Here is a 144179-nt window from a genome sequence, read left to right on the forward strand (position 1 = left end):
AAAAGTAAGTCCCACAGAGTTCAATAAGATTTACTCCATTGAACTGCATATAGCAGTTGTTCCCAAAGTGGTGCACTCTGGATGCTTTGGACTACAACTCCCAGCATTCCTGACCATGGGGCTCATGGGAGTTGAAGTCCAAAACGTCCAGGGGGCACCAAGTTGGGGAAGGCTGGCATATAGGCATACAATCCAATCTTGAATGAGAAGTAAGTAGTAAGACTGAATGTCAAGTATTTCTTCAATATATCTTCATTTATGTGGCAAACGTGCTTCTAAAAAAAAGTTTGTAAGTGGCTATGGTTTATCAGATTGGCATTTACTGAGTGGCAAGGAAGTCTATTCTACAAAGATATTTCATTGCAACTGCATATAGTTAGTACTTGTAACAAAAAAGACAAGGAAAATACTAGAAGCCCAGACGCCGAACAAAAACAGCGGGAAGTCCCTATTATTCTAGAGGGGAATGCTGGGAGTTGTAGGACTCCGCCCCACCCCCCCTAACATGGGATTGCGCCCTTAGTCATTCTGTTGCTGGAGTGTTTGAGGGGAAGAGGGTGGGGGTGGGGGAGCAGGTGGTCCTTAGGACCTAGAAGGATCCCAAGGAAGAGTTTTGCCTGGTTAGCGAGGCTGAGCTAGAGAGACCTGGAAATGAAAGTAAAAAAGACGAGGAGGCACATGGAGGGAGCTGCTAGGTTAGCAGTAGTAGCTGCTCTAGGAACAGAATGCTGCTTTCTGTAATTAAATAGCAATTACTGGTATTATTACTAACAGTAATAATGCTCTAATAATATCTCTAGTAATACTATACCATTTATCAAGGCGAGGTGATCATAGTGTAAGGGAATACCCAAGCAGAGGAGGTGAGTTGGTTTTTTTTTTTTTTTCTGGGAAAGGAAGAAGGGTGGGGGGTGGGGATAGAGAAAAGAGGTGAAAAAATACCCCCTGAAACAATATTGTATGGGGCTTGCGAATGAGTAACGGAAATATTACTAGCTGCAACTATTGCTTAATCCCTGCCAGAAACGAATATACGAACGGCTCAGAAATGGATTCTTTCCATAAGCACATATAGTTTGGAACAAATTCTTTAAAAACCATTCTTCCCACCCATGCCCTCCACCCCTTTTGAGGTAGGGATCGAGAGGCTGTTGTAGGAGTTCGTCGGCAGTGAATGGCGATCAGAGAAACCCTCTGGAACGATGGGGACTTTCCACTATTTTTGTTCGGTCTGGGGTTTTAATATTTTAGTTGTCTTTTTTGTTACAAGTACTAACTCTATGCAGTTGCAATGAAAAAAATATTTGCAGAAGCGCTGATCTCGGATGAAAGGGACTTTGCTAACGAAAGGTTTGGTCGTTGCCTTATCTGGCTTTTCATAATCTGACTTGTAAAAGTTACCTGTTCAGCAGAATGGGAAATATTTCCTTAAAAAAACTGAGGTTTTGTGGGGGTTATTTCAGCCTGAAAGCACCCGTGACACTTTATATTGTGAGTTTAGCGGCACCAAGCTGAATGTATATAGTGAGATTGCGACTTCCACAGGCAGACGGCGCTTTCCTATCCATTTCCGCGATCGAGGTATATCTTTGCCGGTTGCCTTTGCTAAGCGAGTCCGGGGATTGGAGGCCTTGGATATGTGGGGATGGGATCGATTTTGCTCCAGTGGAATTTAAACCAAGAATTGGGTCTTTTAGGGTTGTTAATCGGGGCAAAGTAAAGGCAACCATTTGACAGTACAGGCAATAAGACGAAAAACATCGAATAATTAGCGAATAAACAGGCTACAATCGTCATACAAAGGGTTACGAAGGTCTGTTATCCGCCTGTTGCATTAATATGATCGCTAAAACAAAATATGTCGAAAGGTGTGTAGAATAAACACTATAGGAATGTGTTTAAACCGTTGCTGAGAAAGAGAATCTGCCCCCACCCCTGCAGGTACCTTTACCGGTGTATATTTGGGGAGACTGAAGCTCTAGAAACTAGAGCCTTACAAGTAATCCTAAATTAGGGTTTGCAGTTCTACACCATTAATGTATAAGATGAATGGCTGCAGCTAACCTGCACATCTTTCTGTATGAAAAACAAAATAGTACATTTTGCGTGAATGTAACAAACCTGTTGGGTTTCTGTCATGCCATTTGTACAATTTCGGGAGAGAGCCTCCTTATCCTATAACCAGTGAAACCTTCCAGTGTGATGGGATGATAAAAACTTTGTTTTACTGAAATGTCCAGGTTTTGAGAGGTGTGTGGAAACTATGAGATCTGAAGCTATCATAATAAATGTGTATTCCTCTTGGTTTAAAAAAGCTCTTAGGGTATCTTCCCAGCACAGTTTTGAGCATTTACTTGACAGCTTTATTTTTCAATATAACCTAAGATCCTTGGGTTTGTAGAAGCCTAATGAAATGAATTTGCCCCAGCATGCCCTGGAAATTGAGAAACAGTATAGCAGATTATGTTTGCAGCAGTTGTTCACAGAACAGCTGAGATTCATAGATATGGTTTTGGTAGAGGATGGAGTTTTGCAGGCATGTTTGAGGGGTCATGCAGATAGACTGAGGTGCAGAAAAGGAGGGATTATATTTTAGTAGGGCCTAGGGTAAGGCAGGGGTAGGCAGAAGGTAGGTGTCTAGATGTTTGGACTTCAGCTCCCAGAAGCCCCTACCAGCATGGCCAATGGTCAAGAATGCTGGGAGTTGAAGTCGAACACATCTAGAGATCTACCTTCTGACCACTTGTAAGGTACAATAGGAGAAGGAGTTGGGTAAAAGAGAAAGATGCAGAAGATGGTAATAGTACTTGGGATCTGTATTGGAATCCATATTGGATTGATGGTTAGATGCAAGATGCCAGTGTTGTGTGTTCAGAAGAAGGGAGGTTATGGAATGTTCCATCCCTGGCTCAAAGGCAGGGGTTCACCACCTTTCTGAGTCAGTGAGCTTATTTGGAATTTTGAGTGTGTGTCATGTGTGTTCTCACAAAATGGATGCTATGGCGGAGGGGGCTTCCCCATTCATAAAATGGCTGTCAAGTTGGGCATGGCCAACACCCATTTCCCAGAAGACAAACTGGTGAGACTAAAAGAAAAGTAACTTACCCAAGAACCTAAGGACCAGGCAGTGGTGGAGTCTGAGCTCCGAAACACAAAACCACTGTTTTGAACCCAATTAAAGATGGCGCTAGAGGGGGGCCCCTTTGTTTTGCAGCATGCCAGTCTCCCAGTTTATTTTTTTTAATCTTAAGAAATAAAATAAAAATCAGAAGCAGGGAGCCTAGTGGGTGCCAAAAAAGGTGTCCACAGGCACATTAGTGCCCAGAAGGAACACGTTGGAGACCCCATTCTAAGGCAATGGGGATGGACTGATTTATTCTCCATTAATCTAAGTCTTTAAAATACCGTGATTTTTTAAAAGGTTCGAATCCTACCCTCCTTTCCACCCTTTGTTTTTATGTATTCTACCTCAGTCGTGAAAGTAGCTGTTGTGAAAATGGAAAAAAAATACTTGAATATTATAAGCTTATTACAAAGTTGCGCAGAGTATTTCAAAGCAGATCTGATAATATAATTAGATACATGGTAAGCTCTAATGTCATATAGCAGTGATAGGCAACATGTGATTTGCAGACCATATGTGGCTCTAAAGGCACTTTTGAACAGACTGTGGGTTATTAGAATCTTGGCATTCCACTGCTTTGCATAATAAAATTAGGCTTCTAGCCTTCATGGTGTGCAGAGTTAATAAGCTTGAAAACATAATAGCAAAAATTGCTAAAGGATTGCAAACAAGGAGGCAAATAGAACTCTGTCCATATATTAAGGAATTTTGCCACTGATTTACCTGTCTCAAAATACAAATTATAAAATACAAATTATGTCTTGTGGCCCCCAGTTGTAACTTGACATATGCCAGATTGATGAAAATGGCATACAAAATTATTTGCAACTAACGTGAAAATGAGATGTAATATGTTTTCAGTATGGTTTTCAGGCTGTTCAGCATTTGAACATTTTCTCTTTGTGACTTACATTTTGACAGGATGCATCAAAACTGAGTTTTGATTATCCAGTCTTCTCACTAAGATGTGTCGTTCTTCCAAAGCTACGGGAAAAACACTCTCTGGATTTCTAATTTTCAATAAGTTGTTGTTACCTATCAGTGTATTTGTAACTCTTTGGCAAAATATGTGTCAAATCCCATTGAGGCTAGGAACAACATCCAATTTGGTGATCCCCATGTCCAGAGTTGAGATCTTACAAGTCCAGAAAAACACTCATGTACGTACAACTCTGGTGAACTGCCTGCTTGGAAACTGGTGGCTCCATTAGCCACCTAGAATAATCAAGCCTAATGCAGGAGATAAGTATACGTATGTGGAAGAAATTCACTTTTGGGAACGCTAGAAGAGCTTTGGAGCTAGTATGAGTCAATGAAGTTAAACAGCAGAAGAGACACCACTGACTTCTGCAATCTTCCCCCCATCCAGAAAATCTCAGCTCTTTCTGGATGATTATTTCTTATGCAATAAGTACACAGTTGCTTCAAGGGATCCTGATTCTTTCCCGATTCACAGTATCTGTGATGTCTGTTGTGAAGAAATTGCTCTTAGAAAAATTGTTTTCCCAGTGATGAACAACTGTATTTTCTTGCTGGGGCAAAACAGTTGTTTCTGCTCCAGCTTGTTTATCTATGCAGTTAGAGGAGTGCTATGTGTACTATAGTTGTATGTGATGAACACCTATTGGCTACTGCCTGTAACATCAATGGTCATAATTGACAAACTCTTTACCTGCCCTCTCATGCTACCTCTCTTTGAGAACTTAATGGAATGGCAAATTGTCTTGTTGCTTTTTTTCCTCTTAGAAATTAATTTTAGGATGTCCACAGCCCCTCTCTAGTGCTGGAGTACCTATCTCACCAAGGAAAAGTGTGGTGAACAGACCTTCCTCCACTACATCTAAGCTACCTCACATAATCATTTCATAGGTACATTGCATTGGCCTAGCACTACTGTAAGAGAACAACCTGGATTGTTTTTTTTAAAAAAATGAGAGATTTATTACAACACCCAAAAACATACCATGCACTTTACCAAAGGGTAAATAAACAGGCCCTTGCCCAAAGTGAGTTATCTAAAAGTAGTAAATAGACATGCAAATCATGGCATAATCAAAGAAAATATTTGTGTTGATAAACATTAAAATATAATGGTATTTGTTTAATTTTAAAATGTGTTGCAGGGATATTTTGCTGAACTTTTACTCTGCTGAGAAGGCCCGTTACAAAACTGCATTTCCAAATTATGCCATCTGCATATTTAAATGATTGTTCTGGTGTTCTTGTAAATCAGTGGTGGCATATATGTGGGCAAAATTCTGTGGATGAGATTGTGTATTATATTTTGTATTGCTTGCTAAAAATATTGTAAATAAATAAAATAAATACATACAAAGATCCCAAACACAGATTCTTTATGATAGTGTGTAGAAATTTCTGAGTAGTGATGAATAAGGATTACTTATTTGCTGGCTGAGGTTCTTAAATAGTTTATAGTTTTGTGTGTGGTGTTGGCTAAGATAATTAGAGACAACATGTAAAATCTATTCATACACCTTTTCAAGTTGATCAGTTGGCATAAAGCTATTACTTGGTCTGTAATCTAACTTGTATTGTACATCATGGGGCTTGTGCTGATTCTCAGTTGGATTTTATTTTTTCTGTGTTAATCTTCTCTTTTTGCAATTATGTTTTGGTTGTAGTTAATAAAGTAATGACTGGCTTTAAAATATCATGTTTCCAGCAATTTGGATTCTTAATTTTCTGCAGATTCAATATGTCTTTCATTGCACTTGAATAGTCCTTTCAATTTGCCTATCACAATTAAGGTTGAGAACAAATTTTTCTATTCTGTATTTATAATCTGATTTACATCAGAACATCACGCTGAATGATAACACAGTTTTCGTGCTCTTAATTTTTCTTCTGAACTGATTTTGTTACTCGGTTTCATCTCTATGGTTGTAGTGATACTGCCATAGATAATTCATGTTCTTGCTTCTGGCTTACATCTTCCAAATTGTAAACACCTAACATATGCTCAGGGGGTCTAGGAATTTGCATTGCCATGAATTGTATAAGTTGGTATTTTCTGTATCCTGTAAATCAGGGACTGACTTGTAAGTTTGTTTTCTAAAAGGTGTGAGTCCTTGGATATGTGAAAATAGAACATTGTAAAGGTAATGCATGTCAGGAAAAGATGTGTGGAAGGATGCCCAAGATGTGAATATTTCTACAGACATCTTATATTTTCTTCAAATGGACTCTTTGGTTACTTTTCTAGTGTTCATTTTTCATGCATCAGGATGTGAATGTGACTACTCTCATCTGTGTGTATTTAGAAAATAATTAGAAGTGGACATTACCTTTTGTTTAAAATTATCCTTCATGATTGCAGACAAAATAAAAGCGGGCAGTTTTTCATAAAGCCTAGAAATAACGAGAGGTTAGAGTAGGACTTTTTTATGGCACATTGAACCTGATGTTCACTGAGGCTAGAATGTTAGTACACCAGTTGAGGCCATTTCTGGGTAGTGGAGATCTAGCAGCCTTCATTCTTACTTTTATAACTTTAGGAGTTTACTACTGCAATGTGTGCCACATGGAGTTGTGTTTGACAGCAGCATTCCGCACCATTCAGTCTCCTTATTTGACTGTTGGTTCTTGGGTCCAATTGAAGGTGGAAGTTTTGACCTAGTTTGCACATAATGACAGCCCATGGTTTAAACAACCTATGGGCTGTCATTCACAAGCAGGAGAGAGTGCACATACTGCCTTCTGCACACCTGCCACCTCTGCTTTTACTCAATCTAAAGTTGGCCTGTTCATAGGCTGTTGAGCATGATGAGCGAACCTGGTGTACTGGGTTGTTTAGGGGCGAAACAGCCCAGCAGTTAACCCATGGTTTGTTGCTGGGTTAACCATTGGGGTTGTTTAGCCCCTAAGCAACCCAGTGCTCTAGGTTAGCATATCATGCTCAACAGCCTATGAACGGGCCAATTGTAGGTTGTTGATTAAAAGTGGAAGTTACTGGTGCACTGCAGGCAGCGTGCCTGCTCATCGCCGACAACCCATTGGTTGTTTAAACCATGGGCTGACAATATGTGAGAACTACATTAGTATCCATATAGTTCTAAATGGTCTGGACTTCAGGTTTGCACACCTGTCTCAGCCCATCCTTCAGAAAAGTTGTACAGTTTCTTATTGTGAAGGTTTGAGGCCTACAGAGACAAAGAGAAAAATGGTCAGGCTTAGAGGCCTGGGTTTTTTTTGTTGGGAAGAGGTATCCTTGAGAGTAATAGTGTCATTTCTACAGTTAAGTTTCATTTCTTCAGGTTTGAAACAGTACTTTCGGTTTCGAGGGAGGAGGGTATATAAAGAGAGCAAGAGAGAGAGTAAGAGCAAAGACAGGGAGACCAGAGCCTGAAGAGGGAGGAGAAAAAAGCAGCCTGGCGAAGTCTAAGTACAACTAGGGTAAAGGAACTTGCATTTTGCAATTTTTATTTTCTCTTAAGACCTTTTATCACTCAGCTTTATTATGTAAATATCTTTAGTTGTGATTTGCTTGCTTTAATTTACCAGTAAACTGTTGTAGTTAAACGCTGTGTCTAGAGTGACAATCACCCCATGTCTGCAGCCTAAACCCCACGTTATTGGAAAAGGGAAGGTAAAAGGAGGAAGGTGGGACTCTTAAGGAGGCAAGGGATCCTTAAGGACTTGCTCAGGGGGTCCAGGTCATAAGGAGAACCCTGACATTTATCCTGGAAGCTTTTTTTTTAGTGATCTCACTTAATTCTGAGCTAGCTTTGGTTTTGGTATGGGGTACGATACTGGATTATGGCATGTCTATATGCTCCTTTAGTTCATTTCAGAAAAACGGCTTAAAAATCTTCATTAGATCCTTGAGTTGATGAATATAAAAAAGCCCTATTGCATTGGGCCAGAGGTTTATCCAGTCCAGCTTCCTGTTCCCCACAGTGGCCTATCAGATGCCTCTGAAAGCCAAGCCTACAAGGCAGGCACAAAGGCAGCAGCCATTCCCTAGCAACTAGACCTACTGTCTCTGAGCCTGGGGGTCCTTAGGCCTGTCAACAGCTATTAGCTATGATAGCTAACTCCCTCTTACAGCCATCTACAGTCTCCCAAGAACGACGGCAAGAAATTGAGGAATATCACCTCTTGTGCTTCACCACTATGGTTCATCCTAGTATGGTGTATAGGTTAACTCTGGATTGTTTAACCCATAAACAACCCAGAGTGTTTGGACACTATAGTAACAACCTGCGAATGGGGCATTTGTAGGTTGCTTATGCAAACTGGAAGCAGCACGCGCACACAGCACACATCCTGGCATGATTTGCTGCCATGACGTGCAAACTGGTCTAGAATCATCATTTGAGAAATATAATCAGAGAGACTTTAGTTTTTGCTAAATTCATAAGGGTTTTCAAGAGAGGAGTGTCATTGATGTTCAACTAACCCAAATCTGCATTACCCTTCAATCTACGTTGGTTGTGTTGTTGGCACCACAAAAGTTTTAAAGTTCTTGTTTGTTAAGAAGAAGGAGAGAGAAAAGGAGAAAGATTAATATGCTGTGGGAAAGAAACCTACAATGTTGATGTTTTGTTGCGGTTAATGTTAAATCTCTGCAGATTAATTGGCTCGCACAAACTGTAAAGATTTAATATATATTTTTCCCCACTGCAGTGACTGTAATGGAGAGACAAAAAAGAAAAGAGGAGATAGAGAAGGGACTTCAGTTCATTCAGTAAGTGAACAAGTTTGGAGAGTGTGATGTTTCTATTTTCATTAATCTGTGAAATCAAGTAATCCCTGCTTAGATGTATTTATTTTTAAATGGTTTAATTCATTTTCCTCAATGCCTAATAAAATGAAGGCTCTATGAAATCCATGGAACAGCCAAACAAGAATCTAACCACCATTCCATTATGACTCCATAACTCCAGGAATGTGGTGCCATTGCAGAGAAAGCACCTCTTGGTACATGAAAAAGTAATTAGAACCCATTTGCCCCAGCTTGTTTCACTGATTTATTTAAAGGGATAAATGGATTATCATGGCAGTTCACTATAGCTGGGTGCTCAAGACTCACATTCCATGCTTGATGGCTGCTTCCAGTTTACTCAGCCGTGAATGAGTACAACTTCAAAGGATAGAGAGGTCAAATTTAGTTGGAGTCTATGGCGCCCACAAAGCTTCCTTACATCTGTAGGCTATGGAAACTGTTAACTTAGCCAGATTTTCTATAATGGCCTGGGTGCATAGGTGCTTTGACTTTCCCCCCTCCACTTGTGGAAAATATTAGTTCCTTCTATTGAAAGAGCTCAATGTATTTGACAAATATCAATGAATTGAACAACATGCTTATGATGTGAGGAACTAGTAGCACTCTTATTTTGTAGACAGGAAAACCAAGATGTTTGTTTTAATATGTGCCCTTAGCTGACTGTGGATAAAAATCCCCACCAACTAGCCACAGGTGATGCTGATGTGTGTGCCGGGCATATTTTCTAATAATTGAAAACACCAGACTTTTGGATGGCAATCTTGGTGAAACATGGGAGCTGAGGCACCTTTGTTTTCTTTATCCCTTTCAGTTTAAGTTGAACCCATCTAGGATGGTATAGGAGTGATGTCATGCTAACTAATACTGTACCACAGCCCTCCTACCTTGTGCCCTCGAGATGTTTTGGACTACAAGTCCCAGCATTCTTGACCATTGGTCATGCTGGCTGAGACTCATGGGAGTTGGTCCAAAATATCTGGAGGGCACCAGGTTGAGGAAGGCTGCTGTAGCTGGTTGTATCACAGTTCAGTCACTAAGCAGAGTTGTCCTGCACTAGTCAAGCCAATAACTTTTACTGCTTTGAAAATTAACAAATACACATGACCAGCCATTGTTTTGATGATCCTATACTTTATATTATGTTATGTTATGTTTCTCTACTGCCCAATAGCTGGAGCTCTCTGGGCAGTTCACAGCAATTAAAACAACAATATTAGTAGCTTTCCAAACATTGTTATTTTAAACTTGCCATCTTGCACAACAGTAGCCATTAAAACCATGTGAAAGAGATCTTTCCGTTAACTAACGTTTTTTTTTTTTTTGTAGAAAAGTAATATCCTTGTTTGTGTATGAGAAAAGTATTGCGCAGGTAAATTTGTGCAAACCACAGCAGTAGTAGCCAAAGGTACAATGCAGTGTCCCAAACAGAATGTTACTGTAAGATTTACAGTAATGTTAAGTAAAAGCTATGAAAAAGGCTGCTAAATGTATTCTACAAGTGCATTTTTGAAAGTGAGCAAATGGATACCAAGCAGTAGCAATGCCAGCAAGTGAAAAAAAGGGAAGAGGTTCCCTGTTTTTGGTCATATTGTGTATTTAGAGTTGCACCCTTGTGCACATTAGGTTGATACAAATATTTACACATTTCTGTATTTCACAAGCTCTTTGTCTTTGTCTAGGTCTACATTACCCCTAAGCCAAGAAGATTATGAGGTACTTTTAAGATGTGACTTTTATTTTAAAATATGAAATGTTAATACGTATTGTCTTTTTGTCAAAATTGTGCTGGGGGGAAGTAATTTCCTGTTGTGGCTGGATGGGCATAGTTGCATGTGGAAAAATCTATAGACACTCTTGGCACAGTTGGAGTAGAGTTAGGAAGTGAGGGTTTTGCACTTTATTCATATGGGGAGATCATGATTATATATTTTTATTTATTGCAGATGTTTTACAGTATCTCACATCAGTTTACAAATTTAAAAACAACTTCTGCAAAGCCATCAATAAATTAAAAACATACCATAAAACAAAACTCCAAACCCAGCAGCAGTGCCATAAAAACACACAAACTAGCAGAGCATAGGATTAGCAGCAATCCCAAATGCTTTCTGAAAAAGAAAATGTTTTGCATACTTCCGAAAAGGCACCAGAGAAGAGACTGTACAGGCCTCTTTAGGAAGAGAGCCCCAGACTAAGGAAGCATGTGGAAAAGCCCAAAGTCTAGTGAAAATAGCAGCAGTAAAAATTTCAGTGTGAAAAGGGCAATTAGGAGGAGGAGGGAGAAGTGTCTCAGCAGCTCCCCCACCCCAGTCCTTTTCTTTTTTCCCCATATCTCAGAGTACCCTAAACAGTCCTGCTATTCCATTGGTCCTGCTCTGCTGACTTCTTCATGAGGCACTGTCCTCACTTAGAAATCAATTAGAAATGAATAACTAGGCCATGAAAACTCAGAGTTAAATTCTCTTTTGATGTTTATTTTAACAGAGGGAAGCTAGCATGCCCAGGTGGTCTTATCTAGGGGAGAACTAGATGTCAGGGGTGTCTCTGAGCATAGGCAGTGGCAGAGCAGCTCAGAGTCCAAAGAGGAACCGCAAAACATGGGGGAGGAGCTTTCCCAGACTTCCAGTCAGGGAGGGACAGACTCCTCAGGTTTCAGTAGTCCAGCTGGACAGAGAGAGCCTCTCTTCACCCCCCTGCCCTGTGAGAGGTAGTGAACAGGGAGAGGTGGGGCTTGGACAGCCTGAATTCTTAAACGCCAGGCGCAGACACAGGGCCAAGAGAGAGATGGCGGGGTGGAGCTTAGGCGATCTGCCTGATTGGCCTGGCGGGAACAGCTATGCGTAGATATCTCATGAGACAGAGGGAGATCCCTCCCCACCCCTTAAGTTAGGGAAGCGTGGCCACCTTTTCTCAAATGGTAGGCAACTTTCAATCTTCCTGGTTTCCCTTTGAACTCCCTGAAGGCATTTCCTTTGTAGACTGTGAGTTATGACAATTAGCATCTGTATGATCCATTGAAGTAAAAGGATTAAAGAGTCGTGAATAGAAGCCTCTTGTCTGTGTTTTGATTTAGCTGTTGGAGATCAGCAGGGACAAAAGGGATATTTGACACTACTGGCCCCAGCCTATAGTGTTCAAACTATAGGGAGTGTTGTCTCCTTCCACACTATCTCAGTATTTTATGATCAAAAGAGCATTCCTTGCAGACTCCTGCAATCCAGCCTCCAAGAACAAAACCTCTCAGCTCAGTATTCTAAGCTGAAACAGAGACAGCTATCCATCATAGCTTTTTGAACCTAAACCTTTAGTTCATGAAGAAATCCAGGTTTCAGTTGGACTTCCTGTCCCCAGTATACCAGAATCCATAAAATAGGTCCAAGCAGTTGGGCCGTTGGAGTCTGTACTAGGTGAAGTTACTGAACTGCCTTCAAAGGCAGCCCCTTAGTCCAGCCTTCCCTAAATTGGCACCCTCCAGATGTGTTGGACTACAACTCCAATCATCAGTCAGTTTGGGCAATGGCCATGTTGGCTGGGGTGATGGGGGTTGGAATCCAATACATCTGGAGGGTGTCAGTTTAGGGAAGGCTACAGTAGTCTAATGAGCAAGCCACCCAAGTGTGAATGACAGTGGCCAGATCTCTTATGTCCCAGGGGCAGGTATAGCTGATATATCAGCTAACATTGATATAGGACACTCCAGGCCACAGCTACAACCTTGGAATATAGGAGCAATACTGGGTCCATCAGTATTCACAAGTTGTGAACCTGATCCTTACAGGAGAGTGTCACCGCATTCGGAACAGGCATATCTCCCATTAACTCTACCACTGGGTCCTCCTCTGCCACCAACTCTGTCTTATCCAAATCAACTTTTAGTTTGTTCACTCTCATCCAGTCCACTGCTGATCACAGGCACAAACTAAAGTTTCTTACTGCCTCACTTCAATTTGATGAAAAGGAGAAACAGAGCTTGGTGTCAACCTACTGATGACGCTAAACTCCAATGACAGCCTTATCTAGCAGTTTCATATAAATGTTAAATACCAAGGGTGACAATATTGAGCCCTGAAGGATAACTTCCATGGCGGGAGAAGCAGGGAGGGCATTTTTCCAGCACCACCTGCTGGAAAGTCCAGGAAGGAACAGAACCACTGCAAAGCACTGCCAACCCTACTCCATCCCAAAAGGCAGTCCAGAAGAATACCATCGTTGGTGGTATGAAAAGCCACTGAGAGGTCCAGGTAAAACAACAGTGTCACACTCCCCCAAATTCCCTGCTGGCAAATTTTGCCAGTCTGGCTATTAAGGGCGCAATCCTATGGCTGCTAGACAGTGGCTAGACGGCCATAGGATTGGTTGGTTCCCAGAGCCGCCTCCCCGCTGCCTCGTAGGCGACATGGATTGTCACTCGCTCCATGCTCATAGGAGCAGTGTGGGGCAAAAGGGGACATTCCCAGAGGCGGGGAGGAGTGGGAGTGCAGAAATTCCAGTACGATGCTTCCTATGTGCCGTCTGGCCTCCCCACCCTGCACGCTGACATCCCGCGGCTAGACAGCCAAAGTCGGCCATCTAGCTGCGAATGCAGGGCAGATGGAGCAAGGAGGAGAGGATCCCCTCTGCTCTCCTCCCACCATGCATTGGAAAGGCAGTCGCCTCCGAGTTCAGAGACAGCCACCTGTCCTGATAGGATTACTCCCTAAGACACTCTCAGTTCTGAAGCCAGTCCCAAAACCAGGCTGCAATGGATTGATAAACAGCTTTCTCTAAAAGCACCTGGAGATGACTGGCCATTACCATCTCAAGCAACTTGCCCCCCAAAAGACAGATTAGAAACTGGCTGATAATTCCCCAAGCCAGCAAAATCCAGTGATGGATCAGTAACTGGATTGGCTATATTCCTTCCAAAGAAATACTGTGCAAGGCTTGATCTGGCAGAACCTGCCAGCAGAGGAGAGTTTCTGGTTACCTGGGTACAGGTGGAAACAAGTCTGTAGTCCATGTAGAAAAAGACAGGAGGTCAAAACTTGGGAGGCAGTCTGCAGGATACAAGGAAATGGCAAGTCACAACAAAGCAGAGCAAGGCAGTCAGGTGGGTAGGACAATGCAGAAAGCAGGCAGGCAAGAAGACTTGGAAGTGAAGAGAAACGCAGCCTTGGCAAATGCGGAGTCACACCCAGCAGCATATCGAGACAATGCATTGCCCAGACTGAGGGACTGTAGGAGATGGAGGTTTGTATAGCAGGATGTGGAATTGGATTGACCCTCCATAATCAAGTGCCTCCCAGCAACTTGCTGCAGTTTGCTTTTCTGACCAGCTGCCCTGGGAGCATAGTAACAGGCTGGATAAAAATAGATTTATGTTTTTACCTGTTAGAATCTTTCTCTTAAAAAGAAACCTGATTTAAAGTGAAATTCTAAATTATATATGTATATAAACTAGTAAAGCCGACACTTTTAGCACCACCCTATGCATATTTATGTAGCAGTGTCACACAGTGTCTAGTGAGGCTTACTCAGATGACTGTCCATAGGATTGCAGCCTTAGGCTATAATCCTATGCACGTTTACTAGAGAATAAGTCCCACTGAAATCAAAAGGACGGACCTCTAAGTAAACATGCATAGGAGTGCGCGATTAATCTCTTAAAACATAATCATGGACATCTATCAAACTGATGGAACTGAAGGCTGCTTTTTATGTTAAAAAAGAAAAGGAAAAATGTGCAGCATTTGAGGTTAAGTTTTATAAATAGCACAGGTTGTTATAGGCTTTCTACTGGACCCAGAGACTAGCAAGTAGTCATTGGCCCTACGATCCAGAAGATGCCATTCTGTATTGCATCAGGATGATCTATTGAGCTATGTGGGTGATCTTGACCTATTTTATGCCTTTGAACTGCCTGACCCTTCCAGTGGGTTCAGTTTCAAATCATGAATACTTATGCATCTACTAAGCTAAGAGACATGGGCATTTACCTTCCAACACTGTTTCTCCCAGCATCTACCAGCCCTGGCTTGTGGTAAGTTCTGGACACTTACAGCCTGATCTTACACATGTTTACTCTAAAGGAAATCCCATTTTGTTTAATGGGACTTGCTTCCCAAAATGTGTACATATGACTGCAGCCTTCATCTTCAAGTAGGTGATCTCGCTTAGTATCCTTTGTATGGGAATAGAGAGACCCAAGCAAAAATCTGTCTCTAAGCAGATATAATTCTGTAGCGAAGTGCATGTGAGCTGCAACATCAAAGGTTCTGCTCCTGGGTTGTATAAAGGCTCTATTACGCTGCAAGCCAATATGGTTTAATTGCTACAGGAACCAGTTACTATGCATGCTTTTTAAAGAAATACATGAATTGCAAGAAGGAAAACTTGATTTCAGTTGAGCCCATTTATGCACTGAACTGTTCGCTTGCTCTTAAAGACACCTCATTCGCGTCCAGAAGCAATTGACAGAACGTCTTGCCCGCAATCTCCTTGCAAGTGTCCTCACACCAACCTTTACTACAAGTCCAGGGAATGCCTTAACTGAAGGGCTGTACCATGGTCAATTGGTCCTGGTTTTCTTGTTGAGTTCTGTCTACACTGTGTTGTGACATCAGAACACTGTGCAGCATGGACAGGTCTACAGTGAACTGTAATATTGTGATGTGACATAATATGGAAGATGAAGCAGATATCGTGTGGCTCTCCAGTCAAGGAACGCCGTTCCTCACAATTGACTAGTTATTGTTCACAAAATTGTAAGCAGGAGATTGTAGTGTTCTAGGATTGACCTAATTATGTACCTTTATATTATGAGGAAGTACAATTTATTATTTATTTATTTGGGGTATTTTTATGTTGCTCCTCAACCAAAAAGGCTTCCAGAGCAGCTTACTTATTATTAATGAAACAACACAGTCTCTGCCTGCAGGCTTACAATCTAAAAAGACAAGGCATACAAGGAGAGAGGAATGGTGAGGGAAGGGGGGGGAAATAATTCTTTTAGCAGGGCTGGTAGAATGGCCCTGCTCTCTCTCAGCTCAGCCTGCTGGAATGGCTGCTGGTGGTGGCAGTTGATGGTGGAAGAGCCTTTCAGTAGGGCTGTTGGAATAGCCCTGCTCTCCTCCTCATCTCCCTCAGTTCAGCCTGGTGGTTTAGATGTCGGTAGGGCACTGTTGTTGTTCAGTCGTTCAGTCGTGTCCGACTCGTCGTGACCCCATGGACCATAACACGCCAGGCCTTCCTGTCCTGCGCTCTCTCCCGGAGCGTGCTCAAGTTCATATTCATTGCATCGGTGATGCTATCTAGCCATCTCATCCTCTGCCGTCCCCTTCTCCTTTTGCCTTCAGTCTTTCCCAGCATCAGGGTCTTTTCCAGAGAGTTTTCTCTTCGCATTAGGTGGCCAAAATATTTGAGCTTCAGCTTCAGTATCTGTCCTTCCAATGAGCACTCAGGGTTGATTTCCTTTGGGATGGACTGATTTGACCTCCTTGCAGTCCAGGGGACTCGTAAGAGTCTTCTCCAGCACCACAGTTCGAACGCATCAATTCTTTGGCGCGCAGCCTTCCTTATAGTCCAGCTCTCACAGCCATACATTACTACTGGGAAAACCATAGCTTTGATTAGACGGACCTTTGTTGGCAAGGTGATGTCTCTGCTTCTTACTCTGCTGTCTAGGTTGGCCATAGCTTTCCTCCCAAGGAGCAAACGTCTTTTAATTTCATGGCTACAGTCACCGTCTGCAGTGAACTTGGAGCCCAAGAAAGTAAAATCTGTCACAGCTTCCATTTCTTCCCCTTCTATATGCCAGGAAGTGATGGGGCCAGATGCCATGATCGTTTTTTTAATGTTGAGTTTCAAACCAGCTTTTGCACTCTCCTCTTTCACCCTCAACAAGAGGCTCTTTAGATCCTCTTCGCTTTCTGCCATTAGGGTGGTATCGTCTGCATATCGGAGGTTGTTGATAATTCTCCCGGCAATCTTAATTCCGACCTGTGATTCATCCAACCCGGCGTTTCTCATGATGTACTCTGCATATAAGTTAAATAAGCAGGGCGACAATATGCAGCCTTGTCGTACTCCTTTCCCAATTTTGAACCAATCAGTTGTTCCATGTCTGGTTCTTACTGTTGCTTCTTGACCCTCATACAGGTTTCTCAGGAGACAGGTAAGGTGGTCTGGTGCTCCCATCACTTTCAGAATTTGCCACAGTTTGTTGTGATCCACACAATCAAAGGATTTAGCGTAGTCAATGAAGCAGAAATAGACGTTTTTCTGGAATTCTCTTGCTTTCTCCATGATCCAGCGAAAGTTGGCAGTTTGATCTGTAGTTCCTCTGCCTCTTCAAAATCCAGCTTGTACTTCCGGTAGTTCTCGGTTCGCATACTGCTGAAGCCTAGCTTGTAGGATTTTGAGCATCACCTTGCTGGCATGTGAAATGAGTGCAATTGTGCGGTAGTTTGAACACTCTTTGGCATTGCCCTTCTTTGGAATTGGAATGTAAACTGACCTTTTCCAGTCTTGCAGCCACTGTTGAGTGTTCCAAATGTGTTGGCATATTGAGTGCAGCACTTTAACAGCATCATCTTTTAGGATTTTAAATAGCTCAGCTGGAAGACTGTCATCTCCACTAGCTTTGTTGTTACTAATGCTTCCTAAGGCCCACTTGACTTCACTCTCTAGGATGTCCGGCTCAAGTTCAGTGACCGCACTATCATGGCTATCAGGGACATTCAGATCTTTCCTGTATAGTTCTTCTGTGTATTCTTTCCACCTCTTCTTAATCTCATCTGCTTCTGTTAGGTCCCTGCCTTCTTTGTCCTTTATCATGCCCGTCTTTGCACAAAACGTTCCCTTGATATCTCCGATTTTCTTGAAGAGATCTCTAGTCTTTCCCATTCTGTTGTTTTCCTCGATTTCTTTGCATTGTTCATTTAAGAAGGCCTTCTTTTCTCTCCTTGCTATTCTCTGGAACTCTGCATTCAGTTGGGTATGTCTTCCCCTTTCTCCCTTGCTTTTCGCTTCCCTTCTTTCCTCAGCTACTTGTAAAGCCTCATCAGACAGCCACTTGGCTTTCTTGCATTTCTTTTTCTTTGGGATGGATTTCGTTGCTGCCTCCTGAACAATGTTTCGGACCTCCGTCCATAGTTCCTCAGGCACTCTGTCTATCAGGTCTAATCCCTGAAATCTATTCCTCACCTCCACTGTATATTCATCAGGGATATGATTGAGGTCATACCTGAATGGTTTAGTGGTTTTCCCTACGTTCTTCAATTTCAGCCGAAATTTTGCAAGAAGAAGCTCATGATCTGAGCCACAGTCAGCTCCAGGTCTTGTTTTGACTGACTGTATAGCGCTTCTCCATCTTTGGCTGCAAAGGACATAATCAATCTGATTTCGATATTGACCATCTGGTGATGTCCATGTGTAGAGTCGCCTCTTGTGCTGTTGGAAAAGAGTGTTTGCTATGATCAGCGTGTTCTCTTGGCAAAACTCGATTAGCCTTTGTCCTGCTTCATTTTGTACACCAAGGCCATGCTTGCCTGTTATCCCGGTGATTTCTTGACTTCCTACTTTAGCATTCCAATCCCCTATGATGAAGAGGACATCTTTTTTTGGTGTTAGTTCTAGAAGGTGTTGTAGGTCTTCATAGAACCGATCAACCTCAGCTTCTTCGGCATCAGTGGTTGGGGCATAGACTTGAATTACTGTGATGTTGAATGGTTTGCCTTGGATTTGTACTGAGATCATTCTATCGTTTTTAAGATTGTACCCCAGTACTGCTTTTCCCACCCTTTTCTTGACTATGAGTGCTACTCCATTTCTTCTAAGGGATTCTTGCCCACAGTAGTAGATATGATGGTCACCTGAATTAAATTCGCCCATGCCTATCCATTTTAGTTCGCTGATTCCCAAGATGTCAATGTTCAGTCTTGCCATCTCATGTTTGACCACCTCCAGCTTACCTTGATTCATTGATCTTACATTCCAGGTTCCTAAACAATATTGTTCTTTACAGCATCGGATTTTCTTTTCACCACCAGACACATCCACAGCTGAGTGTCCTTTCGGCTTTGGCCCAGCCGCTTCACTCTTTCTGGTGCTACTTGAAAATACCCTCTGCTCTTCCCCAGTAGTATATTGGACACCTTCCGACCTGAGGGGCTCATCTTCCGGCGTCATATCTTGTAGCCTTGTGATACGTTCCATGGGGTTTTCTTGGCAAGAATACTGGAGTGGGTTGCCATTTCCTTCTCCAGTGGACCACATTTTGTCAGAACTCTCTGCCATGACCTGTCCGTCTTGGGTGGCCCTGCACGGCATAGCTTATGGCTTCACTGAGTTACGCAAGCCCCTTCGCCACAACAAGGCAGTGATCCATGAAGGGGCACTGTAGCAAGGACAAAATGAGATGACCTGCTTGGGGTGGAGGGCCTGGAAATGCCCTGTAATTTTTGTGACATGTTCACTCTCTGTTTCTTCATACAGGCCTTTTTGCAAAAGCTGGTGCGAAACTTATTTGTGGAGGGCAATGACTTGTTCAGAGAGAAGGATTTCAAGCTGGCACTGGTGCAGTATGTAGAAGGGCTGAATGTGGCTGATTATGCAGCTTCTGATGAGGTGACCATTCCAGTGGATCTTTTATGCAAGCTGCATGTCAATCGGGCTGCCTGCTACTTTGCCATGGTAAGTATGCTTAGGGATAGTTCATACATCCCTGTGCTTTGGTTGATCTTCCAACACTTGATAACTTGCCTCTGAATGTGTGAACAGACTCCATTGAAAACTACTGTATCGAAGTCATTTTTAGATCTGTTGTGGCTCATTTGCACATGCAGGCCATTATTTGATGTTGCACATTTATCAAGTGATGACCATACATGTGTGATTCATCCCTTAGCCATTTTCCTTTGGAGCAGATGAAAGGCATATGTACTTCAAGGAGAAGAATGGGAAAGGCAGCGTACTGTTTAAGGGCGCAATCCTATGGCCGCCAGCATAGGCAGCGCGGAATGGCCCCGTGCTCGGAAGAGGAAAACAGGGTGTTCCTCCACCTTCCTGCAGTTAGACAGCCGAAATCGAATGCAGGGTGGCTAAAGCGCGGAGGGGACAATCCCCTCCATGCTTCTCCTGCCCTGCATTGGATTGGCAGTCGCCTCCGAGTTTGGAGGCGGCCGCCTATCCCGATAGGATTGCGCCCTCCGATGTTAACTTGATGCACTGAGCTGCTATGGAAGGCAGTATAGCACATGATGTCAGAGATAACTTGGTGAGAATTTATATAGTGGACCGCTGTGCTTAGAGCCATAATTCTCAAAACATGAAGCAGGTCATGTCAAATTCTAGAGGAGTAGCAACAAAGAATTGTGCTGCACTGTGAAGACAATCAATCACATTTATTGCGGTGCAAGCATTTGTAGGCTACAGCCCATTTTGGCAGGAATGTGTGTATATGTGTAAATATAAATACACAATACACACACACACACAGACTCAGCTCAGACGTATTGATGTGCAAGGAAGGGGAGAAGGCAGGTGGGGTTAAGCCAGAGGCTTGCTGCTGTTTGCTCTTGTCACAACAAAGCATGATTTGTCATTGTGTCTGAGCTGAGACATGCACATGTATTCACATGCATGCACACATGAGTACAGAGAGCAGAAGGAGGTTTTGCACATTAGTATCCAAAGAACTGGTAACTGTATAGGAGGATGAAATCTTGGTCAGGCCAGTAACATTCTGGCCAGTTGACAACCTTATTACCCTCAAGTCTTTGGAGAGCAGGAGGTGTGTATTGTAAGCCATGTGTCTGGTGTTCATGAAGGACGCCAACTACTTGTCCCTGATCCAAAGGCCAGGAACTAGTCAGCAGCTTCTGCTACAACCCATATCTGTTTAGCTCTCTCTTTTGCTCCCCCTTTCTTTTCCTTATGCACAGTATCTAAGAGCAGCTGGTACAGATTAGCTGGGACAGATCTCACACAGAAGGAAACATGGAGTATCTATTTATGTGAAAGATCCCATGGTTATGTTGGTCTGTTTTTCAAAAGGGCCTGTATGAGAAGGCTTTGGAAGACAGTGAGAAAGCTCTGGGATTCAACAAGGAGAACATCCGTGCTCTCTTCCGGAAAGCCCGTTGCCTGAATGAGCTAGGGAAGCACAAGGAAGCATATGAATGTAACAGCCGCTGTTTGCTCTCCCTCCCGCATGTAAGTAGTGGCTTACACATTTACAGATATTCAGGTCTTTTTAAATAGAAAATCAGCTTTAGGGCACAACCCTATCAGTTTGCCGCCCTCTACACAGAAGTCTCCGATCTCAGAGACTTCTGAGATTCCAGTGCTCTGCCAGGCTGCTGCTAGCAGGGCAGGAAGAGCAATGGAGGTGATTTTCACCTCTCTGTCCATCTTTCAAAGTTTTTCCATTAGATGGGCCTCTGAGCCTGCCTAGTGGAGCATGATGGCAGGGGTGGGTCTGGGGCTGGAGAGGCTACAGGATAGAGCGTATCCTAACCTCCCTCCCTCCCTCCCTCCCTCCTCCCAGCACACCAACTTTTTGCTCTCCCTGTCCGAGGTCATGACACCAACCTCAGAAGAGGAGCTGCTGCAGAGGCTGGGAGGCTGGGAGGGGGAAGGGTAAAGATCCAAGTGGGGATTTTCACCTCCAAGGTCGTAGCTCTGTTTATGGCCTTGGAGGTGAAAATCCCCAGTATCCTATGGCCTCTGAGACAATATCTAGGGGCCATAGGACTGTGCCCTAAATGTTTTAAAATAAAATATACTCAAAAGTTCAGAGCTTTTTCCCTCTTCCTCTCATTAGCGCTCTCTGTCTTTTTAAGCCAGAGTGCAGTAAAAATGTTATCAGGGAATCTACAAACCTTCCAGACCTCAATCATCAATTAATACGTAGAGAATCCTATTTCTAGCGCAAATATGGCAGCTATCCAAATCTCTAGCACTTCTTATTGCACATAAAACTTTGAGAATGTATGGCTGTTTCTGGTAAAGATTCCCTTCCCTTTCCCTTACAGCAGTTGCTGCTTGTCTTCCCCCCGTCCCCCAACTCACACACTGTCTCCATGCCCTGCCTATCTATCCCAGTCTCCTTTCCCTGCTTTGTTCATATATTTGCTCCCATCTTGGCACAGGTGTCAAAAGAACAGCACTGGACGTAGAATAAATTATGCAAAGTAAATGTGAGCAAATTTAACTTAACACAGTTGTGCACAATTCTACCTATGGAAAAGTGGTACAATGGGACAGATCCTGGATTGTTCAACAAACCATTGTTAACTTAAACCATGGCTTAGTGTTACGTGCAAACAAGTGAAAACATCTGTAAATAAGTCTTTATTGTTTTCTCTGCTGAAGGATGAAAGTGTGGCACAACTTGGCCAGGAACTTGCACAGAAGCTAGGATTAAGGATCCGGAAAGCGTATAAGAGGCCTCAGGTATGGTAGTCGTATTCCACTCCTATAATTAGCATTCATTGGGCATTATTTTTATCCTCTCAACAATCCTTGGAGAAGGGCTAGCTTAGCCTTCCCCAGCCTGGTGCCCTCTGGATGTATTGGACTACAACTCCCTTAATTCCCAGCCGTTATGGCTGGTTGGGAATGGTGGGAGTTCTAGTCCAATACATCTGGAGGGCACCAGGTTGAAGAAAGCTGGGCTAGACTGAGAGATAATGACTTGCCTAAGACTAACCATTGAGCATCATGGTTGGGCAGGAATTTGATCTTGGAGGTTCAACGTCCAGACCCAGTGCTCTCCCACAGAACTGCATATCATATGATCCACCAAGCTGGCTGGAGCTTATTGGCAATGTATAGTGACCTCTGAGCTGCTTGGTGCTCACCTCTGTTTGTGTCATCCTAGAGAGAGAGCGAGCAGAAATAGGAATTGTTGTCTGAGCTCCTGGTGGGCTGCTATACATCACTGGTGCTCTGAGTTGAGCAGGTCTGATCTAGCCACTGCACCACAGTGGTTCTCACTGGAGTAGTAACTGGTTTGTATGTTTGAGTGTCTGTGTGTGTAAAAGGCTTATGAGCAAACCAGAAGGTTGGACTAGTGAGGCTCTGTACTCTACCCTACTTTCAAGGTACCTGCTATCATTTCTGGTAGTTAATTTCCTATAGGTACACCATTTTATTTTTTCAGCTTATCTCTTACTGTCCTGTAACTTTTGCCTTGGGATTGGATGATCCTCATATTAATGCTTGCCATTTGAGATTGCAGTTCATGGTTGCAAGGATCGAATTGGAATATGTGCATCATTAATTAGAAGCTGCCAACTGAATTAAGCTAATGAATTCAGAACAGAATAATTTTATTTGGTTACCCATGAAAACTTCAGAGAATGTTATTGTGCTTGCTTGGGACATGTGTCTCTAAACATGTCTGCAGACTACTCTTATGTGTTCAGGGAATAAACTCTTCCAGAACATGTGTGACTGAGGGAATTTAGCTCAAATGTGGTGCTAGGGGAATAATTTCCCACTGTTACGCTGGCGGTATTTTGCTGGAGAACAGGCTGCTGTTTGTCCTTTAGAGCTGTTCTAAACTATCATGTTTTAACCAAAACACAAGAGAGCCAAGCATGAATAATGTCCAGATTGTTTGGTCTAGGTAGCAGAATGGTCATGTAAGGTACTCAGGGGAGTAATGGAAATGAGATGAGAGCTTTCCCAAAAATAAGGTTTTATTGAGAAAATATAACAAAAATGAGCAATTAAATGGTTAGCTATGAAGGTTTCCGAGAATGACAGGAAGAGAGAGTGAATGAGGGGTTGTGGGGTGAGTGGTATGGCTGTGCAGTGTCATTCTGGCTTCTGAGGAGAAGGGGAAAGGAGGGAATTCACAGCAGAACTGAGAAAGGCAGGGAAAGAGGGAGAAAGAGACTATACGAGTCCATCCTGGAGAAGCAGATGCTGTTTGTGGGAGTGGTCACCAGCCTGAAGCTCATGACTTTTTTGTGTGTGGAGGGGGAGGAACTTTAGAATTCAAGCAGAAGGAGAGACTCGAGGGGAAAGGGTGTGTGTGCAGAGGGAGGGAGGAACTCTGGAGACTTCACCGAAGAACTTGGGAGAGGAACTTGGAGAAAGGGACCTGGACCTGGGGGGAACTCGGCGAGGGATTCTGGCTTGCCAGGACAGTTCCACACTTCACTGGATGAAGGTTTAATGTACAAAAGTATGGTCTTTGGAGGGTGTTTCTCAGTTGTGCCCTCAAAAGAGGCTGTTGTTTAACCAAAAAGAGGGACTATGTGCTGGTAGGATGACTTACGGTAGAACATCTTGTATGGCACTGCTTAGAGCAGGGTTGGGCAAGTTGTGGCCCTCCAGATGTTGTTGGACTGCAACTCTCATCAGCCCTAGCCAGCATAACCAGTGGTGGGGGTGATGGGAGTTGCAGTCCAACAACATCTGGAGGACCACAAATTGCCCACCCCTGCCTTGGGGACTCTCCGTGGCCAGTTCAATAGGTGGTACAGTGAGGCTTGATTGGATTAGAACTGGAGGAAGGTTGGGTGTTTATGATCTCTGGAGGTCCCATGCTAGCTGAATAGTGGGTGGGGGCACCTCCTTTTCTGTGTTTTGGCAGAAAATGTAGCTTGATTTGCCCTGTGCAGCTAGATCCTTACTAGCTTACATTCCCAGGCAAAACCATTTAAAGCCAAGGTGTTGGGGAACATACACAATCACAACAAGAGAGTGACTACCTGCCTCCTCTCCGGTCAAAGCTTAGTGAGCACTATTTGCTTCACTCAGGATGAAATCCCTACATGGTAGTCAATTTGTGGTTGTGAACAGCATGGAATTCACATGAAGATTGTCATGCTTGACTATTCTAAGCATGTCTTGTGCTGTGTGTATGGCACTGGAAAGCTAAGATTAGTTTCAGTTCCCAGTATTGGTGTACTGGGGTATATACACAATTCAGTACAATTACATACAGTCAGAGAGAGCCATTTTGTATGATTGCCTGCTTTTTCTTATATTGGGGAGCACGATGTTTTTGGCCCCGAGGGCTCCATTGGTGTTTGCTGGGGTGCCAGGGGCCATACATGTTTGTGCACATGCATATACATGTACACTCACATGCACATACATGTACATTCACATCCCCCCACATGTACATGCGCGCGCGCACACACACACACACACAGGCACACACTCTTCCTTCCTTACCAGATAGGGCTCTCCCTTGTTAGCACTGGCAAGGGAAACTGTTGCTTTATCTCTGATCTCTCAGGAATGGTTGGCGATAAGGGAAGGGCTTCTCTCACTAGTGCTAGTGCTGGCAAAATTCTGGGCTTTCCATAGCTAGTGCTAACAAGGGAAACTCTGGGCGGAGTCCCCACGGCTCTGGTAACTGCATTGGAAGTGGCCAAGGGCCACATGCAGGTCATAGGTTCTGTCTTACATAGAAGTGACCGTGCTGGAATCGTGTCATTGATCATTGTTCTGCTAAGTGTCTGCTACTTTCTCTCTCTTCCTTGCAGCAGGAATTGGAAACATTTTCTCTACTCTGTAATGGCCTTTCATCCACCTTACAAAATCAGGTAGGCCTTTATTGTTAAAATGTTACAAGTGGGACCAGCAACAAAATGTTGCAGTGTGGAGTGCGCCTGTTCAGGGCTGTGGTTAGCCTGCCATGTCCTCTTCCAGGAATCTCCATTCCATTGCCCATTCTCCCAGTTCTCGGCACCCTCTTGCCCACCCCGGACACTCAGTATTCTGGAATCACTGAGCATGCTCTGTCTTCACAGAGTTGTTTGGGTTTGTTTTCCCCCTAAAGATGTTTGTTCTTCTGCAAATCTTGAGATTCTCCCAAGCATGCTGATACCTCCCTCTTGTTTCCCAGTGGCCCCATTTTGGCTACAATCCTGTCAGCGCTCACTATTAGAGGGAGTGATAGGAGTTTTTAGCTTCTAATTTTCTAAATGCTTTTGACTCCCTTCTAGGAGTTGAAAAAGATCTAAACGTTTCTTTCCCTCTTTTTAAGTCTGTATTATTGTATAGTTTGCAAATGATAGTTTTGGTCAAGGATTCAAGCTTCTCTTTTTCTAAGTCCCCTTGGGAATGGTGTCTCCCAGCATTGCACAGTGGAGAATGTTTCACCTGCCTAGGCTGATCTAATTCTCTTGCATTCTGTTGCTGTATGTACTGAGCTTTCCTCCCTCAGGTTCTCTGGATTTAGATTAAGAGACCAACTTTAAACATTCAGACTGGTTTCCAAAAATAGGTGCTTCCAGTTAATGGTAAATATGGAACAGTTAGCTTCACCTCATCTTTCTAATGGCGGAACAGTCTTGTAGCCTAATAATGCTGGTGGCCAGGAGGAGATACACCACTGCTGTGCTGGTGGAACCAGCACCATATCCTATGCTTACTCACCCCAGGAGGGGAGGGGAAGCACACATTACCTTTTTTTTCTTTTTTTAAGTGTTTTTTTAAATATACATACATCAATTTGTATATATCTATAACAATGAATATATATGAAATGCATATATATGAAAATACAGCTTACTAGCAATTATACACAGACTTCAACAAAAACAGACCAGATATCCAAGTAAGTATCCATTCGAAGGTGGCGTCTGTATGCCATCTGTTCAAATGTTGAGAACGTTACAAGGTCCTGAATCCATTGCATTATAGGAGTTGAGTGTTTATCCTTCCAATGTTGTAATATAAGTCTTTCAGCTGTCAAGAGGGCACAGAGAATCCATTTACACTGACCATTCATTAATTTCCATAAAGCAGGCAAATAATTTAAAACATCGTGAACATCAGCGAATATTAGACTGTTCCAGTACAAAATTTATCTATATAATAACTTCCTCCCAAAAAGAACGACATTGCCAAAACATATGTTTAAAAGAAGCATTAGCTGCATTGCACCACCAACAAGTAGCCAAATTAGACAGTGCCTTATTAAAGAGACATTGCAGTGTCCAGTAGACACAAAACAAATGTTTTGCTGAATAAGGCACAGCCTAAGATCCATAGACGCAATAGTTAGACTCCAAAGCGATGATCCACTGATTAGGTAGAATGAGAGAATCCAATTCCCTATTCCATTCCTGCTTAAATCCCGACATATCATATTTATTCACTGATAACAAGTTTTCATAGACATGGATCACTTTGCCTGACTATCCTCAAGAAGTGCTTCCAATAATGACAGAGACTTTGATGCTGTAAAAGCAGCCAGGCCAAACCTAGATATTAACAAATGCTGCAATTGCAAGTACTGCCATTCGCCCATAGCTGGCAAGTCAATATTTGGCATGCAAGATAAAAAATGACAAAAACTCATCAGAGCCCACCAGTTGATCCAAAGTAAAAATCGCCTTATCTGTCTATGTCCGCCACAAAAACATTTTCTTACCCATTTTTAGATCAGGATTTCCCCATAAAGTAAAGTTAGCATGAGAAAATGGATCAAAGTGTAATTGATGTGACATTATATGCCACACATCTGTAGCTGTAGAAACTGTGGGTGGACCCCTATGCATTTTTCTATGTCTAGAACCTAATGCCATTGTCTATGTCTAGAACATTGTTCTAGACATTGTCAATGTCTAGAACCGTTTAGAGAAAGGAACCAGATAAGAAGATTTCAAAACTGACTGAGGTGGAAGATCCAGTACAGATGGGAAAGACCAAAATTCAGTACAAGTCAACAGATAAGCCCAATGATATAAAGCAAGATCTGGAAACCAAATCCACCTTCTTTAATTAGAAGTTGCATCCTTTTCAGAGATAATCTTGGCAGAGAGACCCCCCCCCCCCAATATATGAAATGAAGCATTGATTTTCTTAAAATATTTGCCAGGTATAGATAAGGGAGCCCCACGTATAACATAAACAATCCAAGGTATAGTATTCATCTTAAGTGTATTTACTTTACCACACAAACTCAGCTTTAAAAGATGCCCATCTATCTAGATCCAGAGAAATCTCATCAGTCAATCTTTTGAGATATATCTCTGGGAATAAGTATTCCATGATAAGTAATAGCATTTGGGCACTATCGAAATTTCCAATCTGTGATAACACTACAAGGTATAGAATCTCCAGTCGCCATCAGTCTGGATTTTGGCCAATTAACTGAATAACCACACAAATTACCAAACTTTTTAATCAGCTGCATCCACGCTAGCACTGGCAACTGGAGTTCAGAAATAAACAATAAAAGATCGGCATAAAGAATAATTTTAAATTCTAAACAATCATGCACAAACCCATGAATGCTACTATTCTGTTTAATAGAAGCACATACTACTTGGAAATCCCCAAATAGCAGGGAAATGGCAAACACATGCATCCCCCCCCTGCATCCATGGGAACCCTGCCAAAGCTCCTCAATCAGGGACTGTGCCTGCGGCAACACCCACATTCCATCCCCACAGGAAAAGAGGCAATGTACTTGGGTCAGTGGGGATATGCCCCAGCACACCTCTGCATTGCACCGCACACAACATGCAAAACAACTCCACATTGAGCTGAAGCTGTCAATCCCCGGGCATCCCTTCAGGCAGGAGTTCGAATCCCCTTATGCTGCTCACAGCCACTGTTTTGGAGCACACCACACAAAGGGAGAAAGAACAGGATATGCAATGCAGCTCCCTGGGCATGGGGCCTGCAGAGGGCATACACTGCCAGAGTCACCCAGGGAGGAAGACTGCACTGACAAGCAGTAAAAAAAAAAGGGACTAGGATAAGCAACAAGGGCCACCACAGGCAAACACTGACAGCACCAACCTCCAGTGGCTGTCTACATAGGGAGGAGGAGATAGGAGTTTCAGACCCACCAGAGGGAATGTGGGAAATGCTTCACACCTTTTGCTTGCCTGACTAAAAACAGTCATGTCAGGGGCAAAAGAGAAAGAACTCCTGGGACTCAAACCACACTGCAAACACCACAGCAGTCCAGAAGCACTTGGCCAGAGCAGCAGACTGGAAACATCAGAGGGCATCTGTCTTCCTCTTTCTTCCACCCATCATCTGAATTGTGGTCTTCCTGTGTAGGGTTTATATGCCATAGGGGTGTGATGTGATTGGGTGTAGAGTTGCATCATCTCCTATGCTCTGTCTTGATGACTTCAACAGGGCAGTCATCAATGTGGGGACAGCTGTTTTTTCATTCCTCCCCACCCCTGAAGTCAATGGAAGGGAAATTTCTTGTGCAAGGTCCGGGGCTGGTGTACAGTTATGCTGTCAACAGAGGCATGAATGGTCATGGTCTGGAGGAGTATAGGATACAGTGTAAGTGTGTTCCCATCCATGTCCCACCTTCAGCTCTACCCTATCTTAGCTGTTGGGCTGGCATCTTTTTGCCGGTGCGCTGGCAGAGTGTTCCACTGGCATATCTTTCCTGCTGGTGTAGTGTGGTTTCCTCCATATCCTGTTATCCCTCAGCCAGCCGATTTCAAGTATAGGCTTGCTCCATTTCTGTACTTCCTGAGTTGGGTTGTGTACATTGCTAGAGAAACTAGAATTGAAATAATGGTGAGATAGAATAAATTATTATGGGTAAACACCCCCCCCCCCCGAATCCTTCACGTATAACAACTGGCTTTATTACCATTTTTTAATGTATGAAAACATTATTGACATGTACTTGCTACTAGATTTATTTAACAAAACCTGGTATGAGCTCTACATTGTGTGTTTTTCAAATGCGCTTTAAATGTTTAATACCACAAAATCTTAGGCAAGCAAGGCACCACATGAAATAAGCATGCATAGGTGACGGGCACTATTGACTTGACTGAGAAATGGTTGCTGAATTTATTTGTTTGTTTGTTTGTTTATTAGTAAAACTTGTAAACCACTTCATGTAATAAAATCTTGGAGGGAGCAATTCAGAGGCCCCAAGACAGTGTCTGGGAGGCCATAGGATAGTTCAGATTTCTGAATTTGAGGGCAGAGACAGCACTCTGACATCGGGCTCAGGAGTCCGAGCTTCCCTCCCCCTCACAGCTGGTGTGGAGCGAACCATGCTGGCTGCCTCTCCGAGGTCACAACAGCAACTTCAGATAGGAGGGAAAGGGGGCAGTTCTGTGGGTGGGGACAGGAGGGGGCAGGGGAGGGCGGCTTACAAAGAATCCTCCAGCCATCCCAGCCTCCTTCCCTCCCACTCCGCAGAGCCCCAGCTAGACAGGTGAAAAAGCCTGTCTATCAAAAATGCAGAGCAAGAAGAGCACGGAAGTGAAGATCGCCTCTGTGTTCCTCCTGCTCTGCATAAGATGCCCATCAGCCTCCAAGTTCAGAGGCTGACAGGCATCCCAATAGAATTGTGCTCTAAGTGATTTTAAAAACCACCTTTTTTAAAAGCTGAGACCTTTTTGTAAATTACCACTTCTAGACGTTCCCATCATGAGAAATAGGAATGCAAAATAATAATCTTCTGCTTTCTAATACTTAAGGTTTCTCTAATATTTGTTTTCTAGGCATTTTGATAGTTTTAAATCGAAAATGGAACAAAAGCTTATTATTTTGGTGCTTTTATTGAAGTTGGTTTATTAAGTACCAGCCCGAGCCTCTGCAAGTCCTTTTGAATGCAGTGGGCCATACTCCCAAGGAAGTGTTTCTAGGATTGCAGCCGACTGAGCTCAGTGCCAGTTATCCTTACGGAGATGGTAACCTAGGTGTGCGTTTGCTTTCAGCTTTGTTTTATAAGTTAGTGGTATTTAACTTAGGCAGCTAAAGAAAGGGCAGTTATGTAAGATGTGGATAATGAAATCTCATGCTCTGTGAGATTAGCTGTGGTTATATGACTTAGGCAAGATAATTTTTATTATACATGAAGTATGTACAACATCTTACAGCTGATCGCATATAATGGGCTTTCACTTTCCTGTGAAGCATCCATCCTCAAACTGCAAGGCCTCAATCCCAGCTAAAGTTCATCATGACCAAGTCCTATTGAAGCCAATGGTACAAGTTGGTAATAACTAACTTGTCTTATTGTTTTCCATGAGGACTTAGTTATGGCCACTTTAGCTAGGCTTCAGGGCATGGTCTGAAGGCACATGATACAGCAACCATGTCAAAGCTAAGCCAGTTTGGGTCTCATCACTGTCTAAATGGGAGTCCCCCTATGAGGCCCATGTTCGTTGCCTTGGAAGAAAAATGGTAGTATAAATGTCATAAATACAATAGTCTGGTCCCATGTTTGCACTACAAGTTCACCCTCTTCTATTTGGTGCATTAATGGTTTCCCACATTTGTTCTGAAGATGAGAAAATTGGAAACTCATTGTTCGCTCCCTAATTGCAATTGCGCTTGGAACCGGCACCTTGGGTTTGTTGGACACGTTTTACTTGGGAGCATGGCTTCTGTTCTCCTGTACACTCTTGCTCCTTTTCCCCATACCTATTCCTTTTTGGAAAATTGGTTAAGAATGTTAGATTTCTGGTGAGATTTAACCCATTGAAATTTTCCCCTCTCACATGGTTAGTCATCACACAGATGTGCACAAGTCACTTGTTTCTACTCCAGAGCCCTTCAGGTATTAAAAGGTGGGACTGAAGTCTCACTGGTGTTATCTAGAACACTACTGAACCCCATGCAAAATAACTGGTGAAAAGTAGATTCCCCCCCCCCCCTCTATATTTATTCTGGATCATCTTGTTTTAGCTAAACAGGAAATACATTTCTCTTTGTCTTTACCCATTCGTGGTTTAATTTAACTTTTTTATACTGTGTAAAGTATTTTAAGCCTTCACTTTTGTTGTCTTTAATTCTGGATGTGATTTCCGTAGTTATTTCTCTTGATATAGGAAAGCTCAGTAGTAGTACGATTGCATGCTCCAATATGGGACTGGCCTTAGTGTCTTTAATAGTTTCAATGAGAGGAGAATTTCCATTCACTTTTTCAATTTTCATAAGTGTACAATTGGGCTCATTTCACATGCCAGCATACTGTACAATTGCGCTCATTTCACATGCCAGAAAGGTTATGCTCAAAATCCTACAAGCTAGGCTTCAGCAGTATGTGAACCGAGAACTACCAGAAGTACAAGCTGGGTTCCAAAGAGGCAGAGGAACTAGAGATCAAATCGCCAACATTCGCTGGATCATGGACAAAGCAAGAGAATTCCAGAAAAATGTTTATTTCTGCTTCATTGACTATGCTAAAGCCTTTGATTGTGTGGATCACAACAAACTCTGGCAAATTCTTAAAGAGATGGGAGTACTAGACCACCTTACCTGTCTCCTGATAAACCTGTACGAGAGTCAAGAAGCAACAGTAAGAACCGGACATGGAACAACCGATTGGTTCAAAATTGGGACAGGAGTACGACAAGGCTACATATTGTCGCCCTGCTTATTTAACTTATATGCAGAGTACAACATGAGAAACGCTGGGTTGGATGAATCACAGGTCGGAATTAAGATTGCTGGGAGAATTATCAACAACCTCAGATACGCAGATGATACCACCCTAATGGCAGAAAGCGAAGAGGATCTCAAGAGCCTCTTGTTGAGGGTGAAAGAGGAGAGTGCAAAAGCTGGTCTGAAACTCAGCATTAAAAAAACTAAAATCATGGCATCTGGCCCCATCACTTCCTGGCATATAGAAGCGGAAGAAATGGAAGCAGTGACAGATTTTATTTTCTTGGGCTCCAAGATCACCGTAGACGGTGACTGTAGCCATGAAATTAAAAGACGCTTGCTCCTTGGGAGGAAAGCTACGGCAAACGTAGACTGCATAGTAAGAAGCAGAGACATCACCTTGCCGACAAAGGTCCATATAATCAAAGCTATGGTTTTCCCAGTAGCAACGTATGGCTGTGAGAGCTGGACTGTAAGGAAGGCTGAGCGCTGAAGAATTGATGCTTCCGAACTGTGGTGCTGGAGAAGACTCTTACGAGTCCCCTGGACTACAAGGAGGTCAAATCAGTCCATCCTAAAGGAAATCAACCCTGACTGCTCATTGGAAGGACAGATACAGAAGCTGAAGCTCAAATATTTTGGCCACCTAATGCGAAGAGAAAAGTCACTGGAAAAGACCCTGATGCTGGGAAAGATTGAAGGCAAAAGGAGAAGGGGACGGCAGAGGATGAGATGGCTAGATAGCGTCACCGATGCAATGAATATGAACTTGAGCACACTCCGGGAGAGAGCGGAGGACAGGAAGGCCTGGCGTGCTATGGTCCATGGGGTCACGAAGAGTCGGACACGACTGAATGACTGAACAACAACAACAACAACAAGAGTTGCAGTGGCAAGGGAAATGGTATCTGTCTAAATTCCCGACTATTGAAGGCATAGGAGCCCTGTTCCACAGGAAATCTGGCAGCCTTCTCTCTAATGCAAGTGGTGAACATCCATTTGTGGGTGATCTAGGTGAAAAGGGAACTAAGGGCGCATCTATCCATACACAGTCTGAGTGATAAACCGATTGGGATTACATACTTATCCCATTTTGGCCGACATACAACCTTTCACAGGAGAAGCTCAAGAGCAACTGGTTCTTCCTGTTTTCAGCAGAAGCTGGCTGTACAGAATATTGATTGGCTTTCTCTCAGCTGTGCAGAGTACCGATCATCACAAGGGCCACCCAGTCACAAAGCTGCAAACTGCCCCTCTTCCACAAATTAAACCTGGAGCAGTGTTTCAAGTTAAAAATAAAGACTTGGTTAGAAAAGAGGGCCAAACACTTAACAGGAAGTATGTGTGTGATTTTAACAACAGTTGAAAGCCTTCCTGAAGTGTGCAGGGGAGGGGTGAAGAGAGAGAGAAAATTATTGCTGGATTCAGGACCAAGTATATATGTCACTTGAGGAGCAAAGGTAAGGAGAAGCAGAGCTTGCCCTACTCGAGAAAAAAATGCAACAGCTTCTGTGTGTATGTTTATGAAAACTGGAAAAGGGAACTGAAAAGGGACCAGCTAAAAAGAGAATTGACTAGTCTTTTTTTTCTCCCTTTGCAGACTGTTTCCAATGGATTGGGCTCTGTAGATGACATTGAAACAGGTGATAGTTTTATATTCCTTTGATTTATAGCTACTGCTGTCCCTCTTAATGGCACAAGAAGCTTTGACTTCAGGAAGGGTATGGAGATACCTGCAGAACATCTGCCTGCTTTTTTGTCACTAAGGCACATAACTGGAGCCGCAGGAAATGTCCGTGGGGAAAGCCAAGTTCTTTCTCTTTGGGAAGTTGGCACTGTTCTTATGTTTGTTCCTATCAGTGGTGTGGTTGGGCAGGAGAACCAATGGAGGCTGAAGATCCTAGTGCAAGTAAATGGTGGTGAGGGAATCCACTGCTGATGACATCTGATCCCCATGATACACGCTGTGCAGACATGCTGTAAATTTTGGGAGATACGTGTGAGCCACATATCAGGAAGTTGTTAGGAATGTGACTTTAGAACAGCCTTCCCCAACCTAGTGCCCTCCATATAATTTGGACTTCAGTTCCCATCAGTGGTCAGGAATGCTGGGAGTTGTAGTCCAAAAATCTGGAGCACACCAGGTTGGGGAAGGCTGCTTTAGAATGTAATCTGCCTGACAGCCATTTAGAGAGCAATCTATGGCTGCTAGACAGTGTCTAGATGGCCATACGATTTTTCGGTTTGTGGGAACTGAGCTCAGAGCCAGGGCTCTGAGCTGGAATTCCAGAAACCAAGCTCCCCACCCCATCCCCTGTGCCTTGTAGGCGGTGCGGTTCTTAACCCATCTCCGTGCTCATACATGCAGCGTGGAACGAGTGAAAAGTGGGCATTACCAGGGGAGAAGACTGCGGAAGCATCATTACAACACTTCCTATGTGCCATGCAGCTTCCCCCCCCTCCCCGAAGTCCCCAGCTAGGCAGCCAAGTTGCAAATACAGGCCTCTGTGCTCTGCCTGGCCTACATTGGATAGTCGGCCGCCTCCAAGTTTGGAGGCGGCCAACTATCCCAGTAGGATTACACCCTTAGTGAAAGTCCAGCAGTCATATTTTGAAGGCAGGAGAGACTATAGTTCAGTGATGAAGTGTATCCCTTGCATGCAGAACATCCCTGGTTCAGTCACTGGCATCCCCAGTTTAAAAATAAGAGGGATCCGGTAGCAGGTGATGAAAAAACTCTTTGCTTGAAACCTGGGAGAGCCAGCACCAGTCAGAGTAGGCAGTACTGGGCTAGACAGACAAATATTCTGAGCTGGTTATAAAGTAGCTTGCTATACTTCTGAGATCAAAATTCCCTGACCTTCATGTTTTTCCACCTGACTGGGATGTGTGTGCACTGCCACCCAGCCATGATCCAATTATTCCCCTTGCAGACAGCTCTGTGGGCTTCCAGTGCATCACTCCACCCAGTGTTGTGAGCGAGGGCTCTTCCTTTTCACCATCTGACTTGGATACAAAAGGCCCGCCAACGTTACTCCCTGCTGCCACCCTGCTCCCTTCTACAGATGCTGCATCCATACCAGGCTCTGAGAGTGTGGACGACTTTACTGAAGGAGGGGTTCTTGGGGACGAACTGGACTCTATCTTAGATTCCATCACGGATGGGTCACAGTATGCACTGGTAAGAGTAGATTTCTTAGATGTCTATCCATTGCTCTGTTTCTGGTTATTCTTTTATGATCTTCCCTCTCTCCTCCCCTTGACATGAGAGCATTCTGTGTATTTTCACCCTCCTCTTTTTGTCTTCTAAAAACCTGGGGGGAATCTTTGCTAACAAGAGAGTAGAGTATATTACGCTTTTCCATGTGCGATTGTTTTCCATGTGCAGCTGGGGTGCACAAAGGGCCTGTGCAAATTGCGTACTCCCAATTGTCTAACCATGGTTAAGCAATGGGAAGCAGGCTTCAGGATTGTGCACTCCCTCCCCTCAGCCCCTGCCTTCTTGAATGTAAATTCTCCTCTGCCACTCTTAAATGCGGTTCAGGGATACAATGGCATCAAAAGTTAATCACAGTTAAAACTGACTTGGATTCCCTCCCCTCACCCATTCCCCAAATCCTGGTTAAGAGGGAACCCTGGTATGAGGAACGGGGAATTCCATCACTCAGTGGCAGAACATGTGTTTTGCATGCAGAAGAACCCTTTCATTCCCTGGCACTCCAGTTAAAACAATCTTGGGTAGCAGGACTTGGAGAGACTTCAACATGAGACCTTGGAGACAAAACCTGACTAGATATAATCAGCCTTCCCCAAGGTGGTGCCCTCTGGATGTTTTGAACTATGGGTTGGATCCAATGGGACCTTGTGTGGGCGCCCGAGGCCTAGCGGTGCACATGCAGCCCCTACCACTGGTGGCCGCAATGTAGCACTTCTGGGGGCAAGCACCGAAACGAGCAGAAATGCTCATTTCTGGAACAGGCAGAACGTTTCCGCTCGTTTTGGCACTTGCCCCCAGAAGTGCTACATTGCATCCAGCAGCGGTAGGGGCTGCACGTGGGGCACCCCTGCAAGAGTCCCATTGGATCCAACTCTGCAACTCCCATAGCTGCAGCCTGTATGACCAGTGGCCAGGGATGATGGGAGCTGTAGTCCAAAACATCTAGAGAGTGCCAGTGTTGGAGAAGGCATTCCGACCCAATACTGGGAAGCTTTATATGTTTGTTCTCCTCCACAGCCCTCCCTGCCTTTGAATGCTGGGTCATCTGAGACCATTTCAGCTTCTCTGGCTCTGGACTCACAGTAGCATCTATAAAAACAAGAAGGAAGAGGCTACCAGCAGCTCAAGTTTGTAGTTTTTCTGCTGCTTCGTGCCTCACTCTGCTTTGACTCTCCGTGGCACCTCTTCTGTACCCTAGTGGAACTGTTTGCCTGCTGCCTGCCTGTTTTCCTCTGTCTAGTCATGCCAGCTATGTCCTGGCTTGTCCCTGACACTTGGTTAGTCTTAACTGTGGTTAATGTTGATGTCAGTTTAATTCTTAACAGCAATAGGAGACAGGATTTGCACTTCAGAAGAGAGGGGCTATGTCTGTGCCCAGTCACAGGCTGGTATTTCTGCCATATTGGGGAAAGTAACTGTGGACTAGTCTTACGTTCTGACTTTCAAGGTACCCTGTGCCACCTCACCTGTGTGTGTACTGTGTTTCTTGCTCCCCTCTAATTATGACATGTCTCATCTTTCTCACTAAAGTCTCTGGTCCAAGGTGCCATCCCTGCCAGACTGCCTAGCGAGATGCCCCAGCTGATCCCTGTGTTTCCAGGTGGCACTCCACTGCTCCCTCCTGTGGTGACGGCCAACATTCCAGTCTCCACACCTCTCCCTCCTGCCTCCTTTGGCTTAGTGATGGATGCCACAAAGCAGCTCTCCTCCTCATCTGTTCTGGATGCCTTTGAATCGCCCGTGGGTGGCAGCGGCAGCTCCCCTTTGGACTCATTGGATTCGCTAGACCTTCTCCCATACACAGAGTCCCGACTGGATGTGTTGGATGCTTTCGGAACTAGTAGGGGATCACTGGATGCACTGGATTCCTTTACTGTAGGTAGGTATATGGGGCCTGTTACCTTGTGACACAGGAAGAGTAACACTGCATCAAAATTCCACATTGGGTTCTAGGCACTTCTCTGTCAAGAATCAGCTACCTGGGGCTCATGTTATATACTCCTCTGCTGCCATCTAACTCTCTCTCCCCTCACCCCAACTCATTAGAGTCCCAGGCCTGCCCCTCCACTCTCCCAATTCCCCCATCATCTCTTGCCAGCTGTAAAACCTACTGCAAGTCTCAGTTTGTACACTGCCCATCATGTGGTTGACACTAAATAATGTTAAATAGCAGCAGCATTAGTAGATTAATGCATTATAGATTAAGCAAAAGTTGTAAAGAATTGTATGTGGTTAGTAACACAAATGAATAACAAGATTGTGCAGAGAAAATTAACATCTCAGGGGACAAAGAGGTAAGGGGAATGTTTCGGGATGAACTAAAGCTAATTTAAGAAGCTTGGCATAATTTGTTTTTCCTCTAACAGTGATGTCTAATGGACTAGAAAATATTTTTCCTCTTACTGAATGCCCCTGCCTTGGAATAATTTCAAATAAAGACTGGAGAGACAATCCACTGGGAAGTTCTCCCATTGTAATGAATGGGAGCTGTGCAAGAGTACCACTAACATATTTTTTTATTTAGTTGGGTTCCCCCCTCCCCGAAAAAATTATTACTGAAAGTATTTGAGTACTAAAGGAATGTGGAACTTGGTTTCTTCTGCCTCTTGGGCATTTCAGAAAAGAGAAGGTGCTTGTGTGTGGTAGTGTTCCTATAGTTGGCAGCAGTGTTTTACACTGACAAATCATTTGCGTTCCTTTTGCATTTTTCTCTCACTGTTTAGAGGAAACCAGCACCCAAGAACCACGGCAACCTGCTGGTATCCAGAAACCACCACCTATGGTGAGTTGGTGACTCACTCTGAATTAGGAAAAAGAAGGGAACACGTTTTCTACTTCAGTGCAACAGTCAGTAGTTAGTGCACAACCCAGTTATGGGTTCCCAAGTTTCAACCAACCCATTCCACTAAATTGGCATAATATGGCAGCCATTCCATAGTTCTTCTTTGCTCCTCACCCCAGCTAGAATTTGTTGGAATGCTCAAAGGAGTTTATGTTGGATTTATGACAAAGCTTGGGAGCAGGTTGGCCGTTCTCCCTGTAGAGTTGTGACAGAGGGCAGTCCTTCTTCCACACAGAGTAATCATTGAGGGTCACTCTTCTGAAATGCTGCTGGACCTGGATTTTCTGCAACCACCTCTTGCTTGGTAGCAACAAACTGCTTTAGGACTCTATTGAATTAACTTGGGAACCCTACGGAAGGGATTGGATAGTGTGTTGCTATAAGTGGAGAGGTGTTTAATTGAATGAATTCTGGTGCTGAGAGCTACCTCTCTGCTGTCAGTTAAGTGCTGAGAATGAAGCAGTGGTCTCTTTTAATCTGCTTGCTTCTGTTGTCTTGATCATTTAGGAATTGAAGGACCTCGGGACAAGCATGCACCTAGTTTTTGGTGAGCTTTAAAGAGAGCTTCTTTCTATTGTCTTTTCAGGCAAATCATACTGGGCCAAGTCACACGATGGTACCCAAAGTGGTGGAACTGCTGATGTCTCAGCCAGAGTCAGTGATGCCCAGCACAGCACTGCTTGTGAAGAATCCACTGGCATCCACTCATATCTTCAAACAAGCTTGTCACATCTGCTATCCCAAAACAGGTTATCTGCTCTTGGTGAATGTGGTCCAAATGCTGTTGGCAAAGTTGGGCTCTTGTTAATCTTGTCCTCCCCTTGTAGGGCCCAAGGCTGGCGATTATACCTATCGAGAAGGTCTGGAACACAAGTGCAAGAGGGATATACTGCTGGGCAGACGCCGTAACTCTGAAGATAAAACCTGGAAGAGAATCCGGCCACGTCCAACCAAGACCAATTTTGTGGGATCTTATTATCTGTGCAAAGGTGAGTTGAAGGAGGAGAAAGAGATGGAGTGGGGGCTAATTTAGGGAGAAAGTGAGTTCTAAGTAATTTGGAGTGGGGTGGGCAAGGAGAGGGTGACTTGTTTGGATAGCTTTAAAAGGGGGTTAGACAAATTCCTGGAGGAGTAGGCTAACAACGGCTACTAGTCCTGATGCCTGTATTCTACCTCCAGTATCAGAGGCAGTGTGCCCATGTACACCAGTTGCAGGGGAACATGGGCAGGAGGATGCTGTTGCACTCGTGTTCTGCTGGTGGGTTTCCTGTGAACAACTGGTTGGCCACTGTGTGAACAGAATGCTGGACTAGATGGACCCTTGGTCTGATCCAGCAGGGCTCTTCTTATGTTCTTACGTTTCTTTTGACCATCCCTCTCCTTCATGTGTTCACACTTTCGTTCGATAAGCACATTTGGAGACAGGCAATCCCTCATTAACAATTTTCAGGGGAGTGTTGGAGTACAAGGGAGGCAGAAAAATCTAGAACACTGTTTGTAGGAACTCTGCTATTATGCTATACCAGTGGTTTTCAAACTGTGTTCCAGGAACTGTGGCTTCTTGGGAAACTTATCAGAGGCATCTCAATGAGAAGTAGGGCTGCGCACAGCCCCCCCCCCCCCCGACCTACTTCAGAGGCCGATTTGGAGGTCCCGAATCAGCCTCGATCTGCCTTGGCCTGCTCTGGAGCTGGACTGACCTGCTTCAGGCTCCGGATCTAAAGCAAGATCTGGAGACCCAAAGCAGGGGGCCCTGCCACCACCGAGCAAACTGCTGCCAAGATGCATGAGACTCCCCCCTCCTTACCTGGACCTGTTGGGAGCATGCGCAGCCATCGGCCTCTGCAAGGGAGTCACCATTTTTTTAAGAAGAAGTTGCCATTTAAGAAGAAAAGTCGCCATTTTGAGTAGGTGCCATTTGAAAGAAAATGGCGACTTCCTCTAAGACAGCAATGGCTGCCGGCACTCCCCAGGGATCCAAGTAAGGAGCGGGGGGTTCGTGCAGCTGGGCAGTGCTGCTGTGTGGATTGGGCCAAAGCATCCCAAAGCACTTCAGAGCGATCAACCCATTTTGGAGCACTTCAGCCTGAACCTGACCCACTCCAGAACCGCACCTCTTCGGTCCAAAATGCCCCAATCCGCTTCGAGGTTCTGACCAAAGCAGTGCACAGCCCTAATGAGACGATCAATGATGGCAGGCAAGATTCCCTGAAAAATAACTTTCCAGCCATGAGTGGTCTTTCCCTGCAAAATCCAACTTTAGCAGAGAGTGAGAGGGTGCATTTTAGGTTAGACTCTGAGCTGGATGTGACAGAGAGGACCAACAACGCTTTGTGTTAACTGAACATACACCTTAGAACCCACCTCAGAATCCTCAGTAGATGTCAAAGTGGTTCCCTGGAAGTAGAAAGTTTGAAAATAATTTGCTGTGAATGACAGTAATTCAATGGGAATAGAAATGCTTGTGAAAAATCAGACTTTGACTTGCATATGCATGTGGTTCTTGCACTAGTCCTATTGGGTGATGGAGAAAAGAAGGTCTTGTCTCATTCCAACACTGATTTACTAATACGTTCTGCAGTAATATTGGCTGTGTGTTCACATTTGCTTTTTTAAAAAATTCACTTGCTTTTTAAAATCCACATACAGTTGCATTTTAGATGGAACTTTCTGGTTTGTACCAGGGTCCCCTTCCATCTAAGAGAAGCACTGTGGCAATCCCATACTGCTTTGCTGTGATTAAGTAAATATGGAGGAAACTCACTAATACTTAGTCCAATTGTATCTAATTGGGAGGACTTAAAGTAGTTTCACTGGAACCCAGTGTAGTCATTGCTTTTTAATGGTACCACCAGTTTTTCCAGAAATAATGAAATTTTACTACTGTTGAAATGCAAAACCCCTGTGGTGATGGGAATGCTTCATAGGGAGTTCCACTGACAAAATGCAGTTTGTGCACCTGACTCGTGATGGAGTTTTAATTCTGTCTTATTTGATGGGGAGAACTCTCTGTATGGAGTCTCCTGTGCTACGTCTTTCTACACCAAGCTTTCTGGTCTCAGAGCCGTCCAAGATATTTTGCTGCCTGAGACAGAATAGCAAATGGTGCACCGCACCCCCACGAGTCAAGGTGCATAGTATCTAAGGCCAGTAAAACTTTTTGGTACTTGGAGCAGAGCATCCCTCAAGTGCCTCTCCCTGTGGGACTAAAAATGCAACAGTAGTAAATTAAATTAAATTAAATGATGAACCATTTGCTGCCCTTTCATGACACCCCAGATCAACTACCTGAGGCAGCCACCTTGCTTAGCCACAAGGTCAGAATAAATTGGTCTACAATCAAAATGATCAGGGACGTGTTATTATGTTCCATCTTGCTTAGCCAACAAGGTCAGAATAAATTGGTCTACAATCAAGATGATCAGGGGCATGTTATTATGATGAAGGGTTACATCAGGATGTGGCATCTTTTGTTTCTTTTTAACTGTTTGTGAAGCTTGGGGTGTGGGGAGAGAAGGAAACAAGAAGGGGAAGCAAGAGAGCTTGGTTCTGATCCCAGTCTCCACTCCGTGTGTGGTGGTGTGATGTTTGTTGCTTTGTAGATATGCTTAACAAGCAGGACTGTAAGTACGGGGATAACTGCACCTTCGCGTACCACCAGGAGGAGATCGACGTGTGGACAGAGGAGCGGAAGGGAACCCTCAATCGTGACCTCCTCTTTGACCCGCTGGGTGGGGTCAAGCGGGGCAGCCTCACCATTTCAAAGATCTTGAAGGAACATCAGGGCATATTCACCTTTCTCTGTGAGGTATGGAGTAGGAGACATAGAAGATGTCCTTCCACTGGATTCCTCTCCTTGTCTATTCTAACTCAATAGCTGGACCAGTGGGCCATTTCACCTAGACTACTGCTCAGTGCTGGCTTTAGACATTTTTTGTTTTGAAGTAAAACACCAAAACCTCTCACAATCTGACCTGGTTTGCACATAACGAGAAACCACCATGGGTGAATTTCCTTGCCAGACTTCTCACTGCAGCAGTGGCTGTCGTTTTGAATATTTGGGGCAGGTCAGGTTTGCACTGTAGCTTGTCACTACGTGTGAACCCGGTGATCATGGGTTGTTGGAGTGGTTGGTAAGCCACCCAGAACCCATGGGCTGTGAGGTATGGACCGGGCTTCTCTCTTCATTCTGGACTGCATCTCAGCTCATTGTTTTAAAGCAGCCTTCTCCAACTTGGTGCCCTCCAGGTGTGTTGGACTACAGGCTTGGGAAGATGGGAGTTCCTGTCCGACATACCTGGAAAGCACCAGGAGGGGGAAGGCTGAAACATTGGACAATGGCATTCCACTGGAATCTGCTGCTTAGTCTCCTGCAGCAGCTTTGCACAGAGCTTCATGGTCAGCCCTGATTCAGCCTCCAGAAGCAGCAAGTAGTGTTGAGGAACAGAGAATAAAAACAGCACTGTTTTTCACTTTTGCAATGGTTAGGATAAGCATCCTGGTCTCTCTAAGGGACTACACAAAGAGCCATTGTGTTCTAGTGGATGGAGTACTTGGTCCTGGGAGATCTGGGGCAAGTTGCAACTTCATAGCCTCAGTTCCTCATCTGTATGACCTATATTCACAGGGTTGTTGTGAGAATGGTTTGTGTTCTTATAGGCAAGGGTTGCATTGAATTGAAAATGCTATAAAGAATATTATTTTTAATAGTAACTTATAGAGACATAAAAGCCTGAACTCCTTTTCTCTATACGTGCTTGCAGATCTGCTTTGACAGCAAACCTCGAATAATCAGCAAAGGGACCAAGGACTCTCCAGCAGTGTGCTCCAACTTAGCTGCAAAACATAGCTTTTATGATAATAAGTAAGTGAGCTGGGCTTCTCTTCTGCCAGTAATGTATATCTGCTTCTAAAAGGCAAGCTGAGACACAAACTCATGGAGCTCCTTTCCTAAGGCCACCCTCTCAGTTCCACTTCTGCAATATGGGAACAATACTGGCCTATCGTAAAGGATTGTGGTAAGGATTATGAATTCCAGCTTCATGCATTGCCGTTAGCAGCATGAGAGCTGATGAAAATGAGAACTGTGCAGACATTATTCTAGGAGTGGGGAGCATGTGGCCCTCCAGATGTTGTAATGCAACCCCCTATCCCTCACTTGGCTATGCTGGCTAGGACTGGTGGGAGTTGCAGCATCTGGAGATCCAGATTTTTCCTTTTCCTGCTTTATGTGTGAAGCACTTGTTACTCGGCTGTGCTCTGGCTGCTCCAATTACCAGCTGATGGTTTGAAGCAGCATCCACAAAGGTGTACCAATGTTCACCACCACAGCTGAGCACCTCAGTTTTGAAACACATGCTTTCCCCTGGTGGGTTCTGATTCATAGGCACCTGATTCGTTTATTTATTTAGAAAGATTTTTAACCTCGGCTTGTTCTGCTGGGAGACTTCAACATCCACGTTGAGGCTGCCCTGCTGGGAGTGGCTCAGGACTTCATGGCCTCCATGACGACCATGGGTCTGTCCCAAGTGGTTTCTGGCCCCATTCATACAGCAGGTCACACTCTAGACCTAGTTTTCTATGCTGAGCAGGATGACGGTGATCTGGGTGTGGAGGAACTTTCTGTTGTTCTGTTGTCATGGACAGATCACTACCTGGTGGGGTTTACACTCACTGGAACTCAGTGCCTCTGCAGGGGTGGGGGACCGATTAAGTTGGTCCACCCCAAGAGGCTGATGGATCTGGATGGTTTCCTGATGGCTCTCGGGGATTTTCCTGCTGCCTCGGCAGGCAATTCTGTCGAAGCCCTGGCTGATCTCTGGAATAGGGAAATGGGTAGGGCGGTGGACACAATCGCTCCTGAGCGTCCCCTCTCATGGCGTGGTGCCAAACCAGCACCCTGGTTCTCTAGGGAACTGGCGGCGATGAAGCGAATGAGACGGAGACTAGAGCGACGTTGGCAGAAATCTCGGAACGAGTCCGATCGAACACGGGCTAGAGCTTATCTGAAGGCCTCCTCTGTGGCAGTGAGGGCAGCAAAGAAGTCTTTCTTTTCTGCCACCATTGCATCTGCAGGGAGCTGACCAGCAGAGCTGTTTCGAGTGGCCAGGGTGTAGAGTGGCCTTCTACATCCTGGCCCATGTGATAAAAATTCTGACCACTCGACAGCCTGCTTTGAACAATTTGCCCAGCACTTTGCTGATAAATTCGCTCGGGTCCGTTTTGACTTGGATGCTGTAGTTGATGCAGATCCTGTGGATGTCACTTTGGCTCCTGCTTGCTCAGTGTTGATGGATTCTTTTCAATTTGTGCAGCCCGAGGATGTGGACAGGATCCTTGGAGCAGTGAGAGCCACCACATATATGCTGGATCCTTGCCCCTCCTGGCTTATTAAAGAGGCCGGAGGAGGACTGGCTGGTGGCTAACGGGAGTGGTTAACGCCTCTTTGGAACAAGGTATTGTTCCATTATGCTTAATAGAGGCGGTTGTGAGACCTCTGTTGAAGAAGCCTTCCCTGAATTCCACCATAGTAGATAACTATTGTCCAGTCTCTAACGTACCATTTTGGGGCAAGATATTAGAGCGTGTGGTGACCTCCCAGCTCCAGGGGTTCCTGGATGAAACGGGTTATCTTGATCCATTTCAATCTGGTTTCAGGCCTGGGTATGGGACAGAGACAGGTATGGGACAGAGACAGCTTTGGTCGCCTTGGTGGATGACCTACGCCGGGAACTGGACAGGGGGAGTGTGTCCCTGTTAGTTCTGCTGGACCTCTCAGCAGCATTCCATACCATCAATCATGGTATTCTTCTGGGACGCCTCGCTGGGATGGGACTTGGGGGTACTGTTTTACAGTGGCTCCATTCCTTCCTAGCGGGGTGAACTGAGAAGGTGGTGTTGGGGGATGCCTGTTCGACTCCGTGGCCGTTAGCTTGCGGGGTCCCTCAGGGTTCTGTTCTGTCCCCCATGCTATTTAATATCTACATGAAACCGCTGGGAGAGGTTGTCCAGAGTTTTGGAGTTCGGTGCCACCAATATGCTGATGACACCCAGCTCTACTACCCCTTCCCACCAGATTCCAAGGAAGCTGTTTCTATCCGTAACCAGTGTTTGGCATCAGTAATGGACTGGATGAGGGAGAACAAATTGAAACTTAATTCAGACAAGACAGAGGTGCTCCTGATCAATCAAAAGGCAGATCAAGGAATAGGGATTCAGCCTGTGTTGGATGGGGTTACACTCCCCCTGAAGACTCAGGTTCACAGTTTGGGGGTGCTCCTAGATTCAGCCCTAAGCCTGGATGCTCAGGTTTCAGTGGTGGCCAGGAGTGCTTTTGCACAGTTAAAACTAGTGCGCCAACTGCGCCCATTCCTGGAGATGTCTGATCTGGCCACGGTGACACATGCCTTAGTTACATCCCGTTTGGATTACTGCAACGCGCCCTACGTGGGGCTGCCTATGAAGAATGTTCAGAAACTGCAGTTGGTTCAAAGAGCTGCTGCCAGACTGTTTACTGGGGCTGGTTATAGGGAGCATTCAACTCCCTTGTTAAAACAGCTTCACTGGCTTCCAGTCTGTTTCTGGGCACAATTCAAAGTGCTGGCTATGACCTATAAAGCCCTATACGGCTCTGGTCCAGGTTATCTGAAAGACCGTATCCTCCCTTACGAATCTGCCCGTGTTCTGAGATCTTCTGGGGAGGCCCTTCTCTCAGTCCCACCACTGTCACTGACACATGTGGTGGGAACCCGGGAGAAGGCCTTCTCCGTGGCTGCCCCACAGCTGTGGAACACACTTCCCAGGGAGGCTAGGATGGCTCCCTCCTTGATGCGTTTTTGGAGGCAGACTAAAACATTCTTGTTCCAGCAGGCCTTTGGGACATAGTTGGAACCTGGGGGTAAGCTGCTAAAACGCTGTTTTAAAATGCTGTTTTAATGTTTTAATATTTTTATTGTTTAAATAATATCTTAACTTCTGTATATTTTCATATGTTTTAATTGTATATGTTTTAATTTTTGTAAGCTGCCTTGTATCCCAGTACTGGGGGAAAAGGAGAGGTATAAATAAATATAATAACAACAACTTGCTTTACAGGGCTCACAGCCCTCATAAGGTGGTTTATGAGTCTCTAAAACACATAAAAATCCAGCATTTCACATGGTGGCACCCAGTATGTGGCATTATCTTTCCTCTTAGATTAGACAGGCACCAACAACTCTTATTTTTAGGTGCATGTTGAAGACACATCTGTTGATGCAAGCCTTCTCTGTGTAGTTTCGCCTGCTATATATTTCATTCTTACAGATATGAAGACCCGGTTTATTGATTCTATGTATTGGTTTTAAGTTTTTATGATTTGTGTACATCACTTTGAAATCTGTAGATGCAAGCAGTTTATAAATACTCACAAATAAATACACCAAGAAATATAGTAATTATAGTTTCAATCATTACAATTTCAACATTTAAACTACAATTTTTACCTCAGTTACAACAAGCCCAGCGCTGATGAGGCCATATGTATCTCCCTGGGGAGAGAGTTCAAAGGTGTGAGGCCATCACTGAGAAGACCCTAGTACCTAACAGCTGTCTCTGGCAGGCTAGAGAACAGGGACTCTGATCTGCCCTTAACACTTGGGCAGATTCATACTGTGTAGGTGGTCCTTCAGATAACATGGTCCTGAAGTGTTTAGGCCTTTAAAGGCCAAAACCAACACCTCAAATTAGGCCTCGAAACAAATAGGCAGCCAGTGCAACCAATACACTGGTTAGTAACACTGGCTCCCTCAAGAGTTCTAGCTGCTTCATTCTGTATCAATTGCAATTTCTGCCATACTTCTAGAATAATGTATAAATCAGGCCTGAGATATAATATTTTATATATTATCCCCATAACTGTTTTTCTTCCAAGAATGGCTCCCAACACATAATTAAAATACATGAAAAGGTACAGCATATTAGGGATGAGTAGCAGTGTTTATGGCAGTCTCTTTTGATCTCTGGCAGTTGATACTATAGTCCAGGTTCTAGGCCTTTCCTTCTAGACCAGTGTTGGAAAACCTTTTTCTATGAAGGGCTATTGACCCATAGGAAAAGTGAATCAGGGGCAGCAATTGATAGTGGGAGGAGCCAGAACCAAATGTAGGCAGAGTTTGCAGGATTGCATAGCTCATCCTCTCTCCATGCCGTCCAATCCTGTCTATACCTGTCATTCTGTCTTGTGCATGTACACGCACACACAGGAAGACGAAGCCATTTCCAGAGGGGTGGTCTGGAGAGCAAGAGTGGGCCCACAGCATCTGGAGAGCCATATGGTGTTGAGGGCCACACAAAATTAAGCTGAGGGTTACAGGTTCTCCATTCTAACTCCGGGGGGAGGAGGCAGAAGGAGATGCAAATGGGCAGGCTGCAAATGGACAGGTCAGAAAAGAGATCTTGGGGTTGTGGTGGACAGCTTGATAAAGATGTCAACCCAGTGTGCGGCTGCTGTAAAAATGGCAAATTCCATGTTAGGCATAATTAGAAAAGGATTTGAGAATAAAACTGCCAATATCATACTACCCCTATACAAATCTATGGTGCAGCCACACTTGGAATACTGTGTCCAGTTCTGGTCACCTCACCTAAAGAAAGATATTGTAGAGCTGGAAGAAGTACAGCTAAAATGATCAAGGGGTAGGAGCATCTTCCCTATGAGAGAAGGTTTCAACAGCTGGGATTGTTTAGCGTGGAAAAAAGGAGGGTAAGAGGAGACATGATAGAGGTCTACAAAATTATTCATGGGTGTGGAGAATGTGGAGAGGGAGACATTTTTTTCCCTCTCTCACAATACTAGAACCTGGGGTCATCCTATGAAGCTGATTGGTGGGAGATTCAGGACAGATAAAAGGAAGTACTTGTTCACACAGTGCATAGTTAAACTATGGAATTCGCTACCACAGCATGTGGTGATGGCCACTAATTTAGATGGCTTTAAAAGGGGTTCGACAAATTCCTGGAGGAAAAGCTATCAGTGGCTACTAGTCTTGATGGCTGTGTGCTACCTCCAGTACCAGAGACAAGTGAACCAGTTGCTGGAGAACATGGGTGTGGGGGTGCTGTTGCACACATGTCCTGCTTGTGGGTCTCTTGTCGACAGTTGGTTGGCCGCTGTGTGAACAGAATGCTGGACTAGATGGACCCTTGGTCTGATCCAGCATAGCTCTTTTTACGTTCTTAGGCTGGCTGGCTCAGCACTGTTCATTTATATCTATATATTTAGTATCACAGACATTTTAAGAAGTATTATTATCTATAATAATAAACGAGGATGTGCGTCTGCCAATGCCATAGCACCAAAACCATGAAACCTAGATGCCTGAAACTTGTCATGCATACTAAGGGAACCCTAGGGATGAGCACTTTGGGGTTATTTTGTTTTTAAAACACATTAATTAACTTTCATTAATTTAAATGTGTTAATGTGGTTGAAGCCTGCAATAACAACTCAGTCACTAGGGGCAGACTTCCCTAACCAGCACATAGCTTTGCAGTCAGTTTGAAGCCACAGGAAATTAGTAGGCCGGGGCACGGAGAGTATGCTGCCCTCTCCCCCTCCAGGGGGCAGCCACTCCTCAGGGGAATGGAGTAGACAGACCCCTCCTTCGGGGCTGTGGAGTGCCCTATGGCAGGGATCGTGCTTAAGGGTGCCAGTGGGCATGGCTTCACTCAGTCAGGATGGGCAACTTTGTGTAAGTTGCCTGTCCAACTCTGACAGCTGTGTAAGTTTGCTTGAAGGTTTCACTGTATCACGCTAAGGGCTATTCCAACCCGTGCAAAGCTGGGTCCGCTCACTAGTGAATAAATATTCCTCCCCTCATTGCAGGTGTCTGGTTCACATTGTTCGTTCCACCTCTCTGAAATATTCTAAGATCCGCCAGTTCCAGGAGCACTTTCAGTTTGACGTGTGCCGGCATGAAGTGCGTTACGGCTGCTTGCGCGAAGACAGCTGCCACTTTGCTCACAGCTTCATAGAACTTAAAGTTTGGTTGCTACAGCAATACTCTGGTGAGTATGCCCATGTGGGTGGGAGGGAGAAGGGACTAGGGATGTCTGCAGGGATGCTGAGAAGGGGGGGGGTTGGTAAGTTTCCACATATATTCTCTGTCTCACTGAGTTGTCACTGGAAATCTCACTGAGTGAGTTACGGAACTTTAAAGGCATCATTACATGTATTCCTTGCAGCACAATCCTGTACATGCTTATTTAGAAGGAAGCGTCACCATGTTCAGTGAGACAGCCTTCGCGTATTAAAATCCTACATACATGATTATGAGTTGGGGAAATGATTTGAGGTGAAAGCTATGTGTGAATACTATATTGTCCCCCTTAAGTATTGGTGCACTTAGTCCATTTGCCTTCCCCCCCACCCATTTCTGATGCTTCTGAACTGTGCTAATTGGTCCCTCCTTTCTCTTACTGTTATTTCTCCCCCGGACCTTTGCAACTGTGCACAAATTTGCCTATATGTAGCCTCGCCTCGTTCATTTCTTTGTATGTTACCTACTCCACTTCCATGCTCCCATTGACAGCTGAAATATACAAAGAAATTGACCAGGCAAGCCTCCACTGATCGGACAGCCAAGTGCACACTTGCAAAGGACCAACCCCCCAAAATAATAATTATGACCCCGTCTGCAGTTTTGAGGCATTGAAAAAAAGGGGGGGGGACAAGTGACAGTCCTTCCAAAGTGCCTTTTCGGCATTAGTGGAAGGGCAGTCACTGGCAAGGGAGGCTGAAAGAATGGCATGGGAATTTTTGCTGCTCTTGCCAAGTGGCTCTGTAGCCAATCCCACCAACCCATGATAAAATCGCTCTCCTGGGTTTGGACAACATGATAACCCACTATGGGCACAAACAACCCTAAAACAAGCCATGGCTTCTCAGTGTGGCTTGTTCACTAAAAATAAGCCACCCTGCAGAAAACGCACCGGGTTCGTACAACACAACAACCCACTATGGCGGCCGCCCATGGTTGGTTGTCGCGTCACATGAACCCAGTCACATTGACAGATCTTTGTTACGTTCCTGTACAGCAAGGGTGGGAATCTCTGGCAGGTCCAGGGGTCAATTTCCACCCCCTTGAACCTCCCGGGGATCCCACCCCTCCCTGCTGCTGCCAAAATTGCAACTGTACTGCTGATTTTGCCGCTGAAATTTAGTGACATAATGGCAAAATAGCTCCTGTTTTGCTGCCACTGCACCATGAAATTTCAACAGCACACTGCCACTTTTTTGCTGCTGTGCTGTCAAATTTTGGTAGCGCTGAGGCAGTGCAGGGTGCAAAAAGGGTTAGGGGACCACATGTGGGCCAAGTGACACCTACCGCTATTGTACAAGAAGCATCCACACTTCAAAAATATCTGTCGCCATGCTGGCAGTCTTGGCAAAAGTGATGAAATATGCCTTAGTATATGTTTGTATTTATTTGTTTATTTATTACACTTATATCCCACCTTTCTTCCGTTGTGGAACTCAAGGTGGCTACATGCAGTCCCCAAGTGGTTTCCCCTCCAAGCACTGACCAGACTCAGACCTGCTTAGCTTCAGCAAAGTGGCTATCTCATGTGCCTTCAGACCATGCCTTGGGACATGTACTGACAAAGGGTATTTTATGTGCAAGAACCTTTATTAAACAGGGCCTGAATTTGTCTGTCAGTCTACTGTCTTTTGTAATACTAAAATCATTTCAAAAATCTAAAAAGACTCCAGAGGTTGGAAGCTCTTAACATGTATCTCTTTTGTTATCCCAGGGATGACCCATGAAGATATTGTACAAGAATCTAAGAAGTATTGGCAGCAAATGGAGGCACATGCCAGCAAAGCTAACAGCAATATGGTAAGAGGTTTCAAAGAGCCAATGCCTTTGACTCTTGGACTTGGGTGCTATGTGAACAGTCATGTTTGTTGATCAAGATAGACAGAATTAGGAAATTCTGTCTGAGTTATTGTTTATTTGTATTTATTTATTTATTACATTTTTATATCACCCACTAGCCCAAGCTCTCTGGGCGGTTCACATTTAATCAATAGGATGTACCCCCTATCCCCTTCTATACCCCCAGGTACGTAAAGCATGCTTGAACATTCCCTATTGTTTCCCTCCACATGGGGAACTCTAAGCATAGTTAACCTGTGGCATTTGTTAGCACAAGAGGAGATGATGGCCACCAACATAGTTGGCTTTCAAGGGGGAATTAGACAAATTCAGGGAGGATATGGCCATCCAGTGACTATATGCTACATCCAGGATCAGAGGCAGCATGCATCTGAATACCAGTTGCAAGGGCAGAACATCATTAGAGGGCTGTTGCCCTTGTGTCTTGCTTGTGGACTTCCTGGGGGAATCTGGTTGGCCACTGTGGGGAACAGGATGCTTGACTGAATAAGCCTTTGGTGTGATACAGCATGGCTCTTTTTATGTTCTTCGTCTGCGTTCTAGAGAATGAGCAATGATTCTCTATGTAGTGAACAGAGCCCCCCTAGGAAAAGGGTCTATAGTTCATTCATATCATCAAATGGCGTAGTGCTCTTTCCCCTTTCTTACTCTTAACTCCTCTCTCTCTCTCATAGAATAATACGGGGGCTAAAGAATGTTAAAGGGTTTGTTAAACTTAAATACCTGTTTACGTGAAAATGAGCCACGTCGTCTTCTCTTAAGATTGCAATCCTAAATGCAGTTACTAGGGAGTAAGTGTCATAGTACACAGCGGGACTTAGGTCTGAGTAAACATGCATAGGATTGCACTACACCATGAACAAAACGGGATCCTGAATGGAACAGGTCAGCCCTGAGCTAGTTTCCAAGGAAGACAGGAGGATGTTTATGGGCACCAACGGCTCTTTGTACTTCAGTGGAGATCATGGAGGTGGGGGAAGTATCTCAGGGGCATTCTTTTGTTCTTGAAGGTTATGCATTTGGGGGAAAAGACTGTTGTTGACAATTTCAGAGACTATAAGCAGAGATTATAAATCGGTTATATCAATGTTTGCTGTTGCTGCTACTACTATTCCTCCCTCCCATTTCCCTTCCCATCTTGCTCCTTCAGACTGATCGTGCAGGCTGACATCTGGTGTAAAGCTGTTAGAGTCAACATTCTCATTTGTTGCTGCTGGTCACTTTAAAAAACACACACATCCTAACGGGAAATTATGTTAAGAAAACCAGATAGGACAAAAAAGCAGCAAAGAAACAACATCCAGAAATAGTCATTTGATAAATAGTGAAGAACATTCTTTTGAAACATGGACTAAGGGACAAGATTAATTCTTGGAAGATTATGGCTGGCAGGGGGAGTGCTATTGATCTGCAGGCTGCTGTTCAAAAGCATTTCAAATACTGCTGTGTGATTGTAACTTGTTGTTCTCCTCCTGGGTGGCATTTTGGAGTCCTGGAGAAGTGCCTAGGTGGTGAGTAACAAAAGCAGCCCAACCTTGATTAAAACAGCCCTTGGACTAGAACACAAACTTCTTTGCCCTTTAATGGCTTTCAGAAGGTGTGGCTGGTAAGAAGAGGAAAGAAATGAAAGGCGGGGGGAGGTGGACCTTAACTCCTCCCTTTGCTTAGAATGTGAACTCTGTGGATTAAAATACTTAATAACATTTCCTTCCACTAGGTGTCTCTAATTCCTTCAGTCAGCCATTTTCAGCATAGGACGGCATGTTATGGCTTGTCCTATGCATATTATATAGATTGTGGTTTGATGCTACTACACCAGCATGGGGCAGAACATCAAACTATGGAGCTGCCTTAGGGAGCCTTTTTTTGCATCTGTATCCTTGTGCTTTCCAGGGAAGAGCACAGATGGAGGACAGGGTGGTCGGAGGACTTGAAGCAGTAGAGATAAGGCCAGGCAGCAGCTGGGGAAAGGGCAAGCAAGGATTTTGGTGGGCCTGCGGCTATGTGTGAGTTGCAGTAGCACATTGAAACAAGGTACACTGAGTGCGACTGCACAGCACAAATGACTGCCATGGTGGTTTAACCGAGCGCTTATGTAACCGTTAGGGAACAAGTAGCCTGTAATGTCCAGTCTCATAGTGAAGGGTTGGGTTTTTGTTATTAACCACAACCTTCCGCTGATTAGACATTTCAGGAAGCAGGCGCACAATGCAGTTTTCCTTATCATGTGTCTGCATGTTTCATGCACACCGTGGTAAGTAGCCATGTAGTCATCTGTAGCTACCATAATTTTCACATTAGGGAAGAAGCATGCTTGGGAAACAAAGGGATGGGAAGATGGCTGACTGATGAGACAGCAGAAGGTGGGTGTATGTGGAAGCACCTTCAGGGCTCGAGAGGATGGCTGAAAGGAGCTCTAGAATTTGGTGCAGGACAGAAGGTGTTTTCAGTTCAGTATTTCACTTACGATACCAAAGTACAGCCCTGATGTGCAGGGTTGATCCCCATCCTCAAGCTGAAAGTCCAGGTGTTTGCAGACAGGGGTGAAGAAGGGCCATGTAGGAGCAAGGTCATGATTGTTGAGGCAGAACAGTGCAGCAGAAGCAAAATGGAAGTCACTGGGACAATAGAGGCACAGTCTAGTGTCGGTTCCCAGATGCAACAGACAGGGAGGAGTGTCTGTGTTGCTTTAATGAGAGAAGCAGCCTATCTTCAGAGTTGGGAGGCATTCAGAAAAGTCTGAGGGACACATGTGGCCTGTGAGGCCATATTTAAGGTTGGGGAGCAGCTAGCCAAGGGGTGGGAGGTTGTAGGCGGCCTTGGGCAACTCACCCCTTCTGCCACTCCTTTCCTGAGGCTGCAGTGCACGTAGCCTGCTTTCCAAGGCAGGCTAGGTCACTTCCCTCCCAACACATAGAACTGTGTCTCCAACATGGTGCCTGTGGGCACCAGCGTGCCTGCAGACACCTCTCTTGGCACCCACCAGGCTCCCTACCTTTCCTGATTTTTATTTTATTTCTTAAGCTTTTTAAAAAAATTAATTTTAGAAATTATTTTTAAAAAATGCTGGGAGGCTGACATGCTGCAAACTGAAGGGATGCCCTCTAGTGCCGTCTTTATTTGTGTTCAAAAGAGTGGTTTTGTGTTTTGGAACTCAGGCTCCACCTCTGCCTGGTACTTAGGTTCTTGGACAAGTTACTTTTCTTTTAGTCTCACCAGTTTGTCTTCTCGGAAATGAGAGTTTTGTGACCAATCATGTCTACCATGGCAGCCATTTTATGAATAGGCAAGCTCCCCACCCCACTGGGCAACCATTTTCTAAGAACACCCATGACACTCTCTCAAAATTACAAATGAGCTCCATTGACCCCAAAAGGGAGGACCTCTGTCGTTACATGTAATATTGGGGGGATGTATTCTAGCTAAAGATGCTGAAGTGCTGTACTGTTGCTAAAATGTGCCTCATATGGTGCAATCCTATGCATGTCTACTCAGAAGTAAGTTTCATTGGTTTCAGTGGGACTTACACCCAGGCAAGTGCGTATAGGACTTCAGCCATACTGTCTTTGTGAAATAAATATTCCCCTCTTCCACATTTCACAACTGTTGAACTGAGACTGAAAGAGAGAGGCTTAGCCAGGGTCACCTCCAGTTCATGGCTGAGGTGAGATTTGAACCAGGCCTTTACAGGTCATAGCTTATGGACTGAATCAATATACAGTGCTCCGCGTGTTGAGAACCACTGAGCATCTGCTGGCTTCTCATTTGCAGTGATTTATAAAAGCATCTTTTTTAAGAAATGGTACAGAAAACAACTGGAAACAGAGGGGAAAGGTGTGTATCTGTGTATGCCTGTGCAAAGAAGCATAACTTCATGCATTTCATCTTTATCTCACTTTTCCTCCTAGAAGCACAGGGCCATGTTCATGAGATCTTTTACACAGGGGTTGAAGGGAGGGAGCAGTTTGGGGGAATTTTCAGTGGGGAAAGTTAAAAAGCCCCTCTCCCATTTAGCGATGGTACTAACATCCTCTCTGGAGTAGACATTCTCCAACCCACTATCAGGACATCACAACGTTGCTAGCATTTGGGAGGTATGTTAAGACTAAGATGATCCTTGTTGCTGGCATCATGGTAATTAATTTGAGGACACTGCAGGATACTGATATACAGTTGTTGTTGTTGTTGTTCAGTCGTTCAGTCGTGTCCGACTCTTCGTGACCCCATGGACCATAGCACGCCAGGCCTTCCTGTCCTGGGTTATAGAAATTTAAATGCAAGAGAAATAAAATATAGTTAATTAACCAATCCTAGGTGGGTTCACTACAGCTTTGCCAAACCCCAGGCACCACCCTGCCTGCCTTTAGCTCCTTCTCAAAGGAATCAGTAACTCTCTGTTGCAGGAAGGGCTAGGCCTAGCACAGTCAACAACAGAGAGTTATTTTTGCCTTTCTTTTTCTGCAGTCTAAGCAGGTTAATCTGGCATAATGCTCATTCAGCTGTTGTTGTTTTTTGTTGTTGTTGTTCAGTCGTGTCCGACTCTTCGTGACCCCATGGACCATAGCACGCCAGGCCTTCCTGTCCTGTGCACTCTCCCGGAGTGTGCTCAGGTTCATATTCATTGCATCGGTGATGCTATCTAGCCATCTCATCCTCTGCCGTCCCCTTCTCCTTTTGCCTTCAGTCTTTCCCAGCATCAGGGTCTTTTCCAGAGAGTTTTCTCTTCACATTAGGTGGCCAAAATATTTGAGCTTCAGCTTCAGTATCTGTCCTTCCAATGTGCACTCAGGGTTGATTTCCTTTAGGATGGACTGATTTGACCTCCTTGCAGTCCAGGGGACTCGTAAGAGTCTTCTCCAGCACCACAGTTCGAAAGCATCAATTCTTTGGCGCTCAGCCTTCCTTATAGTCCAGCTCTCACAGCCATACATTACTACTGGGAAAACCATAGCTTTGATTAGACGGACCTTTGTTGGCAAGGTGATGTCTCTGCTTCTTACTATGCTGTCTAGGTTTGCCATAGCTTTCCTCCCAAGGAGCAAGCGTCTTTTAATTTCATGGCTACAGTCACCGTCTGCGGTGATCTTGGAGCCCAAGAAAGTAAAATCTGTCACTGCTTCCATTTCTTCTCCTTCTATATTCCAGGAAGTGATGGGGCCAGATGCCATGATCTTCGTTTTTTTAATGTTGAGTTTCAAACCAGCTTTTGCACTCTCCTCTTTCACCCTCAACAAGAGGCTCTTTAGATCCTCTTCACTTTCTGCCATTAGGGTGGTATCGTCTGCATATTGGAGGTTGTTGATAATTCTCCCAGCAATCTTAAATTCCGACCTCTGATTCATCCAACCCGGCGTTTCTCATGATGTACTCTGCATATAAGTTAAATAAGCAGGGTGACAATATGCAGCCTTGTCGTACTCCTTTCCCAACAAGGCAGTGATCCATGAAGGGGTCATTCAGCTGTGCTTCCGGCTAAATAACTCTTGTGTGGAGAGGGGGCAGAAGAACTTCCACCGAGAGACTGGTGTAGATTCATATCAAGGGGGCGGTTTCTGTATTCAGTGTCCCGAGAATGTGTTCGTGGAGCACTCTGTCCCTTTTTACACCGTTTGCTCTTATGCTAAGATGACCTAGCTGTGGGAAAACTAACAAGTAGAACAAGACAATTGCTCTCATGTTACTTTCACAGGTTGCAAGAATCATCCTACATTTTCTAGCATATGAACTAAACTCAGAGGTGCCCTCAACTATTTCATCACACAGCGACTAAGTTCTTCACTCAGTGCATAGTTAAACTATGGAATTCATGTCCATGAGATGTAGTGATGGCCACCACTGTGGATGGCTTTAAAAGGGGATTGGACAAATTCCTGGAGGAGAAGGCTATCAATGGCTACTAGTCCTGGTGGCTATGTGCTACTTCCAGTACCAGAGGCTGTCTGCCCATGTACACCAGTTGCTGGGGAACATGGGCAGGAAGGTGCTGTTGCATGTCCTGCATGTGGGTTTCCTGTGGACAGCTGGTTGGTCACTGTGTGAACAAAATGCTGGACTAGATGGACCCTTGGTCTGATCCAGGAGGGCTCTTCTTATGTTCATATGTTCTTATCATGTCTGAATGCATTTACTTTTGGATATATACCTGAAGCGGCTGTTCCATGTAGCCAGCTTCCCTCCAACCGCCCGTCATGCAGGTCAGGGCTGAGTTGGTTGTTGTTGTTGTTTTTGCAAATAGATAGGTATGAATAATTGTGAGCAGGTGACACAATTGGCAGAGTCTGCTACAGATTAGCTAAAACAAAACTAGGAGAAGGTTACAAGAGAATGATACTTCTATGTATCTTAGTTGGATCTGACCCTCCTTTCTAGAATGCTGCCTTATACCGAGTCAGACCATTCATGCCAGTGTTGTCGGCACTAACTGGCAGCAGCTCTCCAGGGTTTCAGGCAGGAGTCTTTCCCAATCCTACCTGGAGGTATAAGCATCATATATACCTGGGAGGAAGGGGACGCGCACACCTGTGGCCCTCCAGTTATTATTGGACTCCAGTTCCCATCACCAGCATAGTCAATAGTTGGAGTGATGGGAGTTGTAGTCCAACATCATTTGGAGATCAGTTTCCCCACCTCTGATATATGTGTGTGTGTGTATTGAACTCAAGTGCTATGACATCTGTGTATGCAAAACGGGGCTACAAGAGGGAGGCATCAGTGTGTTTGAGGGAACCCCAAGGTTTGCAGAAGTAAGGGGGAAAAAACCCTAAGGGGGCAAAAATAAACCCAGATCAGCCTAGTAAGAAGCTGGAGGGTGGAATGGAATGAAATTGAAGTATCTTGAAAGAGACATAGCTGGAGAGCCAGTGTGGTATAGTGGCAAGAGTGTTAGACTGGGAGCTAGGAGATCTGGGTTTTAGTCCCCACTCGGCCATGGAAGCTCCCTGGGTGACTTTAGGCCAGTCACAGACTCTCAGCCCAACCTACCTCACAGGGTTGTTGTTGAGGATAAAATGCAGAGGAGGAGGATTATGTACACCACCTTGGGTTCCTTGCAAGAGGAAAAAAGGCAGGATAGAAATGAAACGAATAAATAAATAATAAACAATGAGGAGGAGCAGTTCACACTGCAACATTTTGTTACAGGTCCCACTTGTGTGCTCTACCATTGAGCTACAACCCTTTTTTTTCTTCTTAAGCATGACTATTGCGTTATTTGGAAAAAGAAATCAAAGTATTTTTGTGCCAAAGCTTTTAATCACGTGGTTGGTATGCTTTAGTTTCCAGATTTATATTGTAATTTGGCCCCATAGCAATGGATGCTGCTGTTACCTGAAACTTGTTTGGCTTAATTAATCAATTGGAGGCTTAGAAATGCCTAATTTCCATCTAACATTGACTAATGTCTTAGCTATCTGCTCAGGTATGTGTCTTGTCTTTACAAATACGGTCATGTATGGTGGGTGCTTTGGCGTCTTTCTTAATTCCTTTCTACTCTATGAACATGGGTTTCCCTGGCAAAGGAGGCATGCGCAGGGCCTTTGGGCTACTTATGTCAGAAAGACTGTTAAGTTTATGCTTGGCTCATGGTCTTGGAAATGCCACTTGGAAGTTGCTGATGTTGGACAGAAAGAGCTTTTCAATGCCTTAATCAGTGCAATCACAGAGACAGACATATCTTGAAGTATATTACCTACCAGTATTGTCTTGTTGGCTAATAGTTAAAAAGCAATGTTTGCTGGATCCCTAGGTAGCTTTGTTACTTTTTTTAGGGTGTGCAAAGACTACAGGCAGGGATTATTAGACAAATATCTTAGGGATAAATGTTACCTCTCACAGTGTCTTCAACATACATTATTTGATGGAAGTAAGTCTCTTATTTTTCTGCTGTTAAGGCAGACAGCAGCTCATCCATACTGTAGCAGTAGGTATCTAGTAGTGTAGGGGTGGATTATTTTTAGGGGGTTTTGTTTTGTCATCATTTTGCACTGTACCTCCTGCACTAATCCATCTTAGTCCTGTTTTTACCATTTGTACCAGCAGTGATTAGCATAGGGACTGACACAGTCCCTATGTGGCTTATGATTGCCTGGAGTGATTATTCAGGTTGCCTGAGACTTGAAAAACTGTCTAGAACAGGCTGCCCCATGCAGGTCCCACCAGATGTTTTGGACTACAACTCCCATCAGCCCCCGTCAGCATGGCTAATGGTCAGGATGATGGAAGTTGTAGGCCAAAACATTTGGAGTGGCCCAGGATGGAAGCTCTAGGACAAAACATTTGAAGGCTGATCCCTAAGCACATTAATGCTGTAGCTGTATCTTATCACTTCCAGTATATCAAATTTCAAACTGTCCTGCTAAGCTTGGCCCAGGACGTAAGCAGATATGCAGAAATCTGTTCTCTGGGGAGATTCCCTTCGCCTCTGACATCAGTTTGTGAAACAGATAAAAAGACAGTGGCTAACAAGGCTGACGAGTCGGTGCAAGAGAGTTGATGTGCTCTTACTACCTGATTAAGGCTGCAATTCTATATCCACTTACCTGGGAGCAATCCTATACCCACTTACTATGGGCCAGGGTTCCCCATCCATCTGCAAGCTTCTGCTGCTTTTATCTCCAATCAGTGAACAGAGATAAGAAGGTATTTAAAGCAGTTTAAACTTTAAATACCCTGCTCTTAAATACACCGCATAAAACTAACCTGTGCTTTGCAGGCATGAAAGCTCTTGATTAAGGCTTACTCCTGAGCAGATATGCATTGAATTGATCTGTGTTTTGTATGCTTGGTGGAAAAATTTCCAAATCTTGCTTTGGCCCTCCTACTCTGTTCTTGGCCCCACCCACTTCTGGAATGCAGCCCCCAAGACCCTTCCCCAATTGAAATTCGGCTCCTGGGCCAAAAAAGCTTCATCACCCCTGTTGTGGAGGTGTTGGGTATGTGCCACAACAAACTGAGCCACCCCTTTCCTCTTCCCTCCCCACTTCCCTTAATCACCTACCTATCCTAGACTTGCTTCCCATACCTTGAGTGCATGAGTCCATGAGTTACAGTCCTGAGATGTTCATCTTTTAATGTATTTCAGCCCCTGACTTTTTCTTTTTTTTCTTTTACGAATTCAACATTGATACAAATTGTCCTTGAATAATTAGCGGCTCCTCTACTTGTACTGTCAGTCATTCAAAGCTGAAAACAGTATTGTGGTCTGTGTCCTGAACAGGCAGTGCATTTAAATACGCATCAAGTAGTAGGCTGTATCCCAAAATAATGAGCAAGATGATACAGTTAAAATATATATTGAAATGTGAAACCAACCCAAGGTAAAGTGTATGGTTGGAGGATAATGTCTCCACACTAATAGCCATATGTTTCCCTTGCTGAGTTCTTAGGGATTTTTTATACCCTTCCTCTGGGTTGCTTTGTGTGTGTTCACATGCTGCAGGTGCATTCATACCTTTCTTAGAAGAGATTTGTGTTGGGTGCTATTGCTATTCCAGACTGAATGCACCTAATATATGCCATGACAAGGATTGATTAGCTGGAACAGTGGCGAACACTGGGAAACCTGTAGTGATGCAATTGTAAATTCAGCAGCAGGATCATAAGGATTGTTTTTATTGTGAGTGTTGCATTGTGCCATTTCAACCTCTCCTCCTTCACAGGAGAAGAGAAAAGCATGTACAGATTCTGTGAGGTGTGTGTGTGTGTGTTTGGTCCTTTATGTATGATCTCCTTCAACTTTTCACTTGGTAGTGATGGTTTGGAGGAGATAATTTTTGTCTGGGAATTAGCAGGAAATACTAGTTTTTAATAAATGAGTAATAAAGATAAATAATACAAATATTTAAAGATTATTTATGCTCATGTCCCACTGCCCTGATTTTTTAACAGCCTTGTTTTGTTATTTGTTTTTATTCTGCTATCCTCATAAAAGAGCATGCACGTGAAGAAATATATACTGTCTTACTCAATCTAGATTGTCTGATCTTAAAGTTCAGGCCCTTCAGTCAATTTTGCTTCTCCCTCCTTCATTCCCAATTTCAGGCTTCTACCAGGACTCCCACATCAAACACGTTTGACCTCCAGATGAAATTTGTCTGTGGCCAGTGTTGGAGGAATGGGCAGGTGGTGGAACCAGACAAAGACCTCAAATACTGTAGTGCCAAAGCACGCCACTGGTAGGTGCCTTGGTTATCTCCCATTATCATGATGTGGAATTTCCTCCTACCACATATTTTGTGACGTGCTGTCTTACATTGAAAAAAACAATAGAACCTTCCCTTTTTAGTGGACTGTAGAAATATCTGTAGCTGAACTGGTGCCAGGCATACCTACTCTTCTAGAGGAACGTAGATGAAAACATGAAGATGATGGAAGTTAGAAATGATTGGCAGGAGTTGGGCCAATTCCTGTTGTTCTGTGCTGCTCAACATTTGTTTTAATGCAGTGTTTCCCAAATTTTTGAGAATGGGACAGGTTTATGGGGTTTTTTTATGGATTAAAATCGGAGGCATGCTTTAGTCTTGCACTATAAGAGGTTTGGGTTTGGGGTTTGTTTTTTACTTGATCAGCTCCCAGAGCAGTGGGCAGACAATTGCAGGATGGCCCATTTTAATATTGCTTCCCGACATCACACCCTTTCTGTTGCATACCCAGGGAAGGAACAGTGCTTTCTACCTGTAGTATAGATTGTGTCTAGGGGATCCTGGCACATCCTTAGTCCTCCCTTCAGGGTGATGTCACTTGTCGTATTGTGGTAGAGAGGGGGATCAGTGCAGCACATGGCCTCCCCTCTCTGAATGGCTATAGAGAGGTAGAAGCCTCGAAGATTTATTAATGTATGACATTTGTATCCCACCTTTCCTCTGTAGAGCTTAAGGGGGTGTAGTAAGAGTTCCCAGATAGTCTCCCACTTATTCAGGCATTGGCCAGACCTGCTTAATTTGAGCAAGCTCATCAGTAGCTTACTAGTCCTGATGGCTATATGCTACCTCCAGCATCAGAGGCAGTGTGCCTATGTACACCAGTTGCTGGGGAACATGGGCAGAAAGGTACTGTTGCATTCATGTCCTGCTTGTGGGTTTCCTGTGGACAGCTGGTTGGTGAATAGAATACTGGTCTAGATGGACCCTTGGGCTGATCCAGCAGGGCTCTTCTTATGTTCCTATCATCGTATCCTGTGCCTTTACAGTATGCGGTGGACCTGAACATGGTAGCTTAATTTTTCAAGGCCCAGTTCCAGCCGTCTTGTGGCACACTAGTGTGCCCGACACATAGTTTGGGGTTATCTTCCTTAATGTATGTAAGGACAGACTGCTGTCTGAGATGCAAGACTAGATGGTCTGCTTGATTAAGGCTTTTCTTACATGCTTCTGCTTTGTATAGTTGACTTTGATGGTTAGTTATTATCCTGTTCCCCCCTGCCCCTTTCCATAGCACAAAACTCTCCTTCTTTCCAGCGTGGAATTCTGGATTCACTGACTTGAACTGTTCAGCAGTTGCCGCAAAAGCCAGACACTTCTAATAATGACAACATGACTGTAAATGTTCCCTTCGAATGTTTTCATAGCAATTTTGGTTTTGCTTGTGCCTTCTCCTCATAAAGGATTTCTTCCTTGTCACACAGTTGGACCAAGGAGCGCCGTGTCCTACTAGTGATGTCCAAAGCAAAGAGGAAATGGGTGTCTGTCCGATCGCTGCCTTCCATCCGCAACTTCCCGCAGCAATATGATGTAAGTAGCGCAGTCTTTTTGTGAACAGCCCCTGTCTTTTCTTTCATGCTTGAAGTCTGTATGCCATGAGGAAGGAGCCAGAACACAGATACCAAAGAAGGAGGTGGTCTGTAAACAGGATAATCATAACAAACTAGAGCTGGCTGAAGGCCAAGATTAGTCACTGACACAAACCATGAGAGAAGATTTGAGGCCAGTTGAAATCACCCATGCAGGTTTGATCTTTGATCAATAATCCTTGTCTCATGAAAGACTGACTGGCTCTGGAATTGGGAATCGGGCATAGCATTTCACCTTGAATTACCCTCCTTTAATGTAGGCTAGAGGTAGAGCAGTGCATGTGAAAGAAGCTTGTGATATTCCTGAGGTTGTTCACTACCAGAAAAGGTTTGGTGCCAGTTTCTCGGGCATGTAGAAGAATTGACTTCAAGTCCACTCAAGTATGTGTTTTGAAAAAGAATGCTTGATTTCAAATAAGTAGCATAGCAGGAGGAACAATAAGAATAAATCTAGTCACAAGCTAAACATGTGAAACAGCCATCTGTCAGGGATGCTTTGACGTAGACTCCTGCATTGAGGTAGGACTCGATGGTCTTATAGGCCCCTTCCAATCCTACTATTCTATGATTCTATGAAGACACTTTTTTTGTATCTCTCAAAGTAACCACCATATTTGGTAAATAAAGAGCAAAAATACATGCGTGTTGCATGTATTATTCCCACGTGTACATGCATACTCCAGGCTTCCCATGTACCCCTTGGGCCAAAGGCCTTATTTTAGGAAACTTGCATACAAATCTGCTCCATGGCCTCTTGAAAGACAGAATTTCATTCTACTCTGAGGGAAATGCTTTTCTTCAAACAGAGTTGCTGCAATGAGGTGAAGACTCTCACTGATGTGTCTTTGTTGATTGCTAAGAAGATGTTTTTTGCTTGGAAGCATTCATTAAATCTGTTTCTAATCAGAATGTCTGCCTATTTCCTTTGAGCACAAAGCCAACATCTTCTGTTTGCGTGTGTGAGTGCTGAGTAAGAACGAGGGAGAGAGGTTACAAACAGTTGCTTTGGAGATCATTCTTCTATTACAATGAATGATTTTGTGGAAGGACAACGGGCAACTGTGGTGTAGCCTCAGGGTGTGGACTTCTAAAAACTGGCTTTATTTTTATTACAAGTTACCAGAATGTTATAGACGACACAAGGAAATGGAAAAGGGGCTACATTATAGCTCTGGAGAGGAAGCTTCTCTTTCATTCTTCTCCTACATTGTTGTTGTTGTTGTTAATTTATGTATTTTCTTTATATTCTTTCAGTATTTGTTACCCGGCTCTTTAGTTTAGAAGATTCTCACAGAGGCTTACAATAAAATTAGAATCCATACCAATCAAATTTAAAATAGTACTTTTGGGATTAAAAGTTTAAAAGCAGCACTTTGAATTCTGCTTGGAAATGGACCATAGTTGAGTGTAGCTGTTTTAAAAGTGGTAAGATAGGTTTCATTCACCCAGTCACAGTCAAGCTGCAGTTTGTTTATTATATTTTTGATCTGCCCAATAACAAATATTCTCTTTCTGATTATTTATTTATTAACATTTATATACCATCTTACCTGCTAAAAAGCCACCAAGGCAGTGTAAATAAGCCGCTTGGGCCTCCAAAGACATGGACGGATCTAAAAACATCCCCAGATGGCAAATCTAATCCTTTTGGGAGGGTGCATCCAGTCCAGATCAGGCTGAGTAACATTCCCCACATCAGGTGAATCACCCACTAACAGTACCTCTGTATCTGAACTGAGTTTCAGGTTTATTGACTCTCGTTGAGTCCATTACAGATTCCAGACAACTGTTCAGCACCTCCACAGCTTCACTGAATTAAATGAAAAAGAAATAGGGTTGGATATCATCAGCTATATACATTAATGTATTACATTAAATACTAACTTCCCATGCTAGTGAGATGCCTGTTGCTAGGGCTGGCCATATTGGATACCCTGATCAAAATAATTTCCATCCTTCTCCTCCTCTAGAATCATATATAAGTTGGCTGCTTTGGGGTGACGTGGCATCCATATGTTCATTACTAGAAATGACTTCTGTGGACATCCACATGAGGGTGAGAGGGGGTGGCACACAAACGCAAAACCTGCGCAGAGTTGGCACATTGCAGGCATATTCCAATCCACCATAAGGCAAGTGACAACTGGCTTGAAACAGCAAGTTCTCCCTATGCTGTAGGTGCAGCTGTTATGTGGTAGAAATAGGGATCACTAGTGTGCAAACCTGGATTTAAGCCATCAACTTAGTCAAAGCTGGCTTTGCAAAATCTAAGCTACTTATGAAATGGAGGATTCTGGCAGTGATTTGTCTCTATTCCCAAACGGGAGAGGGGATCTGGCCCAGAATCAACTTTTTGAGGGAAGAGGGTGAGGGGACTTCTATCTGAGCTTGTTATGACTCATCACTTTCTGTAGGTCTGGAGTTGGACTTGATGGTCTTATAGGCCCCTTCCAACCCTACTGTTCTATGATTCTATTACTCTTCTTTTTGCTTAATAACATGAATATAGCATGCTGAAGCTGTATGTGTACACCATTCTTAATTTACTGAGCCAGTTTTTCTTTTTAGAATAGATCTCAGTGTAGCTCCATAGGCTGGAATGCATCTGCAACACATGGGAGTTCTTTTCCAATCCACATTCTATTTAGGAGTTCTACACAACTTTTCAGCATCAGACAAGTACCTTTTTATTTTCCCAGGACTTCTAAATTGCTCCCTGCTTTATTTTTAATGTATACTGCTGCATTTTAAAATCATCTTCTCTGTTTTTAGCTATTCTGTTACTTATCTCTTTTAAATGCTGATTTTTTGTTGTTTCTTTTAAAATAATATTTTTAAATGTGTTTTATTACTGGTTTTTATCATTGGGCCTTATCACTGAGTGTAATGGGGCTGGGGCTGGGGGGCGGGGGGGAGAAGCAGTGTGAGGCCATGGCAGGATTCTCATAAGGGCCCTGCTGGATCAGGCCACAGGCCTATTTAGCCTAGCATCCTTTTTTGCATAGTGGCCAACCAGATGCCCTTCGGAAGCCTGCAAGCAGGACTTCAAGGCGATAACCCTCTCCCACTGTTGCTCCCCAGCAATTTATATTCCAAGACTCAGCCCTGCTGTCCCAAAGATAAGGAGGCTGGAGGGTGAGAAACATGGCTGGTCGAGGCCTGGCCTCCAGAGGTCAGAGAAGGCTCAGAGCCAACAGGCAAGCGGATTTGCCACAGCTGTGGGTCATGGGGATTTAAAAGGAGCAGGAGGGGAGTGGAAAGAAGAGGACATTGGCAAGCAGAAGGAGAGTCTGGCAGCGGTTCTGCTGGAGCCTTCAGGGCAAGGGAGAGAGCTGCCTGTCAACAGAGGTGGCCTAATGGGCTGCAGCTTGGATACAAGGGAAACAGAACCCAGCTAAGGGCCATGACAAGGAGAAGTTTTCTTCCTAACCCTGGAGGACTGACCCTTTAAGTGGCCCTCTGAGGACTAAAGGAAAGGCAAAGGGGAAATGGGTGAATAGATAGTCAGACAACAGGGACAAGAAAATGCTAAAAAGAGAATTGGAAAAAGACAGCCTAGTGAAATAACTAGGCTGCCTTGAAGCAACATGTAAAGAAAATAAAGTCCTCCTTACTTAATTTGAAAAGCAAGCATGTGGTGCTGTCACCTGACGCTCAAAAGCCCCTTCCTCTGGAAACCCCCATAACAACTGCCAGTCTCAAGAGGGTGGAAGAAAGTTCAGGAATAATTTCACAGTATGAAACAATAAGAAGCCTTACTGAAGAACTACAGTGGCTGGTAGTGGGTGTGGATAGAACTGGCATCTCCCCACCACCCCGCAACACACTCTTCCCCTCCCATCTCAGTGTGTGGAGATGGGGAAGCTTAAACTTCTTCTCCCTGCATGCTGAGATCAGTTTGGTGCTGGGGTTGGGGAGGCGCAATCAGCTGGGTGGGGAGAAGTCTAATTGAGGTGGATGGCTCATGGAGATTACTCTCCTCATGTGCCGTCTTCCCCATTTATATCTTGCTTCCACCAGACTGCCAAACAGCTGTCTCTCCTCACACACCCTACAGCACAATCATGGCAAAACTGGCAAAATTCAATGGCAGGGCGGTGGAAGCTTGAGCACCTGCATCCAGCCTCACTGAAGGCCTCTATGTGGGTTGTGGGTTCTCCACCTGTGCCCTATGCCAAGAGTAGGCAAGGGGTAGATCAGGATCTACTGGTAGATCTCTAAGTGCTTTGCAGTAGATCAGCAAGTAGATTTCTGACTGTGACTTGTTTAACACAAGGAGCAACTAAATGACTCCAGTCTTTGGGCCAAATTTGGCCTGCTAAGCTGGCTCATCTAGTCTGTGGGCTCCTTGAAGCCTGAGAAGTGAGGGGGGCATGAAAATGACTGTGCCACAGCTCAGTCACTTCACTCTTCCTTCACAGGAAAGTCAAAAGAGGAGCAAAGCTGGCTCATTCTGCTTCACTCCTCCTTCACCTTCCCCACACAGGGAAGGCGAAGGAAGAGCAAAGCCAGCTCAGTTTGCTCCTCAGTCTTCTTCCCCATGTGGGGAAAGTGGTCTCTGCCCAGGCTGCTTTCTCTGGACAGGGATAGCCTGGGCTGGGGACCCGATGACATCAGGGGTGGGACTCCACCGCCTGAAGTCATGTCTGGGGCCCCGCCCACTGATGTCATTCAGCCTGAGGTGGGGCTTAGGGTAGTTGGGTAAAATGGCCCCAGCACTCAGCTAGGTTCTCCACCCCGCCTCACTCTGTGTTGCTGAAATGTAGAATGTTTGGGGGTGATCAGGAATGGATTTTTGTGTTGGAGGACTGTGAGCTCCATTCAGTTCTGGGACTCTAGGTTCAGAATTCTTTAATTCTAGGTGTGTTTCTTTTGGACCAGTCTCTGGTTAGTGACACTCAGGATTCTAGTAAAGGAGAAAGAAGTATATCCTACAACCTAAAGTCTGCCCACCTGTGATCTATTGAATCCCAGTTAGAAGCACAGTCAGTGTGTAAAATCTTCCTCCTCCGTCGCTGTTTGACTGGGCACCTTTTCGTTCTTATTTCTCATGAGAAAGGAGACATGTTTGAGGACCATGTTTTACTGTCTCTTCACAGCTATGTATTCATGCTCAAAATGGCAGGAAGTGCCAGTATGTTGGAAACTGCTCCTTCGCCCACAGCCCTGAAGAGAGAGAGATGTGGACCTTCATGAAAGAAAATAAGAGTGAGTGAATGGAGTATGCGTGTAGGAGCTGAGAAGCTCTTCTCTTCTGGTTGCTTTCTTTCTTTACCATTTTCAGGGAAGTTAACAGTAAGAATAGCAGATTCACCGTGGCCAAGTGCCGATGTAGTACAGCCTCTCTGCCAAGCACGGTTTGCAAACTAAGGGCTAGCCTTGTGAAACCCACTCCCTTCTCTGGAGCAATTCCCCCTCCCTTCCCCGTGTTAACAGTGGTGTGGCATTACACAAGAACCAATGCCTACCATAATTCTTTCCAGCCGAGAATTAAAGCTAGGGCGTGAAATGGGTTTGCACACCATGGTTCCGTGAAACCATGGTTAATGCCAAGAAGGGAGGGAGGAGATGACTCCAGAAAGGAGAGGAGGAAGGGGGGACACATGCAGGAAAATTCACAAGTCTGCAAATCATGGTTTACAGGAGCCAGCCTTTAATCTGAACCAGGCCAATGTGAGCTGGAATTGTGTTTGAATTGTGTAGATAAGCTTGTCTATCCTTGAATGTCACACAGATGTGTATCTGTCCACTGTTCTGCCAGCTGAACCACTACCTCGCACCCCACGCTATTCTAGACTTTGTTCTTTAACTTCACTAACATGTTTCTCACCTGATTTTCAATTTTCTAATCCAGCTCTCCCTGTCCTAGGCATTAAATGCAGGCCTACTGTTGCTTGCCACTGACCTCTCAGATCTCCTTCATAATCTATACAGAACATTACGTTGTCGTAAGAATGAAATTCGTTTTTGGGTGTGCTCCTTTTTAAAATCCAGAACGTTGTGCAGTTCTAGCAGAGTTATTTTTGGAAATTCAGGTAGCCATTTTACCCAGAGCCAAGAGGAAGGAGATGGGATAGATAGTGGGATAAACTTTAGTCAGTGGCATCTAGTTTAGAGGAGATGGCATTCCTTTTACTTCTTCATTTCACGGAAGAAGTCAATTTGGCATGTGCTCCATGTTGCCCTGCTTTTCCTCTGTCTTTTTTTTAGTTCATTGTGTGTGAAAACCATATTTCTCTCATTCAAGCTTCTGAGCTATCCTCTGATATTCAGGGGGCTGGTCGGTGCATGTGGGTGCAAATGGACCACAAACCTGGTCTGCTCAGTACTGTTTTCAGCTGTGGTGGGTTCTCCTTACAGGAGTAAGTGCTTCTGCAAGTCCTTTCAGATGGGAAGAAGTGCTATATAAAGTAGAGTCCTTGCTTTATATGCAAAAGTTATATAATCCAGGTTCATTCCCCAGCATTCTCAGGTAGGGCTGGGAAAAGACCCTAATCTGAAACCCTGATTGCTGCTGCCAGTCACTGAAGACAACACTGAGGTAGATGGACAAATGCTCTGACTTGGTATAAGGCAGGTTCCTGTATTCCTATGTAAAGCTTTCCTCTGTAGAGAGATTGTGTCTTGGCGAATCAAACTCCTATTTCCTTGCAGTTTTGGATATGCAGCAGACTTATGACATGTGGCTGAAAAAACACAATCCTGGGAAACCTGGTGAGGGGACTCCTTTAACATCACGGGAAGGGGAGAAGCAGATCCAGATGCCCACTGATTATGCTGACATGGTAACATCTCTCTCCTGATCTTTCCCTTTCGGTGTTTTTGTTTTTCAGTTGTGCTTAGAAGTTTCTGAAGAACGTGTTTGACTAAATAAGACAAGTGTGGGCAACACCAGCCCCTCAGAGGCCTTCAGTGGGTCATGCTGTGGACACCCAAACTGCCGCTGAACCCCATCACCACCCTGCTGTCACTGCCGAAATTAGCCGCATTTGTGCTGGAGAGGATGGCGTGTGGGGAGAGTCGTCCCCATGCACCATCCTCTCTAGCACCCTGCTGCCCAGCTGATTGGCTCTTGGAGGAGAGGCACAATGTCATCTCAGCACATAGGGAAGGGAGGTTTAAAACTCCCCATCTCTACCAGCTGAGATGGGTTGGATGAAGAGTGTGTGTGTATGTGTGTGTCAGACTGAGGGGTGGAGGGGAGGAGGCTGTGGAGCAATGCCATGATCACCACTGGCATGCAGCCCCTAAGGCCCACCACCCATTGCCACCTGTGGCCCTCAGGGGCAGAAAGCTTGTCTATCCTTGAAATAAGAGACTGAAGGCTGCTTCCATAAATTACACATATTTTGCTAGGAAGCCCTGAAGTTCTGGGAAGCCACAAACAGTGTACAAGAAGTGAAATACAAATAAGATTATTTTAAATGCTGATTGAATACGATTGCCTAAATGCCATTGGTTTCTCTGTAGGAGAAACAGCAGTATATGAAGCGGTCCTGAGAACATACAGTGCTGCAACAAAGATGTTGTTTGTTTGACCTCTGCAACACTATGTAACCAGAATTAAACATTAATTAAAAAATTAAAAAGTGCATACAATGCTGCAAGATAAGCTTTGTTAATCAGGAGATAGGAATCCTATGGATAAATTTAAATTACCATATTTTCCCCCAAGTACAGTGATATTTTCTTCAGTTGCTTCATGGGAAGGTCCACATGAAGCTGAGCCCTTCTACATTTCTTTGTTGTTGGTCTGCAGAAGTTGAGCTGAGCAAGCATCATTTTTTTGAATGGGCTTACTCCTAGAAAATGTGTTGACATTGTCAGGGTGGACACGGAGCCCATAGAATCCCAGAGTAGTTCTGATTCTGAGGAAGAGCAGTCGCTCCTGGGAGAGGAGCGTGCTCCTCTTTCCCAGGGCCCACAGCTGACGGAGATTCCTCCCACCAGCATTCCTAGATTAGATAGTAGTCCAGGGAGTGACCGAGCGCGGGAAGTAGACTTGGTGGATGCGCGACGCCGACGCAGAGAGCGGCGCCAAATGGAGGGCGCAGAAAGGAGGCATAGTGCCCGGTTGGCGCGCAAACAACGGCTGCGCCCAGAGGATCCAAGGGAAGAGGGGAGGGACTCTCCCTAGTCCTTAAGTTCAGGGGTCTGCCAGTAATTCCCTTTCAAACGGGGACCAACTGTTCCAACTTAGGGCATAGGTACTCTGCTGCTCAGATCTAGTTGCTACCTGTAGAGTTGTTAACTTGTAATAGAAGAATAAAGCTTTGAAAGGAATCCCTTTGTCTGTGTCTGGACTTGGCTACTGAATTAGACTGAGAGAGGCCTCCAAGGAGCCCTTGACAGACATCTTCCTTCATCTCAGATTGCAAGTCACACCATGAAATGAGAGAAATGATAGTTATTCAATAGCGGTACAGCAAAGATAACCCAACAAGCTTTTCTCAATCAAGTATGCTCTACTGAACCATCAGATGCAAATAGATTTTTTAAAAGTGCGCCTCCTTTATGGGTTCAGGCTTATCTCAGAAGCCTGTCCTTGTAGTTAGTAATTGGTTAGTGGTATTTAAGAAAGAGTGAAACAATGGATTTAAGTCAGGGTGGGCAGACTTTGGGTTCCAGGATCTACTTTGTTTTTTACTAGAACCTCAAGGTCCTTTGAGAAAATGGATAGGGAGAAGTTTTTCTCCATCTCCTATAATATTAGAATCCAGGGTCATCCCATGAAGGTGAATGGTGGAAGATTCAAGACAGGTAAAAGGAAGTACTTCTTCACACAGTGCATAGTTCAACTGTGGAAGTCGCTACCACAGGATGTACTGATGGCCACCAACTTGGATGGCTTTCAAAGAAGATTAGACAATTTCTTAGAGGATAAAGTCTATCAGTGGCTATGAGTCATGATGACAACCGGTATCGAAAGCAGTATGCCTCTGTATACCAGTTGCTGAGAAACACAGCGGAGAGGGTGATATTGAACTCATGTCCTGCTTGTGGGTTTTCCAAAGTCATCTGTTTAGCCACTTTGTGAACACAGTGCTGGACTAGATGGGCCCTTGGTCTGATTCAACATGGCTTTTCTTATGGTCGCCCAACTAGAGTCAAGTGCAAAATAGTGGCTCAGGGCAGACATCCATCTAGCAGAATTAAGGAACAGGGTGCTTTTGAGTACATGGTTCAGACCAAGAATTTGTTTTTAGTATCAGGACTGAGTTTGCATTGCTTTCACACACAAATCAGTCCTGATTCCTCCCCTGCCCCTCAAGCTTTCTTCATTTCAGCAGCCTAATTTAAAAGGGTTAGGGTTAGGGATTTTGTTGTTGCTGTTGTTAAACAACTGGGAGTCAGAAACCACTTGCAGGTTTACTACAAATCACCCAGAGATCTACCAGTAGATCCTGATCTACGTTCTGCTCACTCCTGATTTAAGTCATGCAAGTGTAGGTTTTGCTAAACACTAAGGGAGGAAAAGCTCTTTCTTAAGAGCAGTTGGTCAATGGAGCCTAATGGAAGTTATGTAATTGTATTCTCCTGTTCTCTGTTGGTTAGATGGGTTACCACTGCTGGCTTTGTGGAAAGAACAGCAATAGCAAGAAGCAATGGCAGCAGCACATCCAGTCAGAGAAGCATAAAGAAAAAGTCTTCACATCTGATAATGACTCCAGCTGCTGGAACTACCGTTTCCCGATGGGGGAGTTCCGGCTGTGTGAAAGGTACAGTGCACAAAGCTCCCCTTTTCCCAGATGGCGGTTGCATTGAGGAGGGAGAACATATGTGCTAGTCATCCTTACTGGATTTATTTTCCACCTCACTGCTGGAACCATTGTCTAGAAAGTGCCCTTAGATGGGAGACCTGAGGAAATTACCCTACATGAAACAGTTACTTCATCATCTTTTGTATTTGTAACCCTTTTGTATTTGTAGTTCTGTTAAAATAACAATCCAGGTTGCTTTTGAAAGTCATTGTGTTGCAGGAAAATCTGTTACTGAAGATTGGACATTTGGACGTCTTTAGCGCTTGTGTTCATTTTAAGATTCTACAGTGCTTTGATAGCCAGCCCTCAAATTTCCAGATAGTATTATTTTAATTAAAACTGCAAATGGTCATGTTGGTCTGTAAGAAAAAATTCAAACAGTAAAAATTAACTACTAGCTTTTATATTTTCAAAGGGGGAGTGCCATTGCTCCTTCACCCCAGCCTGCCTTGATGCAACTTCTGCGGCTGGCATGGTCTAACCCAACTTTCCCCAATCTGGTGCCCTCCAGATGTTTTGGACATCAGCCCAGCCCGCATGGGCAATAATCAGAAATGCTGTGAGCTGTCATTCAAGACATCTAGAGGGCACTAGGTTGGGGAAGGGTGGTCTAACGTAATTTAAATGTGTTCATTCCACGTGAAGATTATTCTAAATTGCTAACTTGGGCTTTCATCTTGCCCAGCAGCATCTTTCTCTCTCTTCTGCCCTTTGGGGTTTCTTTTGTCTTTGGTTTTGCCTGAAGAAGAATTCTGTGAAACTTGAAAGTTAGCTCACTACTTTGTGACTTTTTAATTGGTCATAAACTATATTATTACTATTGTTTATTATTTTCATGTTTCTCATTTAATGCTGGTTGTCACATTAATAAGAAGTTGTGTCTCAAACAACTATGTGGTAGTAAATGGTCTGGGTCGTTTACTGAAAATCTGTCCCCTTCTTGCCCTGGGCTCTATATTTAGTGGGAAATCACTTTTAGTGGAAAATCCCTTTGTAGTTCGAAGTTAGCTTTTTCAGATAGTGAAGGATAGAAGGAAATAGAGTTAAGAATCCTACAGTATCCTAAGCCATGTGTTGTCCTCTTGCAGATTTCAGAAGACGAAATCCTGCCCCGAAGGAGAGAAATGTCGTTTTGCTCATGGCCAGGATGAGTTGACGGAGTGGCTGGATCGGAGGGAAGTAATGAAGCAGAAATTGGCCAAAGCCCGCAAGGATATGCTGCTGTGCCCCAGAGATGATGACTTTGGCAAATACAGCTTCCTATTACAGGATACCATATAATTACTGGGGGTGGGGGACACATGTAGATTTTCATAACTGGAGACGGGAGTGGGAGGAGCTGCACAGTGACAGAGACTGATAATTGTTCCACAAACCTGTCTTTGATTATATGATAATTGAGATGATTTACTCATGTTGAATGGAATCGAATTATCTATAGCCAGTGAACATGATGCTCCTAGAGTTTTGTTTTCTATCTTTTTCCCCTTTCTAAAAACATTGTTTTAATCTACCACCACCAGCTTCTTTTTCCCCTTACAAAAGATACTGTTTGCAGTGTTTGGTACGTAAGAGAGAGGGCGTTTCTCATTTTGATTCCCTAATGCCTGAGTTCTTACTTTGAACTCACTGGTTTTGTTGGGATATTGCAGTGTCACAGAAGGAAATGAAGAAAAACAGTGGAGAAATGACAAGGACATGTGGTTTTGTTCAGTGTTGGTCCCTGTGTAATGCTGTGTATCTCTTCTCCACAAATACCCAATACCACTGTGCAGATGGTCTCTAAAAAGAGTAATACAAAAAAGTAATTTAAAATACAAATGAGAAGATATCCCTGGTTATAAAGTTTTCATATGACTCCAATGGTTGCTGTAGGTAATTGTCCAAGAAGTTTCCCTTTTTCTCCTTGTAATCTGGGTTAAAACATATCTCCTCCTTTGGCCTCCAAGAATCCCTATCAGATGAGGGAGAGCAGTGAATTCTTAACCCTGCCATATGCAGCTAGAAAAATTATCAGTATGTTGTCTTTGGAGGCAATTGACTGTTTTTCATATTATATGTGATCCAAAAAGCAAACCGAGAACAGATTATTGAATTGGGGCTGATATGCGCATATGTTAAGCATAAATAACCCTGAAGATTCTTCTACCTAATGTGGCAGCAATCACACAAGTCAACGTTTGGCTCTCCATAGAGACCCTTAAAACCAATTATGTCTTTACGATTATGTTCCGAAGCGGGGCATGCACTTAAGACAATTTTAGTATTTAAGGGTTGTGGTGAGAGCCTATTCAGTTGTTATGGGAAGGGTGTCAGTTCCAGTGTAGTGGTTCCATCTGTATTGGATACAGATTTTTGTCTGAAAAGGCCAAAAACCACTGATAGTGGAAATGATAGTGGAAATGGGCAGAAATCATTTAAAGGGATTTTAAACTATCATCCAGTTAGTTCAGGTTAAAAAGTTGCCATTTAGGAAACAGCATTTTATAAATCTGACTACATCAGTTAGAGCAAGATTCAAAACCTTCCTTCCACATAGTAATTTGGCACCAGTTAGGAAGCAAAAAGTTAAAACGTTTCCAGAACAGAAACTAGTTTTTACAAAATCAACTGGTTTAATTGAGATTGGAAAGAAGAACAAAATCTCCCTTTCATCTAAATATGTAGTTTCTAAAACAAGTAGAATTTAATACTTAAAAATAGCCTTCAGCAGCAAGAACACGTGAAAGCAACTTTCCATCCCCTCTCGCAAAGAGAACTTAGGAGACAATAAAATATTTTATATATTAATGGTATTTAATATACCTCTGAAGTGAAATTCCAGAGGCTATAATCCAAAGCATATTTACTGGGAATTAGGTCCCATTGAACTCAGTGGGACTTACTTCTAGGTAAACATGTTCAGGTTTGGACTGAAAAAAAATTGAGAGGATGGGAACATTTAACAGAATGATCATTCTGTGAAATAGGGGTTGAAGAGGAAACAATGCGCTCTAGTGTTGTGACACTTGGTGTGATGTGAGTGATGGCCATGTCTACTGTGGATAAGGGAATAGATGGCCCGTATTGACCTGATTCGCATGTAGCAATAACCCAGAGTACCAGTTGAGTATGGGTTGTTGTTGAATCATGGGTTGCCGTAACATGTGAAGGTTTAATTATGGGTTCACAACCCAACAGAGTTCACAACCCAACAGCAGCCCATGGGTTCACTTCCTGGGTTGTTCATGGTTCACCATCCATAGTTAAACCATAGGGCAGGGTTCGCACATAACGATAACCCACGATTCAATGACAACCCATACTCTGGGTTGTCGTTACGTGCAAACCAAGCTAATATGTGGGTTTTGTTTTTGTGAACTGAAATGCTCAGCATTTGTGATTGGCTAAGTTGATGTAATTCTCCTTGGGATTTAGAAAGGAATACACTAGTATATGTAGTGCAAATGGATATAAAGTGTTGCAGTCCTTGCTTTATCTTTTGCAAGGTGGCTTATGACATTGTGTGATCTGAATGGGAAGGTTTCATGCTGAGATTTATCTATCCAGGATGTGCAGTCTTGGTTACACTTTTCCTATCTTGTCCAACTTAGAATTTCATTTAATTATATATCTCTTCCATATGAAATAAAGATAAAATAGGCCATCTCTACTCACAGGAAGAGGCCTAAATAATTCTGATAAAGAAGGGGAAATGTGGTTAGTAGGGGAATATAATATCAGTAGCTTAGGGTTCTTTGAGAGTTCCTTTTTCTGCTTCATCCTGTTCCTCTTAACTGATGATCAGATGCCCTATTAGTTGCCCCATTTTAATCAGGTGTCTGGCGTTTGCACTTAGTTAGCTGTTTTTACCTATCATAAAATCAGCTTAAAGTGATCTGCTCCCTGTATAAAAACAGCTGCATTAGGGTTATTTTTGTGACAGAAAACCCACCTCTCTGAAGAGCAGCTATAGGTGCTTTTTGCCATCTTCTGAGGGTATGACAGAGAGAATATTTTTGTGTGCTGTGCCTGTGAACAGTAGTCATGTACCCTGACTACCACCATTCAGTGGAATCCATGTATACTTTGCTTAAAAGCTATATTTTGAAGCAAGCTGTCACCTTTTAGTTCCCCTATTGATTTGATTGCCCTGGAATTTGAAATGAGACTTTTCAAATCATGTTATTTACTTGCAATTGTCCTAGATGTTGATTTTTTTTAATTAAAGGGAGTGGGTATTTGATTCCTCTCTTGCCAGTTAAATAGTCTTAAGTAATGTGATGCTGGAGAAAGCAAAGCCACAGGACTCCCAACTGCAATTTAATGAGCCAAATCACTCCCCGGCCCCCCCATCCCATGCACAGGCATTTTGAGTAACTGCCTGCTTGACCATTATGCTTTCAGCCCATTGGTTCTATTTCTCAAAATACCAACAAGAGCAACGGACCAGCTTTTGGGGTGTGGTATTAAGTATTTTTAACAGGTAGAGAAAGACACAGATAAGAAATGGATGCTTAACATTCTTACACTATCTAGAAATGTAGCTATAAGTGTATGCTCTGCCATGACTTATGATATGTGAATTTATTTAGATTATGGGGCGGGATAGTGTTTCCTTTCCTCTTTAATTCAAAAATAAACTGCTTTGCAGCCTTTTTTACCATGGTCAAAACTACTTTGATGAGGGAGAAAAGGGCTTGTAGTTTATGAAAGCAGAGCAGTGGGGTGGGGAGCACATATTCCTGGGTATTGCAGTGAAAATCAACTTTTGTTTTTTCCCGATATGATAACCTGATCTGTGGTGTTGCAGTATTTTGTCACCAGACTGTTCTAGTGTGTATATATGTAACCCTTCCATAAAACATATATACACAGGTATTAAATATATCACTCTATATAATATTATATATGTATGTGGTATTGAAGGAATCTTTTTATTGAGGGTTAAGGAAAAGGACTCTAGCTGGGGAATGGAGCATCTCTCATTGAAATAAAGCTGTTGTTGGGAGGGGAGGAATATTTCTATTGGATTTTTTTAAATCACTGCAATGGGAGGAGATTATTATCCTGATCAGTGATGAACTGCCCTTTTGTAAAGGCTTTTAGGTCCAATCCATAGAGGTAAATATTCAGTTAATTAATAAGGTGCTAAAGAAAACCCTTTGATTGCTTTATTGAGAAAATAGACATTGTCGAGAGCAGGAGGCTTTATTTTGCCTTTATTTTTTTCTTTGTCTTTATAGAGTATATGGGGTTATTTGTTTGTGCTATAACATACCACTATATCCATAGCAGTAGCAACTTTGCAATAATTAAGGAGTAAGCCCAGTACTCCAGGACAACTGACTGAAAGAAGTCAACATTTGGTTCGCTGCAATAAATGAACTAGCAAAGGGAAGATAAAGATACTCAGAAAGCAGACACATCTGAGAATGGTAATGAAATTAGGTCATTGGTTGTATGTATTAATAAATACAAACTGTGCTCCAAAAAACTTGGCAATGTCCTTTTCTTTACATACAAGAAAATAATTGCTTTAATCACCATATAAGATGCTAAAAAAAAAAAAGCAGGTAGGGCTTCTTTCTGAGACCCTCAGTGTCAAGGGAAGGATATGGTTGAATGGGATGCTGGTTAAGTAGGCCTTCACGCCAGGTGATCGCTAAGAAATGTAGTGACAGAGGAAAGCCAATAAAGGGGGATGCTCTTTTTCTAAGCTGGACTTGTAATAAGTTGGAGAGTCCTTCAAAATGTCTTTGTATTAATATATTTTAAGAATACCACGCTTTACTATTACAAAGAAATTCATAATACCTTTTACAAGGTCTGATAACCAAGATAATAATGTAGATGTTCTAACAACATTATTGTTCTTAACAAGACAGATTTGCTTCTTTTAGCCTTTGTAATAGAAAATAAAAGTGTGCACTTTAAACCCTCGCCATGTGCTTTGTGTGTCTATATTATTCTTTAGGTAAAAATTTTAAGACGGCTCTTCCATCTCTCACACACACGTCTTTGACAGGACAGTATGGTTGAAATGTGAACAAAGGGGATCTGTCTGTGGCACGGAAGTGGATGGAACTTCCTCTTTCATCTACCTCCTATTTAAATATTTTCTCATTTCTCCCTGTCTTCAGAGTCAGGTGGGGCTGTGTAGGTACTGGACTGATGTCTAGACACTATATTGTAAGGGCCCCTAACTGTTCAGCTTGGTATACTTAACTGTATCTATGCAATCAGAGCAACTCTTCAGCCTCCTAGGCTTTTGTGGGGGGAAATCCTCCCAAAGGGAACTGCTGTAGAAATTTGTGTAAAAATGGCTGGACCACATATAGTAATTAAAGATTACAGTCTTGAGAGGATTCCACCCTTAAAGGTGGCCTAAAACTAATTTTAGATAGGTAGAGATTTAGTGGGAGAATACAATAAGTATACCACTGTTTCCATGCCTTCCATGTAGCAAAGTCAGTATTTGTTAGGGTAGCAAGCTAGGTATGATCTTTAGAGAAAGCTGTGAAAGTTGTTCAGTGCTAGTTTCAGGTATGGTTATGGAAATCTAAGTCAGATTTCACCCATGCTAGTTAAAGCATTTTTGAGCCTCTCTCCTGCTGTTGGTATGCATGTGCGAAAGTCAGAAAAACAGTTTAAATGTGCTTGTCTCTGGTTTATAGATCCTTTGTGCATGAAGGAAGGTAAATTTACAATTCCCCCACTAACATACCCCACTTAACATGCCCTTGTTTTTTGTGTTGCCTGTGAGCCAGATGCATTCTATCTCAATTGCATTTTTAGATCTTCATCCACCATTTTGTCTATCCATAGCTCAACGTGGCTTTTTAACCTCTCCTGCCTCGTCTTTTGGCCACTATTAACAAGAAGGCCTCCCATACCCAGTGTCATGACTGTGGGCACCTGCTCACTTATCTCCCTTCCTTCCCCCCCACATCCTTTAATTAAACTGACAAGGTTGGTGGAGAAGTTTCATCAATCTCACTTACTGTGTTTTCCTCCCCATTCTCCTATTTTAAAAGACATACTGTGTGCACACTAGTGCAGATGCACATAGTCATACTTTACTTTTTAAAAATGACAAGGCATTGATGAAAGTAATGAGTCTTTGCGCCCGCCCGCCCCCTGACTTTGTTTCACTGGAGATCAGTGAGGAGGGGGATGGGATGGTGAAGAAAACGATGGTGAGGCAGGGGCAGGTGAGGCAGAAAGGGAGATTCAACGTATCAGACTGGCACAAACACAATATCAAGTCTAGTCACAGGGCATTCTGGGCCACTATCTAGGGTAAGCCAGTGCTGGGAGAAGAAATTCCCCACTAGCTGGAGGCAGTCTGATGCCATTTAAGGGAGGAACAGCCAAATGTTGATGTAATGCACATCAGCTGAAGTGGTTGAAGATTCTCAAGTGATTATAGTGTAAGATTTTGGCCTAGTCGGTGGTTTAGTTGGTTGGGGAGAGGGACAGAACTGCAAGGGTCTTGGCTCACTTGATGATATTCCAGTTCCCTGATACCTAGTCCCCATGTGATGGAGGGCAGGAAGGCTTCTTGTGAGGAAGGAGAAGGGATAGGCATGTGCCGTTGTACATGGCTCTTTCATAAAATGCTATAGTTTGTTTCTATGCTGCCGTCCAGCTAAAAAGGCAGCTTATAAAGGTCAAGACAGAATACTAACATTAATACCATAAACAGACAAGGTATCTCAATAACATCTTTAAAACACCAAAACCCAAACTCCCCCTTCCCCCTCTCTGCCTAAAAGCAAAAACCAGTCCCCCCAAATGTCAAACGGGAGCAGGTGTAAACCTTCTCTTTGAAAGCCACTGCCCCTGATTATTCCAAACCTGGTCTCCCCCCTGCAGCAGTGTTTTCCAGCCGGGTGAGTGGGGACTGGGGAGCAGATGGGAGAGCTCTTTCCTGATGATTCCAAATATCCTCTGCAGTTGGGTGGGCACCCTAGTAGTAGCTTAACACAACAGGGGAGCACACAGACAACCAGGACAGAGAGACCCCAGAGTGAAATTTCTCAAAATGGCTGGAATTGTAGGGGCAGTTGAACAGGCCTTTTGAATTAAAAGAAAAAGAAATACTTGTGTTGGATGTGCTTACCAGCTATTGCTAAGCAAAGTGGGGGAAGTACACAGCCACCAAGAACTCTTTCCTTTCTTAAAAGGAAACGAGAACTACAAGTTCATACAATGGCGTGGGCATGGGAGGTGGTGGTTGCGTATCACTTATGACTTGCACTGTTGAATAATACTTGAGACGGCCATGCAGCCATATTCAATACAGCACTCAGAATGGTGGCTACTGAATTGAGGGGCACTGCTTGGCTGTCAGTTGCCTTGTGGCTGCAGAAGGTGAGGACAAGGAAAAACTGGTGCCAGTCACTGGCCAGAGACCCATGGGCTGGTAGGAAGTCACACCCCCTCCCTCCTAGCAAAAACATGCATAACCACTACTACGCACCCGCTGCGTCGCTGCCATTGGGGCAGAGCAGGGAGAGGGAGAAAGGATTTGGAAGACTTAGGAACATTCTTCTGTGCTTTTCATATTTTAAAAAATATGTGTATAAGTTGTTCAGAGCCTTAAGAATGGAGTGAGATATAAATTGAATAAAAATGTAGCAGGCCTCTTTGTCTTCAGCTGTATTTGAATTCATTGGAAAATTTTCTTAGACTTTTTTTTTAACTTTTCAATCTGTGATTAAGTGATTTGCCAGCTTTGGCTCTGTATTCCTAACTTTACCCAGTGCTTTAGAGAGCTATGATTTATCAAGTTTGGCAAAGTGCTGAAATAATGCTTTCAAGTCAGGTAACTGGCTTTCTTTTTACATTCAATTCGTTTTTAGTTTCTTCGTCAAATACATATAATTTTCAAGATGAGATTTAACCACCTGATCACTGATAATTCTCTTACCTCATGTTTTCTACTTTTATATTTCAAAAAGCTAGGGCTGTGTCTCTCTTTGTTGTGCTGCTCTGATATTCTGATTTGTGCAAAGGTATCTTTTTTTTTTTGGCCGATATTATCTTCCTTTCTACCCCAAAGACAGCTGTGCCCAAGAAAAATGGTACAGCAAATAGTATGTTTAGTTTTGGACAAGTTGAAGAGTCAATCCTACCTCACAGTTGTTTTGAATAACAATTGTAAAGTATTTTGTTATTATTGTTATGGCTTGTAGTAACAACAGCAAAGTTAAGAGAGAGAGAGAGATGCTAAAGCTTTAGTCTGCCCTGCCAGCCTGGAACCATAATCTGAGATGGGGGAGGGGGATCTACACAGTTACTAAGTAGTGAAGAAATATACTTAGAAGTATACACATGTTTTGGTTTACATGTTCCTAAACTCTGCTTTGAAAATAGCTTCCAGAGCTGACTCATGAGTCCTATAGTAGAAGTAGTAGGTTCCCCCTGCCCTCTAATGTGTAAGCATGCTGCTTTTTCTGAGACTTTCATTGCTGCTATTTTTCCTGTTACACTCTTTACAATTCCTACTACTGCATATTATGGCTTATTGCCAGACCTCTCATTCCTAGAGTTTTGTGTGATAAGTTTCACCAGTTTTTTACTTTATTGTGTGATAAGCACAAAGTTCTTTGATCCTGGCGTGTCCTAAAATCCTGTTCAGGTAAATATTTCATCACAGATGCACATCTCTAGAATGAGGAGTCTTGCCTTCCTCAAAATAAGTCTTCGTTATTCAGGGAATCTTTCCCCTTTGCTTTCTCTGTCAGATTTGTATCGGCTCACAAGGGATGGACATGTGCCAACTAAGTAGTGGCGAATCTAGGCGCTACCATTGGCTTCCTCTCTCGAGCAGATCGCTGTCTTCAGCTTTGAAGCAAGCTAATTAGACTTGGCGCACCAACTAGTATAAAACGGGTGGTGCTGTGCCAGGCGATGTGGCTACTTGAACAGGGCAGGGATCTTGCAGGTAAGGCCTCCAGGTTGAAAACTGTGGGCGGGACTTGTATGAGGGATGCCAAGGAAGAGCTGAGGCTTGTTAACACCACTTCTGGGTAACTTGGCTAAGTGTGACTGGGGGATGGGACAACTGACTTGAATTCGTTGAAACAACCACAGTTATAAATAGGGATTACAAAATACCACCGCTGGACTCAATGCTCAGAGACCACACATCTGAGCCAAAGGTAGCAGCCTGATCACAAGGTTTGCTACCTGCCTTATGATAGAAAATAAATTAATATATTGATTAAAGCTAATTTGTTAATATATTTATATGCTTAAAATACATGATACCTATTACTATGTCTTTAAAAAAAGTGATGGCAAAAAGTCAAGAAAAAATTAAAATTAATTAATTGGTAGCTTTGAGCGATCCCTGATTATATATAGCGATGGCATTAGGAATTAGAGCCATATTTCAGCCAAGAGGGTCTCAACAGCTGTCGAGCAATACAAAATTGCAGCAGGTGGATCAGATTTGAATTAATGGGCCATTTACTTGGTTACTTTTATAATAAGAACATGGAAGTCCTCAGACAAGTCACCCCCTGCCAAAAAAATGTAATATGAGAATGGATGATACACAGTTTAGCTCAGAGGAGGCAATATGTGCCATGAAGATCTTGTGTCATGACCCAGAGTACCAGCAGTATGCTTGGACCCTGACTTGGAGGGATAGGGGCCAGCTGAGGCAGGAGTGCCACCTACAGAATACTAAGCCAAGTTAGTGCTGATGCTAAGCCTGAGTTCAGCAACCAAGGACCATCACAGTCTGAGATTCCAGATCCCACCAAGCAACCAGCATCTTTGCCCCCAAGGGCCTCTTGTGCCAAACCTGCTCACCACTACAGGCAGGAGTATGCCCAACAAGAGATGACGGAGAGGCCAAAGCACCAGAGGGCTGCCCCTTTTAAGGATCTTCATTCTCCAGCAAAGGGGTAGAACCTGTGAGTCATAGTCTGGCCCAGAAACTGTATAAGGGCTCAGGACCCAGCACTTGGTCAAAAACTTCCTCTCTGCCCTGGGACCTGCCCGGGGTTCTGAAGGCCCTGTCTCTGCCCATCCTTGCCTTTGGTTTATTGAGCTTCCAGTGAATCTACATTTCCTGCCTGTTAGTCCCCCTGCTTCAGCTATCTGCCCTGGAACACCGCCTGACCTCATTCCTCCACAATGGGTGTCAGGAGCGCCCTAGCTGCGTCTTGCAGTCCCCTCCAATAGCCAACTCAGGACACAGACGACGAGGATTCTTTCCAAGGCTTTGTTCCTTTATTACTTAATGACTCTTACAGATACTAATCTCTAGCGACTAAGCAAGGAACTGCACTGGGGTAGATAGCAGAGAAGCCTAAGCTCCAGGTAAGGCAGTTGGTCCCCGTTTGAAGGAGAACCGGCGGGAAGACTCTGAACTTATGGGCTATGGAGAGATCCTCCCTCTTTCCCTTGGGTCCTCGGGACGCAACCGTTTTAGCGCCAACAAGTGGAGCGCCAAACGAGCGGAGCGCCTCCTTTCGGCGCCCTCCATCTGTCACCACTCCCTGCATCTGCGTTGAGTGTCCAGCAAGCCCCCCTCCAGCGCTCTCTCACTGCCAGGGTCACTATCCCAGGAATGCTGGCAGGAGGAATCTCTACCAGCTGCTGTGCTTGTGAGAGATAAGCGAGCTCCTCTCCCACGGATTGCTGTTCTTCCTCAGAATCAGGACTGCTCTGGGGCTCTATGGGCTCAGTTTCCACCCTGACATTGGGCTCATCCTCACCAGAAGTGGACACTTTAGTTTAGAAATATTGCGGATGTGCCTTCAAATGTAGGCATACCTCATAAGACTGCACCCTTGAAAAGATAACTCCTTAAAGGCGCAATCCTATGCATGTTTATACAGAAAAAAGTCCTATAACTTCCATGCATTCTCCAGCCAGCATTGTCAGCTGAGGCAGGCTGGGGGTTGTAGGATTTTTTTCTGTCTAAACATGCATAGGATTGCAACCTTAGTGCCTCAAATCTGCTCTTTTAATATTGTTAATATCTCCTTATATGATGTTCAGCATTGTAAGTCTCTCCAACTTATCACCATCGAATATTTCTAAAATGCCTAAAATGTTCAGGATGTTATTTAAAATTGATTGACAAGGGCCCTTTCCCCATACTTACAATCTAAAAAGGGAGAAATGGAACAAAGAAGATCCAAAACAAGACAAAACAATCTTCCCCTGAAATCTCTGTTGCCACAGGCAGCAGATGTTGTAAGGAAGTGGACGGCACAGAAGTAATAGGCTTGGCTACTTTGACCTGGGAGAAACACCACCTCTCCTGCTCCAAGACACTGCATTAAAGGTAAACCCCAGAACACTTCTTTCTGTTGGACAGGACTTGATGCCTTTATGATTCCAGCAGCTAACTAGTAGATCAAGTCTCATCCAGTTCCTCCTACTACCTGTTTGCAATATTGCAGCTGCTGTAACGGTGGCTAAGAAACAGCTGCAAATCAGAATATTGCTAAGTTTGAATTTTACCTCTATCGCGGACTCGGCTTAGGTAAGCCATTCCTGCTCAGTTTCCACTTCCCATTTGCAATATGGGAATAACAATACAACAAGATGATGCACATGCAGTGCTTTGAACACTGTGCTATACAAATGCTGAATTGATGATGAAGATAATTATGAGCCCCCTACCACTAAATGGGAAATGAGTGGTGTGCATTCTATGCTGTTAATTAGAAAAAAGATGCCTAGTGACACATTTGCCCATTCCTCGGGTAAAACTACTCACATGTGCAAGGGAAGTAAAATTTAGATGAAGCACATCCACAGGTTCAGTGCTACACCCATGTTAGTTAAAACCTCAGGGCAGATGCTGCAAGACATGCCCAAACTTGTGATCCAGTAACAGGGGCGTGGTAAAAGTATTGTATCATCATGGAGATAGACATCACCAATAAGTGGTTCCTCTGGTGCTTGGATATGCACTGCAATAGGTTTACAATTCGCATTCTGATGGTAAAGGATATTCTGAAGCCTCCCACTGTGGCAGTGAACTACTGGGAAATTTCCAGGACCTTCCGTTTGCCCTGATAGCACATATGACTGGTAATGATTCTGTGCTTCCGCATCTCCCCTACAGGTGTCAGGAATTTGGTATCAGGCAAAGAATTCATAGAATCATAGAATAGTAGGGTTGTGATCGACGACAATTCCAAGATCCTTCTTGCTCGTAGTGTGGTTGAGCCACGTATCCCCCATCTTGTAACTGTGCATTTGGTTTCTTTTTCCTAGGTGCAGAACTTGGCATTTGTCCCTATTAAATGCCATTCTGTTGTTTTCTGCCCAGCACTCCAGTCTATCCAGATCACTTTGAATTTTGTTTCTGTCTTCCAAAGTATTAGCTATCCCTCCCAATTTTGTGTCATCTGCGAATTTGATCAGCATTCCCTGCACCTCCTCCTCCAAGTCATTAATAAAAATATTGAAGAGCACTGGGCCCAGGACTGAGCCCTGCGGTACCCCACTCGTTACCTCTCCCCAGCTTGAGAAGGTCCCATTGATAAGCACTCTTTGAGTCCGATTCTGTAGCCAACTGTGGATCCACCGGATCGTTGTTTCATCTAGCCCACTTTGAGCTAGTTTGCTCATCAGGATATCATGGGGCACTTTGTCGAAAGCTTTGCTGAAGTCGAGGTATATGATGTCTACAGCATTCCCATGGTCTACAAGGGAGGTGACTTGATCAAAAAATGAGATCAGATTTGTCTGGCAGGACTTGTTTTTGACAAATCCATGTTGGCTTCGAGTAATCACGGCATTGTTGTCAAGGTGCTTCCAGATGGATTGCTTTATGATCTGCTCCAGAATTTTCCCAGGGATTGATGTCAGACTGACTGGTCTGTAGTTCCCAGGTTCCTCCTTTTTACCCTTTTTGAAGATAGGGACAACGTTAGCCCTCCTCCAGTCATCTGGCACTTCCCCGGTCCTCCATCATTTCTCAAAGAGAATAGACAGCGGTTCTGAGAGTTCTTCTGCCAGTTCCTTTATGACTCTAGGATGCAGTTCATCTGGCCCTGGAGATTTGAACTCATTCAAAGTAATGAGGTGTTCCTTGACCATATGCCTGTCGATCTCAAGCTGCAATCCTGCCCCTTCAGCCTGTACTTCGCCTTTGCCAGGGGGGTCATAGACCCTCTTTTGGGAGAAGACTGAGCCAAAGTAGGAATTGAGCACCTCTGCCTTTTCTTTGTCCTCTGTTATCATTTTGCCATCCTTATTTAATAGCTGAACAACCATTTCTTTCCTCTGCCTTTTACTATGCACGTAGCTGAAGAAAGCCTTTTTGTTGTTTTTAGCATCCCTCGCTAACCTCACCTCGTTCTCCGCTTTAGCCTTCCTGACGCCATCCCTGCAATTCTGTGCTACCTGCCTGTACTCTTCCTTTGTTACTTGGCCTTCTTTCCACTTCCTATATGTGTCCTTTTTTGTTTTCAGGTCATCCCTAAGCTTTTTGTGAAGCCACATTGGCTTCTTCTGTTGTCTTCCACCTTTTCTTCTTGTTGGAATTGTTTGTGATTGTGCCTTGAGAATTTCCTTTTTTAAAAGTTCCCACCCATCTTGGACTCCTTTTCTCGCTAGCATTGCTTGCCATGGGACCTTACTGATCATTGTTCTGAGTTTATTAAAATCAGCTTTCCTAAAATCCAGGGTACGCGTTTGAGTACACTCGGCTTTTGCTTCCCTTAGAACCAAGAACTCAAGTACAACATGGTCGCTTTCCCCCAGAGTTCCTGTAACTGCTACTTTATCCACTAAGTCATCTCTGTTGGTTAGGATCAAGTCAAGGATAGCCGATCCTCTAGTTCCTTCCTCTACTTTCTGTAGGAGGAAGTTATCCGCCACACAAGTCAGGAATTTCCTGGAGGGGCCATGTTTTGCAGAATTTGTCTCCCAACAAATATCGGGGAAATTGAAGTCCCCCATTACTACTACATCATGCTTCCTTAAAACATTGGCTATTTGCTTTTCAAAAGTTTCATCCTTGTCTTCTCCTTGATTGGGTGGCCGGTAGTAGACTCCGACCACCAGGTTCCTTTTATTCTTTGCTCCATTTATTTCAACCCAGATGCTCTCGATGGGGCTACCAAGCTCCTCCTCCTGTATTTCTGTGCAGAGATATGTATTTTTCACATACAGTGCAACCCCGCCTCCCTTTCTGTTCCTCCTGTTCTTTTTGAACAAGTTATATCCTTCAACTGCTGTATTCCAGTCATGAGAGTCATCCCACCAAGTCTCAGTTATACCTATCAAGTCATAATTTCCCTCCTGTATTAAGAGTTCAAGTTCGTTCTGTTTGTTTCCCATACTCTGGGCATTAGTATATAGACATCGAAGACCATGTGCTTCATAGTTTGGCTTTCTTCCTACCTGTGTCTGAAGACTATTATTGGACGCTATCAGAGCTGTTCTCTCCATTGCAGTGCATGCGCCTACGTCCATTGTTACCCCCAACATTACATCTCCCTTCCCCGTAGGATTCAGTTTAAAGCCCTCCTGATGAAGTTCTTCATGCTGTGGCCAAACACATTCTTCCCAGCCTTTGTGAGGTGCAACCCATCCCTAGCCAACAGCCCATCTTCCAGGAAGTATAGCCCGTGGTCCCAGAATCCAAATCTCTCTCGTCGGCACCACCTTCGTAGCCAGTCATTCACCCGGAGTATTTTTCGTTCCCTTTCTATCCCTCTTCTAACTACTGGAAGGATGGATGAGAAAACTATCTGGGCCCCAAAGTTCTTGAGTTTCCTTCCCAAAGCTTCAAAGTCTGACGTGATCTCTTCGTAGCTCCGCTTGGCGGTATCATTTGTTCCCACATGGATGAGAAGAAAGGGATACCTGTCAGTGGGCTTTATGAGTGCAGGCAACCTTTCAGTCACGTCTCTAATCTGTCCTCCCGGGAGACAACATACCTGGCGAGTCCACGGGTCTTCGCGACATACTTGGGTCTCGATCCCACGCAGCAAGGAGTCTCCCACTACTACCACTCTTCTCTTCTTCTTCTTGTAGGCCCGGGTTTCATCGCCTCTGTTTGACTGACCTTTAGCCTCTTGCTCACTCTCATGCAGGTTCCCCTGTGATTCTTCCTCTGCAGGCTGTCCTCCAGTCTCATCTGCAAGTACCTGGAATCGGTTCCACAGCTCCACCGCTTCCACTGGTGCAGAGTGTCGTCTAGTTCTTCTTCTCCTAACTGTCACCGTTTTCCAAGGAGTATCCTCTACTCCATTTTTCTTCACCTCAGCATTTCCCACTGCCTCATCTTGCTGTTGCTCTTCAAGCTTCTGGTCTGCCCTTTGCTGCTGTAGTTCCCCCATTCTGTCCAAGAACTCTTCGTGTTCTCTTATTCCCCGGAGGGTTGACAGTCGCCGCTCCAGTCCACTTACTTTTTCCTCCAGCAGCGTGATCAACTTGCACTTGTTGCAGGTGTAGGCCATGTTGTTCTCAGGCAAGAAAACAAACATTGCACACACCTTGCAGGTCACCACCACTGGAGAGTCTTGTCCTTCCATAGCCTCTTTTCCCTTTTTGTGTCTAGCTTTGTGATTGTTCTAGACTAGCCTGTGCCTGCTCCTCTACTCAGTAGAGGTTAAAAGCAGAGTCCCACTGGTGTGGAAGTGTGTGTTACAAGACAAATAAATGAAAAAAAGTTAGTAAAAAAAAAATAAAATAAAAAAAAAATGTTAGGGGCCTCCCCCTTGACCTCCCGTGCCGAACTCCCCTGGCCAACTCCTGTTTGCTCCCCCTGTTCGCTCGCTCTCTGGGAGCTTGCCTGCTTCTGTAGTCCCTGGACCAGCTGGAGCAGCTTGCTCTGCTCTGCTCTGCTCAGCTGGGAGGCGGGAAACAGACTGAAGCTTCCCGCCCAGTCAGCTGCTGGGAGTACTCAGGCCACACCCCTCCAATTCAGTTGGAGCTCTCAGAAGCTCCTGGTGAGCTCACAGCCAGTCAGAAGGATAAAGGGCAGCGCCCTGGGCTTCCTGCAACCCACTTACCTCTTAGCCTCTGTCTCCTTTGTCTCCTTTGTCTCTTCAACCACTGCAACTCCCCTGGCCAACTCCTGTTTGCTCCCCCTGTTCGCTCGCTCTGTTCGCTCGCTCTCTGGGAGCTTGCCTGCTTCTGTAGTCCCTGGACCAGCTGGAGCAGCTTGCTCTGCTCTGCTCTGCTCAGCTGGGAGGCGGGAAACAGACTGAAGCTTCCCGCCCAGTCAGCTGCTGGGAGTACTCAGGCCACACCCCTCCAATTCAGTTGGAGCTCTCAGAAGCTCCTGGTGAGCTCACAGCCAGTCAGAAGGATAAAGGGCAGCGCCCTGGGCTTCCTGCAACCCACTTACCTCTTAGCCTCTGTCTCCTTTGTCTCCTTTGTCTCTTCAACCACTGCAACTCCCCTGGCCAACTCCTGTTTGCTCCCCCTGTTCGCTCGCTCTCTGGGAGCTTGCCTGCTTCTGTAGTCCCTGGACCAGCTGGAGCAGCTTGCTCTGCTCTGCTCTGCTCAGCTGGGAGGCGGGAAACAGACTGAAGCTTCCCGCCCAGTCAGCTGCTGGGAGTACTCAGGCCACACCCCTCCAATTCAGTTGGAGCTCTCAGAAGCTCCTGGTGAGCTCACAGCCAGTCAGAAGGATAAAGGGCAGCGCCCTGGGCTTCCTGCAACCCACTTACCTCTTAGCCTCTGTCTCCTTTGTCTCCTTTGTCTCTTCAACCACTGCAACTCCCCTGGCCAACTCCTGTTTGCTCCCCCTGTTCGCTCGCTCTGTTCGCTCGCTCTCTGGGAGCTTGCCTGCTTCTGTAGTCCCTGGACCAGCTGGAGCAGCTTGCTCTGCTCTGCTCTGCTCAGCTGGGAGGCGGGAAACAGACTCAGCAATGTGATACTTCCAGCCCCCCCCCCCCATTTAATGGTAAGTTTGGGTTTTTCTTAAATTATGCATTTAAAAACTTACATCTTTTTAAGACTTGGGTCACAAATGTACAAAACTTTGTCTGACAAGCATAAACAACAAAGCAACAATGATTCAACCAACAGCTTTTGCAGAAGATAGTACTGAACATCCTTCCAGATTTGTCCATGAGATAATGCAGGCTTCCTTCCTGTGTTGCTCTAGTTGGTATAGAAAAATAAAGTGTTGCCAGACAATGAAAAATGGGTCTTGTTTAGTTTGTCTGTTTAAAGGCAAGCTTTTAGCTCATTATAGCTCTGAAAGGAAGCTTTAAAATGAGTTAGCAAGGCATGCTGGTATCTCGCAAACTGAAGGAAGACTAAAGAGAACTTCTAGCGGTCATTGCTGCATGGAGCTCTAGTTGTCAGCCTACCTCCTGTTTTCTTTATGCAGAATACATTTTGCCAAATAAACCAAAATATGCAAGTGCAGTTTTTTATTTACATCATGGAATCTGGCTTTTATTGGCACAGAACATGGATTGCTTTGGGGCAGAATATGGATATTTGTAGTACTTAAGCACACACAGCCTTGTGTACTGAATTTTGCACATTATCTGTTCACATCCCTTTCTGAGAATTCTCCCCACCCTAAACGAAGAAGGCATTTTAGCATCAGTAGCTCTGCCTTATCTTTCATGATTGTTATATAATTTGGACTAAGGGTCTTTGCTTCATCTCCAAAGCAACATTTGCCTTTCGGAGGGCGCAATCCTATCGGGATAGGCGGCCGCCTCCAAACTCGGAGGCGAGCGCCTATCCAATGCAGGGCAGGAGAGGCACGGAGCGGATCATCCCTTCTGCGCTTCAGCCACCCTTCATTTATGGCTAGACAGCCAATTTCAGCTGTCTAACCATGGGACCTTGGAGCACAGGAAGCAGCAGCTGGACGACACTTAGGACGTGTCATACCGGCATTTCCGACTTCCCTGCCCCAACACGCCCCCAGGAACACCCCGTTCTTGCTGCTCTGTGCTCCTCTTTGGAGCACGGGGCCATTCCGTGCTGTCTACAAGGCAGCGCGGGAGGGGGTGGAGGTTGGTTCTCAGGGAACCAACCTCAGAGCACAGGCTCCAAAGTCAGTTCCCGGGAACCGACCTATCCTATGGCCATCTAGCCGCTGACTAGTGGCCATAGGATTGCGCCCTAATACATTTAACAATCTTTGCTAATACTCCTTTAGATAGATTATCATTTACAATGGCGAGATATACCTTGACAAGCATTTTGTAACATTTAAAATCAGATCTTTCTATTAAATAGCATTGCCACTTCAAGCTCTCCCCCTTCCATGTGTATCAGGTGGTTTCTCAATCATTATGTTTTTTAGCTTGCTGTAGGCCATTACAATTTGTCAATAATTGGTTCACATGGAGCAATATTCTGTGCATATGGTATAAAAATGTGCAACTAACAAATTAGTCCTGTGGCCTGCTGTAAATTAAATACAGATAAAAACACAGCAGAAAATAATTAATACCATTACATAAAACCATGCAAACTAGTAACAAATGCAAATTATACAAAAACTCATACCAACACAGTTGCATGTTGCATTGATTAGCAGGAGCCAGCATGGATTTGTCAAGATTAGCCAGGCACAATTTACAGCTATTTCTCTTCTTTAGCAGGTTACTATGTTGGTGGATTATGGGAATCCAGTGGACTTAATATACTTTGATTTCAGCAAGGCATTTGACATAGTCCCCATGATTCACAACTGGCTGGAAAACTGTACTCAAAATCCTCATCAAACTGGTGGGATGTTTTGAGTGTAGTGCCATGGGACTCTGCCTAGGCTCAGTACACATCAACATTTTTTTTATCACTGAAGCAGTGGAGGGAATCCTTATCAAATTTTCATATGACACAAAACAGGAAAGGATAGCTAATGCCTCATAAGATGAATAACATTCAAAATTAATTTTTATTCTTTGAATTCCCATTTGAAAGAATGGGAAACTGAGCTACATCTAACAAAATTAAATGAAGCAGAGACATATGCAAAGTTCTGTATTTAGGGCAGCGGGGGGAGTTAAATGCACACATATAGGAAGGGGGATACCTTGCTTGGCAGTAGCAGATGTGAAAAGGTCTTGGGTGTCAGGATCGCCCTTGCTGCCTTCTGAAATCCTCAAGTAGCCAGAATCAACACGGAGACGATAGGGCTCTTTTCCAAGGCTTTATTTCCATTCAACCTAATGATGCTTACAGATGCTAATTGCATGAGCCTAATGAGGCAAACTTAAGAGAGCTGCCTACCAGAAGTTTCTAGCCTTCGTGAATCAGTTGATCTCCGTTTGGAGGGCAGAGGCGGGAAACCTCGGAATTTAAGGGCTAGGAGGCAAAAGTCCACCCCTTTCCCGTGGGGCATCGGGGTGCTGCTGTTGACGTCGCGCCAAGCGGGCTGAGCACCTCCTCTCGGCGCCCTCCATCTCCCACTTGTCCCTTCACCGGCGCCTAGTGTCCCAAAGCTCCAATTGTCCCTCCCCCTGCCTGCCAGGGTCGCTACCACTCTCATGAATGTGAGCAGGGTGGGACTCTTCCTCCGGCGGCACCTCTGAACAGCACACGGGTTCCTCTCCCACAGTTTCTATCTCTTACTCAGAATCAGAACTGCTTTGGGGCTCTATGGGCTCCGATCCAACCCTGACATCGGGATTGCAGTGATCACAAGCTAAACATGAGTCAGCGATTTGCTGCAAAAAAGGCAGATACAAATTGAGGCTCCATTAATAGAACCATAATTTCCAAGGCATGGAAAATAATGGTTCCACTTTATTCTGCACTAGCCAGATCTCAGTCTGGAGTACTGTTCTGGGCACTGTACTTAAGAACATAAGGTCAGACTAAAGGGCTATTCAGTCCAGCAGCTTGTTCCCACAGTGACCAACCAGATGCCTATGGAAAGTCAGTGCAATAGCACTCACCGGCTTGTGTTTTTCCGCAGCTGGTATTCAAAGACAGTATGCTTCTGACACGAGGGGCAATATATAGCCATCATGATTAGTAGCTATTGATAGTCTTATCCTCCACAGAAAGACTTTAAGAAGGATATAGATAAATTAGAATGGGTTCAGAGGAGAGCAACTAAGATGGTCAACGGTATGGAAAACAGGTCCTATGAGGAAAGATTGAAGGAACTGCATATGTTTAGCCTGGAAAGGTGAAGACTGAGGAGGGACATCACAGCACTCTTCAGAACCTGAAGGCCTGTCAAAGACTTGTTCTCTGCTATCCCAGAGGGCAGGACTAGATTTAATGAGCTTAAGTTAAAAGAAGGTAGATTTCTATTAGATTGAAATAGTACCCCTGGGTGGTAAGAGCAGTTTGACAATGGACCCAACGGAGGGGTGGAGCCTTCAAGCAGAAGTGCACAGCCAGCTGTTGGGAATGCTCTAGTTCTGGATTTCCTGCACTGAGCAGGGGGTTGGACTAGATGGCCTAGAATGGGTGGGCAGGAAGTAGATCTCCAGATGTTTTGGACTCCCAGCATTCCTGATCATTGGCCATGCTGACAGGGACTTCTGGGAGTTGAAGTCTAAAATATCTGGGGATTTACTTTTTGTCCACCCCTGGCCTAGAAGGACCCTTCAAACTCTGTGATCACCAGATCACTCTACTTATGTTTTGTGGAAAGGAATTAGATCTCTTGCTTTAAATACTAATAGCAATAAAAAATGCTAGTTACTGTGTTAACAAAGCCATCTTTCAAATAAGAGATTATACACACTACATGTTTTTTAGAACTTACTTGTTATTTTTGGCAATTTTTTCTGATTTTAGCTGCTGTTGCTATAATGCTATAGCAATTTTGTTCACTGTACCTTCCAGCTGGTGCCTAACTTTCAAGTGGTAGACTAGTACCCAATTCCTTCATGCCTCTGGCTTCTTATATACACTCAATTTCAATTTGACGAGCTGCCCAAAGTGGTAATGCTCACAAATAAAGATGCTAGCTACAGACATTTTTTTTAAAGTGTAAATATTCCCCAGCCCCAACCAACAATGATATGAAGTGTCAGGACATAGCAAAATGTTAAATCTACAAGTGTACAATGGCTAAATTTGGCTCAAGGAAACTGTTCCTTTTGTTTAATTGACATACAGCACAGCCCTAAGATTTAAATTCTATATATGTACACTTACACAGGAGTAAACAGTGTTGAATTCCCCTACACTGTTGAATTCAGCAGGACTTACTTCCAAATAAGCATGCATAGTCAGGTTATAAGTGACTTCAATTCTCTGTGTTTTTTTAAATATTATTTTTAGATAAGTTTCACAGGAAGGTTCCTGAAAATATTGCAACAGATTGTCTGCTGATGTCATGGAAAGAGAAAGATTACAGTCCTGATGTTTTCTGCACCCACCAACTTTGAAGCCTCAACCAGCTTCATGGTGTGTCATCTTCATCCATGAGACACACTGGCAAAGCACTTCTATGGTCCTAGCTATATTGGTGGCTAACTGTTAACGCCAGTGTAACTTTGGCATAGCTTAGTTGGGATCCTATGCAAAAGCTGACAACAAAATTATATTACTTTAAACTACACAGAACATAGCAACCCCAACAGCTATTCCCCTACCAACCATGACAACACCACTGACTCCCACCAATCATGGATTCACATGCCAACAACACTCCCATATTAACCAACACTCCCATATTAACCATACATGGAATGAGCCTATTCTTGCACACAAGAATGAGAAAACTCTGCTATGATGCTACCTTCTCCCCCACAATACAGACACACGAGGCACAACTCATCAGACTAAAGGACAGCACAGCACCCTCCCTAACATCAACCACTGTGGTGTAGGCAGCCAGTACTCAGGAACTGACGTGCTCCAAGAATCAGTGCATTTAGCAGTTTGAAGCCTCTTTATACAACTCACAGAGTCTGCAAATAGCTGCCCTAGTGACTGACCAATGCACAGGGAAGGAAGCACATGCAGTACGGTAGAACATCCAGATAGCTCATTTGGGAGGAGATCGTTACCTTGTCGTGGTGCTGGAGCTTGAGCACCTCAATGACATCATGACCTAAACCGTGAAGGGACACCTAAGACGGGAAGGTCATGGCAGAGAGATCACACTAAATACAATCCCTGGGAAAGGAAACGGCAACCCACCCCAGTATTCTTGCCATGAAAACTAAATGGAAACTCGACCTTGGGGGAGCAGGGGGTGGCGACGGCTGACAGGAAGCTCTGGCGTGGGCTGGTCCATGAAGTCATGAAGAGTTGGAAGCGACTTGACCGAATAAACAACAACAGATGCACTACAAACACTAAGAGCCTTTCTACACAAGGCTTTTTTGTGAACTTGTTATTTCTCATTCACGATAGTTTATGGGCCCTTTATTTGACATTGTCATCCTCCAGAGCTTCTCCCATGCTTTGCAACCATTATGGTTTTTTTTTTTCCTAATAAGGAAAGTCTGGTATTTTTCTGAATGGTGTTATAGAACCCTGGTGTAGTTGTGCAATTCCACTATACCACAGTTCCACCTAGTGGTTGTGTAATAACACATATAGAAAGGCAGAGAAAGACCTCCCCAGAGTGGGGGGAACACATGTAAAGGAGCCAATCATAACCCCACAAGAATTTGGAAGCAAAATCCTCAGTAAAGGTGTGGTGAAAAGCCTCATGTAGAAAAGTTCAAAGGCTTCCCTGGGACAAAGGTTCAAGTCCAGCTTGGGAGAGCAATACCTATACAAGGTGATGGAGAGTTTTACTAGGGTGGAATAAGGACAAGCAAAAAGGGAAGCACTCTTATAAGGGCAGGCCCTGGATAGAGCACTGGAATGGGAAATAAGTGATGTGAGTTGAGCCCACCCACCACCTGCCATTGGAATGGTAGAGTTAAGATCAAATTTAGTTCTTGCTTCCCTGTCCAACAACATTTATGTCAAAGGCAAAAGAGGGGGACACTCCACAGAGCAACTCTCTAACCACTTAACCAAGCAGCAGAGAGAACAATGATATATCATGGGCATTTGTCATCCCACAGACTCAGACATATACACGAGCACCAGGTAAGTTGCATAAAGAGCCCCAGCTGTGAGACCTTGCCCCAGTCTGGTGGAAGCTATAGCCTCTGACACTGAATCTGAGTCAGAAGGGGCGCTGGAGAATCAGGCCCAGCTCTGGGAAGCCAGGTGCCTGAGAACTTGGTTCTCCCAGGCTTCCCAGTGGCTTACAAGGGGGAGAAGCAGGATAGATACAACCTATCTCCCACAGCTGAGAGACATGACCTTGATGGTTGCTTCTCAACCAGAGACATCTTCCATGGGAACAGGGAAGAAGGAGGAGGTCTCTACGGGAGGAGTTTCGGGGGTGTCTCCCTTAGTCCAGCATCAACTAACAAGGGAGGAGCAGAGATGCCCCATGAGGCATAGCAGCCATCTGAGAGCCAGATTTCCTTGCCAGGATCGAACAATGCTGATCTTTAGTGGCCGCTCCCCTGTATTTAAACCAGAGCAACTAGAAGTAGACTTTGCTGGAAGCAATGCTTTAATCACCTGAAAGCCTCCCATTTTAACTGGAACTTTGGATCTCTGTGGTTTTATTTTGTGAGCTGTACCTAGGACAGTTTGGCTGTTTGCTTGTGAGGCTCAAGGACTGCTTCTGCTCAAGGACTTCAGTTGTGAACAGTTAATAGTGGATCTTTACTGGGACTGTAAAAGCTGATAGATAATTACTGGAACAGCTGCAATAAAGGGTTTACTGTGATTTGTGCCTCGTCTCTCGGAAGTTGGGATCTGACACCAGCCTTGTGCAACAGCACAGACTGCATGTGCAAGAAACCCCAGGGTCACACTGTGATCTCCCACCAGAAAAGGCTGAGAGGAATCCCTATGCGTGGGCATACTTGAGAATCCAGTGCCTGAGCCAATCAGGGGGAGTGCTGCAGGGGGCAATTGCCTGGCTCTCACACAGGCCAGATGGCCTTTTTGTGCTACTTAACACAGTGGAGACTAGTGGCTATGATGTAAGTGGGGCGGTGAATCCACTCTGGATTTCAGTCAGAATTCTAAAGGAGCTATCCAAGTGCAAAAGCTGCTTAGATAGCTCCTTTAGAGTTCTAACTGGTTATGACTGAAACCTGGAGTGGATTCACCGCCCCACTTATATCACAGCCACCAGTCTCCACTGGGTTAAGTAGCACATCAGAGTCTCCACTGACTTAGCCTCTGCCATCCCATCTAGCCACACCTCTCTCATGCTCATTTGCTTGATTGCCACAAGCTGCTGGATCTTGCCCCAACAGAGCTTATTCTCCTTCTCCATTCCCTGCTGTCTAGACCATCATACTGACAGTAACTAGAGAACCTCTGGGGAGCCTGAGTTCTTACCCATGCTAGAATTAAAGTGGACAGAAAATAGAGAAGATACAGCTCCTGAACCTTGGTGCAGGGGGATAGCAGGGAAGCCCCTGGACCTTCTTCCACTGAGAATCCCATCCTGGAAAGAGCCAAAGTGAGCTACACAGAGATATAGCTGGAGAGCAGGCAAAAATTTTAATTCAGCCTCCCCCAACCTGGCATCCTCCAGAGGATGGACTACAACTCCCATTGGCTATGCTGGTTGGGGATGATGGAAGTTATAATCCAAGCCAACTGGAGGGCAGCAGGTTGGGGAAGGCTGCTTTAATTGAACAGCATCATGGTGGTGTGAGTTGACAGGGCATCTTGTTCAAGCACAGTTGCCATGTCTTTGAAAGTTGCATAACAGACAAGGCCTGGGGCGGGGGGGGGGGGTTTTGCTGGTGTAGAGTCTTCCTACATTGGCTTATCTCCATGCCCCATCAGTGCAAGGATCTTAGTCAGTATCCTAAAGCTCTTCAGCTAGTGTAAATGGAGCATAAGATTGCATTGTTTGTGAGAAGCAATTGTGATTCAGTTTGAAAGATAGCTTTCCTGTAAGAAATCAGTACATACTTTAAAAATAAAATAAAGCCTATTGCTTCTGTCCTGTAGCATTTATTGTCAGGCTGCATTAAAGAACCAAATGTGTACCATGGAGCGTTATCCAATCCACACTTGATCTGAGATAGAATTAAGATATTAGAGCTTAGGGTTGTCTAAATTAAGGGTAAGAACTTTGACCCTGTGGGTCATGACCCCACAAAAGGCACTAGCATATGAAAAACAAATATAAAATGTTCTTCAGATTGGTAGACGCAACTAGAAATATTACCTAAGAGATGACAATTTTCACTGTCAAGGTGCACACTCTCGAGAAGGTGACTGGCAATTTGCATTGCCATTCCACGCTCTCAAAGAAAATGGGCCATGCTAATACATGAAAGATGCAGAGAATATCCTCTGATCTATTTACCGGAGGAGGCTGGGCGGACGGGCTGCTGACAGTTTACTTGTTGATCGTGGGAGGTACACGTTGCGCCGACTGTCAGAATCCTCCTTTGATTTGTTGCTTGTCTGCTCACACTTAAAGCCCTTCTTACGATCAAGCCGTTCCCTTCCACAAGTTAGGTAACCGGCCCAGTTCTTTGCAGCCTGATTGGCTGAGGCGGGCCCTGTAAACCCATCCCGGCAGCTCGGCCCAGCCCTGTTTGTCATTGGCCGGTTGAAGGGGAGTGGAGGTGTAGAGCGGTGGGCTGTCTCTGATTGGCTCTTCCTCTCTCTCCTCCGCTCCCTCATTTTCGCAGCCTGGAGCTGTGCCGCCGCTTCGCTCCAGGCGCCTCTGGCGTTGCGCTTGTGACTTCTGTTAAAGCCGGCGCTGTGATCTCAGACACGCACCCACCAGCCCACGCGGCCCTTCCCGGGGGAAGAAAGAAAAAGGATTTGTCCTCCCCACCAAGACGGTAAACGCCCCGCTGCAACAGACTTGGAGTCGCTTGTGCCATGGACTTTCCTGAAGTCCTGAAATCTCTCCTGGAATACGCTTTACCCTGGACGGGCGCTCTGAAAGGTAGGGGAGGACTGGAGCCGGGGAACGGGGAACAGCATGGAAGAGAGATTAGCTTCACCTCGAGGACTTCTCCCTAACTGGATTCAGCAGGATAGCAATAACAGAGTCTTTAAAGTGCTGCAAGACCCTTCGTTGTCTCTCATTTGAGTTTAGCTGCGAGGGTTGTGGCAACGTTATGCGATCACAAAGTCGGGAAGAAGGGCATGTGCCGACAGACGTCGTTTCTGTTGCTGCTAATCTGCCTGGGTGTGTATGGGGCAGTAGAAGAAATGGAAAAAGGATGTCAAATATGTGTTGATTCGGTTTGATCTCCCAGTCCGAGTAATTTGCTTCTGGAGGCGCTCTAGTCGGAGAAAACTGTCAGGGCTAACTCCCACGTCGATTTCAATATATTCCATTCCACAAGCTATTGGTCTGCTCTGATGTACAATGACCACAACTTTACACCACCAAGGGTGTACAGTCGCTTCCTCTCTCTTATTTCTTTGAACAGGAGGAGGGAAAAGATCCAGAAAAGATGCCACCTCAAGGTTTCAACTTTTGCCTTCGAAATAGCCCCATAAAAGCATTGTTGAGCAAAAATGTAAGTGAAGGAAGAGATAAATTGAGTTGCTCCCTTGATTGTGTAAAGTTGTGGTCATTGCACATCAGAGCAGACCTGTATTTTGTAGAATAGAATATACTGAAATCGAGGCAGGAATTTACAACTTTACACCATGAAGGGAAGGGACTTCCCAGAGGAAAATAATTTAGGGTACAATCCTATGCATGTTAGGCAGAAAAAAAAGCCCTACAACTCCCAGCATTCCCAGCCAGCATGGGACTTTTTGTGGGGATTTTTTTTTTTTTTGGCCTAAACATGGATAGGATTGTGTCCTTAATCACTTGATCAAAATTTGAGCCTCTGTGGACTAGAATGGAACAAATGCTACCATGGGGTTTGTGTGTGTGCGCGCGTGTTTTCTTCAGTTACTACATACCTGAGCACATCATATGAGTGGCTGGTCATGTCAGCCTACCAAACTTGTGCAAGAATGCAGCTGTTGTAATGAGGTGATATAATGGGTTAATATCAGCAGAAAAGGCTTGCTGAGGGTGTTTGTGCCCCCCTGCCCGTCACAATGTCAATAGCATAGCAATGACGGCTAAAGCTCAGTTGGGCATGTGGTGCCATGGTGAAGATGGGGATAACAGAAAATAATATACTTGTTTTTCATTGTTTTGCCGCTCCCCCAGCAACATTCTTCTAGTCTTCTACTTCCTTCCTTGCCAAAACTTGTCCAATAATCCACCTGTATAAAATGGAGCCAGATGTCTGCACTACCTTTGGAAGGAAAATGTGTGCACGGCCAAGGATCAAACAATAGTATGCTGTCAATTGGTTCCTTAACTTTGGTATTTAGATCCTAAGGACTGAAATGACCTGGAGGATTTTATCCAAGAGGTGTGTAGAAAGGAACAGGTAGGGATCTCTGAGGACAGTAATTAACTCTCTTCTCGATGTAGTTTATCTTGGCTACTCTGGAGCTGGATTCTTAGGTTACGATGCATTGGCAACACACTTTCAGGGTGACCTCCCTTATCCATTAACCATACAGCTTTCAGCCTTTACTAAATATCAGTACTACACAGCTTTATGAAACTGGACCATCTTATTGGAGTAAATATACATCCCAGTGCAATGCCCCTTTCTGTAATAGGAAGAAAAGTAGGAGAAACAGGATCCACCTTGCATCCTCCTCTGTAAATTAAATGGAGCAAATCCTCCATTTTTACACATTCTTCTATAATATTTTCCAATGGCTCTCCCTACACACATACATCCTCTAACGTGTCTGCCTTTTGCATCAGAGCTGACTTTCTCCCCACCCAATATACAATGGTGTGAGAGCCAGCATGGTGTAGTGCTTAGAGTGTTGGACTGGGACCTGGGAGATCTGGGTTCTAGTCCCCACTTAGCCCTGAACCTCACTGGGTGACTTTGGGCTAGTCACTGACTCTCAACCTAACCTACCTCAAAGGGTTGTGAAGATAAAATGGAGAAGAGGATGATGACGTAAGCTGCCTTGGGTTCCTTGCAAGAAGAAGACAGCTGGGATATAAATGTAATAATAAAAATAATTTAAAAAATGGAAAGCCCCATCACAAGTTTAATTGTGAAACAATTATTAGTCTCCCTGAATCCTCTATTTGATTACTTCACAGCTCAGGGCTATTGCTACAACTAAAGGGAATTGAATCTGAAGATGAGAGACTGCCTAACCTGAGCAAACCAGAAAGGTACACTTTGGTCTCACACACAGGATTTAACACATTACCCTATTTAATCTGCTTGTCAGTCTGAATAACTAATTCCAGAGGAATTCTAAGTAAAGAAGCTCAGAATAACCTGTCTCATCAGTGGTTTGGCAGAGCTGCAAAACCAGTGTCTGGGCATAATGTTATATAGATGGCCCTAACCTCATAGAAAGCCCATGCAGTTCCTAATTAGTATATATCAAATCCTGCTATGTGCAAAACTATATGCCTGCAGTGTAGCACAATATGTGCCATCCTAGTCTAGAAGTTGGCTCCAAGAGCTTTGCCCATGTGGGTAATTCTGCCATGCCAAATTGTGACTCTTTCACTCTGCAAACAGAAGCCTGATTTAAATAAGATGCCAGGCAAGCATGAGGAACATCTCTGTGAGATGTCCCACATACCTGGTGCCTTGTTTAAATTAGATTGCCTTGCCTTCAGGTGCAGTGTTAGCATGCCAGAAATCAAGCAGACACCTCAGTGGTGTGGTAATATTGCATGCATCATGGCTGAGGAGATGATTTAAAGGAGATGATGGGTGCCTGGAATGCTGCATAAGTACATTCTTCTTGCTTTGGGCAAACTGGTAGGGATGGCGGAGAATTCCACCATGGACTCCAATTCTAAAGAATCCGCCCCCTCGGAGTCCGTGGTGGAACAGACCACTTACCTCCGCCACCCTGCAAAGTTCGCACCGGCCGGATCCTACCTGCCGCCAGCCGGGTCTGGATAGTCCGTTGCCGGTCTGCGGAAGCAAATGGTGTCCGGCGTAGCGGACGCCATTTGCGTCCCTGCTCTTTGCCATGATAGGCTATGTAAATCTTTACGTAGCCTATCACACAAAGGGACAGGGACGCAAATGGCATCTGCAGACCGACACTGGATGGAAGTCCGACAGCAGACGGACCTGGCCAGCGGCTCCGCGGACTCACTGCGGAGCAAAGCTGGCCGGGGAGGATTCCGGGGGAGGAACAGATCGCCCCCCCCCTGCGGACCCCCCAGCGGACTCAGGTGAGTGGGGTTCCTACACCCCTACAAACTGAACTATTTTCTGTTTGTGCATCACTGACCTCTACTGGACAGCATATTGTATATTTTGCATCGTATATGTACATAATGCTTAGTAAAGCTTCAAGTAAAGTTTCAGAGATAGATTGAGGTACAGGCAAGTTGCCTAAAGCAATGGCCCCTAAAGTCTGAAAAGGTGGCCAAATTCAATCTTATTTTCATCTGGGGCACCTCCATATATATATATATATATATATACACACACACACACATATATATATATACACACACACACACACACACACACACTTATTATACAGTTTCATGATCTACAACACTGTGACTGAATATCTTCTTGCAGTCACTGTGAGATTATCTCTTCATGTTCGTTTTCTTGTCTGTAAGGGCCAGCCTCCAGAAAAGGCCATGTGCTGATTACAGCAGGAGGAATTCCTTCCCACCACTTTTTGCGGAAATCTGCAACTCCCACAGGCCCCTCAGTGATGAAGATGGGTTGGGAGGATGTTGATTGTCCTCTCCTTGGATTCAGAGGCACACTCAGTGGAGGTGGTGCCAGGTTTATTTCCCCAGCATGTTTCAGTTATCCAGCCATGCTGCAGAACCCACTTTCTGTCTCTGACTTCCTTGGTGTGCAATTGCTTGGAGACTGAAAGTTTTGTGTGGTGGTACCACAGAGTTCACTGAGAAGGAGTAGAGATAGTGGGTGGAGGTGTGACCGAACCAGAATGCAAAAAAGAAGAAGAAAAAAGTGAGGGAGAGGCAGAGGGCAGTGATGTACATGGTGCATCACACAGAGTGAATGAAGTTGTATACCCTGTTTTAGGCTTTGGAAGCAAGCCTCTTTCTTGTTTGGGGGGTGGTGTGGTCTTGCACCAGCAGAAGGTGTGCATAGTTACTGTTACGATGTAAGACAAAAACAGCTCAGATACACAGTGATAGCAGGATCTTTGATCCCTTGGTCCAAATTAAGATATGTATTTTAGCATATTTTTCAAGAACCACATTAGCTGACCTAGAAGTAAAAGAATGTGCATTAATGTGCGGATAAGTTTTAAAACCAAAACAACCTTACCAGGGAATGTATCCTTAAACACTGTTTTTGGGCAGATGGGGGGAGGACAAAGGAACCTCCTGATTTTTCTCTGGGTCTGCAAAGTAATATAGAAATTGGAACTAGAATTCGGAGAGTTAGGGCTTGAAATATACCTTAATATGTACAGACATACCTGGAAACAGGAGTGGGTAGCAGTGTTTTAGCTGTGGAGTTCGCTCCATAAAAACATAGCATCCAGTCCAAATTCTGGTTTGCTGTCCTTCCTGTTTGCCCTTTTCCACTATGCACCTTCTGGTGCACTGCCTGCTTGGTTTCCCCCATCCACCTTGCTTGGTGCAATTTTCTTTTTAAAAAACTTATAAAATACTTTTCCAATACACCATTTGTAACACTTATAAAACTGCTTCAAGAAGACAGGAGAAAGTAGCTACGTTATTGGCATAAGGGCCAGCAAATCAGTGCCATACACTACCAGCACATGTTTTGAACCAAAGGAACAGATTTTCACTGAATTCAATCTGGGGAAGAAGTTGTAAATCTGTCCAAAATGTGTTAAATGTACTGCTACAAAAAGCTTACCTCTAAAACTAGGGACATCTGTATGCCCCCTTAATAGACCGTGTTATTTCACCAGATGCAATTTCTTCCTCTGATGCCTGAGGCAATTCTTTGTGATGCAACCTTTACACAAGCTGTTTTGATTCTCCGAATGAGAGACATGCCATTACAATGAATTTATTTTCTCCATTTTGAGGGAAAGGGAGTGAACAGGGTGCCTAAAATGACATTTATTAACTGATTACAATTATCCTGCATTTAGTCTTCAGGCTTTCAAAGCAGCTTATAATTTTAAAGTAGTTCTAAAAACATAAAGTGCAATAAATGTTTAAAAGCAGCAGCAACAGAATAAAGTAAAAACACATGCATCCCCAGAATAAAAAGATGTAGAATATGACACTAAGGGCGCAATCCTATAGGATCCGCTCTTGATACTCGTAAGCTTACAAATATCCAGCCTATGAGTATCCAGTGCAGAGCAGGAGAGGTGATCCTCACCTCTGTTGATGCTCCCGCTCTGCATTTTAGCTAGACGGGCTTTTTTGCCCATCTAGCTGGGGCGCATTGGAGGGGGGTGGGAAGGAGGCTGGAGAGGTCTCAGGATAGTTAATTTCCCAGCCTCTACAATCCTCTCCCTGCCCACCAGCTCTCCAAGGTCGCTCTCCAAGGTCACTTTTGCGATCTCGGAAAGGCAGCTGGCACGGTTCTCTCCACATTGGCTGCAAGGGGGAAGGGGAGGGGAGCTTGGATTCTTGGGTCTGAGCTTGGAGCGCTGTCTCTGACCTCAGATCCAGGAATCCAAAATATCCTGTGGTTCCACCAGACTCTGTCTAGGGACCACAGGATTGCTCTATCCAAGGCCTGTATTAAAGAACAACAACACTTGGCACCCCAAAGACCAGACAGAGCAGAGTCGGTACCAGACAAGCCTCCCTGGGGAGAGCATTCCAGAAGCAGGGAAGCGCCACAACAAAAAAAGGCCCTTTACCTACTTCATATCCAAAGATGGGAACTTGGAGAAGGGTCTTGAGAAAGCTCTTAATATTTGCCCAGGTTCATCTGGTCCTTTGGGTTTAGGACTTTGAAGGTAAGAACGAGCACATTTAATCGTTCGTTTCCAAGAACAATTGGTGCAGTTGTTTCAAGATGGGCATGATGTGTCCCATTCAGCTAATCATAGTTGGTAATCTTGTTGCTGTATTTTGTACTAACTGAAATATCTAGATAATTGTCAAAGGCAGCTCCATTTACAACATATTACAATAGTCTAGCAATGTTTCCAGAGCATGGGTAAATATGGCCAGGGTATCTCTTTCTAGGAGGGGCTGCAACTAGTTCACCAGCCATAGTTGGTGAAAGGTGCTATGGGCCAGAGAAGCCACTTGGGCTTCCAAGCATAAGAACAGTTCTAACATCACATTCAGGTTGCTAACCTTATATAAAAGGAGTGCAATCCTGTGCAGAAGAGGCTGAACACCACTTCCTAGGCCAAATTAACCACCCAACAGAATCTCCACCCTGTCTAGACTGATCTTCAGATTATTGGCCCTCATCCAGACCATTACTGTTTTCAAACATCAGCCTAACACCTCTACAGTCTCATCTGTATTGGTTGAAAAAGAGAAAATGTATAGTGATGACACACCTCAGCCCAAATCTCCAGATGACATGTGTCCTTTTGTGTTTGTGCACTAGGATATGTTGATAGTATCTAGAAACCTATTATGGCTAATCTTATTACTGAGTTCCAGATTTCACACTGAAGGATAATTCTTCTCCCCATCATTCTGTTTAGAATTTAGAGCAATAAGCCTTTAGTGGGACTGGTAGAGCACAGCATCACCACCTGATGACATCCAGTTGGATCTTCCAGAGATAATGCAAACGTGTCTGATAGTGGAACTAACCACTGAAGGAAATCAATGCAGGAGATGATTGTGGTTTGACTTTAGAGACCATGATTTCTTCAATAACTTTGTACCCTGGAAAACTTGTTCTGTGCTTCAAGCTGTCTCTGAAACTTGTTTTAGTAGCTTTACTAAGCCATAAGTATCATAAGCCAACTTTCTTTGCTTGACTGTAACAAGGCAGACTGAGAGCAGGGCAATGTTGTGACTCCTGACAACCAGTGTAAGCCATACTTGAACTTAACAGTGCCCCATATTAAGTGTGATTTATTATGTAGTACTTATTATTCCTATAGAAGAACATGTTGTGGATTCAAATGTCAAGGGATTATTATTTATGCAGCACCATCAATTTTCATACCACCTTACAGATTTTCATAAGCAAAAATAGACTTGTCCATGCTCCCAGGAGTGGGAGTGGTAAGAGGGGCCTACATCTACCAAAATAAGGGTAGGATATTGGCTTTTTTCTATATACCTCTGGGATGCAGATGTCAACTTTTGATTGGAAGCAGCAGGTGCGTTTGGAGTGCACTCCCTGGCATATTATTTCTGAAACGTATCTGGGAAGTGGGTAGGGACATACCCCATTTCCCTGCAAAACAGCATTTACAGTGGCTTTAAATAATATAAATGCATATAATACAAAACAGCATAAAATCAGTTCAAACAGCACACACCTCCCCAGTGGAACAGGCTGCATAGGGAGGTGGTGGACTCTCTTTTGCTGGGGGTGTTTAAGTAGAGGCTGGACAGCTATCTGTGAGAGATGCTGCAGCTGTGTCTTGCATTGTAGATCCTGCATTGAGCAGTGGCTTGGACTAGCTGACTTCCTTGATCCCCTCAAACTTTGATTCTGTATTAAAATCCACAGACTTTGTAGCTCCGGCAAGCTTGGTCAAGAGGCTTTTAATAATTGTTTGAAAAACTCAAGTGAATCGGACCTGTCAGATCCCGCTGGGGAGTGAGCTCCAAAGCACAAATCCATCTCCTGAAAAGGCTCTGCTCAGCCTTACAGCAGAATTGCTGGCACCTAAATACAAGATCTTAATTTCTACAGAGGGACATATATGGAGGGAACTATTCCTATCACCACTATAAGATTAGGTTTGTGGCCTTTTAGCGTGGTCTCAGATGAATTCTACTTCAGTGTGTGATGCTAGTAGTGTGTCTTGTCGGGGAAACAAACAGAGTGAGAACCATCCCCGCCCGAAGGATGAGGCTGGTGGTCACATATCTGAAATCACACTTTATTCAAAATGTGTATACACGGGTAATTCACCAAGGAACTACAAACTGGGGGACCAGGTTACATGGTTTATAAAGAAAACAAAATACATACATAGAAAATGTTAAGCAAAGGTCTTAGCCTATCAAAAATTAGCATAGGCTACCTATATCCAATCATATAGGGTTTAAGATGATCACGCACACATCAGGCATTTATCACATGTATAGGATGCTTCTTTCTATGAGAGCCATGAATACACCCCTAAGCACAGCTTGAGCTAAAATACTTGCAACTTCTTGCAAGGCAGTCCCTTATCTCATGAAGCAACAGGGAACCATTGTCTTCGTGAGATAGGAGTCTCAAGACTCAGAAAGAGTCAGTCAGAGTCTTTATATGTGCTTAGGAATGTTTATTCCACCCTCTCACCCAGGTTTGTGTCTTATTTTTCACAGTAATTCTCTTACAACATTCTTAATACTTTTCCATCTTGGGGACTTTGGTTTAGGCCTGCAGAAAATGCCTTTTCTCCTACAAATCCCCCCTTTGGCACTAATGTTCAGTGCCTCTTAATTAATTTCTATTTTTCTCACTCTACCAACTTCTTCCTCCTCCAGAATACTTTTGCCATCTCCTTAATTTTGTTTATGTGAGTTTTTGCTAACTATATTTACTAATTTAACATCTTCATGCAAAGGTGCTACTGTTTTCTTACACACTTGGTGGCCAAGGCACAAAAATAGTTTAAAGATCAGTGTTATGACATCTATGTATACTGTTTCCATTGGCTGGCCAGGCCGGTGGGAACACTTATTTTTCTAAATGTTCAGCTTGGTTACAGAAAAGTGGTAGCAACACTAGAATGTTTTTCAAAAATGTCTTTAGACGATTCCTAGTCTGCTGTAGTCTCACTTTTGTTTTGTTTACAATTGATGAGTATTAAGATCAGCTGGTTCTTGATTTGGCCAGTTTGCTTGTTTCTTTAATCTAGTATGCACTTCTTGAGTTGGTTCATGTGAGCCCATTTAGGATTTTAACAAGGGATCACTGGTTGCAATTCTTTTCTAAATTTCTGTGGGTTTTCTCTGATATTTCAAAATTTGACCTGGTCTTTCAGTTTTTCTGGGGAGTCCTTAAGACTCTGCTCCCCAGGACTTAGGACTGGGGTGTTACAAGGGGAGGTACAATATTTCAGGACTCCTTGGTCACTGTGGTCTGAAATGACTGGAACAATGCCAGCCATGGGGTCCCGTAACAGCGGATACTGTTCCACCCGAGGCCATGCCATGCTGTGATCATAAGCAATTTTTACAGGCTGTGCACTCTTTAGCAGTCCCACTTTATTTTGATGGACTGCCCACAATTTGGGATTTACCCTGGCTAAGGCAGGAGGGTCAGACTTGCCTGAGCTGGGCTCTCCTTCGGTAATAAGAGCAGCTAGCAGAGTTGGCACGTTAGGAGCCAGGAGTTCAACTGAAACTCTATCAGCCGAATAATTTAATAGTGGCTCTTAATTTACACAGGAAATCTCAGCCTAACAGGTTTACAGGAGTAGTAGGGGACAACAAAAAGGCATGGTCAGCAGACAAAGGACCAACAGTTACCGGTACCAGCTCAGACAATTGACATACAATGCGGGTGCAACCAATGTAAAGAAAGAGAAGAAGAAATGGCAGTGAGAGTTGCATCAGTATCTGAATTGGTGGAAAAAATCTATGGGGCTTTCTTGAAGCCCTTGGATTCACTGATGGACTTTATTCCAATCCACAGATGAGCAGAAAGCTGTTCTTAAAACCTCTAAAATAGAGGCTGTTAAAGACCAGCAGGCAGAGAGGATGCGGGTGGGCAACCATAAGCAGGAGGAACTAAAACAGAAGGAGGAACAGAAGGAGGCAGAGGAGTGGTGGCAGCCCCAGACACAGTTAATTCTTTAACCTTTGATTCTAAAACTTTCAATCTTTCTCCTTGAGAAGACATTAACCCTTCAGATTGTTCTTTAGTAGCTACATCATCCCACAAATACCAATAATCCATTTGCCAAGGTGTGATGACTGTAAAAACCCTTGCAATATTGGAATTTACTTTGATCAAAGGAGCCTTCATCAGGCCACTGTAATGTAGGCTTTTCATAGGTATACCCATTCCACATGAACTTGAGCACACCCTGGGAGAGAGCGGAGGACAGGAAGGCCTGGTGTGCTATGGTCCACGGGGTCACGAAGAGTCGGACACGACTTAACGACTGAACAACAACCCATTCCACATGTGACACAAAAACACCATTGCTTTACACTTAACCTAGCTGGCAATTTCTATGGTTGGCTGTAGAGTTTTACCATTCAAGCAAATGTCCCCATGGTGACAGATCTTTCAACCCATCACAGGCTGAGGGAAATGTTTCTTACAGCCTAGGACTTAAACAAATTAAGCAAACAACCAACGGAATAACAAAATTTTTGGAGGCTTTATTCCAACGCTGCTTGAATACACTCCTCCCCTCATTCAGAATTTATGTGAACTGAATGACAACGATAAAACAGGCTTCGATTGTGACGTGGGAAGCTTGTTCAGTCACTAAGCCGTGTCCGACTCTTTGTGACCCCATGGACCATAGCACGCCAGGCCTTCCTGTCCTCCGCTCTCTCCCGGAGTGTGCTCAAGTTCATATTCATTGCATCGGTGACGCTATCTAGCCATCTCATCCTCTGCTGTCCCCTTCTCCTTTTGCCTTCAATCTTTCCTAGCATCAGGGTCTTTTCCAGAGAGTTTTCTCTTCGCATTAGATGGCCAAAATATTTGAGCTTCAGCTTCAGTATCTGTCCTTCCAATGAGCACTCAGGGTTGATTTCCTTTAGGATGGACTGATTTGACCTCCTTGCAGTCCAGGGGACTCGTAAGAGTCTTCTCCAGCACCACAGTTCGAAAGCATCAATTCTTCGGCACTCAGCCTTCCCTACAGTCCAGCTCTCACAGCCATACATTACTACTGAGAAAACCATAGCTTAGATTATATGGACCTTTGTCGGCAAGGTGATGTCTCTGCTTCTTACTATGCTGTCTAGGTTTGCCATAGCTTTCCTCCCAAGGAGCGTCTTTTAATTTCATGGCTACAGTCACCGTCTGCAGTGATCTTGGAGCCCAAGAAAATAAAATCTGTCACGGCTTCCATTTCTTCCCCTTCTATATGCCAGGAAGTGATGGGGCCAGATGACATGATCGTAGTTTTTTTAATGTTGAGCTTCAAACCAGCTTTTGCACTCTTCACTTTCACCCTCAACAAGAGGCTCTTTAGATCCTCTTCGCTTTCTGCCATTAGGGTGGTATCATCTGCGTATCTGAGGTTGTTGATAATTCTCCCGGCAATCTTAATTCCGACCAGTGATTCATCCAACCCAGCGTTTCTCATGATGTACTCTGCATATAAGTTAAATAAGCAGGGCAACAATATGCAGCCTTGTCGTACTCCTTTCCCAATTTTGAACCAATCGGTTGTTCCATGTCTGGTTCTTACTGTTGCTTCTTGGCCCTCGTGCAGGTTTCTCAGGAGACAGGTAAGGTGGTCTGGTACTCCCATCTCTTTCAGAATTTGCCACAGTTTGTTGTGATCCACACAATCAAAGGCTTTAGTGTAGTCAATGAAGCAGAAATATGTTTTTCTGGAATTCTCTTGCTTTGTCCATGATCCAGCGAATGTTGGCGATTTGATCTCTAGTTCCTCTGCCTCTTCGGAACCCAGCTGGTACTTCTGGTAGTTCTCGGTTCACATACTGCTGAAGCCTAGCTTGTAGGATTTTGAGCATAACCTTGCTGGCATGTGAAATGAGCGCAACTGTACGGTAGTTTGAACACTCTTTGGCATTGCCCTTCTTTGGAATTGGAATGTAAACTGACCTTTTCCAGTCTTGTGGCCACTGTTGAGTGTTCCAAATGTGTTGGCATATTGAGTGCAGCGCTTTAACAGCATCATCTTTTAGGATTTTAAATAGCTCAGCTGGAATACTGTCATCTCCACTAGCTTTGTTGTTACTAATGCTTCCTAAGGCCCACTTGACTTCACTCTCTAGGATGTCCGGCTCAAGTTCAGTGACCGCACTATCATGGCTATCAGGGACATTAAGATCTTTCCTGTATAGTTCTTCTGTGTATTCTTTCCACCTCTTCTTAATCTCATCTGCTTCTGTTAGGTTCCTGCCTTCTTTGTCCTTTATCATGCCCGTCTTTGCACAAAACGTTCCCTTGAGATCTCCAATTTTCTTGAAGAGATCTCTAGTCTTTCCCATTCTATTGTTTTCTTCGATTTCTTTGCATTGTTCATTTAAGAAGGCCTTCTAGTCTCTCCTTGCTATTCTCTGGAACTCTGCATTCAGTTAGATATATCTTCCCCTTTCTCCCTTGCTTTTCGCTTCCCTTCTTTCTTCAGCTACTTGTAAAGCCTCCTCAGACAGCCAATTTGCTTTCTCGCATTTCTTTTTCTTTGGGATGGATTGAGTTGCTGCCTCCTGAACAATGTTACGGACCTCCATCCATAGTTCCTCAGGCACTCTATCAGGACTAATCCCTTAAATCTATTTGTCACCTCCACTGTATATTCATAAGGGATATGATTTAGGTCATACTTGAATAGTTTAGTGATTTTCCCTACGTTCTTCAATTTAAGCCAAAATTTTGCAATAAGAAGCTCATGATCTGAGCCACAATCAGCTCCAGGTCTTGTTTTTACTGACTGTATAGAGCTTCTCCATCTTTGGCCTCAAAGGACATAATCAATCTGATTTCGATATTGTCCATCTGGTGATGTCCATGTGTAGAGTCGCCTGTTGTGCTGTTGGAAAAGAGTGTTTGCTATGATCAGCGTGTTCTCTTGGCAAAACTCTATTAGCCTTTGTCCTGCTTCATTTTGTACACCAAGGCCATGCTTGCCTGTTATCCCGGGGATTTCTTGACTTCCTACTTTAGCATTCCAATCCCCTATGATGAAGAGGACATCTTTTTTTGGTGTTAGTTCTAGAAGGTGTTGTAGGTCTTCATAGAACCGATCAACCTCAGCTTCTTTGGCCTCAGTGGTTGGGGCATAGACTTGAATTACTGTGATGTTGAATGGTTTGCCTTGGATTCATACTGGGATCATTCTATCGTTTTTGAGATTGTACCCCACTACTGCTTTTCCCACCCTTTTATTGACTATGAGTACTACTCCATTTTTTCTAAGGGATTCTCGCCCAGAGTAGTAGATATAATGGTCACCTGAATTAAATTCGCCCATGCCTGTCCATTTTAGTTCGCTGATTCCCAAGATGTTGATGTTCAGTCTTTCCATCTCATGTTTGACCACCTCCAGCTTACCTTGATTCATTGACCTTACATTCCAGGTTCCTAAACAATATTGTTCTTTACAGCATCGGACTTTCTTTTCACCACCAGACACATCCACAGCTGAGTGCCCTTTCGGCTTTGGCCCAGCCGCTTCACTCTTTCTGGCGCTACTTGGAAATACCCTCTGCTCTTCCCCAGTAGTATATTGGACACCTTCTGACCTGAGGGGCTCATCTTCTGGCGTCATCTCTTTTAGCCTTGTGCTACATTCCATGGGGTTTTCTTGGCAGGAATACTGGAGTGGATTGCCATTTCCTTCTCCAGTGGACCACATTTTGTCAGAACTCTCCGCCATGACCTGCCCGTCTTGGGTGGCCCTGCACAGCATAGCTTATGGCTTCACTGAGTTACGCAAGCCCCTTCGCCACAACAAGGCAGTGATCCATGAAGGTAATGAGAGGCAGGGAGTGTGTGTGTGTGTATGTGTGGTGTGTGAGAGAGAAATGCTGTCAGGATTCCCTTAGCTCCCTGCTTCACTTCAATGCCCAAACATACACAGAGGAGAGGCTTCAGTCTACAGCTTTTAATCCATTACTTCACAGGGTCATACAGATGCAAATTCTCAGAGAACACTCTTTCTACAAAGGTATTCCTTCAGGGGATTCAAACGGTTTAAGAGAGTTGCCCGCCCTAGCCTAACTTGGGGGGGGGGGGGAAGGTCCCTCTCTTCTCATGAGGCCTCTAAGCGCAGCTTTTCACACAAGACCAATCAAGTAGACCATCTAAGTTTCGCCCCGACGACTTCTCTCTCTGCTCTGCACCTGCGCCTGGCAGCCATTAGGTCAACCTCCTGTTTGCTGCCTCTCACAGGGATGAGGAGGGACCCTCCAGCTCAGCCATCTGGACGGTTGTAACCTGAGAAGCAGACCTACTCATATCTGGGCTAGCCTGGGAAAACACCTCCCCCATGTCTGATGGTTCTCCTTCAGAATCTGAACTGCTATCCCACTCCCTGAGCCCGGAAACACCCTGAAAACACAACATAAACAATATATCTGTTTGCATATCATGGAACACTAGTTTGCACTAGTTTCCAGGGTGCAATTGCTTCTCCGCCTGCTGTATCTTGCTGAAGGGATTCCTCCCTCCCAATAGAAGAGCTGCGCAATCTCTAAAACCCTCGCCAAGTCTTTTCCGCGCCTATCCGGATCTAGGCCCCTGTGGCGTCATCGCACCTCTTCTGTCCTCAGACAACCTTCTCTCCCCCGCCCCCAACTATCTTTCACGCGCAGGTAGAGGGCTCCGCCTCCGCCTGGCCGGTCTCGGAGCTCTTGTGCGCGCGCACCACCACACGGAGCCCTCCTTTTCAGGCTCGTTTGAGCCGCAGCCGCGCGCAGAGCGCGAAAAGCCGTAGGAGCCTCAGCGGGGCCGCCAACGCCTGGGGCGGGGAAGGGGCGTGGCCCTCATGCTAATTAGCTGCTCACCCCTCCACAGCACGTGCCGGGGCTGCGTTAAGGGTCGTCTCTGGTGCCCGTGCTACTAAGCCGACTGGTCAGACCCGCCTTCCGGGAGTCCTAAGCCAATCGCAGGGCGTAGAGTGTGAGGGCGGTGGAGCTGGGGCTCATGAATAATAATCACCTTGGGGCCCTCGAAGGAGCCGCGGCGTGAAGTGACGCAGGCGCAGTCGCTGGCATCAGGTGGCGGCGGTTTTCTCCCGTCTTCTCCCCTTCCCCGGGAGCCCCCTTCAGCTGGCTTCGCTTATCGCTTCACTCCTCTCTGGGCCCGCAGGGGGGTCTCGGGCTCCGCCGGTTGACCCCCTGCACGCGAATAGCATGTCCAGCCGTGCCGCGCCTCAGGAGACGGCGGCGGCGGCGGGGGGGACCGCGTCAGCCGCGCCACAAGAGCGGGGCCTGAGAGGCGCCTTCCCCTTGGTGCTGAAGAAGCTGATGGAAAATCCGCCGCGGGACGCGCGCCTCGGTGAGGGTGGCGGGAGCGCGGCTCCTGCGACGTCCGCCGCTGCGGAGGGAACGAGCGAGCCGGAGGGTGGGAGGAGGGGAAGGGGAGCGCTGCCTGCTCCTTCCTCCCCGCGGTGCAGGTCGCATCCATTTTGCTCGGGCCCCGGCGCCCTGGTTTGTCCCTCGTTCCTTCCTGCCTAGCGCCGCCAGAGTCTTTGCCTGCGCCCCTGGTCGCTTATTTGAAAAATGAAATAAATTTCAGTAGGGCGCCTAAGTCGGCGATCCTTTGCACACTTACCTGGAAGTAAGCCCCGTTGAACAAGGCGAGACTTGCTTCTGAAGTGTATAGGATGGGCGCTGCAAGGGCAGCTGGAGGCACCTAGTGCGTCCGGCAGCGTCAAGGACCGATTTTATCTTCGTTTCCAAATAGTTCAACTGCAGCTGCCAAACCGGAACGTGAAAAGGGGGACACAGTCTCTCCCCCCCCGCCGACCCCCAGCTCAGAGATACAGCCCCTCTTCCCCCCCCCCACAACAGATGAGGATTTTATAGGAGTTCAAAGGGATGCCATTGCATTATATATTCAAGGTAGAGCTGCAAAAAAGAAAGAAAAAGAAGCAGTGTATTTTAAACGTGTTACTTTTGGCACTTCATAATAAACCAGAGATGGAGGTGCTTCTGATAAATAATTACATGTGGTCTGAAACGGCCCTTTCTAAGTGTCATGCCTAGATACACATTTCGAGTTCCAAAGTGGATGTGAATGTAAATTCCCTTACATATGTTGTGGTGTGGATGGGCATTTTATTCAGTGGCTCACCTGTGGATGTACATCGCAGTGTACCTGTTTCCATGATCTCCTTGCTGAATAAGGCTGACTGCGTGATTGTTTTTTTTGTGTGTGTGGTATCTTTTGATTTTTCTCTTCTAAAATGCTGTGAATTAAAAAGTCATTTTTTTGCTCATGGTGTGAGAGAAAACCAGGAGTATTTAGCATTTGTTTGCTAGGTTTAGTAGCAAACATGAGTCTTCCTCCAGTTCTGGGCACTTAATTACACAGCTTGATTCACCAGAGCCGTGTTTTGTTTCCTTTTTCCAAAGCTCCCTGGTCTTTGGAAACCTCCATCTCAGTAAGAGAGCGCTCTCTACATACAGAGGAACTGGACTACTGTAGATATGACACTCAAAATATAGTCAGTTGAAGAATGATGTACAGTGGTTGGGTTTCAGACCTTATACAGGAATGTTATTCTATTATCACTTAAGTTATTTATTCACTTTCTGGCATAAATAGTTGAAGCAAAACCTACATTTTTTAAAGGGCCTGTGATTATATTGATATGATCTCTTAACCCAGGGGTAAGCAACTTGGTGCCCTCCATATGTGTTGGGCTACAACTCCCCTAATCCCTGACCATTGTCTTATGGAAGTTATGGTCCAAAACATCTGGAGGGCACTGGGTTACCTACCCCCACCTTAACCTCTGCAGCTGGTTACATATCTTATATTTTATCATGTAAAGGAGTAATCTTGTTTTATCACTTATTCACTGCATATTTGTGTTTTGCATGTGTGAATTAGCCTCACATTGAATTAATAAGAAAATTCTAACAATGTTTTCAATGGTTGATTTACATATTTAGCTGTGATCAAGTATTTGGTTTTATTACATTTATATACCTCCTTTTCATTACGAAGTTCAAAATAGCAGAGATACCATTTTCTGGTAGTCCTATCTCGTCACTGACTAGACTCAGACTTGCTTAGCTTCAGCAACCATATCTTGGACCATGATATTGTTTAGTAATTGAATGATGTACATGTGTGAACCAGTCCTAATAAATACTCATGGTTATGCATAGTTTTTCATAAGATGAATAGCATCGTCTGTTTTGCTTTTAGATAAAGAGAAGAAGGAAAAACTTGAGGAAGATGAAGCAGCAGCTGCTAGTACAATGGCAGTCTCTGCCTCCCTTATGCCTCCCATCTGGGACAAAACTATTCCTTATGATGGGGAGTCTTTCCATTTGGAGTACATGGATCTGGATGAGTTCCTCTTGGAGAATGGAATCCCTTCCAGTCCTACCCACTTGGATCTGAACCAGAATCCACTCCTGCCTGTGGCTGAACTGGAAGGAAAAGAACCAGCCAGTGCTTCTGCTGCTGCCACCCCACCCCCATCATCTTCCACAGTGGTTTTTCAACCATCAGAAACTACCACAAGTGCAGGTACGTGTAATGTTGAAGGGGCAAGTCTTCCAAAATTGCTTGAGATGTGTTTGAGACAGCCGCTACAGAATCTGACACCAAATACAATTTTCATCTGTCTTTCAGTTCCTGTTAATGTGCATCTTTCTACATCATAAAAATAACTTTATATATTTGCCTGTTATATCTTGGTTTTTCATTGACATTAAATGAAAAAAACAAGACACAACAGGCAAATATATAAACATGGGTGGCGAAAGCTGCAATCCTAGGCACTCTTTATTTATTTAAAGAGTTCTTAGCCATTTTTCAGGACCACGCCCTCACAAAGTTGCATACAAACAAGAGCATTGTCAGATACAAAACATAACAGCCACAATAGCAAGCATAAGGACTACTTTGCAAAGCTCCTTTAACCACACAAGCCAATTACAAATTCAGTTGAAGGCAGCTTTAATCAGAAAAGTCTTTACTGCTTGCCTAAACACCTGCACAGAGAGGGCTAGGCATGTATCAATAGGAAGGGACCCTTGCATATACTTAATAAGGTATTAAGCCTTATTGAACTCAGTGGAACCTATCCCTGAGTAGACATATATAGAATGTAGTATAGCATTGTATATCAAGTCAGTCCAAACCTCTCTGTGACTTGGCTTGCTTCTATACTAAAGCCCTTTAACACTGCTTTTCCACCATCAGGAGGAAGTGGAATTAAATAGTGGTTCCACCTGGTACTTAATTTAGTGCTATGTTAACTGACAATACAAGATCTTGCTTGGATAAGTCTTGTACATTACCTATGGTGAGAACTGTCCCTTTAATTAGAAGTTTTCTCCTGCTGCCCTTGGAATTGCTTCTTGTTTAGCAGGGATGCAGCATTGCAAATGGATTTCTCCTTAATAGATCTTATATACTCAGTTCCTGTTCTGTGTCCTTGGGGTGCGTATGTGTTAATTATCAGTTTCCAGAGCAATTGCTCATTTAAAAAAATGGTTTTATGTACAACTGCCATATTCCAAATTAGTGCTCAGAATTTTTTTTAAACTAGCAATTGCTGTTGTTGCAAAGTATAAACCAGTAATTAAAACCTCTCTCCCCACTGCCCCACACAAAGGGGAACAGGAACTGAGTAATCGAGAGCCAATTTCATAATGCCACATTCCCAATGAATACGAAACAATTACAGGGGAGAAGCTACAATGAGGAAGCTCCTAATTTCAAGAACAGTAGTCCTGAAAATAGTGGTGCTTCACCAGTCTACACTGGATTACCTTGTACTGCAATTGTGCTGTTGTTGTATCATAAATACGTTTTGCAGGGGGAGGGGAGTCGAATACACCAGGTTGCAATTATGTTGTTAGGATTCTCAAAAAACAAAAAGCTGAGTGAATAAAGGATGACAATTCCAGACTGAACAACTACTGTGGAAGCTACCTTTCTCTCTGCTACTAGTGACCATATTTTTCCTCCACCATGTACCTTTCAAAACCCCATAGTAAATTGAAGTTATCTTCCTATGGCTGCCTCTATCCATCCACTATCCCCTGTGTGCGCCATGCTTCTGTGTCATGGCCATAGAAATCTAGCAGGAGGGTTTTGCTCCAGGCTCTGGTATCTCTTCTGTACTGTAGGCATTGGCTGCAGAATTTCAGATCCAAAGATGAAAGAGAAAAAATATTCTTTGACTGTTTTCATCTCTCCTTTCCTGTGACAGTGAAGCATTTCCGCCTAAGTAGCAAGGTAGCCAGACCCTACTTGTCATGATCCATTCTTCCAGTTGTGAAGGATTTTTGGTTCATATGGTCTTGCTGTCCTCATAGCTTTCCGTTGCCAGACATAGACCTCTGGTCAAATAGTGTTGTACTTTTTTTGTTGATAATGTTGTTGTTCCAGGGCTCTCTGCAATATCTGGAGAACCTGTTCTCTATTTTTTGGTCCTGTTTTGGTTCATTTTGCTTTCCTCCTTTCTTTCTTGAAGAATTTCTGCCAGAGTGCCTCACCTCCCATGCAGGAATAGCTGAACTTTAGAGTGTACAGACCTCCATGGTTTATATGTTCCTAATGGTTGATAATCCTCTTGGGACATATATCAGCATACTACCCAAGAATATGATGATAGCTTTAGTTCCTGCCAGACCTGTTATTGATTTATTCCTTATACTCATCTGGAGCTCCTTAGCGTGCCAGTTGCATCAACACACAGTACTAGTTTTGTTTTCACAAACTGCTGCTTTGAGAGTCACTTAAGACAGTTTTCATGTACTGTTCCCATCAGACATGGGCATGCTGAGAATTCTGAAAATAGCTAGGCATTTTTTTTAAATTGAGAAACACAACAATAATGAGCAACAAAAAAAGCGGGGAAGAAAAGAAAAAGTGGGGGGATATTTAATACTTCCATTTCAGATATATATGTTGATATAAGCAGACCATATATCTAAATAAGCATCCATACGAAACTGACAGCTGTAGGAGATACGTTCAAACGTAGCAAGAGCAGTAAGATCTTCAGTCTGCTGAACGATAGGTGGTGTGTGGGTATCCTTCCAAGCTTGAAGTATAAGTCTCTTTGCAACTGTAAGGACTCTCAATATCCACTTTTGCTGTCCATCTGTTCATCCCCACATCACAGGAATGTAATTTAAAACAAGTAGACATCTGCTATTATCACAGATTTTTCAAGAACAAAATGTATACAAGCAATGACTTCCAACCAAAAAGAAGCCACTACAGAACATGCCCACATCATATGCCTCAGTGAGGTATTGTCCTCATTACATCGCCAGCATCTTGCAGAACTAACCAGCTTCTTCTTAATAAGCCTCTGTGGTGTCCAATATATGTGAAACATCAATTAGGTTGGCATATCAATGTCTGCTTCAAAGTAAACATAGCTACAAGTCATTCCACTATTACTGCTTCTCATAATGGGAATGACTTATAAGTGCCCTTCCATGAATGAAAATAATATTAGTAATGGTTCTCATTACAAGAATTATATTAGTGATAGTGTCACGTTGGATACTGCCCATGCTGTAGACGGGAATTTATTTTTCTAGAAATCATGGATGTGTTAGTATCTCTGTACAGAATTAGTCTTGTTCCACACATGAACAAGATGAATGGACCTTTTGAAAGGAAATAACTATACACTTCCCATAGGCCCGGAAAATTTATTTATGTATTTATTTGCATTTATATACCACCTTATCTGCTAAAAAGCCATCAAGGCGGGGTATAACAATTTAAAACAATAAAAATTGCAAAAATATTAATCTACACATTTTAAAAGGCTAAATTGAAAATATGTGCCTTTACACCCTTTCTAAAATCTGAGAGAGTGGGGGCCAGTTGTCATTCTTGAGGGAGTGCATTCCATAGTTTGGGAGTGACACAGGAGAAAACCCTTTCATGCACGCCCCACAAACAGGCCTCTGTGGGTAACAGCACCCTCATAAGGACATCTCTCTCAGACCTTAATACCTGAACAGATTTATAGTGAGACATGATATTACCACATTCATGTTGGTAGATAGAGATTGTGGCAGTTGAGATAAAATTACAAATGCTGGCTTCTGGAAATATCTCCATTCACCCCACATTTCAGAACAGATTTTAATAGATTATTAAAGGGGATTAATGCCCTCACGCATTATATATGCACACACACTCACTCACTCTCTCTTTGAGTTGGACTTCTGTATCCAGTGGCCTTCAGCCAGGCTGGGACAGTTCTGGGGTGGAACTGTTAGACTGAGTGATAGTATTTTCCATGAAGCCTTTGGCACAACTATATAGTGCCTTAATTACCCTACTGAACTAAACTCAAATATACATAAGTAAATTAGGGAGAAATCCTATCTAGATAGGTGGCTGCCTCCGAACTTGGAGGCAACTACCTATCCAAAGCAGGGCAGGAGAAGCACGGAGGGGATCGTTCCCTCCACGCTTCTCCTGCCCTGCTTTTTCAGCTAGACAGCCGATTGCGGCTGTGTAGCCGCAGGAGGACAGAGAGTGGAAGGATGCTGCTGTACGACACATAGGATGTGTCGTACAGGCAGTTATGCTGTCCCTGCCCTGGAACGCCCCCAGCTACACCCCATTCTGTCCGCTCTGCGCTCCTCTTGGGAGCGGAGGACAGGGCTGTTCCGTGCTGCCTCTGAGGCAGTGTGGAAGTGGGGAGGAGGTCGGTTCTCCGGGAACCAACCTAGGAGCGCGGGCTCTGAGGTCGGTTCCCGGAAAACAACATATCCTATGACCATCTAGCCGCTGTCTAGCGGCCATAGGATTGCTCCCTTGATGGCACAGCCCAAATCTGGATCCAACCCATTCTTTCCCTGCCTTAGTTTAATTCCTCCTTTTTAGTTGTCTCTCTTGTATTTATTTCTAGATATTAAGTCCCTTGGGATGGAGACCTGTGCTGTCATTGTTTTGTAAAGTACCATGTTCATAGAGGGTGCTAAATAAGTATTGGTCTTTTCAGCTATGGGCTTCTTTTGACACTTTGGACCTTTTCTTGCTATTCACACTGAACTGCTGTTGCAAACTCCTTCCTTTGCCAGAATCCTCACCAGATAACGAGCGACTGACCCCCAGCCCTATTGATCCAGACTGTGTTGAGATTGATGTGAATTTCAATCCTGACCCTGCTGATTTAGTGCTGTCCAGTGTGCCTGGAGGTGAGCTCTTCAACCCAAGAAAGCACAAGTTTGCTGACGAGGACCTGAAACCACAGCCAATGATTAAAAAAGCTAAGAAAGTCTTTGTCCCCGAGGATCAAAAGGTAACAGGCTTACTTTATCACAGTGTTGCATGTTAGATTAAAGTATTTTCCTGTGTTTCTTTAAAATGTTGTTATTGCTTAGATGGGTGGTAATATTCAAAAGGTTCTTGGAATCAGGTTTCTTCCCTAGTACTGGTATTTCCCACAACTGGTCTCTTTTGACCCATTGGTCCTTTTTCTGGTACAGAGGAAATAGCAATGTGAAAACGTTCTGTTGCATCTAGTACAGAGGTGGGCAAGCTGCTTTTCCCCAAGGGGATGGCGATGGGTTGGTGGCTGCACCTATGAGCGCATGTACACGCACATGCATGCACATATGCACACATGCACATTCTCTCATGCACACATACTCTGCTCCTCCATGTTTGTACACCACCCACTCTCTCTTCCCCATGCTTGAAATGCTGAGTAAAGTCCTTGTCACTGAACCACAAAAACGATATAGTCGAGCTGGAAAAGGTATGGAAAAGGGCAGCCAAAACTATAAAGGGGCTGGAGCAACTCCCTTTCAGGAAAGGTTACTATGGTTGGGGCTGTTTAGCTTGGAAAATGGAGAGTAATAGGAGATATGATAGAGGTGTATAAAAATAAGCCTGGTGTGGAGAAAGTGGATAGGGAGAAGTTTTTCTCCCTTTCTCATAATACTAGAATCATCCCATGAAGCTGACTGGAGATTCAGGACAGATAAAAGGGTGTATTTCACACAGCACATAGTTAAACTATGTAACTTACTACCAGAAGATGCAGTGAAGCCACCAACTTGGCTTTAAAATGTGATTAGACAAATTCATGGAGGATTGAGCACGCTCCAGGAGAGAGCGCAGGACAGGAAGGCCTGGCGTGCTATGGTCCATGGGGTCACGAAGAGTCGGACACGACTGAACGACTGAACAACAACAAAGGCTATCAGAGGCTATTGGTCATGATGGCTATATATTACCTCCAGTATCAGAGGCAGTATGTCTCTGTTACTAGTTGCTGGAGGACAAAAGTGGGAGGGTACCGTTGCACTCATGACCTTCTTGCAGAGTTCCCATAAGCATCTGGTTGGCCACTGTGCAAACAGCAGGTTTGAAGCGACATCTGAAGCGACAACCCGCCACTGCTGCTCTGCTTTTTCTTCTGGTGGTGGCAGCTGTTCTGCTGCTGCCGCCCCCACCTGATCAGCTTGTGTCCGTGCCTGCACGCCTGCCTATCACAAGAGTTTGAGAACCTTTCATGATACTTTGGCCAACCTCTTGCAGGTGCACCGCGGCTGCTGCACAAGGTGGAATCGGCTGACGGGTGGGAGTGGTGGTGCGGCAGGCGCATGTATGCACATACCAAAAAGAGTAAACAGGCGGGCGGGTGGGGCCAGCTGGGTTGTCTGCCCAGCCAGCTGGCTGCCCAAGCAGAATGGGTGGGTGGGAGTTGGGTGGGTGGGCAAGCGAGCGGCTGCTTTGTGGTCCTGCCGGCCGCCTGCATGGCTGGTCAACTGGCCAGCCATGCAGGCGGCCAGCTGGACCAAGAAGCAGTGGGCCCTCTGGAGGGAGAGAGCTGCGCTATTTGCTGCTCTTCTCGTATTCTGTTGCCTGATGCACCTGCATCAGGCTGCTTCATGGTAGGGCTGGCCCTGGCAGACAGAATGCTGGACTAGTTAGGCCTTTGGTCTGATCCAAGAGAGTGGCTTTTCTTATACGTTTTGGTTATTTCAAACAAACAAAAATTAGTTCCTACTAAAGTTTGTTATTTGGGTAACTGAGCTGTTGAAGTGGATGGTAAGCAGTGAAGCTGTTAATGTGTTCTTTCTGATTCTTAACCAGGACCAATCTAGCAATTGTACTCTGGACTATGATTCTGAGTAGTCTTGAAAGGCAGCTCCACATACTGCATTGCAGTAACAGTGGCCCTGGGGTGGGGTGGGGTTGCAGCAAGGCACTCGAGCCATCGTTGGTCAAAGGAGGAAGCCAGGTAATAGTTATTTTGTGGGTTTGGTACTTAAAAGTACTAAATTGTCAAACTGATTATTTCCCCCTAGGACGAAAAATATTGGACGAGGCGGAAGAAGAATAACGTGGCAGCCAAGCGATCTCGCGATGCTCGGCGCCTGAAAGAGAACCAGATCACAATCCGAGCTGCCTTTCTGGAGAAGGAGAATACAGCCTTGAGGACTGAAGTGGCAGAGCTGCGGAAGGAAGTGGGAAAATGCAAGAATGTTGTCTCTAAATATGAGAGCAGATATGGACCCTTGTAAGCAACCCTTTCCCCTTTATTTTGATCCTTGGATTGTTCTGCTTTCTGTAAAGGCTCATAGAAATAATGTTTGTGGTGACTTTGCGTATCACTAAGCAAGATCCACTTCTACTGATGCAACTTGGTCAGGTACTTTCTGATCACTGTGTTGCAGTATGTCAGCTTTTAATATTTTTTTAACAGTTTAGCACATTTTGAGAACTTGGCATTTCTAATCAAATAACACTTATTTGATGATGAGGAATAAAGACTAACATGTCTAGGTTGCTAAACTGGCAGGACTTTTATACTTGCTGTTCTGATGCTTGAATTGCAAGGAAAATACTTAGTGCAAAAGTAAAATAAATTGTATAATGTGGAAGAAATGGTGCTGGGAGAATTATGAAAGAATTGCTCCCTTCCCCAAATTAACAAAATTTGTAAAATCATCTGAAGTGCAGGATTAATCATAGTTTTCTCTTATTTGTTTGCGCAATGGAACCAGTTACCTAGGGAGGTATGGTAATGCCACACTGGAGGCATTCAAAATGAAGCTGGACAGCCATCTGTCAGGGATGCTTTGATTTAGATTCCTGCATTGAGCAGGGGGTTGGACTTGATGGTCTTATAGGCCCCTTCCAACCCTACTATTCTGTGATTCTATGAAACAGATTCTATAGGAACAGAAATATGGATTAGTGAGTGTGCATTCATGTAGCAGCACTGCTGTGCCTCTTGGTAGTTCTGAACATTATTATAAACACTTTTGCCCCTTGTAAATTGGAAGCCTTTTCTCTTAATTGACTGACCTGCAATTTATTACTTTGAGTTGACAACCTTTCTCTCTCAGTCACTTTTGTTAGTTTTTTTAACTAACATGAATGACAGATGAAGCAAATTCATTTGAATAGCCATTCTTTTGATATAGTAATTTCTGCACTTCATTCTTCAGAAGGTTGCATTATTATTGTTTTTATTGAAAGTAACAGGCTATAATGTTTTCTGACCTATTGTTGTAAGAGTAGTAGTATGAGTATAGGGATAGCTTGTTTTAGACCCATCGAAGTGATGCTTTGCTACAGGCTTAGCTCTGTCTTTTTGGCCAATATAAAGGGGGACCATATCACCTTGATACAAACTACTTAATTTCATTATCTCTTAGATTGCCTTACATCCGGTTTTTCTGGCAGCTGTCTGTCTTGTGTTTCAAGTATGATTTAGCTCTTACCTTGAAAAGAACACACAAGGTTTTTCCTATAGCTGCTAATAGCTGATAATATCCTCCCTGAGCTAAAGGAGCATACATTTCTATGTAATACTGGGGACCTTCTCCAAGGCCATCAGCTGCAAGGATAAGGAAGAACTTGAGTAAGACAGAAGCAAATTGGTATTTGCATAATTTTATCAGAGCCAATTCACTTGCACATATCAGAGTGCATATGGAGGGTTCCTTGTTCAAAAGCACACCCTCTTACCAAAATCTCCTGTATGCTAAAAAGGTACTGCATCAAGGAGAGAAGGAAGCCTGAATGTTTAGATCAGCTTTTGGGCATAATAAAGGTGGTTGTTAAATATAATGTTTGGGACATTGCTGTTACTCTAGGACAAAAACATTTAGATGTGCTACAGCCAATAGTTTCCCTCTGTTGTGCACATATACACTGTCTTGCAGTTTTTGTCTCTTTCAAAGAGAGATCAAGTAAGTATCATAAAACCTCTCAGGACCAGGTATGGCTTGACCATTAAGACAAGTTCTAATACATTTATTAATAGAATTGGGAAGCAGTTGAATTCTTGTAAATTTTGATTGCACAAAATTGTTATTCCCCTTCATAGTTGCCTTCGTTTCACTGGAACTGGCTTTACAGTCAGTGCTGGTTTAATGTTCCCCAAATACCCTAAATGTTACTTCTTTTATAGTGGGGGAATTGGTGACATCTGTGGCAGTGCAGTGTAAAAAGATGGTGTCTTCTAAATAAATAGTCATATTCTTGCTTTCCTTTATTTAAAGTGACTTATCCGATTCTGAGTGATGCAACTTTAAAGACTCTTAAAATCACAAAGAAACTAAAAACTACACATGAAACCACCTACCATCAGAGTGAAGAGTGAAAGATGTGAGGTATTCTACACAAACAACTGATGGCCCTGCTTCCCTGCAAGTACCTCATCTGAACTACTCAAGGGCTGAGCATGATGAAAAGGCTAAGGTCTCTAACGCTACACTTCTCTTTGTACTGCTGTTTTCCCTTGTTACCACAATCTGCAGTACAGTTATTAACTCTTTTTGACTACACTTGGAGCTCTTGTCCTTGAGTTCAGATTGAATAAGTAGTGGTTTTGTAAGGTGATACTTAGATGGAAGAAAGGGGCTGAAAATGGCTTAAACTATAATTCTTCAAGAATTCTGTGTTTGTTTCTTCTAATCTCTTCTATGCTTTAAAATGGATGTCAGTACTGCAACTAAATCCTTACTCAGTTGTTCCTTGTACTATTGGAACAGAAATAGCATAAGTGGAAAACATACTAAAATGAAATATGTTTTGGTGTAATATACAACCAATATATTGACTGAAAGTGAAGTAATGGGAAAAACAAGCACCCCAAGATGCACTATATCTTATCAAATTTTAGTAAGTAAGATGCACCTTATTTTCTCAGCTGATAAAAGCTGGCACTAGGTTTCTGAAATTAGCACTTTCTCTTAAGCTCTGACAATACTGTTGTAAAACTATTGTGATGGCATGTTGATGCATTTTCACAGTTTTTATAATAACAATAATATATTTGTATTTCCTTATTTCCATAAACTACTTTAATTGGAGCTGGGCAATGAGAAGTGAGGATGACCATGAAAGGGCAGGTTGTAAAAGAAGGGTTATGAGGCTACCATTTCACCCCTCCTCTGCTGTCACCTTCTTAGGTGGAGGGAATTGTGAGCTGCCAATGTCTAGTTTCCTTTACCTCATTGAAACAAATTGCATCAAGTTCTCTGGAGTCTTGCATCAAAGTGGGGGCAGCCTTCTGGTTTCCTCAACTGCATAAATATTTTAAGTCCGACTTTCTCTTCTTCCTCCTATTCTTGTACAGTATTGAAGCAAAGTTAGCAACATTTATTCCATCTTCCCCTACTGCTTTCCTCTAAAGAATTTTTGAGTGCCTAAAGTAGTATGAGTGTTGAACTCATAAACCTTCTGAAATGTCAGACAGAGAACAGTAGAAAATCCTTCATGCCTATGAGGTAGAAAAAACTATTGATACGCCATGTAAGTAGCAAAGTGAGATGTTGAAAAGAGGGATTTCAACTGTGTAGAAGTTGTGCCCTAAGCATGATATACGTTAAATGTGTTACATATCAAAATAATATATTTGTGGATGTATTTACTAATGATGAGCACACCCTGTAAATCAGATATATTTGAAAAGCCTTTAGAGGTTAAGTGCCTCACTGTTCTGTGGTGTGTTTGAGGAATAGGAGAGCAATTTGGAGAAACAGACTATCAAGCAGACACACTTTTCCAGATGTTCAGCCAAGTAGTTCCCAGAATTGAGTAAAATTCACACTAGTTTGTCATAGGACCCTTATGGCTGGATCAGCAGCTTTGCGTTGGTCGATTGGGATGGCATAGTGGCAAGTGGCTTAAAAGTATGCTACTTTCAGCTTCAGGAGCTGGAATTGACAGGCAGCTCCTAACAAAACCATGCTGTTAGATCACATTTTGGAAAATACTGATCTAGCCTGCTCTTTTCAAAGTGCAATCCCAACAAAATTAAGGACAGGCCTGCATTTAAGAGTAGACTTTAATTGTTCCTAATTAATAAACCAATATGCATATTATTTAAACCTTCTTGACTATGGAATGTTAAAGCCTCTACAATCTTAGAGGTAATTAGTATAAACATTAAATATACTAGATGAAAGAATCCATATACTAGAATTCTAGTCCTAATCTAAAGGCTGTGTGGCACACTCTTACAATTTGCATTTAGAGCCAGATTTTCAATACTTGCATTTACTACATTACAAGAGACTCGACAGACATAGACTTGTTAGCTATTAATCTCTTATGTTCTTTAGCTGTACTCTTTTGTGAAGGTTTTACAGTTGAAAAACACAATAAAATGCAATCTGTCTTTGATTCTGACACTATGCTGTATAAGCAGAAATAGTAAAATATTTTTTATTGTATTGTGCACCTTTATGTCACTGAAAAATCGGCAGTAGTAGTGATGTGATTTATGGCCTGTACATATAAAACCTTCAGCATCATATCATACTATGTTTTAAGAAAGCACTATAAAATAATAAAAATAGCATGTAAATTGCCATATTTTATCTGCATAAATTAGTCACTTTGAAGACTCTACACCTATGTCGTACTTAGCTACAAAACGGTGCAAAGGTTATGCGTGTGAGTATATCTCTGCCTTTGTGTAGAAAGATGGTATCACTCTCTCTGAACAAAATAGTTCTAATGCTTATTTCTTCTCAGCCACAAACAAGGAATGCACAGAGGAAGTCATGCTTCTTACTAAGGCTGCAGTCCTAGACCCACTTAACTGGATGTAAGTCCCATTGAACTCTGTGGGGCTTAGTTCTGAGTAGACATGTATAGGATTGCACTGTTATTCCTTAACACTCGTAATTTCTTTGTAAGAGGTGGTTATAAATCATAAGTCTAATTAGGTCTGCCACTTTTTTCTTGTTGCAGCTCTTTGACTTGGTACCCAGTTTATAGTGATAACAGTAGAGAAGAATATTCTTAATTTGCACTAATGTTCAAGGGAGCAATCCTATGGCTGCTAGTCAGCGGCTAGATGGCCATAGGATACGTTGGTTTCCGGGAACCAACCTCGGAGCCCACGCTCCAAGGTCGAGTCCTGGAGAACCAACCTTCTCGCCTTCACACGCTGCCTCGTAGGCAGCTTGGAACGGCCCCGCGCTCTGCATTTAGAAGAAGAGCACGGAGCAATGAAAATGGGGCAGGGAAGGCGGAAATGCCGGTACGGCACATCCTATGCTTCCCCTGTTCAGCTTTCCCATAGCTAGACAGCTGAAATTGGCTGTCTAGCCACAAATGCAGGGTGGCTGAAGTGCAGAGGGGATGATCCCCTCCACGCTTCTCCTGCCCTGCATTGGATAGGCGGTCGCCTCTGAGTTTGGAGGCAGCCACCTATCCCCATAGGATTGCACCCTCCAAGTATTTGTCAAAAGAAGTAGTGCAGGATGCAGGCAGTAAGTGTACAAACTCTTCTACATACTACCTATGACTTTTAATAGAAAACTGGAATGCAGTCTGTATGATTACAGGGCTTGGTAGGAAGAATTTGTGGGCAAGAATTAACTCTGTATGGATATGCAGTTGTTACTCACATGCCACTGAACAGTCATGGGATAACCACTTCTAAATTTATTCTAAATACTAGGGAGAAGCAAATAAATGTCTGCATAATAGTGAATTTGTTATGATAGTCTTAACATATGTGGTCATCTCCTGTTAAAGTAGAGAATAATATATCCACTCTAACATTATTCATAGATTAAACAGTTAATTTGTATTTAAAAAAATAATTTAGGAGCTAATTCTCTTGTTCATAAATATTTATTTGACTTGCATAGGCTTAGCATAGGCATTTAACCTGTGTTTACTTGGTTTTGAATTACTGAATATTCATGTGAGGTTTCTACTTGCAGCTATTGCAATGGGTTAGGTTTAAGGGACAATTTGTGGTTCTTTTTTGTGATCTCTGTGCAGGTTTCATGTGAAATTTTGATGGAGTTTTCCCTTTCTCATTACTTTTGTGACAATTATTCAAGAAGTAATGGAGGCATTTACTTAGTGCTGTGGATACTGAAGCCTTTATAAGCTTTGATATTAAACCTGTGATACTAATCTTGGTTGCTGTTTTGTATAATTGTTAAAATTCCCAGTGTCTTTGTGGGTATGGGTGTGTTGTTTTTTTTAAATTGGATTTCTTCATGTCCTTACTGTGCTGTATTGTTCTATGCTTCCTGGAATAACCAAGTATACTAGATGTAGAAATTGCTTATGGTACTACCTAGTGGACAGTTCTGTCCTGTCAAGTGTCAAGGTAACAGATGCAGCAGAAGAGAACCAGCAGTCAAAGCTTATTGGAATACTGTAGAAGTGTTAAGAGTAAATATACATTGAATAGCCAGAAGTACCAGAAGCTGCACAGTACCTGTTTTGTTTGTTTGCAAAAGTCCCAAACACCTTTGGACCACAAGCTCATAGTTAATTTACTCTCTTTTCCCCAAAGAGGTTGAGGGTGTTTTTAAAACATTATTCTCATGCTGTGTCTGATTCATCCACAAAAGGTAGCTATACAAAACTGAATTTGTTCCATTGTCATCTACAATGACAAAAATCTTTGAAATCTGTACTTTACCAAGGAAGACGAGACGAGACCTTATCTATCTTGTTCTGTAGGCACCCTCGTTTCCTGAGGAAACATGTAGGCCAAGTTCAGTAGTTTTCAGTAACTCTTCAGCAAGAGAGCCACTTCATGTATCTTTTACATGTGCAACCACTTTTAAATGCACATCTAAACATGTGTAAAGTGTGAATGTGATAAACATGTGTTTTCAAACACATGTATCCCATAGGTACACTTAAAATACATTGCTCTTATGTGGGGCTTCCACATCCTTCCATTTAAAGGATGAGTCAGGTCTACACCTGTTTAGCTTCAGTAATGCTGGACTTGCAAGTACCTCCAGACCATTTATTGACTGCATTCAGACATAACACTAAACCATGGTTTACAAGAATGAACCTAACCTCCCTGAAACTCTCATGCTCCCCCATATGGCTGTGATCAGAAGCTTCTACTTTTTAGATTAACTACAGTTTAGAGTGTCTCTGAACCCTAAATATAATAATAAATAAATAAAACCGTAACCTAGTATAATCTTAACTACTAGTGTAAAGTCTGTGTTGCCATGGGTGCTAGTAGTCTGAGAATGATTGGTTGAAAATATGTTTGGCTGTTTCCCTTGCAACTGGAAGAATTTCAGGGGGCATTTCCCTCTTCCTCTCAATGTTCTAATTACGTCCTGCATTAACTTCCTTCAGTGAACACCCCAATAATACAACCTCCTCCCACTACATTAAAGCAAGCCTCCCCCCGCGAAACCAAAGAGGGTCTTCCAACCCACCTCCCTCCCTCTCACCCACACAGTCAGCCTCCCTCATCCACCCCCTCCCATTACATGAAAGCATAGACAGACCCACCACTCCTTTGTTACAGGGAAAGGGGGTGTTTCAAGCCCCCACCCAGGTACCTGGCCCACCCCCACCTTCACCTGGGCCTGAAAAACCACAGGTGAGAAAGGGGGAAAGAAGAAAAATGCCGCCTTTCTCTCACCTGCCCTGAGCCAGAGCCATTCAACATGACACAGGTCTTGCGCCCTGCCCACTCCTCTGTTGCCCCACCCACTACCACCCTCTCTCTCACAAACACCACTCACATGCAGGACATAATTGGAGGAGGAGCAGCAGCCCCTCCCTCCTACTCTCTAATTCATCCCATTTGAAAGAATACAAGGGGGGAGGTGTTGCTGTTGCCCCTAGCAACCGCCCAAGGCCTAGCAGCACCTTGTGAAGCCTGCCTGTGAAGCAAAACAAATAAAAACAAACAAACAGAAAAAAGGAAACTGGGAGGATGTAGGTCGAAAACACGTGATGTCAGATCAGGCGCTGTTTGGCGCAGAGCAAATAAACCAGCACTGAACAGTAGAGCAATAGGAGACTAGTGCGGAGCAATTAAACGTACTGTTTTGCTATTAAAGCTCAAGCTTTGAACTTTTTCAAAGTTTCAAAATTTTCTGCATGTCTACACTGCCCAAGCTTCAGTTTTAAAAAAAATGAGCAATCCATCTGGTAGATCTCTAGTAATAAGCATTACACTACCGCATTCTTAGATAGGTGGTTAGTGAAAACAAGCCAGCCTCATAGACTATGGCTTAAACTATGGCTTGAAGGTGGCCATTAATGGTAGCCATTAATTATAATTAAGAACCATCACAGTTTGTCCATGTTCAGCCGACACAGCAAGCTACAGTTAATCAAAACCTAAACCAAAAACTTCTGAAGTCCTTCTAGCAGCCACACCAGAGGAGGAGTGGGGAGTACATGAGATTAGGGAGGGAGGCTAGGCTCATTCTCATAATGCTATACCTTACTTTGTCTTTATATCTGATGCAGATCTCTTATTACCAACAGGTAATGTGTAAACTGGCCCTTATGTTATGCGCTTTCAGTTTTATGCTGATTAATCAAAAATTCTAACGGTTGTTATTTTCTTTAATAAATATGGCAAATATAGTATATCTCTAGTCCTTTATATTGGATGTATATCTAAGTCCTTTAGGGCACAATCATATCAGGAGTTTATGGCTTATGGCAGAGTGAGAGGAGCAGCAGAGGCAGAGGAGCAGCAGAGGCAATCTTTGTCTCCATGGTCTTCCCTCTCTGGATTTTGGCTAGATGGTCTTCTTTGCCCATTTGGCTAAGACCTCAGAGAGGCATCCAGCATGGGAGGGGATGGCGATCTTGGATTCCTGGCTCCGAGGTTTGAGTGCTGTCTCCAACCTCGGATCCAGGAATCTGAACTATCATATGGCCCTCCCAGACTCTGTCTACGGGCCATAGGATTGCTCCCTTAAAGTTTTTGTTGCAAGCAGCCTGCCTGTGTGAAGCAGAGTGGGGGAGAGGTACAAGACTGGTGGCTGAGCCAGCATTCAGTTTGCTGGTACATCTCATTTAAGTTGAGAAGCAGGAAGGAATTCACGCTTGCCTGTAGCTGAAAGACATACTTTTTCTATATTACATCTGTCTTCCCCACCTTTGTTACAGAACCTAGTAATTGCTTGAGTAAATACGACTGTATTCCTGGCAATACAGATATGTCAGGCATTCCCCCCACCCTTAACTTTGCAATATATGTGTCTTGAGCAAATTATAGATGTTTATGCTGTCATAGCTGACTGGAGCCTTGCTAGGAAGAGGGAACAAATAATGTGAGATGTATGGGAAAACAGGGGGATGGGACATTGCCCTAACCAGCATGCTGAGTTCTAAAGCTGTTTTCACTGGTAACACTTGAACTGTGATTCTGTTGGTTTGGGCTCATTTATAATGGGGATTCCTTTTGATGTGAAAGCTTCTCATCTTGAACTCATGGAATCTAATGGCAGTGAAAAGAATGCAAAGCTGAAAGGGAAAGTTAGTGATATTTTTCAGATTCTTAGGATGTGATCCTATGCATGTTTAGACAGAAAAATGTCCTACAACTCTTAGCATTCCCCAGCCAGCATGGCTGGCTAAGGAATGCTGGGAGTTGTAGGACTTTTTTTCTGTCTAAACATGCATAGGATTATGCTCTTAATATATATTTCCTCCCTATACCTGGTCAATTAATGACATATTTCTTTCCTGGGAGTCCTATGCTTATTTGTTGATGAATTCAGATAATGTTCATAAGACAGCCTCCCAATGTGAAACTAAGGATAAAGTGGGGTTGTTTTTTCTTTTCTTTTTTTGCTGAATTGGGATAACAGTTAACTTGTGCTCAGCTGGCAAAGTGCTTCGTAGGGTCCAGGATAACAGAAATGTTTTTGTTTTTACATTGGTGTCTAAAATATGGTGATTAACATTATTATTGGCATACTGTATTTTGTATTACAAAATATGTAAATACACTTTAATATTAATGTTGGTCCTTATGGAGTAATAAGTGCTTCCATTATAGCCTCTGCAAACTTGTTTAAAATATCTTAATGTAGCATGGCTTGAAAAAAAATTCTTAGAAAACTGCAGAAATCAAACAAAATTAAAGTGATGTTGTAGAGTTTTGGTTAGTGATGCTTTCTGTTTACAAAATGTTTAATAAATCACAAAAGCAGAGAGACTAAGAAGTGGCATGGAAGGTATTTCCATGGTCACTGAGTTCATAATAGTATTCAACCAGTCTTACTTGGAGGCAAACCAGTCTGCCAGTTAGCAGTATCCCCACACATTACGTCCTGTTGACAAAAAGTGCAGGGTGACTTCAGAAACACAAATGTCTGTGTTTTGTCTTAATTTGGTGCTCTTTGCACCCTTCATCAGTCTGTAGTAAATTGTAATTCATTGTACCATAAATTAGGTTTATGACATCTTAGCCATAAAAAAAAAGCTGAGCTTGTCTTCTGTCATATTTTGTGCATTTCCCCCCCCTATCTTAATCAAACATTTTAGTAAATGGAAATTTTGTCTGACTTTTAAGTCTTTCACTGAATGCCTCATCAGCCAATTGGCTGTTTTGAAGAATTGGACAGGAAACACGATAGACGGATTTGACAATAACATTTGCCCTTTCATTAGTATTTTGCATTGGGAACTGTTGCATGCAATATGCGTTCGTTGGTATTTCTCCAGCTTAGTGGCATAGATTTCTGCTGATAAAACTCCACTATCATTGGCATGGCACTGATATAATAGTAGAAAAACTGGTTTGCTTATAAAGTAGATGGATATGGAAGTTCTTTTAGTTTAAAAAAAGTGTTTCCAAATGATTGCATACCTGCGATGTACTACATTATACACATTCAGTGAAGACATTCTATTAGACCAGCCTTACCCAACCTGGTGCCCTTCAGATGTGTTGACTACAACTTCCATCATCCCCAGCTAGCATGGCCATTGAAGAAGTCTATATTGGACTTTTCAGAAGTTAGAGGGACTTTTACTCAAGAGTTTCATAAGGCTCTTCAGGCCATTCGGTTTAAAATAGTGTACTTTGGCCTTTTCCTTCACAGCAGCAAATGAGTTTTTAGTTCCATTTCTCAACATAGGGATAATTAGACTGCACTAAAACATATATCATTTTTATATCAAAAGTTAATATTTGTGTTGCTGAATACTTTTAACATCTGCTGCATTTCTCTTTGGTGGGTCCTGTCTCTAATGGGCAAAAGTTATTCCTGTATATAAGTTTTTGAAAGTCATTCTGTAAAATGCTTTTGAGTCCTAAATTAAAAGCACTATAGCAAAATTGTTACCATCTATAAAAACCTCTGGGTAAATTGTATCTTGCTATACATCTTTTTTTTTTGCAAATACTCATTGCCTCCTTTTTGTATCTACAAATGTTTGATGGATTATGATAGTCCTGATGAGGAAAGAACATTTCCATGCTCAAGGCTCACCTCATATCCACTTATATTTCTATTATGCTTTTTAAATTATACAGTTATGGATATGAACGCTCTCTGATTGTGGAAACCGGGCTGAATTTTTCTGGGTATATTAAAGCCTCTCTGCCAAGCGTCTTTTGTAATGCTTTTCTTTTAAAAATGTAAAATTTTAACTATATTGAATTCTGTTAGTATTCCCTTTTGAAAAAAATAAAGTGTATATTCTACTAAACTTAGTTATAATCACTACCTAGACACTGTGCACACAAACCATTATTAGAACATTATGGCCTGATGCAGCGCCTTCAGCTATCAGTGATGTCTGTCAATAGGAGTTGACTGTATTACAAGCTAGTTCTAGCTGCAAGAACTCACAAGGTTTATTTTATTCATATTCCTTTCTTCTCATATTTTTATATTGTGAGGATCGCAGAAATATCACTGAACACAATCGCTTCTCCTGAGAAGGAAAATCAGTGTTACCTACTCCCCTTCGTAAAATGTGCATGAAAAGTACAAAAGCAAGATATTATATTCTGGGTAATTCCTTCCGAAGTGTTTAACACTCTCCTCACATTACTGGAAACATTGCCTTTATCTCAAGTGGTCTCCAACAGCTTTTTGTTGAAAAAAGTGAAACAAATTGCAAAGACTAATCTGTCCCTTCATGCTAGGGCTTCCTTTAAAAAGAATGTAGAAAGGGGGGACTTTTGTATGCTGCTTCTGGTGGTACATGCTGTGAAAAGTCTATCAGGGGTCTCTAAAGCATCATTAATCAATAGTAAGTTAATTTTAAGCACCAGAAAGTGTTGCTTAAAAGAGTGCTGAAATCCCTCCCTAGAGGATAAGGACTGAGATTGGATGCCAGTCATGTAAGTCAATGAAAGCTATATGTAGTTGCAAAGACAGAAGACTAAATGGCCAACAGGATCTGGGGGTCTGATAGAACACTGAGAGTGATTTCTCATTGCTTCCTTTGCAATGATGTCAGTTTCCAATAGGTAAAATGTGGAGCAAACAAGTAATGGGACAAAAAAGTTTGCTGTAGGTAATATTATCTAAACCAGCCTCTTGCCCAGGATAAATGCTGATGGACAGTAGGAGTTGTGTGTTAAGAGCAATGTATGACTAGAAATAGATTAACTGCTAATCAGTGATCGTAGTTAGTGTTAGGACAAAAACTATTGATCACAAATGTTTTTCCTTTATGACTAATGGGGCATTTGGCATTATGAGGCATGGAGGTAGGCTTACTTCAATGAGGTAAGGATAGATAGCTTCAATATGCAACTTGGTACAGAATGTGACTTCAAAATGGCAGGGTGTGGGAATTTTTGTGTGTGTGTGAAAAGGGGAGGGGAGAATTGGTGTTGTGGCTAGAAGATTTAATAAATTAATATAAAAACCAGGTTAGTTGTATCCCAGCAGCAGACAGCACCAGATGTTTCCAAAAAGGACCTTTAGGGGAAACTGGCTAGAGACAGGTTAGTTTTTCAAGAGTTGGAGTAATAGAAGGATTGCTACCTGTAGTGTGTACACTCATCCCACTTTGCCTGTCCTAAACAGGTTTTACAGGTTTTTGAATTTGTTTCAAAAACCTGTTTGATTAGAGGCAACACTATAACAAAAGAAATGTGTGTACTTTGTGGGAAACAGTATGTCATACCACTTCAAACTCCCTTAAACCATCTTCAGCCTTAGAATAATTGGTCTCTTTTTGTGATATTTGGATATAATGAGACACCATGTTGATGTATTTATGGCCTTTCACGCTGTTGTCTCCTTGTTACTGAAGGAATTGTTTTCTGCATTGCCCTGGTCCTTTTGAATCCAGTTATACTACCACCTTTTTTTCCAAAGCAAATGGTTGCATTTAGACGAATTATTTGATGAGAATCAGAAAATGTATTTGAGTGGCTGTGCAATGAATATGAATTTGAGCACACTCCGGGAGAGAGCGGAGGACAGGAAGGCCTGGCGTGCTATGGTCCATGGGGTCACGAAGAGTTGGACACGACTTAACGACTGAACAACAACAACCACCTTAGGATTTTTGTATTATGGAAACAGTAACAGTCTAATCCTTATACCTGGTTCTTCGTGGCCAGTGTACTGCCGGTTTTGTCCCTTGCCCAGTTACTCTGGTACTGTTATAGGACCCTTTTGAGAGTCTAGGCAGTCTTTCATGCAGTATTTAAGGTTTAGCACATAGCTTAAATTAGAAACTTGACGCTCTCATCTCCATGCCTTCATAGAAATGGGAGATTGATATTTTATTCATCTCCTCCTTCAGAGACAAGAGAGGGTTCTAGATTGTGGATGGTTGAAATGGAAAGCAGGGTGCATCTACACTCTTCTTCTCTGGAAGGGGGAGTGACACAGAAAGAGCTAAGATTGGTGGAGGTGAGTAGGCAGTTGGGAGTAGCAAGTTTTCAGGGTAAAGGTACTGGCAGTACTCCAGGCATGGTAATAGGTGACCCTATGTATGATTTACTTGAAATTTAGTTGCTGTTAGAATGTTGGATGGGATGCTGTGATTTTTCTGGTTTTGAACTTTGCTTTGAGAGAGGGGAGAGCACAGTCGGCAATCTTGGCTGTTTGGCCCCAAAACAGCTTCCTTAGTGCAAGTGAGATTCTAAGTGAATGAACAACTTGCTTCACATCTGATTTTGAGGGAAGGGGGTTGGGTTTGATGGCTTTCTGGTCAGTTATAGCCTTCCCTGTTTTGCATTCATCTCCTAAACCCTTGCATCCAAGTTAGCTCCTTAATCTGAGGATCTGATCTAGTAGCTATGCAGTCACCCCTCGTCTCCTTTGGAATGTGAGTGACCGCCAGCTTGTTTTTGACCATGTCCTGCCTTTAACCATTTTGATTCTTCACTGATTGCCTCAGAACCAGACGCACACCCCTCCCCACCCGCAACCTGCCTCAGACCTTTGCCAAGTCCTGACAACAAGGCAAAGAAGTTCAGGGAAGTAAGGCAGGGGAAGACTTAGCTCCCCTTCACCCATGTAGCACTTCATGTAAAGAACTGAATCCCCACCCTCCCCTCACCGGCTTTTATACACGAATGGGGTAGTCATGTGAATAAACAAATGTGGTTGCCTATTTCTGGTTTTCTAATGACTGACCACTAGATGGCTCTGTTGCAGCATTGCAAATGCTGTGACCTTGTCTCTTTAAAAAGAAATATCGCTCCCAGTGGGATTGCACAAGAAATGAAAGGTTATTGATATGGAATTAGAGTGAGGGAGAGAAAAGCAAATTGCTTTGGTGGCTGACATTAATCCAGCCTAAACTCTGCAACCTCTGTGGTGTTTAAAGGTGTGGGGTGTTTTCTCCCATTAGAAAGCAATTGTGATTTCTTTCCTTGTGTGCCAGTTGAATGAGCATGATGGATGATCAAGCTAGAGCCCTAACAACACAGACTTCTTCTCCGGTTAGTTTTATTTGGATGAGTGAGTAGCTTCAAGGAAAATAAATGACAGAAAAAAAGCCTTTGTGTTGCAAGCAAAAGGCATTGAAAACCTAGAGATTGCCAGTATGGCCTCAGCTCTGTCAAGCCCCATCTGTTAGGGGGGCAGGAGAAAGTCTCCAGAGGAAAGTATCATAGCTACCCAAACTGCATTGAAGAAGAAACAACTTGCCTGCCTGTACAGAGTTTCTTCTGGCTTCCCTTTCCTGCAAAGATAGAGAGGGAGAGAGAGAGTAAAATAGGCTTTGACATATAATGCCACAGAAGTGTTAAGTGCTGTTGTATGTTAAGATACAACATATAAGATACATGTTGTATGTATCTTCCTCCATATTGTATGTTTATTTAAACTGCACTGAAAGGTACCCTTGTCCACTTTACTACATGGGTGCTCTTGTAGTCCTTTAAAAAGAAGGGAAATAGTTTAAGGCAGTCCTTTTCCCACACAGCAGTGCCCCCCTGCCTACTATACCAACAGCTTTCTGCCCTGGATATGCTCTCATAGACCTTCCTGTACTCAGAATAGAATGTGGACACCATTACATCCCATTCTCTCTCAAATTATAATGCTTCCCTAAGAAATACCCATGGGGGGGGGGGAAATATGGGGGAATATATTTCAAAAGTAAGTGTGTGTGTGTGTGTGTGTTTATATCATGAACAAGAAACTATAATTGGTACAATATACTGCATTGGCTTCCTAGCTGTCTCTCATTTTCAGCTGAAACTGCTGGTTTGCCAGGGTCATAAAATTTTCTGAGTTCAACATAAACTGAATGACTAGCAGTTAAAGGATTAGGACCACAATCTGGGGGTGTGGCTTGATTCAGCTTTACCCTAGTGTCATGCATAGCACACAGTGCCATCCAGCAGCTTCAGCAGTATGCCACTGTGGCCCTCTTGGTCACAGACAGCATGGCCATAGCGACCCATGTTCTGGTAATTTCCAGACTAGATTTTACTGGAATGCATTATATATGGGGTTGCCTTTGAAGATGTCTCAGAAACTTCAGTGGTTTCAGAATATAGCTGTTAAGTTGCTAACTAGCACCAGCCCTAGAGAACATATACTAGTCTGTTTCTGAGCACAATTCAAAGTACTGATGCTTGCCTTTTAAAGCCCTTTGTGGCCTGGGGACTGGTTTCCCACAGGACCATGTTTTCCCATATGTACCTGCCTGTGTACTGAAAACTTTGTTGGAGGCCCTTTCTCTAGGTGTAGGAGGCCCTTTTCCCACACCTGCACCATCTGCGGTGCAGCAGGTGGCAACAGTGTAGAGGACCTTTTTAGTTGTGGCATCCCAGCTGTAGAACATCTTCCCCTGGGAGGCTCACCTGGCATCTGCTTTTCTGACTTTTAGTGCCACATGAAAACCTTACTTTCCTAGGTCTGTCAAAACATTGATTGTTCTTGATCTGCCTCTTGCTGCTGTTTTATTTTACTGCTGCTGCTTCTACTGTTGTTTTTATTGTGTATTTTTTATTGCTTTTGATTTTATAGTTAAATTGTTTTAATATCCTGCAACAGCTGCCTTGGGAGTATTTTGAACTGAGGGTGCGGGATACAAATACAATAAATAAAGTGTTCACCTGGCATGAACTACTTAGCTATTACAGCCACTGAATAATGATTAGTGACTTAAGGTGTGGTCCTATGCATGTTTAGACAGAAATAAGTCTTACATCTTCCAGCATCCCCCAGACAGCCATGCTGTCTGGAGAATGCTGGGAGTTGTGGGACTTATTTCTGTCTAAACATACATAGGATTGTGCCCTTACAGACAAATGAGGCCCAGTTTATATCTATATCTATTTATATGGTAAATGACTGGGAAAAGCAACATTATATATTTTAGTCAAGTAAAACTTATTTTGCCACTGAAAAATACATGACTCCAATTTTAAAAATTATGTTTATACTTTGATATTGTAGAATGTTAAATGTATCCCTTAATCTGTTAGACCTAGTGCCTTGCTGAGGGCACTTTGCTTTCTCAGGCCATTGTTGTTACTGTGTAACTTTAAAAAATGTATATTATATTAAAAGAAGTGGGAAAAACAAAAAATATTGTACAAGGTTCACTTCAGGATTACAAAATATCACAGAGTGTATTAATTTGGTATCCTTCTGCTGACCAAAGATTCTTTGATCTATCAGAGGCTTCTGTCAGTGGAGTAGGGAGTGAGGTAAGTTTTGGCGATTCCTCCTCCCCACTGAAGCTCCCATCCCCTCCCCTTGATCTGATTGAAGACTGTTTGTGAAGAAGGGCAGGATATAAATAAAATAATAATTATTTACAGAAACTCTAGCTTTGGGTTGCTGATACATCAAAGAGACCCAGGTTTTAAACTGGCCTCATTACTGTGTAACTTTAGCATTGTGTTGTTTGTTTGTGATATGCATTTGTGGTAGCTACAGGCCAAACTGCTAAAGAACTGAACTGGAACACTTCAACTGTGTGCTTTATAGCCTTTGTTACCTTTTCATAACAAATATTTTAAGGAAGGGCCTTTTTAAAGCTGGGGAGTGGAAGCAAACAGTACAAAGACAGCCTGCATCTGAATGGAGTTGGGTTTAGGACCCAGGACCAGTTCTGGGAACTCATTGGACTACATCCAGCTTCTGAGGTTATTTCTCATTTGCACTGAGAGGATAAGATGACAGACCAGCCTCGATGTCACCTGAAACAATTGAGGAGACTAGTGGCTTCTTCACATGGAGCTTCTATCCTGCTTTTCAGATTGATTACTCATGGAAGTTTGCAGGTCCTTTAGATGACGTTGTCAACCTCCAGGGTGTCTCCTGCACTAAATGACCTTTATTCTGTTCTCTTAAAGATCAAAGATAATGTGCTATCAAATTACAGCTCTTGAGTTCTCTTGTGAAATGAGGAAATCCTGCAATAAGAGGAGCTAGACCAATGAAACATATGGAAGACTCAGATAAGGAGGGAAAGGAGGGGGAAAGGGGGGGGAAGGAAGCGTGTGTAAAGGGAGTCCCTCGTGATCCTGCATTTAAAATGGAAGTACAAAGCCCTGTTTTAAATGCAGGATTTTAGGCTGGTGTAGAGATGATTTAGAAGAGAATCAGATCTGGAGAACATATGGAACCTGTCCAAGTTAGGGATAGTACAGTACTCTCCCACAGCTTGTTTCAGCTCCTCTGCACTAACTTGTTTCTCCAAACTGCTCTTCTTAACTCTCAGCTCAGGTGAAAGATTGAGGAATGGTTCAAGGACAACTTCAGTGCATCCTCCAATGTGATGATGGCTTCCTGGATGGATAAATTGACTTTGTTGGCTCCAGAACCAATGCTCCGCTGCTTTGAGCCTGTGGCTGCAGTTCAGAAGTTGCTTTGCAGTTGGCTGCACCAGAACATGGATTGTGACCCTTTCCCTTGAGTAAGCTACTTCCCTGGCAGCTAGGTTAACACGCTGTAACTCTTTTTTTTACCTCTTAACTGTTGTGTAGAAGAGGGAGGTTCCTTATTCCTGCGGTGCTGTTCAGTGATGAACTACGATTTTCCTTGTTGAAAGGATGACAGCCCTCGGTTGCATCGATGCAGTCTGCAAGCATTAGCCAGAGCCTTGTCCTTCCTTGACTGCCTTGATGCTGGCGGACTCCACAAAAGCCAGCCCTGGGAGTGGACTATATGAGTGAGGCTTCAAGAAAAAGCTGATCACATGTTGTCTCCTTAAGCAAGCATTCTCTTGCTTCTTCAGGCCATCTGTCTCTTACTTTCAGTTCAGCTGATGGGGCAATTCTAGGGTGTCAGGTTCCCTTCATGATAGTGCAGTTTCCCCCTCCCTCAACCCTTCCTGCTCTGGTCCTGGTGGGGAAAGGCGGGGAGGGGGGGAATGACCTTTCTACTGTTACAATCAATGAGTGGAGACTGCCAGGAGTACTGGAGGCAGGACTGGGGAGTGAGAAAACACGGCAGGGTCAGGAAGGGGGAAAAGGTAGTCGTGGAAGTGGGGAGGTGTACAGCTTGAAGTGCTGGAACAAGAATGTTTCTCAGCAGAGTACATTTCTGCTCAGCTGCCATAGTTGCTGTTAGGATGATAAGGTGCTTGCAGTTTCTCCCAATATGTTCTCTGCTCTTGTACTAGCCATCAGGAGGCTGTCCTCATGGGGGATTTGCTGTGAATTGGGAGCATTTTGAGGTCGTTTGTGGCAGATAACATTGTGGCCAATCTGCAGCCATCCCAGAGATTTCCAGTGGAAAAGCTGGATTTTCTGCGACTTCTTTTACTTCATTTAATTTATTTCAGATTCTCCACATTTCTGGTGCTGTGTGCCCCTATCCTCCGCATTTACTTCGGCATGGCAGTGCTGCCCAGGGGTGTGTCTTTCACCTCACTGTGATCTTACTGAGCCTTTCCAGCCTTCAGAATTGCCCTGCACTCCCATTTCACAAATAATTAGCCTCCGTGATGATACACTTCTCAGATGTTTGCATTACTTCACTTCTCCATTGTTGTGTTAAATCGCCTCTCCGATACTGTGTAAAGTATAAAGTCACTTCTTTGATGTTATGTAAAGTCACTTCTCTGATCTGGCAAGGTCTTGGGAGCCTGTCATTGCAAGCAGGGATAAAGTGCCCAGAGAAGGAGAAAAGGTGGGTGGGTGGAGGCAATAACTCTGCAACAGTTTGCTGGAATGGGGCAAAATTGGGGGGGGTGCTCTCAGTGGGAGCTTTCAGATGCTGCACTCAAGAATCAGGGATTTCAGCTTCTTCAGGGAAATTTGTGCACATGGGGGAAAATTAGTTGATCTCCATAATAATGTAGTAGCAAGGAAGAGCCTGGACATAGGCCGGGAAATAAGCCTCTCTCATTGGTTGAGCAGCCCCTGCCAGTTTGATGACGTTCAGTTCTACTCTCCCCACCCAACCTGGAAGTATGTTCCTTTCAAGTGCTGTGTGACCCCTGAAAACCAGATTTTAAAGGTATGATACTCTTGGCTTTTCTTGCTTCATGTGTCCCTGATGGACCAAAACCAATTCTATGAAAATCCAGATAATGCTCCAATGCACTTCTCATTCCGTTGTCGTGAAATTCCCCCCTGGTTTCTAGTGACCCACCTGGAGACCAGAATCTGCAGTTTTGCCTCAGAACTTTTCAGAGTTCCTGGGTTTCTAGCAAAGCTACAGTAGCCTTCACTGTGAAGGGTGATACAACCTAATATGATGGAATTCTTGTTCTAATTTCAACAAAAGCTCCCAATACCTTATTTCTCTGCTTGACGTTAAGGGGGCCACAGGGAAGAGCTGGAGGAGGCAAGGAGGAGAAATATGAACTATTAAAAACAGCTTTGTCTGATTGCTGCAGCTGTTCCACTCA

General features: G+C 43.8%; 2 protein-coding genes and 1 long non-coding RNA gene across 16 annotated transcripts; all 3 read left to right on the forward strand.

Moving 5' to 3' along the window:
• The first annotated feature begins 551 nt into the window (after nt 1-551).
• On the forward strand, nt 552-78327 carry ZC3H7B (zinc finger CCCH-type containing 7B). Of its 13 annotated transcripts, none has more exons than XM_084809958.1 (23): nt 552-863; nt 8771-8831; nt 10550-10583; nt 19344-19541; nt 20904-21062; nt 22224-22304; nt 25358-25417; nt 33808-33850; nt 35141-35388; nt 36955-37303; nt 38148-38206; nt 38853-39015; nt 39094-39255; nt 41869-42074; nt 43030-43130; nt 49131-49312; nt 51059-51144; nt 61243-61376; nt 62825-62930; nt 68089-68197; nt 69644-69774; nt 72545-72708; nt 73839-78327. In XM_084809958.1, exons 2-23 carry the CDS (start codon nt 8779-8781, stop codon nt 74029-74031), a joined length of 3021 nt encoding a protein of 1006 aa, XP_084666084.1. In that variant the 5' UTR covers nt 552-863; nt 8771-8778; the 3' UTR covers nt 74032-78327. The 13 variants fall into 13 exon arrangements, with proteins under 13 accessions (XP_084666084.1, XP_084666086.1, XP_084666080.1 ...); XM_084809960.1 differs by having other exon boundaries at nt 25361-25417; XM_084809954.1 differs by lacking the exon at nt 552-863 and adding an exon at nt 919-1229.
• Nucleotides 78328-99337: 21010 nt separating this feature from the next.
• Nucleotides 99338-128614, forward strand: TEF (TEF transcription factor, PAR bZIP family member). 2 transcript variants are annotated; one of them, XM_084809969.1, is made up of 5 exons: nt 99338-99616; nt 116862-117188; nt 121730-121950; nt 123968-124179; nt 126173-128614. In XM_084809969.1, exons 1-5 carry the CDS (start codon nt 99550-99552, stop codon nt 126192-126194), a joined length of 849 nt encoding a protein of 282 aa, XP_084666095.1. In that variant the 5' UTR covers nt 99338-99549; the 3' UTR covers nt 126195-128614. The 2 variants fall into 2 exon arrangements, with proteins under 2 accessions (XP_084666095.1, XP_084666094.1); XM_084809968.1 differs by lacking the exon at nt 99338-99616 and adding an exon at nt 114680-114980.
• A 3238-nt stretch (nt 128615-131852) lies between these two features.
• On the forward strand, nt 131853-135593 carry LOC146339680 (uncharacterized). Its single transcript, XR_014784312.1, has 2 exons — nt 131853-133438; nt 133559-135593. It is a non-coding gene; the product is annotated as an uncharacterized LOC146339680 (long non-coding RNA).
• Nucleotides 135594-144179: the final 8586 nt, after the last annotated feature.

This window comes from Heloderma suspectum, chromosome 7, assembly GCF_057233095.1.
Source record: "Heloderma suspectum isolate Gila_16-S chromosome 7, 16-S_ref, whole genome shotgun sequence".
In the NCBI taxonomy this organism is placed as follows: Eukaryota; Metazoa; Chordata; class Lepidosauria; order Squamata; family Helodermatidae; genus Heloderma; species Heloderma suspectum.

Excerpts from the sequence above, each read along its gene's own strand:
- ZC3H7B (XM_084809954.1), top strand. The coding sequence starts at position 1,175 with ATGGCGATCAGAGAAACCCTCTGGAACGATGGGGACTTTCCACTATTT. Across the intron at positions 22,305-25,357 it reads AAGCGTATAAGAGGCCTCAG|CAGGAATTGGAAACATTTTC; the intron begins GTATGGTAGTCG and ends TCTTCCTTGCAG. Across the intron at positions 37,304-38,147 it reads ACTGGATTCCTTTACTGTAG|AGGAAACCAGCACCCAAGAA; the intron begins GTAGGTATATGG and ends CTCACTGTTTAG.
- TEF (XM_084809968.1), top strand. The coding sequence starts at position 114,836 with ATGTCCAGCCGTGCCGCGCCTCAGGAGACGGCGGCGGCGGCGGGGGGG. Across the intron at positions 117,189-121,729 it reads AGAAACTACCACAAGTGCAG|AATCCTCACCAGATAACGAG; the intron begins GTACGTGTAATG and ends TTCCTTTGCCAG. Across the intron at positions 121,951-123,967 it reads TTGTCCCCGAGGATCAAAAG|GACGAAAAATATTGGACGAG; the intron begins GTAACAGGCTTA and ends ATTTCCCCCTAG.